Source organism: Oncorhynchus masou, chromosome 31 (assembly GCF_036934945.1).
Source record: "Oncorhynchus masou masou isolate Uvic2021 chromosome 31, UVic_Omas_1.1, whole genome shotgun sequence".
NCBI lineage: Eukaryota > Metazoa > Chordata > Actinopteri > Salmoniformes > Salmonidae > Oncorhynchus > Oncorhynchus masou.
Window position 1 is genome coordinate 13,514,664 of NC_088242.1, and position 112,643 is coordinate 13,627,306.

The 112,643-nt window shown below is 40.8% G+C and overlaps 4 protein-coding genes across 4 annotated transcripts; 3 read left to right on the forward strand and 1 right to left on the reverse strand.

The window, feature by feature from the left end:
- The first annotated feature begins 16,829 nt into the window (after nt 1-16,829).
- fam83b (family with sequence similarity 83 member B) lies at nt 16,830-31,838 on the forward strand. The gene is made up of 5 exons (XM_064950155.1): nt 16,830-17,018; nt 22,518-23,020; nt 27,930-28,094; nt 28,798-28,922; nt 29,438-31,838. Exons 2-5 carry the CDS (start codon nt 22,556-22,558, stop codon nt 31,647-31,649), a joined length of 2,967 nt encoding a protein of 988 aa, XP_064806227.1. The 5' UTR covers nt 16,830-17,018; nt 22,518-22,555; the 3' UTR covers nt 31,650-31,838.
- Nucleotides 31,839-41,171: 9,333 nt separating this feature from the next.
- hcrtr2 (hypocretin (orexin) receptor 2) lies at nt 41,172-58,504 on the forward strand. Its single transcript, XM_064952859.1, has 7 exons — nt 41,172-41,388; nt 43,299-43,477; nt 49,241-49,484; nt 55,590-55,705; nt 55,999-56,219; nt 56,953-57,074; nt 57,796-58,504. Exons 1-7 carry the CDS (start codon nt 41,172-41,174, stop codon nt 57,963-57,965), a joined length of 1,269 nt encoding a protein of 422 aa, XP_064808931.1. The 3' UTR covers nt 57,966-58,504.
- Nucleotides 58,505-59,816: 1,312 nt separating this feature from the next.
- gfral (GDNF family receptor alpha like) lies at nt 59,817-67,525 on the forward strand. The gene is made up of 10 exons (XM_064952750.1): nt 59,817-59,899; nt 60,610-60,744; nt 61,321-61,504; nt 63,219-63,511; nt 65,499-65,564; nt 65,695-66,013; nt 66,144-66,397; nt 66,685-66,765; nt 66,912-66,990; nt 67,077-67,525. Exons 1-10 carry the CDS (start codon nt 59,860-59,862, stop codon nt 67,141-67,143), a joined length of 1,518 nt encoding a protein of 505 aa, XP_064808822.1. The 5' UTR covers nt 59,817-59,859; the 3' UTR covers nt 67,144-67,525.
- A 1,800-nt stretch (nt 67,526-69,325) lies between these two features.
- Nucleotides 69,326-102,385, reverse strand: LOC135523467 (3-hydroxy-3-methylglutaryl-CoA lyase, cytoplasmic-like). The gene is made up of 9 exons (XM_064950156.1): nt 102,115-102,385; nt 96,202-96,279; nt 88,373-88,480; nt 87,823-87,918; nt 87,479-87,627; nt 81,831-81,894; nt 80,385-80,573; nt 70,854-70,979; nt 69,326-70,582 (listed from the first exon to the last, which is right to left on the reverse strand). Exons 1-9 carry the CDS (start codon nt 102,208-102,210, stop codon nt 70,478-70,480), a joined length of 1,011 nt encoding a protein of 336 aa, XP_064806228.1. The 5' UTR covers nt 102,211-102,385; the 3' UTR covers nt 69,326-70,477.
- Nucleotides 102,386-112,643: the final 10,258 nt, after the last annotated feature.

Sequence of the window (112,643 nt, forward strand, 5' to 3'; positions counted from 1 at the left end):
TAATGAGGAAGATGGGCGACACTTGGAGGGTGGTGGAGATAATCACAAAGACAGGTGAAACAGATCAGGGTGTGACATTTCCCCAAACTGTTGCCACAAAGTTGGAAGCACAGAATGTCATTGTATGCTGTAGCGTTAAGATTTCCCTTCACTGGAACTAAGGGACTTAGCCCAAACAATGAAAAACAGCCCCAGACCAGTGTTCCTGTTCCACCAAACTTTACAGTTGGCACTATGCATTGGGGCAGGTAGTATTTTCCTGGCATCTGCCAAATCGAGATTTGTCTGTTGGACGACCAGATGATGAAGCATGATTCATCACTCCAGAGAACGCGTTTCCACTTCTCCTGAGTCCCATGTCAGCGAGCTTTACACCACTCCAGCCGACGCTTGGCATTGCGCATAGTGATCTTATGCTTGTGTTCTGTTGCTCGGCCATTGAAACCGATTTCATGAAGGTCCCAACTAACAGTTCATGATCTGACGTTCCTTCCAGAGGCAGCTCGGAACTCGGTAGTGAGTGTTGCAATCGAGGACAGATTTTTACACGTTACGCTCTTTAGCACTCTGTGGTCCTGCTCTGTGAGCTTGTGTGGCCTACCACTTCGCGACTGAGCCGCTGTTGCTCCAAGATGTTTCCAATTCACAATAACAGCACTTACAGTTGACTAGGGCAGCTCTAACAGGGAAGACGTTTGAAGAACTGACTTCTTGAAAAGGTAGCATCCTATGACGGTGCCACATTGAAAGTCACAGCTCTTCAGTAAGTCCCATTCTATTGCCAACGTTTGTCTATTGAGATTGCATGGCTGTGTGCAACGGGTGTGGCTGAAATAGCCGATTCCACTACTTTTGCATATATAGTGTATCTCTCTATTATGTGTGGGAATACTTTGGAATAGATTTCCAAAAGTAAAGTCACCTGAAGATGATTTGCTGTTGTTTTTACAGTCATATGTCCTACAATAAAACCTTTTTTTGGGGGGGTCAAATAAAATCACCTGTGGGCCATCAGTTGGGGAACCCTGCTCTAAAGGCTTATCAAGCGGCTCTCCGATCTATTTTCTTTAACGTCAATAGGCCTCAAAAATTAGCATTCTACTATAGAGAACCACTGAACAGACATCGAAGAAATCCAACAGAGCTGTCAACATCCGTTTGAATATTTAAGAAATGTCGTGTTGATATGACTAAAAACAATCTTTTAGTTTGGACTGCTATATTAAAAATGATGGACAGCTACAATTGCACATGTTAAAGGTAGACTCAGCGGAATGACGTTGCCACAAACAGCACCTCAGATATTGAGATGAGTGAGATGCAAGACTTCACACGCAGTATCTGTGCTTGTGCATGGGTTCACTTCACACTGTTCCCAACGTGGTAGCCTTGGCACCAAAACAAAGGAGTGGTTGAGTGCTTGAACACTCTTAGTAGTTACCGAAACTGATCCATTATGCTGTTTACTTTCTGAATCTACTGGGTATCGCTAGTTCTAATACTGTATGTCAAATGCTAATTCAGCTACTTAATATTTGTTGAAGGAGAAAAATATAATTTATAGAAATGGTATCACATACATCCTCACTCAAGTCAACCAGCGTATATCTATTGTACATTGAGTATCCAAAACATTAAGAACACCTGCTCTTTCCGTGACATAGATCAGGTAAATCCAGGTGAAAGCTATGATCCCTTATTCATGTCACTTGTTAAAGCCACTCCAATAAGTGTAGCTGAAGGGGAGGAGACAGATTAAAGAATGATTTTTAGGCCTTGAGACAGTAGGGACATGGATTGTGTATGTCTGTCATTCAGAGGGCAAATAGGCTTGACAAAAAATGTAAGTGCTTTTGAACGGGGTATGATACTAGGAGCCAGGTGCACTGGTTTGTGTCAAGAACTGCAACGCTGTTGGGTTTTTCACACTCAACAGTTTCAAGAATGTGCATGTGTATCAAGAATTGTCCACCACCCAAAGGACATCCAGCCAACTTGACACAACTGTGGGAAGCATTGGAGTCAACATGGGCCAGCATCCCTGTGGAACACTTTTGACACGTAGAGTCCATGCCCCGAACGAATTGAGGCATTTGTGCTTTAGGCTAGAAACAGCTCAACAAATTCTAAAGAAAGATACAACTCTGATGCACATTTTTGTTTTGTGACAATAGCATTGACTGTCAATGAGTCATAAATATGTTTCTTTTTTAAAACTTTGCTTTGAATGGGAATTAAAAGTCATCCTGTACCATGTGTGAGTCGGTTGCCATCAGTTGAGCTATTCAGTCTCTGAAAACTGCACAAAGTAAAGGCCTTAAGCATTACTTTTTGGCTGTGTAATTAAAACATCTGAATAAAGGGATTTCCACATCCAACTTGGCACGTATTGAAATTTCTAATTTAGAAATGTGCACCAAAGTTGTACAGCAAACTCAGCTTATTACACCTGCTACAGCTATTGATGTTCATAGGTCAAATTTGGAATATCCTGTCTTTTTGGGGTATTGTCAACACTAACTATGACAGTTAAAATGTATATTTTGTGTTTAATTGTACATATCAAACTAAAAACATATACATTGTATTAATTCGGAGCATCCTGGATGTGCCCTCATATATTACGAAACCATCTAGCTAGCCTAATGATATTGCTGCTCACGCTAAGTCTAGGGGTCCTAGGCCTAGCTAAATGGTCTGTAACCAAGTTTAACGTGAGAAGTCAGAGAATGTGGACTCGTTGAGAACGTCGATTGGCTAATGGCGAACAAGTTGCATCAACCATTACCGAAAAGTACAGCTATCATGCTCGTAAATAAGTTACAGTACAGTGTTGAAAAACCATAGGAATAGTATAGTAATAGTAATTCATCTTTTTATTTCTCTTCAACATCCAATCAGATACACACTGATTATACAGTGCATTCGGAAAGTATTCAGACCCCTTGACTTTTTCCACATTTTGTTATGTTACAGGCTTATTCTAAAATGTATCAATCTACACACAATAACACAATGACAAAGCAAAAACAGATTTTTAGACATTTTTGTGAATGTGTTTGAAAACATTTTTTTTTTTTAAATATCACAGTTACATAAGTATTCAGACCGTTTACTCTGTACTTTGTTAAAGCTCCTTTGGCAACTATTACAGCTTCAAGTCTTCTTGGGTATGATGCTACAAGCTTGGCACTCTTGTATTTGGGGAGTTTCTCCCATTCTTCTCTGCAGATCCTCTCAAGCTCTATCAGGTTGAATGGGGAGCGTTGCTGCACAGCTATTCATGGAGATGTTCGATCGGGTTCAAGTCCACGCTCTGGGTGGGCCACTCAAGGACATTCAGAGACTTTTCCCGAAGCCACTCTTGGCATTGTCTTGGCTGTGTGCTTATGGTTGTTGTCCTGTTGGAAGGTGAACCTTCGCCTCAGTCTGAGGTCCTGAGCGCTCTAGAGCAGGTTTTCATCAAGGATCTCTCTGTACTTTCCTCCGTTCATCTTTCCCTCGATCATGACTAGTCTCCCAATCTCTGTCGCTGAAAAACATCCCCACAGCATGATGCAACCGCCACCATGCTTCAATTAAATTCAAATCAAATCAAATTTTATTTGTCACATGGGCCGAATACAACAGGTGTAGACCATACAGTGAAAAGCTTACTTTCAAGCCCTTAACCAACAATGCAGTTTTAATATAATACCTAAAAAATGCAAGAGAGAAGAATAACAACTAATTAAAGAGCAGCAGTAAATAACAATAGTGGGGCTATATACAGGGGGTACCGGTACAGAGTCAATGTGCAGCGGCACCGGTGTCGAAGTAATTGAGGTAATATGTACATGTAGGTAGAGTTATTAAAGTGACTATGCATAGATAATAACAGAGAGCAGCAGCGTAGAAGAGGTGGTGGCAATGCAAATAGTCTGGGTATTCATTTGATTAGATGTTCAGGAGTCTTATGGCTTAGCGGGTAGAAGCTGTTTAGAAGCCTCTTGGAGCTAGACTTGGCGCACTCCGGTACCGCTTGCCGTGCGGTAGCAGAGAGAACAGACTATGACTAGGGTGGCTGGAGTCTTTAACCATTTTTAGGGCCTTCCTCTGACACCGCCTGTTATAGAGGTCCTGCATGGCAGGCAGCTTGGCCCCAGTGATGTACTGGGCCGTACGCACCATCCTCTGTAGTGCCTTGCGGTCGGAGGCCATACCAGGCTGTGACGTAACCCGTCCGGATGCTCTCAATGGTGCCGCTGTAAAACCTTTTGAGGATCTGAGGACCCATGCCAAATCTTTTCAGTCTCCTGAGGGGGAATAGGTTTTGTCGTGCCCTCCTCATGATGGTCTTGCTGTGCTTGAACCATGTTTGTTGGTGATGTGGACGCCAAGGAACTTGAAGCTCTCAACCTGCTCCACTACAGCCCCATCGATGAGAATAGTGGCGTCCTCCTTTTCGTGTAGTCCACACTCATCTCCTTTGTATTGATCATGTTGAGGGAGAGGTTGTTGTCCTTGCACCACACGGTCAGGTCTCTGACCTCCTCCCTATAGGCTGTCTCATCGCTGTCGGTGATCAGGCTTACCACTGTTGTGTCATCGGCAAACTTAGTGATGGTGTTGGAGTCTGGCCTGGCCGTGCAGTCATGAGTGAACAGGGAGTACAGGAGGGGACTGAGTATGCACCCCTGAGGGGTCCCCGTGTTGAGGATCAGCGCGGTGGATGTGTTGTTACCTACCCTTACCACCTGAGGGCAGTCCGTCAGGAAGTCCAGGATCCAGTTGGGAGGGAGGTGTTTAGTCCCAGGGTCCTTCACTTAGTGATGTGCTTTGAGGGCACTATGGTGTTGAACACTGAGATCTAGTCAATGAAATGCATTCTCACATAGGTGTTCCTTTTGTCCAGGTGTGAAAGGGCAGTGTGGAGTGCAATAGAGATTGCATCATCTGTGGATCTGTTGGGGTAGTATGCAAATTGGAGAGGGCCTAGGGTTTTTGGGTTAATGATGTTAATGTGAGCCATGACCAGCCTTTCAAAGCATTTCATGGCTACAGACGTGAATGCTACGGGTCGGTAGTCATTTTGGCAGGTTACCTTAGTGTTCTTGGGCACAGGGACTATGGTAGTCTGCTTGGAACATGTTGGTATTACAGACTCAGACAGGTAGAGATTGAAAATGTCAGTGAAGACACTTGCCAGTTGGTCAGCACGTGCTTGGAGTACACATCCTGGTTATCTGTCTGGCCCTGCGGCCTTGTGAATATTGACCTGTTTAAAAGGCGTTCCTCACATCGGCTGCGGAGAGTGTGATCACACAATCGTCCGGAACAGCTGATGCTCTCATGCATGTTTCAGTGTTGCTTGCCTCAAAGTGAACATAGAAGTTATTTAGCAAAAATTGATTTAGCTCGTCTGGTTGGCTCGTGTCATTGGGCACCTCTCCGCTGTGATTTCCTTTGTAGTCTGTAATGGTTTGCAAGCCCTGCCACATCCGACGAGCGTCGGAGCCGGTGTAGTACGATTTGATCTTATTCCTGTATTGACGCTTTGCCTGTTTGATGGTTCATCGGAGGGCATAGCGAGATTACTTATATGCTTCTGGGTTAGAATCCCGCTCCTTCAAAGCGTCAGCTCTACCTTTTCGCTAAGTATGAATATTGCCTGTAATCCATGGCTTCTGGTTGAGGTATGCACGTATAGTCACTGTGGGGATGACGTCATCGATGCACTTATTGATGAAGCCAGTGACTGATGTGGTGTACTTCTCAATACCATCGGAAGAATCCCGGAACATATTCCAGTCTGTGCTAACAAAACAGTCCTGTAGTTTAGCATCTGCTTCATCTAAACACTTTTTTATAGACCGAGTCACTGGTGCTTCCTGCTTTAATTTTTGCTTGTAAGCAGGAATCAGGAGGATAGAATTATGGTCAGATTTGCCAAATGGAGAGCGAGGAAGAGCTTTGTACGCATCTCTGTGTGTGGAGTAAAGGTGGCCTAGATTTCTTTGTTCCCTTTGGTTGCACATTTAACATGCTGATAGAAATGAGGTAGAACTGATTTAAGTTTCCCTGCATTAAAGTCCCCAGCCACTAGGAGCGACATCTCTGGACGAGCATTTTCCTGTTTTATTATGGCGGTATACAGCTCATTGAGTGCAGTTTAGTGCCAGCATCGGTCTGTGGTGGTATGTAGACAGCTCCGAAAAATACAGATGAAAACTCTCTAGGTAGACAGTGTAAACTACAGATTATCACGAGATACTCTACTTCAGGCGAGCAAAACCTTGAGACTTCCTTAGATATTGTGCACCAGCTGTTGTTTACAAATATACATTGGCCCCCACCCCGTGTCTTACAAGAGGCTGCTGTTCCATCCTACCGATAGGGTGTATAACCTGCCAGCTGTATGTTATTAATGTCGTCATTCAGCCACGACTCGGTGAAACATAAGATATTACAGTTTTTGATGTCCCATTGGTAGGATATACGTGCTTTCAGTACGTCCCATTTATTTTCCAGCAATTGAATGTTAGCTACCAGTACAAATGGCAAAGGCAGATTACCCACTATTCTCATAAAATACCCCAATCTCTTTCCGCAAAATCTCAGTTTCTTTCTCCAGCAAATGATGAGGGCCTGTTTGGGTGTTTGGAGTATATCCCATCCAACTCATTAAAGAAAAATTATTTGTCCAATTCGAGGTGAGCAATCGCTGTTCTGATGTCCAGAAGCTATTTTTGGTCATAAGAGACAGTAGCAGCAACATATGTACAAAATAAGTTACAAACAATGCGAAAAAACAAACAAAATAGCATGATTGGTTAAGAGCCAATAAAACAGCAGCCATCCTCTCCGGCGCCATCTTTCTCTCCACCTTCACCTTAGGGATGGTGAAAGAGTTTCCTCCAGATGTGACGCTTGGCATTTGCAAAAAAATCTAAAAACCTGTTTTTGCTTTGTCATTATGGGGTGTTGTGTGGAGATTGATGAGGAACATTTTTTATTTGATCTATTTTAGAATAAGGCTGTAACGTAACAAAATGTGGAAAATGTCAAGGGGTCTGAATGCTTTCCAAATGCATTGTATATGATGTACGATCTGTTCTAGTAACTTTATCAAATCCTGATACATCCAAGGAAGAGTAAAAATGTAAAAACCAGCACACGGTATAATTGTTCCTCATAATCCTTTTGTCCCACAGCTTCCCGACACATGTAACATTTTCATAATAAAATCAGGTCAAATTTATTTGTCACATGCGTCGTAGAGAACAGTTGTAGGCTAACAGTGAAATGCTTACTTACGAGTCGCTTTCCAACAATGCAGAGTTAAAGATACAAATTTAAAGAAAAATGTTTAATGGTGACCCAAGGTATAAATACACAGTGAATAATTAATCAAAATAATGACAAAAAATATTGTGGCTATCTATAGTGAGGAGAAATAACATGGCTATATACAGAGAGTACCAGTACCGAGTCGATGTGCAGGGGTATGAAGTAGTTGACGTAGCTACTATATGTACTGTACATATAGGTAATGTAGGGGTAAAGTGACTAGGCAACCGGTTAGATAATAGACAGTGTTAGCAGCATATGTGGTGAGTGTGAAAGTGTGTGTGTGTGTGTTTGTGAGTATGTGTGGCATCATTATGCATGTGTGTGCATGTTATAATTGTGTGGGCGTATGTAGTGTGTGTGTATGTGTGTGTTGGGGTGTCAGTGTAAGTATGTGTGTAGAGTCCGGTGTGTGTGCATAGAGTCAGTGCAAGAGAGTTAGTTTAAGAAAGGGTCAATGCAGGTAGTATTGTGTAGCCATTTGATTAGCTATAACCGTCTTGTTAAGAAGTCTTAAGGCTTGGGGGTAGAAGCTGTTCAGGGTCTTGTTAGTTCCAGACTTGGGCAATTTTATGAACGTAAGGAGAGACTATTAGTATATTTAGATGTTATTTAAAAGGGGCCTTGTCGGTCGTCCTTACCACATCCTTCAATATTTCCAGATAATGTACAGACGGTCTGTGTTTATCCCTTACCTAAATATTGCAGTAGAGCTACACACATTGTTTCTTAAGCATAACCACATACAGTTTGTAAGAAGGAGTGGCATCCCAGAGCTTCATTGTGCTTACATCGGAGTTGAGAATGACAAGACACATGTCTGGGCATGAGTCAGACCCAGACAGCCTGTCAGTCACAGATAGGAACAACATAACAACAGAGCTTGGATTTCCCAGGGAGACTTACCAGTGATGCAGCTTCAGGTGAAGAAATGCATAGTTAATGACAAAAGACACACCTTACATGGCCTAAATTAGTACTACACCCACTTCCAGATTATAGCTGAAAAATGCAAGATCATATTTTGTCCTCCCTGACCCCTTTCAGGTTCAGAATTGGGGAACTAACTACCAGAGGCATTTCATTCACATTATGATATATTGTGTATAGGGGAGACTGGGGATGGTTGTAACGTGGGACAGTTGTAACACTTGCAATTCCTCTAACCAGGAAAGAGGTAGAATTATGGGATTCACTGTGCACATGCTCAGTTTAGTCCTGAACCCTCATGTTTAAAAGCAAGTCCCTATTATAAACTTTTTTTGAAGTAAGAAAGTAATTATTTTGACCAAATGTGTTTTTTTGATGGCATCACCTGCTTTGTAGTTCCATTCACCAAACTTATATCAGGTTTCCAACCAGTCTGTGTAGGGATATTTGATTCAAGTTAGCAATGCTAAAGTTTTAACATTTATCTAAAATGGAAGCTAGCTAAGGGCTGCAAGGGTCAGGGTTAGTGGTAACAACTTGTGAGAAAATGTTACAACCTACCCTGAGTAAAACTGGATGTTTTTGGTACATGTTTTCTTTTAATTTCAGCATGCCTAGATAGTGGAAAAGAAAGACAGACAGGGAGTACCTCTTCACACTTTGAAAAGAGCATCAAATGATGTAGCAGAGCAGGGGAAGTCAATCAGATCGGTTGCAAAGTTGTATGGCATATGTCATGTAATGCTGTACAGATTCTGCAAAGCGAGAAAAAAGCTACTGGAGAAGGGGTTGAGAGAGCTTCCTCATGTAGGCTACAGTAGTGAAAACAGGGTATTCATGGAAAAGCAGGAGCAGAAGCTGTCAGAGTGTCTCTTGAGGGCAGCTGATTTATGCCCACTGTGCCCACTGCTATCCAGCCCACCTCTCCAGTTGCTTTCCAGGCCACTTCTCCAACTGTCTTTCAGGCTGTCTCTCCATCCACTTCACAGGGGACCTCTCCAGCTGCCTTCCAGGCCGTCTCTCCAGCCAATTAACAGGGCACCTCTCCAGGCATTTCACAGGGCACCTCCCCACACGTATCAGGCTGTGGCTGGGAAACACCTGATTACTCTTCTGGTTTCAACCCAGTTGATGTACGCCCCTTCCCAAAAGCAGGGCCCAGGAAAATTACAACAAGGGGTAGGTAAAGAAGAAAAACTGTGATTTTGACGGATACACCCAAGCAGGTACTGGAAGAAGAGCATAAAAAGTCAAGCACTCAGAAGGCAAAAGTAAAACTGCCCTGCCTAAAAAAACTGCTTTGAAAGAAGCAAGCCAAAACAAATCTTACTGAATAACAACTAATAACGATCCTGTCTGAGAAAAAAGCCAAGACAAATCACACTGAAGCAGTAGATTCAGATTCCTCTATATGAGGAACACTTCTGCATTGTGTGCATGGAGCCTTTAACACTTTCAAGTCCAAGGAGGTCTCGGTGCAGAGATCTGGGAATGCAAATGATAGGCCCACCAAGCCTGTGCCCCAGTACGGCCTCACCCCTGTCACAACTGTGACTCTGATTAAGTGAACATTTACATTACATTTTACATTTAAGTCATTTAGCAGACGCTCTTATCCAGAGCGACTTACAAATTGGTGAATTCACCTTCTGACATCCAGTGGAACAGCCACTTTACAATAGTCCAACATTCTGTCACACACAGAGATACACACACAGAGACACACACACACAGCCAGGATGGGTTGTGCCAGCTCTGCGCTCCAGACCTCTGGTGCATCTCCACGGCCCAGTAGATCCTGTGCCAGCTCCACGCACCCGGTCCCCTTTACGTCTGCCCAGCCCGGTAAGCCCTATGCCAGCTCTACGCACTAGGCCTCCAGTGTGTCTCCCCAGCCCGGTAAGCCCTGTGCCAGCTCCACGCACCCAGCCTCCGGTGAGGATCCATGGCCCGACGCCTCCAGTGATGATCCATGGCAAGAAGCCTCCAGTGATGATCCATGACACGAAGCCTCCAGTGATGATCCATGGCAGGTAATCCTTTTTCCCTCCTTCAATGTGGGTAGTTAACTTTGTTTGTGGCACTAATGCCCTGTAAGCTTCACGGTTGTTTCTTTCGTTTGTTTTGTTGGCAACATTTTTTATAAAAAGGAAAATGTACGCTCACCATGCTGCACCTTGGTCCTCTTCTGACGACGTCCGTGACAGGATAGATGTAGGTTTTTTATATCATGTGTTGAATGCACTACCATAAACAATCTCTGAGATGCTGACGAAAAGGTGAGTGTGACAACCATCCCCGGTCTCCCCTACAATATCTCAGGACACAAAGACACAGGGGCTTTGTGGATGAAAATGCAAATCTTGTCTGATTCACTGGCCTAGGTTTGAACATTAAATTCTGAAGAAGTCAAGATAACATGCTTTGAATTTTACACATGCATTCAAAGATAATTCTTGTATTCATAGGAACGGTTGAATTGACAAGACACACGATGATGGTAATAATTATGTCTTTGTCATGTACACTGCTATCTTTTTATTTTAGCAAAAAACAATCTTTTTTTTTATCTCAGTCAGTTTATTAATATCATAGATTTTTCAGTCAACATTCATGTTTCTGTTTAACCATTTAGATTTTTTTTGTAAATGATAAGCATACTATTGTTTTAGTCCAAACAAAATATCCAACTGCGGCAGAATGCAAATACTTCAGAAGATCCACTACAACCAATAGCACAGGCACAAACACAAACCTCATTTCCTGTCTTTATCTCATAATAGATGAGATAAAATAGAATAGATGTGTGTTTGCCTGGTAGTGTGATGATTCATTAGAAATAGATGTTTGAAAGTACAAACAAGCAGCATCATTGTTGATAGGCAGACAGTCCAAACACAAAGCAAGCTGCTCTTCAGGAAATAAACATGTTAGCTTAGTAACATGGAAATAAGGTGAGCAACTGATTTGCAGATGAAGGTGATTTAACTGAAACAACAGTCCGAGTGTCCTTGTCAGTGGATGTGTTGCACTAAACTGAATATAAAAAAAACACATAAAATACATTTGTCCTCACCAGGCTGATAAAATACATTTGTCCTCACCAGGCTGATAAAATACATTTGTCCTCCCCAGGCTGATAAAATACATTTGTCCTCCCCATGCTGATAAAATACATTTGTCCTCCCCATGCTGATAAAATACATTTGTCCTCCCCATGCTGATAAAATACATTTGTCCTCCCCAGGCTGATAAAATACATTTGTCCTCCCCAGGCTGATAAAATACATTTGTCCTCCCCAGGCTGATAAAATACATTTGTCCTCCCCAGGCTGATAAAATACATTTGTCCTCCCCAGGCTGATAAAATACATTTGTCCTCACCAGGCTGATAAAATACATTTGTCCTCACCAGGCTGATAAAATACATTTGTCCTCCCCAGGCTGATAAAATACATTTGTCCTCACCAGGCTGATAAAATACATTTGTCCTCACCAGGCTGATAAAATACATTTGTCCTCACCAGGCTGATAAAATACATTTGTCCTCACCAGGCTGATAAAATACATTTGGCCTCCCCAGATGAGAGTGAATTTAGTCAACGCCATATGACTCCAAAACACCATCTCTGCAAAACTTTGAATAAGGGAATAGTGGTCTATTGCCAATTGACCTACTACTGCAATTACACACCCCATGTAGGCATTTAGCCCTGGGGCTCACACTGTCTGACTGAGTCTAGACTGGTAAAGAAACTAAGTGCTCTGAGATATCTGATCATTTAATTCTTTGACATCCATGTCAGATAAGTGTAAGTATTCTTTATGTTTGAAATTACCCCAGGAAATGTTTTTAGTTTTTAAGGCACGATTTCAAATACATAGTTTTCATATTTCTCAAATATTAGTATAAATTCAATGCAGCATTAATACTTCAAACCAATTTGCCCCAGTTATTTCTATATGATTCTGTTAGCTAGGTTAATATAATGAATGGAATAAAGGCCCCGCTCAGATTCTTCCTATTTCTCTCCAGGCTCCAGGGTGATGAAAGACTGTGTCTTCTTGTCTTCTTCAAAGGCACCAGGGGACATTTAAAAAAATATACAGTATATATGCTATATTGTCACACACCAGTTAGGTACAGTGAAATGTGTTGTTTTACAGGGTCAGCCATAGTAATACAGAACCCTTGGAGCAAATAAGGGTTAAGTGGCTTTGCTCAAGGGGACATCAACAGATTTTTCATCTTGTCGGCTCAGGTATTCAAACCAGAAAGCTTTTGGTTACTGGTCCAACGCTCTAACCGCTAGGCTGCCTTCCGCCCTAACGACTGTGGCTGATTGCTGTATTCCAAATCTTTTCAGTTAGTTCCAGCTACACTTATGTACATGGTATAAGAGATGTCCTCACTCAGGGATTCTCTGTGACTCTGATTGGCTCACTGATTTGGAGTGCAACATTTAAACCTAATTTAGTATTCCACACTTCCCTTGCTGAATCTGAAGAGGCAGCTTCTCAGCACGATGAGATCATTTCAATACATTGCCTGATCAAAGTGTTTCTGGCAACACAAGAATGACTGTCATGTTGACTGGATGTAGTCTGTTTGGGATGGATTGTGGTAGGTTTGGGTCAAGAGAAACCCAATCCCTTAAAACAATTAAATACACTGCAGGTAGACTGCAGGTGGAGCTTCTTAGTACAAAATAGTTCACTCTTACAAATAGCATAGATAACAAATAGATAACAATAATCAATAAATAGATAATCACAATACATAGATAACAATAATCTTGTGTTTTCATGAGGTCATGGCATACACTTGTCAAATAAACAACAGGTGAAAAACCTGAGCCGTGCGTTTTCTGAGGGTAATAATAGTTAATATGTTAAGGAACAAAGTAAGTGTTTGACATGGTTGCCAAGTAAGAGCTGTTCAGTGGATAATTGCAGTGATCATTAGTCAACTAGAATAATCCCTGATGCACAGAGAATTATAAATAGCCTCAGAGATATATGGAAATGTATCCCCAATTGAATAATATTGCAAAATTCTCTGAAGCTGGAGCCTTATATCTCCTTCTCTAACTTTAAGCATCAACTATGAGAGCAGTTTACAGATCACTAAACCTGTACACAGCCAATCTGTAAATAGCACACCCACAACCTCATCCTCATATTATTACTCTTGCTATACTTACTCTTGCTCTTTTGCACCCCAGTATCTCTACTTGCACATCATCATCTGCACATACAGTGGGGAGAACAAGTATTTGATACACTGCCGATTTTGCAGGTTTTCCTACTTACAAAGCATGTAGAGGTAATTTTTATCAAAGATACACTTCAACTGTGAGAGACGGAAATCCAGAAAATCACATTGTATGCTTTTTAAGTAATTAATTAGCATTTTATTGCATGACATAAGTATTTGATACATCAGAAAAGCAGAAATTAATATTTGGTACAGAAACCTTTGTTTGCAATTACAGAGATCATACGTTTCCTGTAGTTCTTGACCAGGTTTGCACACACTGCAGCAGGGATTTTGGGCCACTCCTCCATACAGACTTTCTCCAGATCCTTCAGGTTTTGGGGCTGTCGCTGGGCAATACGGACTTTCAGCTCCCTCCAAAGATGTTCTATTGGGTTCAGGTCTGGAGACTGGCTAGGCCACTCCAGGACCTTGAGATGCTTCTTACGGAGCCACTCCTTAGTTGCCCCGGCTGTGTGTTTCGGGTCATTGTCATGCTGGAAGACCCAGCCACGACCCATCTTCAATGCTCTTACTGAGGGAAGGAGGTTGTCGGCCATGATCTCGCGATACATGGCCCCATCCATCCTCCCCTAAATACGGTGCAGTCGTCCTGTCCCCTTTGCAGAAAAGCATCCCCAAAGAATGATGTTTCCACCTCCATGCTTCACGGTTGGGATGGTGTTCTTGGGGTTGTACTTCTTCTTCCTCCAAACAACGGCGAGTGGAGTTTAGACCAAAAAGCTCTACTTTTGTCTCATCAGACCACATGACCTTCTCCCATTCCTCCTCTGGATCATCCAGATGGTCATTGGCAAACTTCAGACGGGCCTGGACATGCGCTGGTTTGGGCAGGGGGAACTTGCGTGCGCTGCAGGATTTTCATCCATGACGGCGTAGTGTGTTACTAATGGTTATCTTTGAGACTGGTCCCAGCTCTCTTCATGTCATTGACCAGGTCCTGCCGTGTAGTTCTGGGCTGATCCCTCACCTTCCTCATGATCATTGATGCCCCACGAGGTGAGATCTTGCATGGAGTCCCATTTTCTAATAACAGTTGTTGCCTTCTCACCAAGCTGCTTACTTATTGTCCTGTAGCCCATCCCAGCCTTGTGCAGGTCTACAATTTTATCCCTGATGTCCTTACACAGCTCCCTGGTCTTGGCCATTGTGGAGAGGTTGGAGTCTGTTTGATTGAGTGTGTGGACAGATGTATTTTATACAGGTAACACGTTCAAACAGGTGCAGTTAATACAGGTAATGAGTGGAGAACAGGAGGGATTCTTAAAGAAAAACGAACAGGTCTGGAATTCTTGATCAAATACTTATGTCATGCAATAAAATGTCATGCAATAAAATGCAAATTAATTACTTAAAAATCATACAATGTGATTTTCCAGATTTTTGTTTTAGATTCCGTCTCTCACAGTTGAAGTGTACCTATGATAAAAAATTACAGACCTCTACATGCTTTGAAAGTGGGAAAACCTGCAAAATCGGCAGTGTATCAAATAGTTGTTCTCCCCACTGTATATGACTCCAGTATTAATGCTAAATTGTAATTACTTTCGCCTCTATGGCCTATTTATTGCCTACCTCCCTACTCTTCTACATTTTGCACACACTGTACATAGATCTTTCTAATTTTCTTTTATTTTGTGTTATTGACTGGTCGTTTGTGTATGCATAACTCTGTGTTGTTGTTTTTGTCGCACTGCTATGCTTTATCTTGACCAGTTTGCAATTGTAAATGAGAACTTGTCCTCAACTGGCCTACCTGGTTAAATAAAGGTGAAATAAAAATAAAAAATATTAATTGAAATTTGAGGGAGCATTGTAAAATAACCCTCTGTTGACTTAATAAAGAATGCCCAGGCCCAATTGGCTTGTTGACAACCACACAGAAATATGTAATTGGTTCACAATCTTTTGGATTGCGCCAGACTCCACATGCATCACAGAGTACCACTGCTACAGTATAAACCTGATAATAGTAGCCTACTGGTATATCATTGTTGAATGGTGGGAAATTGGTTTGGTTTGAGCAGGCAGAGTGTAGAGGCAAACACAAATGGCAATCAAATATGTATTTTTAAGGCATGGTTTTTATCAACAACACTGCAGTGACTCCACAATAATGACCTTAATGAGAGAATGGTTTTTATCAACAACATTGCAGTGACTCCACAATAATGACCTTAATGAGAGCATGGTTTTTATCAACAACACTGCAGTGACTCCACAATAAAGACCTTAATGACAGATTGAAAATAAGAATACAAAAACATGCATCCTGCATGCAACAAGGCAACAACAAAAAAACACATGGCACATTGACCTACATGCAAAGCCTTATGTTTGGGACACATCACTGAGTAACTGCCTCCTTATTTTCAAGCATGGTGGTGGCTTCATCATGGTATGGGTATTGTTGACATCAGCAAAGACTGGGGAGTTTTCCAGGATAAAAAGAAACAGGATGGAGCTAAGCAGACAAAATCCTAGAGGAAAACCTGCTTTAGTCTGCTTTACACAAGACACTCGGAGGTAGAATACACTATTCAGCAGGACAACAACCTACAACACAAGGCCAAATGTACACTGGAGTTGTTTACCAAGAAGACAGTGAGTGTTCCTTAGTGGCCAAGTTACAGTTTTGACTTAAATCTACTTGAAAATCTATGGCAAGACTTTAAATGGCTGTCTAGCCATTGTCACCAAAACCTTGACAGAGCTTGAAGAATTTTAAATGGGCAAATATTGCACAATCCAGGTGTGCAAAGCTCTTAGAGACTTACCCAAAGTGACTCACAACTGTAATCGCTGCCAAAGTTGTTTCTAACATAATATTGACTCGGGGAGGGGGCGGGGGTTAAATCAAGGTAAATCTGTCTTTTATTTGCCATTCATCTTTTTTTTTATTACAGCAATCTTCCATTTAGACATTACAGACTATTTTGTGTAGATCATTTTCAAAAAATGACAATTATATACATTTGAATCCCACTTTGTCACAACGGAATGTGAAGAAATCCAAGGGGGGGTGAATACTTATGATAGGTAAGTGTCATCAAATAAGTTAACAAGTACAGCTAAAGATAATTACATATTACCATAGTATATGTAAAAAGTGAAAAGCCTTTAAATTTGCCTGAAAGGATAACTGACTATCAAAACCTCCATTGTCTACACACCATAATTGAACTTTGAACGCTTGAAGAAGAAAGGGGTGTGGCTCCTATCCGAAACAGGTTTATGGCAGCTCTTGGCCCGTGAGCAAGTTTGAAGCCGGTGCTATTTGCATGAGAAAACTGGAATCCACACCCTCCATCCACAGAGTGCTTCTCATGTTGAGACACCTCCTTGTCTTTGTTACTTCAGTTGGCAGATATCAGCTTTTGCTCCAATACGTCTAAACAGTCAGAAGAATACATTGAAAAATGCAGTACTGGAATTTATTGGGAAACTACAACAGGATCTTTCTATAACTCATACTTTTAATGTAAGTAACTACTATAGAGTTTAACATTAGACTGTTGTGATACGGAATGTACAGTATGCTTTAAAATAATTAAATAGACTAATGAATAACAATAGACATATGGACTAATAAGCGTAACAATAAGCATAGCAATTAGCATAAACATTATACATACCAATATGCATAGCAATATGCAAACCACTATGCATAACAATATACATACCAATATGCATAACAACAGCACAACAATACGCATCATCCCTATTCATCTAAATGTTTTCTCATAACAATTAAGAGATTCTTTCAAAAATCAAGGAAACACTTGTCTTTTGTTACTAGCACTGTCTTTGCTGATGGCTACTTTGAGGAGAAATTGTACTTGTATGTCATTTAGCAGACGCTCTTATCTTAGGGTTAAGTGCCTTGCTCTTTTCAACCTAGTCGGCTCTGGGATTCAAACCAGCACCCTTTTGGTTACTGGCCCAAAGCTCTTAACTGCTAGGCTACCTACCACCCTTAAAATGACTGTGATATATGGTTGTGCCACCTAGCTACCTTATGACGAATGCACTATCTGTCTGTCAACCTCATTAGGCAGGTTGTCGTTTATTGTCATGGTGAGTCTTGTTCTGGAGTTAGAACTGAACGATTTATACTAGATAGGCCAGCTGCAAAGTCAAACCTGGATATATTGTAAAAATTCCTGAAAACAAAAATGTGCTTTTTGGTCTTAATTTAAGGTTAGGGTTAGGCATTAGGGTTTTTTTTTACCTTTATTTTACTAGGCAAGTCAGTTAAGAACAAATTCTTATTTTCAATGATGGCCTAAGAACAGTGGGTTAACTGCCTGTTCTGTGGCAGAATGACAGATTTGTACCTTGTCAGCTCAGGGATTTGAACTTGCAACCTTTTGATTACTAGTCCAACTAGTCCAATGATCTAACGATCTAACCACTAGGCTACCCTGCCGGGTTAGCAGTGTGGTTAAGGTTAGGGTTAGGTTTAGTGGCTCATTAGTATGCTGATTTGGTACAGCTGTTTTGTTTAGGTTATAGGTGTCAGGTTTAGTGTTTATTTTGTTTAACTACTTGATAAGCCTTAAATGACATGTCATATTATGCTTCCTGCATTTTGTTTTCAATGCTCGTTCAAGGTTAATTGAATCCACCAGACAATTTTGGTGTAAACAGTGCACCACCCAAATAACCAAAGTATCTTAAATGTAATTTGATAGCTCGAGGTAAGGTGAAAATCAGATGTCAAATAAACACCTTTAATAATTTCCTTACCCCCACCCTTCGATGTCTATATACAGGCTGGAGCCGAGTTGGAATGTTTGTATTTCTCAGCTCTCAATTACGGAACCCTGCCATGCTCTACATCAATTAAGTGATGATGCCCGAGAACCCGGTTTTGGAGGATATGTTGGCACAGGTGTTGTGCCAATATATCCTCGAAACACCGCCTTTGAGAGCATTATCACTTTTATACAACAGCTTACCAACATATTCAAATAATGATTGACATATTTTCATTAAAATCATATTGATGATTTATTCATACTATTTCATCCTTCGACAAGATATAGCCCAAAACAAATCTAGGGTTGCTACCCAAGCCGGCTGGTTGTTCGTTCTATTTGTTCGGTTGCCAGAGACTCAACCCAGCCATTCAGTCTTTTTGTTCTGTATCTATGGATGTTCGTTCTAAATGTTCCATTGCAATACTGGCTGGCAACGTTCTTATCCCTTGCAATGGCTAACTTACAGTCACATCAAACAGTGCAGACAGAATAACAACAGTAGCTGCATTTGTTTAAGCTGTTTGTAGTGACATTTATTTGGATACATCCATAACAATGAGCTAATGAGGCACAATTTCATCTGGCATAGAATATGTGCTCTCTCGTCAGGACACTGTTATTCAGAGGAGCTAGCCAACAACACAGCTAACACAATAACTTCAAACTGAAGCTGGAAAGACTGCAAACTAGCTGCACTTCGTTTCGTTTCACCTTTTTTCAATTAACATTTCTGTGTATATACAGTGGGGCAAAAAAAATATTTAGTCAGCCACCAATTGTGCAAGTTCTCCCACTTAAAAAGATGAGAGAGGCCTGTAATTTCATCATAGGTATACTTCAACTATGACAGACAAAATAAGAGAGAAAAAATCCTGAAAATCACATTGTAGGATTTTTAATGAATGTATTTGCAAATTATGGTGGAAAATATGTATTTGGTCATTAACAAAAGTTTATCTCAATACTTTGTTCTATACCCTTTGTTGGCAATGACAGAGGTCAAACATTTTCTGTAAGTCTTCACAAGGTTTTCACACACGGCTGGTATTTTGGCCCATTCCTCCATGCAGATCTCCTCTAGAGCAGTGATGTTTTGGGGCTGTTGCTGGGCAACACGGACTTTCAACTCCCTCCAAATATTTTCTATGGGGTTGAGATCTGGAGACTGGCTAGGCCACTCCAGGACCTTGAAATTCTTCTTACGAAGCCACTCCTTCGTTGCCCGGGCGGTGTGTTTGGGATCATTGTCATGCTGAAAGACCCAGCCACGTTTCCTCTTCAATGCCCTTGCTGATGGAAGGAGGTTTTCACTCAAAATCTCACGATACATGGCCCCATTCTTTCCTTTAAACGGATCAGTCGTCCTGGTCCCTTTGCAGAAAAACAGCCCCAAAGCATGATGTTTCCACCCCCATGCTTCACAGTGGGCATGGTGTTCTTTGGATGCAACTCAGCATTCTTTGTCCTCCAAACACGACGAGTTGAGTTTTTACCAAAAAGTTATATTTTGTTTCATCTGACCATATGACATTCTCCCAATTTTCTTCTGGATCATCCAAATGCTCTCTAGCAAACTTCAGACGTGCCTGGACATGTACTGGCTTAAGCAGGGGGACACGTCTGGCACTGCAGGATTTGAGTCCCTGGCGGCGTAGTGTGTTACTGATGGTAGGCTTTGTTGCTTTGGTCCCAGCTCTCTGCAGGTCATTCACTAGGTCCCCCCGTGTGGTTCTGATTTTTGCTCACTGTTCTTGTGATCATTTTGACCCCACGGGGTGAGATCTTGCGTGGAGCCCCAGATCGAGGGAGATTATCAGTGGTCTTGTATGTCTTCCATTTCCTAATAATTGCTCCCACAGTTGATTTCTTCAAACCAAGCTGCTTACCTATTGCAGATTCAGTCTTCCCAGCCTGGTGCAGGTCTACAGTTTTGTTTCTGGTGTCCTTTGATAGCTCTTTGGTCTTGGCCATAGTGGAGTTTGGAGTGTGACTGTTTGAGGTTGTGGACAGGTGTCTTTTATACTGATAACAAGTTCAAACAGGTGCCATTAATACAGGTAGCGAGTGGAGGACAAAGGAGCCTCTAAAAGAAGTTACAGGTCTGTAATCTTGCTTGTTTGTAGGTGACCAAATACTTATTTTCCACCATCATTTGAAAAATAAATTCATAAAAAATCCTACAATGTGATTTTCTGGATTTTTTTCTAGTTTTGTCTGTCATAGTTGAAGTGTACCTATGATGAAAATTACAGGCCTCTCTCATCTTTTTAAGTGGGAGAACTTGCGCAATTGGTGGCTGACAACATACTTTTTTTGCCCCACTATATCTATAACAACGATGTCAGCTGATTCATGATTTTGACTGGCTGAAAAACATTGCCTGCCTCTCTCTCTCGTCCAGACTCCCGACCCCAACACGTTCATTATTATTTACATTTACATTTAAGTCATTTAGCAGACGCTCTTATCCAGAGCGACTTACAAATTGGTGAATTCACCTTCTGACATCAGTGGAACAGCCACTTTACAATAGTGCATCTAAATCATTTAAGGGGGGGGGGGTGAGAAGGATTGCTTTATCCTATCCTAGGTATTCCTTGAAGAGGTGGGGTTTCAGGTGTCTCCGGAAGGTGGTGATTGACTCCGCTGTCCTGGCGTCGTGAGGGAGTTTGTTCCACCATTGGGGGGCCAGAGCAGCGAACAGTTTTGACTGGGCTGAGTGGGAACTGTACTTATGGGACAGTTGGAGATCGAATTTGAATATTGAAACAATGTCAGCGAGACAGACAGTAAGGTTAATACAAATCTCCGCTGTTGAAAACGAAATGTTTAAAAGAAATGTCTAGATGCTTTTTATATAGGAGATGAAGTTTATAACTTCCTTGCCTGGGCTGATGAGACAGTGGATTGTGGGGTCAGACGGAACAGAGTAAATAGGCATTTTAACGGCATAGATTTAGCCACTGTTAATAGACACCAACTGGAATGAGCTTTTAACCAATCAACATTCAGGATTAGACTCACCTGTTGTATAATGCTTCATGACATCTGGATTTAAATGATATCTTAAAGGAATAGTTCTGGATTTTGGCAATGAAGCCCTTTATTACCTTCTCCAGAGAGATGAACTCGTGAATACCATTCAAGGGATGTAATTTCATGATAACTAGTTAGTACAAATACTATCTGTACCCGAAGACTTCCAGTCTTTGCACTAAGCTAGTTAGCACTAGCTCTCAAAATTCCCCCGAACTTCCTGCATACTGAGCACAGAGACATAAAAATGGTATCCATTGTCAAAATTGCTAACTATACCTTTAAGATCTCCTTTAACCCCAGCTGTTGTTAAGCATTGATGTAGAGCATGGCAGGGCTCCCTAATTGAGAACTGAGACATACAAACATTCCAACTCGACTCCAGCCTGTATATAGACATCAAAGGGTGGGGGTAATGAAATTATTAAAGGTGTTTATTTGACAACATCTGATTTTCACCTTACCTCGAGCTATCAAATTACATTTTTAAGATACTTCTCTATTAGATGGGGTCTGCCCTGAAATACACCCCAGTTGGCTGGTGGATTTATTTAACTTTGAACAATAGTAGAAAACACACGTTGTTGCTTTTCATCCTGCAAAATGCAGGATGCATAATATAATATGTTAGTCCATTATTAAAACGTCATCCTGTCATGTTTTTGCAAAAAGTTAGGCATCAACAAATTGATGCTTATGTATACTGGCCATGCTCCCACCAGGATTTGCGGTGCCAATGGGAAAGATAAGGATCATCAAATTGATGCTTCTGTCAATACATTGCATTCAATGGGAAAAGATGAGTGCCAAAGGCTTGACGCTTATGTCAAAACATTGCAGTCAATGGGAAAAGAGAAACTTCTACCAATTGATGCTTCTGTCAATACATTGCATTCAATGGGAAAAGATGAGTGTCAACCTATTGAGTTTATGTCAATACATTGCATTCAATGGGAAAAGATGAGTGTCACAGGGTTGATGCCCCAAAGCTTTACAATGATGGTGAAAACTTGGGGAAATCTTGGGGTTAAGTGGATTAAAATCTTCCTAGAAGTTGGACAAACATGACCTGGTAAATGCCAAAATGTATTTTCAGTGAAAACGCATAATTTATTTAAAGGAAGACACTCTCTATCAGATTGTTTTTCTAATGCCTTGCCTCTTTTCTCTTTGACTTCAAGCATCCACCATCTGTAACAGAACGCACCAAGCCACCCTTATGATGGATTCCCAACAACTCTCCCTGCTGTCCTCCTTGAAGGAAGAGTTGAAGCCTGAAGATTACATTCAGCCCCACTATAAGGAGGCCTATCGCCTTGCCATTGATTCCCTGGTGAATGACGGCAGAGAGAGCTACCAGGAGTTCCTCAAGTCCGAGCGGATAGGGAGCTTCCTCTCAGAAGATGAAATCCACTTCATCACTACAAACGCCTCACAGCCATTGCCTAGCAACCACACAGAAGAAATTGATGGCCCAGGTCCGGACACTGTGGCCAGCAAGTCTTCAACTGGAACGTACTGGCCTGTGGACTCCGACATAGCAACACCTGACTTGGAGTTAGGGTGGCCGGAGGTCATGCCTGATAGACTGCAAACCAATATAAATCTGTTCTTCCATCCACCCAGACTAAACAGACCCACCATCAAAGAGGTGATCCGGAAACACATTCAGGATGCCAGACAGGTAATCTTGCAATGCATTGTGTCAACAACAATGGCAATGCTTATGGAGCTAATGGAGTTTATGGAATGCAAATTACAATAGTTGTCTTTTTTAAAAGCTGCTGCTTCTTTAAAAAAAGTATTATCATTATTATTGTTATTATAGTAAAATAGTATAGCATATACTATATAGTTTATACAATAATGTCTGTTCTTCAACTGTGACTGTCTCTTTGTGTGAACGTGATAGCTCCTGAATCACAAATTGAAACTAGTCCAGGATAAAATGATTTACAGCACAACTCCCTTTTCTCCCAGGGCAGAATTACACCCACATAGTTCCTTTTCACGAGACAGGTGTGTCTGAGGTGGTGTCATGATGGGTCTATAAAATATACATCTTTTTTACAATGTACCTTCATGAGTAAAAGTATAGGTGCCGCTGCAACGAAAACTCACCCAGTATCCTTGAATGTGAGGTAACTCTCGCAGTTGTGGATCAGATTCTGAGATGAAGCCAAGTACAGATTATCCTGCTTCTAACCTTGTTCTCTGAGTGATTCACAAGACATTTTCAGACTACCATTACCAGAAATAGAAATGTAAAGATCAATAGACTTTTACCTTATGTTGCACAGCAGGACAGCAGGACAGTACACAGATCATGGATTGCCTGCAGCTGTCATGCAAGAGATCTGTCAATGCTGTGTTCAAAGAAAGAACCGGTTGTACAGGAACTGGAATCATCAAAAGATGTTCCTGAAAACCTATCATCGTAGCAGTCATAACTACATTCTCAGGAAAAAAAGGTACTGAATTGTACTTAAAGGGGTACAAATGATTGTCAAGGTAGTGCTACCCTGCTACCCACATTGTACCATTAGTTACAAGTACATAATTGGACCCTTGCAGTACATACCTCAAAAGAGCCAAAAGGTACAAATGTGCCTTTTTAGGGTACCACCAGTGACAAAGCCATTTGATAATTTTAAGTGGCAAAAATGTACCTCTTCTCTATGCCAAGTCCCTCACGTGTACACGCCCTAATTGTACCCTTTATTCTGAGAGTGTACTTTGAATCCTATCATGCAGTCATATAATCTGTTGGCTATGCAATGCCAAACCCCTGATCATTATATTTACTGCTTCATCCGCTTCGGTCAAGGATGGGTTATTTTGAACATTTACAAATCTTCTATCAGAACACTCAAGCTATAGTTTTACTGTAGTTTCTCATGTGATTTAGTCTACAAGTATTCCAAGTACATGAACATCTCATTCCAAAATCATGGGCATTAATATGGAGTTGACTCCCACTTTGCTGCTATAACAGCCTCCACTCTTCTGGGAAGGCTTTCCTCTAGATGTTGGAACATTGCTGCAGGGACTTGCTTCCATTCAGCCACATGCACTAGTGAGGTCGGGCACTGATGTTGGGTGATTAGGCTGGGCTCGCAGTCGGCGTTCCAATTCGACCCCAAAGTGGTAGATGGGGTTGAGGTCAGGGCTCTGTGCAGGCCAGTCAAATTCTTCCACAACTATCTCGACAAACCATTATTCTTCCTTCAACAAAATTTACAGTTGGTACTATGCATTCGGCCCGGTAGCGTTCTCCTGGCATCTGCCAAACCCAGATTCCTCCGTCGGACTGCCAGATGGTGAAACGTGATTGATCATTCTGGAGAAAGCGTTTCCACTGCTTCAGTCCAATTGCTGCGAGCTTTACACCACTCCAGCCAACGCTTGGCATTGTGCATTGTGATCTTAGGCTTGTGTGTGACTGCTCTGCCAAGGAAACCCATTTCATGAAGCTCCCGACGAACAGTTATTGTGCTGACGTTGCTTCCAGAGGCCGTTTAGAACTCGGTAGTGAGTGTTGCAACTGAGGACAGATGATTTTCATGCTCTGCGCGCTTCAGCACTCGGCAGTCCCATCCTGTGAGCTTGTGTGGCCTACCACTTCGTGGCTGAGCCGTTGTTACTCCGAGATGTTTCCACTTCATAATAGCAGCACTTACAGTGGACCGGGGCAGATTTAGTAGGGCATTCATTTGATGAACTGACTTGTAGGAAAGGTGGTTGTGTCACATTGAAAGTCACTGAGATCTTCAGTAAGACCATTCTACTGCCAATGTTTGTTTATGGCGATTCCATGACTGGTGCTCAATTTTATACACCTGTCAGCAACAATGGGGCTGAAATAGCCATATCCACTCATTTGAATGGGTATCCGCATACTTTTGTATATACATGTATAGTGTATTAGCCAGAGGAGTTTGGTGTGTATTTAGGTAAATCTTCCATCTATGTGTCAAACCAAGTCCTACTTGTCACAGTAAATATGGTAAACACAGTGTCCGTGTCCTTGTAACCACACACACACACAGTTACCAGTTACCTCTTGAGATACTATACAGTATAGATAACACTAGCAAAAAAGGAAGAGTCAACACAGTATGACATTTGCTTAAAAGTGAACATATTTTGGGGCCTCCCGGGTGGCGCAGTGGTCTAATTAGTGAACATACTTTAACTAGATATGACATATATATTGCAATGTGCTGAGTGTGTTTCTGTTGTTGTTGTGATGGTCAGGTTGCATCCTGACTGTAAAAGGGTGCATTTTAAAGGTACTTTTAGTGACATGAAACTACATGTTTTTACCTAACTGTAATAGATCTTGGTCATCAGGTAGTATCCATTATGTCACCACATAGTGCTGTTCCGATTACCCACACATGGATAAATAGAAAGCTGTAACCTGTTAAGAGACAGATCCTAGTATAACACATATGGAAGGATGATGATATCACACAGCCTTAACCACCATCTCATGAGCTCCTGAAGTACCATTTTTGTCACCTGTACTTTTCTTGGCATCACAGTCTCCAAATCAGACAGATTTCTTGAGCTTACAGTAATGCCTCATACTCTAATTAACACTCCATCAGCACTAAGGTGTTGTTCTTAAGCAATAATGCCCGAGGGGGTGTGGTATATGGCCAATATACCACAGCTAAGGGCTGTTCTTAGGCGCAATGTTACCAATGTAATAAGAGCAGTAAATATTAATGTTTTGTCAAATCTGTAGTATACGGTCTGATATACCACGGCTGTCAGCCAATCAGCATTCAAGGCTTGACCCACCCAGTTGATAATATATGATAAACTCAGCAAAAAAAGAAACGTTCCTTTTTCAGGACCCTGTCTTTCAAAGATAATTAGTAAAAATCCATTGTAAAGGGTTGAAACATTGTTTCCCATGCTTCTTCAATGAACCATAAACAATTAATGAACATGCAACCGTGGAACGGTCGTTAGGACACTAACAGCTTACAGACTGTAGGCAAATAAGGTCACAGTTATGAAAACTTAGGACACTAAAGAGGCCTTTCTACTGACTCTGAATAACACCAAAAGAAAGGTGCCCAGGGTCCCTGCTCATCTGCGTGAACATGCCTTAGGCATGCTGCAAGGAGGCATGAGGACTGCAGATGTGGCCAGGGCAATAAATTTCAATGTCCGTACTGTGAGATGCCTAAGACAGCACTACAGGGAGACAGGACGGACAGCTGATCATCCTCGCAGTGGCAGACCATGTGTAACAACACCTGCACAGGATCGGTACATCCGAACATCACACCTGCGGGACAGGTACAGGATGGCAACAACTACTGCCCGAGTTATACCAGGAATGCACAATCCCTCCATCAGTGCTCAGACTGTCCGCAATAGGCTGAGAGAGGCTGGAATGAGGGCTTGTAGGCCTGCTGTAAGGCAGGTCCTCACCAGACATCACCGGCGACAACGTCACATATGGGCACAAACCCACCGTCGCTGGACCAGACAGGACTGGCAAAAAGTGCTCTTCACCGACGAGTCACGGTTTTGTCTCACCAGGGTTGATGGTCGGATTTGCGTTTATCGTCGAAGGAATGAGCTTTACACCGAGCCCTGTACTCTGAAGCGGGATTGATTTGTAGGTGGAGGGGGCGATGTGTCACAGCATCATCGGACTGAGCTTGTTGTCCTTGCAGGCAATCTCAATGCTGTGCGTTACGGGGAAGGCATCCTCCTCCCTCATGTGGTACTGTTCCAAAATGACAATGCCACCAGCCATAGTGCTCGTTCTGTACGTGATTTCCGGCAGGACAGGAATGTCAGTGTTCTGCCATGGCCAGTGAATAGCCCGGATCTCAATCCCATTGAGCACGTCTGGGACCTGTTGGATCGGAGGGTGACGGCTAGGGCCATTCCCCCCAGAAATGTCCAAGAACTTGCAAGTGCCTTGGTGGAAGAGTGGGGTAAAATCTCACACCAAGAACTGGCAAATCTGGTGCAGTCCATGAGGAGGAGATGCATGCAGTACTTAATGCAGCTGGTGGCCACACCAGATACTGACTGTTAATTTTGATTTTGAACCCCCCTGTAAGGACCAACGCTGGACAGGAGGAGCAGGTACGGGCAGTCAGACATTTATTCGGGAACAGACATAGAACAATACAGGAACAGCGCCTGCACACGGGTAACTCGGACATATGACAAACAATGCAGCTACAGGGAACAGAGCTGGAACTGACAAAATATAGGGGAGGTAATAAATAGGTGATTGAGTAAGTCCTGGTGAGTCCAATATCGCTGATGCGTATGACGAGGAAAGGCAGGTGTGCGTAAATGATGGTGGCAGGAGTGCGTAATGCAGGTCAGCCTGACGCCCTCCAACACCAGGGGGAAGAGCGGGAGCAGACGTGAAACCCCCCTTTGTTCAGGGCCAATAAACTGAAAATAAACTCAGTTGACAGTGAGAGGACAGTTTTTTGTTGTTGCTGAGTTTAGTATGTAATGGTATACAAATTATTTTCATAAATCATCATGTTTTTCTGTACTTCTGGTTCTAATATGTGTTGTTAATGTCCCTTCTTTCCCTACAGGTTATTGCAATTGTAATGGACATTTTTACAGATGTGGATATATTCAAAGAGGTGGTTGATGCCTCCACCAGAGGAATTCCAGTTTATGTGCTTCTGGATGAATTTCATCTGCAAAGCTTTCTCTTAATGGCTGAGAATCAAGATATACAAATCCCAAAACTTAGGGTAAGTTCAGATCCTCTGCTACAATGGTAACATATGCAGGTAGAGATCTACATGCATCGACTGATCATCCTCTCATCGTATAAACAGTATTGATTCAACCACTGACAGTAGGTCCTCAAAATGACAGACTGAAGAAGTCAAAGTCTCACTCCTGTTTTTGCAGGGTGAGGCAGTTTAAAGGGCGAGGTAGTTATTACCAGAGGTATGAATCTATGCAAAGGTGCACTGAAGCTGTTCTGGCTCGCAGTGGCCCAATGCACTATTAAGACACTTTATGTTGGTGTTTCCTTTATTTTGGCAGTTAACTGTATTTATTACCTGAGGGATGAGGTATTTAGCACGCAGTAACCACACCCTTTAAGTATATTCACAAAAGGGTGACAGTTAGTCTAGCATTTAGAGTGTTGGGCCAGTAGCCGAAAGGTTGCTGGTTTGAATACCCGAGCAGACAAAGTGAAAAATCTGTCGATGTGCCCTTGAGCGAGGCACTTAATCCTAATTTGCTCCAGGTGTGCCGTACTACTATGGCTGACCCTATAAAACAACACATTACACTGCCCCTATCTGGTGTATGTGACAATAAACATTTTTCTTTATCTATATCTATATATATATATATATATATATATTCAGGCTTTGCATAAAGCGATATGTTACGATAGAATGGTCTTGGTAACATTCCACTGACTCTCTTGGTCTACAGAACATGAGAGTACGCATAGTGAAGGGTCAGGATTACCTCTGTCGTTCAGGAGCTACATTTCATGGAGCAATGGAGCAGAGGTTTCTGTTGGTGGACTGCCAAACAGTGGTGTACGGATCATACAGGTAAATGGAGCTAGGAGCTCAGTGAGAAGAAATGTCTAATAACCAGATCCTATTGTTACTGTTAATGCAATCCAGGTTCCTTGGGACGTCCCTACCCTAAATCCTAACCTTAACCCCTACTCTTATTTTCCAAAATGTTACATGACAGGGCTGTCTGCAGATCCTGTATTTCAATTCTATATGGAACACAGAACTTCTTTCGAAATAAGAAAACATTTAAGATTGGGCTAAAAAATCGAAAAGGGTTAACTTTTCAATTGTGGCATTTTTATGAGGTAGGGGCTGATAAATTCCTAGAATACCTATGGGTAACAGATAAGGCAATATTACTTTTTATATATTTTTTTAAACTTTAGACAGCCTGGAGGCTTATCTTCGATACATCTTCAACAATTTACTGATATTGTGAAACTGTCTCCCTCAGTTGACCGTGTGCAGTTGACTGAGATAAAAATGGCTGTTATTTCATTTTCACTGAAGTAATTGCTGCTCTCTGTTTATTCTTCTCTGCCTAGCTTCATGTGGTCCTATGAGAAAATCAACCTGAGTATGGTGCAGGTCATAACAGGCCAGCTGGTGGAGTCCTATGACGAGGAGTTTAGAACGCTCTTCGCCCGTTCTTTCGTGCCAGCAGTTCTCACCCCTCCCGAGACTGTGCTTCTAGAACGGAATGGAAGACATGCTCGGGCAAAGTATGCTTCTGAATCCAGACAAGCCTTTGAGAGGAAGGACCAGTTGAGACATACCCTGGACACAGTGTACAGGAAAGCCTGTGAGAGACAGACGGGCATGACGAGCCATATGGGAGAGATGGAGGAGAGACTTTATGACAAGGAGCCATTTGAACACAGACCCATGATCAACCACGGCGAGAGTGTTCAAAACCGCATCCATCAGTTCCAGTCTGCAGAGACTGTGAACTTCCTGAAAAGGCACAGTTATGCTGGGGAGAGACAAGAAGTCCCATATGTTCCACACAACAGAAGGTATGGGGCAAGCAACTGGAACGTGGCTGGAGATGGAGGTAATCACTGCGCTCCTGGAAGAAGCCACTTTACCAATGCTTTGGAAGACCATTCTCAGGGGGCACAGATAATCAGAGGTCGCAATTTTCGCCAGTCCTACCATGGGAATGACAAACAAGTCCGCTCTATGCAGCGGAACATGCCAACTTTGAAGAACACGGCCAAGTCATTCTTGCGCACATATAGGATAGAGTCTTACCTCAATAACACTGATGATCCTATTGGGGAATCCTGTGACTATCTGGACCAGTATGAAGCACAGGAAAACAAAACTTGCTCATTGATTCCTTCCAGACTTAGGTCATCCCTTGTTTTCAAGTCCACTATTCCAGAGAAACCGGAGACAAACAGTCACTCAAACAACTCTTCCTCTTCCACACGTCAGGTCGACCACTCTGCAAAGCCAAACAATGCACCGCATTACTCTTCAATGCAATTGCAATGGAATCCAGCGACATCGAAGGAAAACAGAATGAGACAAGATGAATACATAATGAAAAGGCGGAGTCTGCAGATTTTGGATGATCCTAGGAATAACATTGGCTATGGCCCAGGAAGAGACCCATATCAGTCGGTCTATGCCTGCCTGGGAAGAGCCAAAGAGGGACTGGTAATGAAAGCCCCTGAGCTCCTTCAAGACAACTGGCACAAAAGACACAGTGTGGCAGACTCAAAGACCAACAGTGACTACAGAGTCAATAAAGAGTCCTCCAGTCACATGTACGGTAGGGCCTTTGGGAGGAGTCAGCCAGATGGTGGTGGAATAACATTGGGTGCACAGAATGGAGGATATTCTTCAAATTTGAACAAGGATCAGAGATCAGTCTCTCATTATGACGTCAAAAACGTTGTGGACACAAAGAGCCCCCCTGTTTCTAATTGGCAAGAGCCTCCCTACAGAACTGTGTCTGCAGCAGCCCTTGATATGAACAGCAAAGAGCCTCCCTCCAGAACTGTGTCTGCAGCAGCCCTGGATATGAACAGCAAAGAGCCTCCCTACAGAACTGTGTCTGCAGCAGCCCTTGATATGAACAGCAAAGAGCCCACTTACAAGTCCACCAGCACAGCATTGGGTTCACCACATTTCCTTAAGAAGAGCACCAAGCAAATCAGATCATTGCTCAAAATACCGGAGAAAAAAGAGGGTTCCCCTAAAGGGGGTTCCCCTCAAAGGGGTGGTAGCTCTGACACCATAGTCACTGACGAAGAGGGACAAATACCAGAGAGAGAGAGGAAGGTTGCATCACAGAGTAGCATGCTTCAGATGGACAAGAACCACTGTGCAGATGATATAGGGTTATCCTCAACCCCTCGTTTTAGCACTGAAGAGATGAACCAAAATCTTCCTGACAGAACTACATCCATGGGGACACAGGGGCAGCATACGTCCATTGATAAAACGCATGAAAGGGCTAGGCTTGCGTCAGGAAATTGGCGTAGCGATCGGGGTGGCGATAGTCGTTTGTATAGCAGATTTGAGCCTTTCTGTTCATTGGAGAAGGAGCGACCCCATTCCTCACAATCTGCAACAGGCCCCGCCCCCATACACTCCCCAGAGAGGACCAAGAGCATGTACTCTGTTAAAAGTAGCCCCACCAATGAACAACACAACCACACTGGCCAGCAGACACATAGCCACCATGAAAACAAACTGGGCAAATTCATACAAAGAGTGGGGCATTTCATTCACAAAAATAAGTAGTAGAAAAGAAAGTTAGCATAATACAACATGGATTACTGGTCAAATTTACGAAAGCGTTCAAGGGCCTAATCAAATGGTAGGCAGAGTGGAAACAGTGTACTGCACTATTTAACTTGAAAACTGGTTACATGAAGAGATTACATCCTTTTAGGACTCTTTAAGGCAATGCCAAACCGATTTTTACTTGAATTAAAGGGGGGGGGGGGGGGATCAGCACGGTCCAGGACAAGGTATCACAAACTGTGAAATCAAGTCAGGGGCCCACAGTGTCAGTCGGAACAGCAGAACTGGATCAGCAGCACGGCCAAGTGAACAGGGACCACTAGAGGTTGGTGGCAGCTTAATTGGGGAGGCAGGGCTCATGGTAATGGCTGGAGCAGATGTAGTGGAATGGTATAAAATACATCAAACACATGTTTGCTGCCATTCCATTTGCTCCTTTCCAGCCATTATTATGAGCCGTCCTCCCTTCAGCAGCCTCCAATGACAGGGACAGCCAGGAATTGACAGGCCAGGTTGTCCTGAGGCACAGTCCAAGGTCCTTGTGGTAGGGGAGACATAACTAGAAGGGAATTAGTGGTCAGCGGCAGGGAACCCGAGTGGGGAGCCGGCCAAGCAGAGACCGAAAGGGTGGCTCGTCACTCCAGTACTGTGACGTAGATAAGTCTTCAGTCCAAGACTAAAAGATGTAAGATAAAAGTGTGTGTTTGTGTGTGCGTGAGTGTGTTTGTACACTTCACAAATTTGTTACATCTTATTTGCTCTTCAAGTCTAAGAGTGCTTTAATATGTTATGTTTTTTGGTCTTTAATACATCAAAGATCTATATTCTTCATAATATATCAAAGCCATTAGCATTTAAAAAAAAAACAGAACCAATCAGCTGCTCGATGGCTGTGACGAGAGACTAAAAGTTAACTAAAATAGGAGGAATTCATAATGCAGTAGCTTCATTTCCATATAAAACACATTTCATTTTAAAGATGTCTTCACAATAACAACTCTGATCAAAAGAGTGAAAACAATCTATTTGTTAGCCACAATATCAGAAAAACATATCCAGAGTACAGGAATACCAGTGCGTAAATTGCATGATTTGGTGAATGAGTTCGTTTGTCAAAACCTAATTCCGCTTTTGTCATCATTGCAGTGTCTGGAGTGTTTTGATGAGTATTTTTCTTGGAACAATGTCTTGGCAAAATATGCTTGGATTTTACACGTGTTGTGGGAAATGCATTGGTATTATGAGGGACTAATTTAGGGAAATGTACATTGTGTGTCAAATATTTGACCTGTACAAACACTGACAAAGTTGGTTGAAAAATATAGTTGCTTTTTCCAAACAAATGTGACATTGTGTTTTTGTTACCTTTGATCCTTTGTTGTATGAGCTACAGGACGTGCATCCTACAGTACCACCCATGAGGTGAAGTATTTATTTCAGTCTGTTTAAGCTACAGAATCGTTTTTTGGCCAGGTTGTATGTGTTAGTATTCAACCCATTCCTCTGACAAGCTAAAGACAATTTCACAGTCAACATGATATATAAGCATGACTTGAATAGAGCACAGCATTATTCTTGTGTTTTGCATTCCACTGATTCTGGACTATTTGAACCATGCTTTTTTGAACCATGCCTTTTCATTAGACAGAGTTCCTACTGTCACTAAGTACTTCAACACCTCAATCTTTCACATCACATAGAAAGTGTATCATTCAATGTGAAGTTCACAGAGTGTATGCATGCAAGCATTCAGCTGCTTGTAATTGATATGGGAATCATTGTCATTGCATCAGGTATACAAGAAATAACATTCATAATAAAATGGTGGGGGGGAGGGGGGACATATGATGTATGGAAGGTTGGGAATTGTTCTATAGAAACTTTTTTTAAATCTGTGTTTGATAATAGGATGTTGGTAATTGCTCTCGATAAGCATAAGTGAACACTTGGCCCTTATATAATTTGAATTGAATTACCTGTTGTTGCGTTGTGTTTTCCATCTTTAGTAATGATGAGAATAGATATTGTCCAATAGATCTGTTATAATTTAGAGCTATGAGGTCTGAATTATGAGATTGTAGCTTACAAGAGGTTGTATGGAGGTCAGCATTATGACCATCAAGTCAAAAGCATAATTTTGTAATGTTGCTAGGAAGATGTGTCATTGCAATCAGTTTTTCCCACTGGGTTTCTAATTTGTGTAATATGTAATAAATATGCAATGGAATAAAATTCTTCCGAAAGCCTCTCATAAGTAATACTTTTATATTGTTATGTTCCACTAAGACCATTACGTGCCATTATAACCAGAACAAATAGGAGTTACTGTACAAATACATGTGGTCACTAGTCTGATCAAAATTTATAAATCAGCAGATTAGAGTGTTTATGAGAATTACAAAAGTATAGAGTCTCTTGGCTATATTTTATATGTAATAATAATAATATATGCCATTTAGCAGACACTTTTATCCAAAGCGACCAGGGCCGGCTCTAATCTTTAGGGGGCCCTAAGCGAGAATTGGTTGGGGGGGCCCCACCGAACGGACCCAAAACATGTGTGAACCCCCTTGACAGCGGAGAAAGCATTTTTTTGTTTTAAAGTTAAATTCCTGCAATTCTAAACATTTTGCCATAGGGTACAGAGAAAATGTTAAAGTTTTAAAGCAAGTTTTCTGCTTGTCTATACATTTTGCCATGGTGAGTAGAGAACAAAAGATCAAAACTGCTGATGCACAACCAAATTTCGAACTTGCACCTTTTTTATTCTACTATTCTAACTCTCTAGCGGCTGGGGGCCCTAAGCGACAGCTTATGGCGCTTAAGCCTGGAGCCAGCCCTGAAAGCAACTTACAGTCAAGCATGCAAGGACAGCTATGCCACCACACACCATGAGACCTGTGTTTGGTGATCTATTTATTGTAAATATTTCATAGCGAATGATGAGGGAAGAACATTTATCTTTTCTACTTAATGTCAAACTAGTTGCTGCAGGACAGTGGGACAGGGTTGGGGACAATTCAGGAAGTACACTGAAATTCCAATTCTCTTCATTGCTTTTCAATGAGGAAAACGTGTAATTTGAATTTTTTTAACTTTCTGAATTGACTGGAATTTAAATGGAATTGACCCCAAACCTGTAGTGGGATAAAACAACATAGTGTCCAATAATATGAAAAACAGACATGACTATTCTTAAATACCGAGTTGAAAAAACAAAATTGAAACACTTTTCAATTGGACACCATTCTTAAGAGTGGCTTCACCAACAGTGGCCATATGTTGTTTGAATTATTGTATTTTTGCAATAATGTACACTACTGTTCAAAAGTTTGGGGTTATTTAGAAGTGTCCTTGTTTTTGAAAGTAAAGCTATTTTTTTGTCAATTAAAATAAAATAGATCAAAAATGCAGTGTAGACATTGTTAATGTTGTAAATTACTATTGTAGCTGGAAACTGATTATTTTTTATGGAATATCTACATTGGTGTACAGAGGCCCATTATCAGCAACCATCACTCCTGTGTTCCAATGGCACGTTGTGTTGGCTAATCCAAGTTAATCATTTTAAAAGGCTAATTGGTCATTAGAAAACCCTTTTGCAATTATGTTAGTGTAGGACAGAATGTTGTCAGATTTGAGAACAGCTTGTTTGGTGAATGTTAAGCAGCAGCTCTGTCCTGGAGCACCAGCCATCCTTCTCCAAGCCATATAATCACACTAACACTTTGACAACAACAAGTCAAAGCCTGAGTCACCTCGTGTATATATTAAAATAAATAACTATCATGTCAAAGGCTAGATTATTTAGCAAAGGTCTAATATTTACACCTGTCCAGGACAGAGTACTTATCTGAGCCATCGTCCCTAAAGAAAGGTGGAGCACTTACATCTGACTTCACAACCAGATTCAGCTTGGATGCATCAATAAAAGTTGACCCACATTGATCAGACAGGGGAAACTGCTGGGGTTGGTGAGGGGAATGGGCAGGAGAAAGACTTGAAGCCCTAGGCTGCAGTAAACTTGCGCTGATTGGTTACAAGATACGAGAATCTATATGCTTAATAAGGTCACTAAGCTGACTCAGTGGTGTCCCATTATTACTGAGGACTGGGGATGATGGTACATCAAAAGATAGAGGTGGGATACCCTGGTCACGTGGAGTAAACAGCCTACCCCTCCCAGTGCTTGTAAACTCAGGACTAGGAAACACTTTAATCCCAGGAGCTGACTGTACAAATGGTGTAAATGCAAGGGCACCCCTCCCTCTACCCACATTAAAATCCTCAGCATAACTAATTGTATGGACTTGAGAGTCTTCCATGGCTCAACAGAGCACTAAAATATAATGTAATTTACTGCATTTAAATACAAAAAAAATGCAATAAACAAATTCCTCCAAAACATACAAATAAACACAAATACCCTTATCTTGTGAATACGCTACATTCACCTTCACTATTTACAGTATATATTCACTTATAGCAAACCATCAACAAGTGCGCATGCGCAGATCGCGCACCTCATCCACATGCACAGCTCTGATAGTCGGCAGGTCGCGGCACCAGTTTGTAGCGTGGTTCGTTCTGCATTGTGTAATTTAATGAGGACACTGCAACAACTGGAGGTCTGCTTGTTGGATTTTTATTTGCCCTGCGCACGAAGAGACAACGCATAATATGTTAGCCCTTGGCGCAGTCACAGCTCTCAGGCACCTGCACGAGCACAAGGAAACTCACTTAAACACTGTCCCAAGTACCCACAAATTACAGGTACCCTAGGTACCCTAGCTAGCGAGCTCGGTAAAACTTGTGAACATAAATATTCATATCGTACATATTGTAACAAAACGTATGGTTGCATAACAGCACATAGTGTAACATTACCATGGTTTTATATTGAAAAATAGCAGAGCCAAGGACAACATACCTCGCTAGCTGAAGGTCATGCAAGAGAGAACAATTGGAGGGTACAGTAACACAGATACGATGGACCAAACCAAAATATACAAAACTTTAACAATCAAGTACATTTACAATATAGATATGAAAAACTGTTTCCACACAAAAAAATAACATTAGCTATGCAGCTGTAATTAAATTAAAAACACACTAAATTATTATTATTATTATCATCAAATTATTAACATCCCCTTTTGACCTGGCCTATTTGAACTGGTCCCTATGTGCAATTTGCATAATCTAGGGGAACAACATCACACTGCTGCATTAGCACAGCTGAAAACTGTTGTTCCGATTAAAGAAGCAATACAACTGGCTTTCTTTAGACAAATTGTGTATCTGAAGCATCAGCAATTGTGGGTTCGATTACAGGCTCAAAATGGCCAGAAATAAAGAACTTTCTTCTTAAACTCATCAGTCTATTGTTGTTCTAAGAATTTATTCCATGCAAGAAAGATCTTGTACAATGCTTTGTACTACTCATTTCACAGAACAGCACAAACTGAGAACAGAAAGAGGACTGGGAGGCCCCGGTGCACAACTGAGCAAGAGGACAAGTACATTAGAGTGTCTAGTTTGAGAAAGAGACGCCTCACAAGTCCTCAACTGTCAGCTTCATTAAATTGTACCTGCAAAACACCAGTCTCAACATCAACAGTGAAGAAGCGACTCCGGAATGCTGGCCTTCTAATGTTTTACTCACGCCAGCCACGGAGAAGGAGAGGGGTGTGTGCAGTCCTTGTTAGCGGGTCGCGACGATGGCACTGTATTTTCCTCAAAGTTGGTAAAGAAGGTGTTTAGTTTGTTTGGAAGCATGACGTCAGTGTCCGTGATGTGGCTGGTTTTCTTTTTGTAGTCCGTGATTTCCTGTAGACCCTGCCACATACGTTGCGTGTCTGAGCCGTTGAATTGCGACTCCACCTTGTCCCTGTACTGGCAGGTCGCTTGTTGGATTGCCTTGTGGAGGGAATAACTACAGTGTTTAAATTCAGTCATATTCCCAGACCTCTTTCCATGGTTAAATGCTGTGGATCGCACTTTCAGTTTTACGCGAATGCCGTCATCCCATCCACGGTTTCTGGTTAGGGTAGGTATTAATAGTCACAGTGGGTACAATCGGAACATATTCCAGTCCGCATGATCAAGACAATCTTGAAGCGTGGCTTCCGATTGGTCGGACCAGCGTTGTATGGTTCTCGTCACTGGTACATCCTGTTTGAGTTTCTGCCTATAAGACGGTAGTTAGCAAGATGGCATTGTGGATGGATTTGCCGAATGGAGGGCGGGGTAGGGCTTCGTATGCATTGCGTAAGTTAGAGTAGCAGTGGTTGAGGATATTACCCATGCACGTAGCACAATCAATATGCTGGTAAAATCTAGGTAGCCTTGTTCTCAAATTTGCTTTGTTGAAATCCCCAGCTACTGTCACGCCTTGGTCTTAGTATTTTGTGTTTTAGTTTATTAGTTGGTCAGGCCAGGGTGTGACATGGGTTTATGTTGTATTTCGTATTGGGGTTTTGTTGGTATTGGGATTTGCGGCTGAGTAGGGGTGTTGCATAGGTTTGGCTGCCTGAGGCGGTTCTCAATCAGAGTCAGGTGATTCTCGTTGTCTCTGATTGGGAACCGTATTTAGGTAGCCTGGGTTTCACTTTGTATTTCGTGGGTGATTGTTCCTGTCTCTGTGTAATTTCACCAGATAGGCTGTAATTAGGTTTCACGTTCCGTTTTGTTGTTTTGTATTTTGTAATCGTCATTTGATTCATTCATTAAAAACACGAGTAACCAACACGCTGCATTTCGGTCCGACTCTCTTTCGACAAACGAAGAACGCCGTTACAGCTACAATAAATGCAGCCTCAGGATATATGGTTTCCAGTTTGCATATAGTCTTGATGGCCAATTTTCTTGATGGCCATCTTGATGTCTGCTTGAGGGGGAATGTACGCAGCTGTGCTATAACTGACGAGAATTCTCTTGGTAGGTAAAATGGCCGGCATTTGATTCAGAGGAATTCTAGGTCAGGTGAGCAGAAGGACTTGAGTAGCTGTATGTTGTTATGATTACACCATGAGTCATTAATCATGAAGAAAACACCTCCACCCTTCCTCTTCCCAGAGAGGTGTTTATCTCTGTTGGCGCGATGCATGGAGATGCCCGATGGCTGAACCGATTCCGACAACATATCCCGAGAGAGCCATGTTTCCATGAAACAGAGGATGTTACAGTCTCTGATGCCTCTCTGGAAGGCAACCCTTGCTCGAATTTTGTCTACCTTGACTGGACATTGGCTGGTAGTATACTCGGGAGCGGTGGGCGATGTGCACGTCAACAGAGCCTGACCAGGACACCACTTTGTCTGCCCCTTCTGTGGCCCCCATTGTTTTGGGTCGACTACAGGAATTAGATCCATTGTCCTGGGTGGTGGCCTGAACAGAGGATCTGTTTCGGGAAAGTCGTATTCCTAGTCGTAATGTTGGTAAGTTGACATTGCTCTTACAGCCAATCGTTCTTCCCGGCTGTATGTAATAAAACTTAATAAAACATTTTTTTTAAACTTTAATGGGGTAACAATGTAAGAAATAATACGGAAAAAACTAAATACTGCATAGTTTCCTAAGAACTCGAAGCGAGGCGACCATCTCTGTCGGCGGCATCTCCCCTGATTCTCTACTGCGGCACTCTGTCTCTCTTCCAGGTGGGCCTAGATCACTAGCCACTTTAATAATGCCACTTTAATAATGTTTACATATCTTGCATTACTCATCCTATATGTACTGTATATACTGTATTTTTATGCCATCTATTGCATCTTGCCTCTGCCGCTCGGTCATCGCTCATCAATATATTTTATATGTATATATTCTTATTCCATCCATTTACATAGATCTGTGTGTAATTAGGTAGTTGTTGTGGAATTGTTAGATTACTTGTTAGATATTAATGCACTGTCAGAACTAGAAGCACAAGCATTTGGCTACTCTCGCAATGACATCTGCTAACCATGTTTATGTGACCAATAACATTTGAGTTGATCTGTATCTGCAAAAGTTATTTCTGGGAAGATTATAGGTTTCCCTCGGCAAATCAAATGAGGCAAAGGCTATACATTTTAAACTGTAAGCATTTAAAGGTATTGGTCTTACTGAAAGATATAGGCCTAACTATGTCACTGTGTAAACTTCTTCCACTTCCATTAATAAGGTTACTTTCAGGCAGCTAATCAAGCACACAGTTTCTACTGAAACTTCCTTTTCTAGTTGTCATTGTTGTCAAGCACCCCTCCTTTTCTTTTGTTTGCTGAAGCACGAAGGCCCACCAGAACTCACCAAAACTATCACAGCTTATTGTGAAATAAACATGAATTACTTATTCGAAATTCGTGACAGGCACAAGAAAAAGTACACTTTTCTTGTGTATGATTTTTCTTTCTTTCTTCGTAATGCAGTTGTGTCTATTTCACAATAATCTGTGATACTGGGTTGAACTCACACACAAACTGTACTTGTCTGTATAAAAACAGGAAGATACAGTTTTAAGCTCAGGATGCTCTTCCTTGAGAGCACCTCAGCATCGAATTGCTGTGCTCAAAGGCTTTTAAGAGGGAGTGCCAATCCCTCACCGCCAGTAAATATGGAGGAGTGCATGAGGCTCTGGCCAAGTTTAATGATAGGTGCCAAACCAATGTCAAACCGCTAGGGTATGTGACCCCAATTAACCGCTGTAGACAATTTTTGTGATTAATGAACAGCTAGATCAGGGTTTCCCAAACCCTACTCCTGGATTCATGTTTTTGTTTTAACCAACATGAAAGACCAGGTGTGTTGAATTTAAAATGTTGATCACTGAACTGATCAATTAGCTCAGTTGGTTTGGTGTGGTGCCGAGTTGGGACAAAATCCTCCATTATCTGTGGTACTTTGGGAACAGGGTGATCTACCCCTGCACTATATTTATATTGGTTTATAAACAAATGTGATAGACATCCCTGTCAGAGTGGTTAATTGTCCACTTCTGCTTCCTGGTGACTTTTTCTAACTTTTTCCCAAGACAAAGATCTGACTTCAACTCTGGTCTTACTTTGCTTCAATAAGGTAACGATCAGGACCCTCCGCTAAGACGTTTTTCAGTTGATTGTTACACATTTGTACATCACATCTTTCTATTAAAAAATTATGTTATTTGATGAAGTTATCAAATCTGGTCTCCTCGATTCCTCATGCAATCATTTGTGTTTTATGACAGGGCTTCTGATATTTGTGTTTTATGACAGGGCTTCTGACATTTGTGTTTTATGACAGGGCTTCTGATATTTGTGGAATTAACCATCCCCCTCTTTTTTTGTCAACAAGGACTTTTCTGATTGGTTTCTTGCCTTGCATGCTCCTTGCCTTGCATGATCCCTGCTTTGGAGAGATGGTCACGTTGACGATGCCAAAGCGATTCAGATCTGGTGCATAGCCATTCTATTAGCAGACGTTAAATCTGGTAGTCTGTTGCTCGTTCCAGGCGCGCTGAATGGACACTAAAAAGACCGTAAACACTTCCAACTATTGAAGGATGTCGGGGATCACAGTGAATTCGAATTGTGGAGAATGTTCACCCCCTTCGCATGAGCCTTGCACCACGGAATTACACCCATACTCTAGCATCGATGACGATGATGCACTTGTGAAGTATATCTGGAGGGAATATTTGCATCCTAAGCAATATGAATGGGTTCTTATTGTAGGATACATTATTGTTTTTTTTGTTTCTCTCATTGGAAACACACTAGGTAAGTTTTGGTAAAGGTTTTTGCGCAGGTTGGATTAATTGAGCCAGTATCATTCTAAAATGTCATCCTCATTTTAAAGTGCATGGCATTAGATCAGGTCCTCAAAGTTATCTGGGCTTCATTGAACATGATGGTAGTTTTATAGAAGTTAGGCTACTGGTGAGTCGAATGTAGGCTATGTATTACATATATTATTATTATTATATGAATTTGGTGTTCACTAATTCAGTATCAGTAGACTACCTTCTAAACAAGAGGTTACTGACAATCGAATGTATTTGGGAAGCGCAAAATAAAGACATTATCCCGAGCGCGGACATGCATGGGCATCTGTCTTGTTTGGATGTGTATGCGACACTCGACAGGGAAAATGATAAGCCATGCGACCTGTAAAGTGATACACCGGAATCAAAGTGCTGTACCAGGCATTCTCTTTAAACGGTCTTTTCTGTTTCAGCTGTTAATAACACTTGACAAATATAGTTGAGTGCGTAATATAAATTGTTAATAAAATATTTTTGGAGCATCCTTATTAGGCCCATGCTTCTAGTTCAGAATAAGATGCCTGTGGAATAAATCAAGTCTACTGCATTAACATAGTCCCTTTACGAGTAGATGCTTCCAGTTTTCAGAATACGATTCTCGGGCAGTATCTTATAAAGACACTTAAGATACTGCTTAAACATGGCATATTTGAATACAATTGAATCTAGCGCTTAGTAACTGCTATTGTGCAACTATTTGCTAATTAAAGTATTGTTAATGGTCTTAATTAAAAGTCTTAATTGATTCTAAATAATGTTTTCGGTGCTGACAATACTGGCATAAATTGACAATGTTTTCAAGTAGCTTACAATCCGTCTCATTTTCTCTGTGTGCAGTTTCTCTTGTTACTATGGCAGTGCTGTTCGCTTGTGTTGATCGGGCTCCCGATTGGCGCAGCGGTCTAAGGCACTGCGTCTCAATGCTGGTTCGAATCCAGACTATCACATGTGATTGGGATTCCATAGGGTGGTGCACAATTGGCCCAGTCTTGTCTGGGTTTGGCCGGTGTAGGCTGTCATTGTAGTTAAGAATTTGTTCTTATCTAACTTGCCTAGTTAAATACAATATAGGGCAAGACATTTTGTTTTGGACTGAAACACATGTATTATAATTGGAAAATAAACCAGTCTCCTTCACAAACAGCTCATGAAGAATGAGTAAAATCGTGCACATTGGACTGAAAGGCAGTGCTCAACAGCCCTTACCCAAAGTTTAGGGCACGATTTTACTCATTCTTCATGAGCTGTTTGTGAATGAGACTGGTTTATTTGCCAATTATAATACATGTGTCTGTAGTGAGGGTACATTGTGTATTTAAGGCAGGAGGAGCGGTCTGTGCTTTTTGAAGAGCAGCGTTGGAGAATGGAATGGTTCACTGCAGGCTGGGGAACCTTTGAAAACGAGAAACTTGTTCAATATGTTTAACTCTCCCGAGTAATTTAAACCTCTCTCGATGTCATACCCTGTGGATACTGAGAATAGGCTATGTTTACTGTATTCATATCCCTTATTTTGACCTTCCACATTATGTTGCAGTGAATGTTTATGACAGTCTTGTTACAGATGTAGTCTTATTGTAAATTAAATGAGTCACTATTATAGTTGTTGCTTGACTTCCCTTTTCATAATCACCATTCTGACATTTAAGTGACATAACAGGTTCATTTGTAATACCTTCATATTGATTATGCAATTGATAGTTGTTATTCAGGTGTTATTCAGGTGCTGCTCTCCAGGTGTTATTCAGGTTCTGTTATTCAGGTGTGTGCTGTGTGTTGTATTGCATTTGATTTCAACCAATTAAAGTCGTCGATGTCTCCCTGTATTCCTAACAGCAGCAGTCCTTGGTTGTGTCTTGTTGTCAGTTTGTTTTGCAGTGTGGAAAAACCATCACATGCGCACAGTGACCAACTGTTTCATTGTGAATCTCTCCTTTGCTGATGTCCTGGTCACCATCACCTGTCTCCCGGCAAGTCTTGTGGTAGACATTACAGAAACATGGTTCTTTGGAAACACTCTTTGTAAAATACTGCCTTACTTACAGGTAAGACGATGTCTCAATGTTTTTGTTTTCACATTTCCCAACTTTCACTTTATATTCAAATCATGTGCTAAATACATTTACATTTTAAAAGGTGCTCTTATCCAGATGACTGCATACATTTTTGTACTGGTCCACTGCAGGAATCAAACTCACAACCCTGGCGTTGTAAGCACAATGCTCTACTAATTGAGTTACACAGAACTGCAAAATGTGTAGACTTTACTGTGAAAAGCTTAGTTACAAGCCCTTTACCAACAACACAGAGTTAAAAAGTAAGAAAAGATTAGCAAAAAATAGGAAATAGTAACACAATAAAATAACAATAACGAGGCTACATACAAGGAGTACCAGTACCGAGTCAATGTGCAGGGTTACGAGGTAGTTGAGGTTATTGAGGTAATATGTAGGTAGGTACGGGCAAAAGTGACTAGGCAATCAGGATACATTAATAAACAGAGTAGCAGCAGCGTATGTCGAAAAGTGTGAATGTGTGCCAATGTGTGAGTGTGTGGCGTCAATATGCATGTGTGTGTGTGTTTTGTGTGTGTGAGCGTATGTACTGTAGGACAACAAAAAATAAAAGTGTGTACTGTATGAGAGAGTCATAGACCATTTAATCAACATGAAAGACAAAAGGATGGCATTGGCGTTTCTCTGCAAGTAGGGTGAGTCAACATGTTTTTTCTACTTGCAGGAACGCACACATACACACAAATCAGACCATGGACAGCGACATCATATTTAGCTTCAATTGATTGGACTAAATTGTTTTTTTGTATCTTTTAGTTGTCACTGTATTAGACTAAGCATAGGTGATTTGATGATGTTGTGTGTGTGTGTGTGTGTGTGTGTGTGTGTGTGTGTGTGTGTGTGTGTGTGTGTGTGTGTGTGTGTGTGTGTGTGTGTGTGTGTGTGTGTTGGAGTGTCAGTGTAGAGTGTGTGGGTAAAGTCAAGTGAGTGTGCATAGAGCCAGTGCAAGAATGTCAATGCAAAAGGGGGTCAATGCAAATAGTCAGGGTAGCCATCTGATGAACTGCTCAGCAGTCTTCTGGCTTTGGGTAGAAGCTGTCAAGGAGCATTCTGGTCCCAGACTTAGCGCTCCGGTACTCGTACCGCTTGCAACTTCAAGCTTGATAGTTGGTACGGAACTCCAGGGTACTGAACAGTATTCTTTGAAACACCTTTGAAGGGACCCCATGGTGATCCTTGTGCCACGGGAAAGTATTTTGCTTTCCCAGCTCAACTGCCATGGGCTTAGCCTTCAATGGATCAACATCATAATTCTCTTTTGATCCAGTGTGATGGAACCTCCACTCAGCCATATGGGGCAGAATCCCAAGCCAACCTGTGTGTCAGAGGATTAGCCTAAAGATTCAGACCTTACGGCCACTGTAATTACATCTTCCCTGTATGGTCTGAATGGCAGGCTGCCATGATAAGGACACCGCGGAGCCGACGCGAGATAAGGTGCTGTACATCTAATTATCCCATTACCCAAAATGATACATTAAGATTGAAATACTGCTATTATTTTATTAAAAACTCTATGGGATAGGTGTCCCTACACCGGGATAGTTGAGCTAACGTTCAGTAGTCTTGCTCTGATATGTCATCCTGAGGGTCTCAGAGATAAAAATGTAGCATAGTTTTGTTTGATAAAATACATTTTTATATTAAAATGTTGGAACTGTGTTCTACAGTTTTGAACCCCTGCTGTCTCTGGCTCCACACCCACCCCGCCCGGCCATCTAGATATGTGAAAGTCATAAGCTAATGATCTGTCAAGTATGACATTCCTGGGAGTATGTTGTATTATCATATCATTTTTGTATTTTCTCTATAGTTATGCACTTTGACCAATTAGTTATGTATCAATTGACCAATTCGGCACATTTGGGCAGACTTGATTCAAAATATTGGCTGGTATAGCTATGTTTCACTGGATCAATCTGAAACTTTGCACACACACTGCTGCCATCTAGTGGCCAAAATCTAAATTGCGCCTAACTGCAATATTGTGTTATGGCCTTTCTCTTGCATTTCAAAGATGATGGATCAAAAAAAATGTGTTATCTGTTACCAGATATAATGGGTTATATTCTCCTACATTCATTTCACATTTCCAAAAACCTGAAAGTGTTTCCTTTCAAATGGTATCAAGAATATGCATATCCTTGCATCAGGTCCTGAGCTACAGGCAGTTAGATTTGGGTATGTCAGATTATTATATGATTTAATAATTTATATAATTCTGCTAATACAGGACTAGTTAAGGCCCAGTGCACTACTTTTGTGAATAAATGTTTGTAATTAAAAAAAACCAAATAGTATTATTTTGTTTTGCATAGATTTTTCAGGGGTACTGCAGCACCCTCAGCACCCCTACTTTCAATGACCATGAAAGCAACCCATTGGATTCCACAACACTTCTGTTAACTACTCACCCCAATGCATTTTCAAGGAATCCAATTGGCTGCTATAGCATTAGCTAGCCTAGCATACAATTTAATTTAAAAAACGATCAGTTTTCCAATCTTCTCAATTCACCACTCATCATTTCAGTAGAATTATGAGTACATTGACATATTCCATCCCTGGACTGAGGTATGTTCCCAGCCATACACTGCACTGGGCTCTGACTGTCCACATTCTGGCACTGCACCGTTCCGAATACAGAGAAGAAATTAATGAATGTTGGATTCTGGATAGTCCAAGTATTTGAGAATATTGTCTAAAATGTTAGCCTTTTTTAAAGCTTTATGAAAAGCTCTAAAGTCTAAACAATGACCTTTCTTCAGTCTCAGTTTATTTTCATGTTAAATGGGGGCATACTTTATCAATTTGCCTTTTGAAAAAACACATGATTGCCTAACCATTGAGGAAATAACATTGAAATGATCTAAAGACAGCCTCTCAATACATGTCTGACTCATATTATTTTGCATTCATGCTGGGGACAAATACAGTGGATAGCGCCCTTACATTTTTTTGCAATGCTGCCTGTTGAAAAATATAATAGGTGGTCAGGAGATTGAGAAAGAGTTTATCAGGTTAGCTGATCTTTGGATTTCCTTAACACTGGACTGTATCCAAAACCCACAGACAAACGCCTGGAGCCCTATCAGTAAGGTCCTGGACTGAATTACTGTGTTATCATTCATGTCTGCCTGAAAGACAGTGCTGAGAGGACTACAATTACCAACAGAGGAGAGGCAGCTGGTGGTCTACCTCACCCCATCAAGAGATCCATTAAAACCATTTATAAAAGCTTTACCTGATTAGCTGAAGAAGCAGAATATTAAACTGGTTTTCTCCCCTGGCCTACTTGCAGTGTGTCAAAAGTGCTTTCCCAAGGAAGGTTGTCTGTAACTGCTGCACAAACTTCGTTGACATTTCATTAGTTACTCCAATATTTACTACAACACTGTGTGGACATCCTGCTTCTCCTAATGGCTGTGTGAAGCATGTCTGAGGTAAATTGGAATAGCTGTAGCAGCTGTAGGGCCAATTTGATGTGTCCATTGGCTATAGGATGTTAATGAGAGAGCTGAAAATGTCCCCCATCGTCAAACAGATGGCCTCAATTGTAATTCTCACAGCTCCTCTACTGTCTACAGGCTCTAATTGATATTTTTGAGTGATGGCTGCAGATATGAAAATAACATAACACTCTAAGATCAAAGTGTGTCAGCTGTTTTAAACCATTAAATGTAGTCTTATGTCAAGAACAGTCCTGTGTAGCTCATTTGGTAGAGCATAGTGCTCGCAGTGCCAGGGTTTTGGGTTTGATTCCTGCAGGGGACCAGTATGAAAGAACCATTAAGCTGTATGCACTTACTACTTCTGTAAGTCGCTCTGGATAAGTTAGTCTGAAATGTAAAAGGCCCAGGCTGTTTGTTTTGCAGATCCAGCTATATGGCACAATCTAAAATGACTTTAAAGAATACACAAGCCCCATATCATTTCCAGATTTGTGATGTCTTTCTTTTTATTAATATGAAGTTGCCAAATTATCTCTTGGAAGTGTTATGGTTAATATAATCATAAATCCCGCCACTCTAAACCGACAGAGGAAACAAGGATAACAGAAAATGGCTGGTAGATTCACATCGCTGTGATGTGATGGCCTGTGAGGGCCATGGAATTTCGGATGACGGTTGTTCGTCATCCGAATGACCGGAGTCACTTCATAACCGTTTGAATAGCTAAAAACATAACAACCAAAACACATTTCATTTTTTTAAATGCACATTTTCTCCTCTCCTCCGCTCTTGTCTGCATGTGCTGCCATAGAAATAGAATGAATATAACGGCCGTCCCCATTCAAGTCAACGATGGCATAATGGGTGGACTGTTGGCCGTTGGGTTGGTCTTAATTTAAGGTTAGGGATAGGCAGACGGTTAGGTTTTGTGTGGCTGGCTCAGTTGGTAGAGCATTGCGCTTCCATACTCAGGGTTGTAGGTTTAATTCCCATGGGGAAGCAGTACAAAAATGTATGCACTCACTACTGTAGGTTGCTCTGGATAAGTGCATCTGCTAAAATGCAGCATACATTTTACGAAGATAAATTGAAGAAATAGGCAGGGTTTATGACTTTGTGGCTGTGATAACTAGTGACGAACGCTGTGATTTGTTGATTCAACTCAACTGACATTACAAAGAATTTAATTTGATTGCATGTGCCACATCAGTTAACATCATTTGAATGAACATTCTAAATTACTATGGAAAGTATTGCATCACTACCGTAGAAACAAACTCAACCGCACGAATGGCCGGTCGTCACGTCTAGTTAGCTGTTCGCTCCACAAAAACAAAAACGGTTGTGACGGTTATTTTATTTTCATTGTAAATAAGAATTTGTTCTTACATGACGTACCTAGTAAAATAAAATAAAAATGATGAGAATGTTGACTGTTAAGGGAGTATAGACTTGTTGAATATAGAATAGGGCCCCCATAATTTGACAGTATTTCGCCATATCAACAGTAATGCCGATTTTTTTTTGTTGTCTGTATTGTGTAAACTCAGATTCATCACATAAATGTTTATATTGTAATCATCCTTTGGCTATGGTAGTTAGTCAGACTTAATCATATGTACTATACATGTATATATAATATATAATTCTAATACCCGACAGTCAATTATCTCTGTGCTTCTAACAAAGGCTGACAGTACTTAGCACCTCTGAACAGAGTGCCGGCCGTCATTTTCAAACCAAGTGCAAGTCCTTTCTACATTCTACAGAATCATGTGAAAATGTCAGCAGTCAGACGTCCCCCAGTGGGTGGCCCTAAAAGAATACTCCCCCGAACGAATGGCAGATCAACATTGTGGTCTCTAAGGGTTATCTTACCATTCTGCTTCACATCATACCAATTCTAATTAGTCCATATAAATAGTTGATGCCTTTGAGGGAGGTTGGGTGTAATCGTCCTGGGAGAAAACGGTTGCCCCTGTCAACGTCTAGATCAGCCAATTTTCCCTGTCCATCAATGTTTTTCTGCTGGCAGTGACACGTTTTCCCTGTCCATCCTTTTTCATATTCATATTGAGAAGTCTTTTAAATTCGAAAATAGATAAACAGAACAGTCATTTTCTTCTTCTCTTCTTCACAATAATGAAGAGAAAGTATTATTTTGTTTGCCCAAGGGAAATCACAGATTTTCTCTCAGCAGGTATATATTAAGTGTAGTACTTTGTGTACAGCTTCACTTTGTGCTTTAATTAAGTGCACATCCTCTTTTTCAATCTCCCAGACAATCTCCGTATCTGTGTCAGTCTTGACTCTGAGCTGCATTGCTCTCGACCGCTGGTACGCAATCTGCCACCCGCTGATGTTCAAAAGCACGGCCAGGCGTGCCCGCAAGAGTATCCTCCTCATCTGGGGGGTTTCCTGTGTCATCATGATCCCCCAGGCCATCGTGATGGAGTGCAGCAGCCTGCTACCTGAGCTCACCAACAAAACCAGCCTTTTCACCGTGTGTGAAGAGCGCTGGGGAGGTAGGCGGGCATCCACAAAATCCCTCCTCCCAATGCCACAGGAACTCGCCAAGGCACTGATACCCCAAACCAGACCAATTTCTAATACTCTAACTCTGCTGGATTGAGCTTGATTGAGAATGCCTCAAACAATTGAGTACTCCACTGGAGTAGTCCCAAAAGTATTAAGTATTAAGCCATTTAGTATTCCAGACAGCCTCGAGTAAACAGTCACTGTTTGAACCAAGGTCTGGACCAAAGGCGACAGGCATATTTCAGTTCTTGTGACTAAACCCCCCCGGAGCTGTTGTCAGATGGGGAATAATTAAGCAAAACGTTTGGAGGGGGTGTGGTATATGGACAATATACTACGGCTAAGGGCTGTTCTTTCGTATGACGCAACGCGGAGTGCCTGGATACAACCCTTAGCCGTGGTATATTGTCCATATACCACAAACCCCCAAGGTGCCTTATTGCTGTTATAAACTGGTTACCAACGTAATTAGAACAATGATAATATTTTTTTTGTCATACCCCAGGTATACGGTCTGATATACCATGGATTTCAGCCAATCAGCATTCAGGGCTCGAACCACCCAGTTTATAATTTGTGTTACACTACACCAGCTACACAAATGTGCTCTTTCTATTCTTATGGAATCAATATTTCATAGGAGCACTAGAAAAAAACATCTGTAATGTTATATACTGTAGTGTCTGCTGTGTTGACATCACTCTTAAAGGACAATTCCACCGAAATACTATCTATTGGTATTTGTTTTGTCACACCCTGACCATAGTTTGCTTTGTATGTTTCTATGTTTTGTTTGGTCAGGGTGTGATCTGAGTGGGCATTCTATGTTGTGTGTCTAGTTTGTCTGTTTCTGTGTTTGGCCTGATATGGTTCTCAATCAGAGGCAGGTGTTAGTCATTGTCTCTGATTGGGAACCATACTTAGGTAGCCTGTTTGGTGTTGGGTTTTGTGGGTGATTGTCCTTATGTCCATTTTCTGTCGTGTGTTACTTAGCACCAGTGTTAGGCTGTTTCGGTTTTCGTATTACGTTTATTGTTTTTGTATTTGATTCGTGTTCACTTTGTCTTCATTAAACATGGATCGCAATAGCAACGCCGTATTTTGGTCTGACTCTCCTTCGCATATAGAAAACCGTGACATGTTTAATTAATCCAATGTTCATGTCGTCCCAAAATGTTTTTCATGTCAGCAATCAAGTTCTCAAGATATATAACTTTCAAAATACAGAAGAGCGCAGCATCATACGATGCAAAATGCATCATACCAGCTTTTTCTGAATTTTGAAAGTTATATACTGTATCTTGAAAACTTGATTGCTGACATGAAAAACATTTTGGGACTAAATCAATAATGGACTAATGAAACAAATACCAAAAGGTGGTGGGGTTTTCCTTGAAGGGATTCTGAAGCTGTGTGAGACCAGTATCCAAATGTCATTAATCCGCTGCTGTATAGTATTCTAATCATATACTAAGTGTGGGGATAACTAGGGAATAACTAAGTAGAATTGAGAAGGTACTCACACTCAAACCATGCAGACAAAAACCTGCAGGAGGCAGAGATAAAATACTATTGGTGTTTAATTACATAATTGACCGTGAACACAAAAAGGTGCAAATCTAATGTGCAAACAGAAAGCATAGGTTTCAGCTTCATACTGTACCGTCATCTACTGTCAAGCATGTAATTACATAGCAACAATATGTTTTCTATTTGGGCTTCTTGCAAGTTCTTTCTACATGGTTGAGTGTTCTATCCCAGCCTCCTACATGTTTTCTACATGGGCGGGTACCTTTTGAATACTTACTCAATGAGTTATACAAATGTAACATCCATGTTGACACCATATTGAAAACAAGTCACTGTCTTCCTTTCATAGGAAAAACTACTATCGAACCAGACTGTATGTTTAAGGCAGTGGTGGATGGTAACACTTTAAATGGGGAGGACAGGCTCATAGTAATGGCTGGAATGGAATAAATGTAAAAATATCGAACACATCAAAGACCTGGTTTTCCATTCCATTCATTATTATGAGCTGTCCTCCCATCAACAGCCTCCCATTTATCTGTCCTACTGAATGCTTCAGGGTCAGACTGTTGAAAAATACTTGGAATGCATTGAGGGATGACAGGTTCTCCGATAAAATAGGCTTGGATGCCTCTTGATTTGCTACAGACCAATACTCTCTCACAGAAAACCATACAACTATTGGCAGCACAATTGTTTGGATAGAAAATAAATGAATGTGACAAGGCTATCGATTAAATGAGCGAGATCAAAGTTCTCCATCTCTCAAATTCGTTTTTGGGTGGAAAACCTTTGCAGGAATGTCAAATCAAATCCAAGTTTATTTGTCACGTGCGCCGAATACAACAGGTGTAGACCTTACAGTGAAATGCTTACTTACAGGCTCTAACCAATGGTGCCAAAAAAAGGTGTGTGTGTGTAGGCAAATAAAGAAATAAAACAACAGTAGAAAGACATTTTAAAAAATAGTAGCAAGGCTATATACAGACACCTGTTAGTCAGGCTGATTGCGGTAGTATGTACATGTAGGTATCGTTAAAGTGACTATGCATATACAGTATGATGAACAGAGAGTAGCAGTAGCGTAAAAAGAGAGGTTGGCGGGTGGTGGGACACAATGCAGATAGCCCGGTTAGCCAATGTGCGGGAGCACTGGTTGGTCGGGCCAATTGATGTAGTATGTACATGAATGTATAGTTAAAGTGACTATGCATGTAGGATAAACAGAGACTAGCAGCAGCGTAAAAGAGGGGTTGGGGGGGGGGGGGCACACAATGCAAATAGTCCGGGAGTCTTACGGCTTGGGGGTAAAAACTGTTGAGAAGCATCCGGTACCGCTTGCCATGGGGTAGTAGAGAGAACAGTCTATGACTGGGGTGTCCTCATGCAAACTCTCAACATTTAAGGTCGATATCTACAGATCTTAATTTGCTGTAGGATCTTAATTTGATGCAGGACATTTAAAACTTGTAGTGTTATTTGAAGTTTAAAAATATCCATGCATTATGTAAGGGATAATCAGGGAGCGGCATGTTCGTTCTATGGAAAATAATGGACGACGTGGAAGGCATTCTTTTCCAAAGAACGCATAGAGGCCCGGTTGATTGTCCCTTTTACAGTATACCATGGCTATAATTTAACACATTTGCCACTAGAAATGTTTTCATTTGCCATAAGAAATGTGTTCAACATCCACTGAAGTTTACTAGATAGCTACAGTAGTTGCCGTGGTAACCAAACAAATAGATGTGCTAATTTAGCTGACTAAACCATCAGTCTTAGCTTGCTGTTATGAAAATGAAATTCACCGATGTCAATAATGGTTTCAATCCGACTTTTGCTTTCAAAAGCAGGTCAAACATAAAACATGTAAGAAGGAACTATTGCCATTAAATTCTACCATGCGGATATTCTAGGCTTTACATGGAAATAATGTGTGCTCTGAATGCTCTTCAAGCCAATCAAAAATGAGTATCCAACAATGCCATTGTATAAAATCCATATAATAGTTTACATTTCCTGTGGCTGCAGGAATATTTTCGTGCTGTAGCAAACTGGCTCAAATTAAGATCCTACATGGCAAAATTCTTAGTGGATTCTGCTATTTCAACCACATCCATTGACGAAAGGTGTATAGAATCGAGCATGCAGCCATACAATCTCCATAGACATACATTGGCAGGAGATTGACCTTACTGAAGAGCTCAGTGACTTTCAACGTGGCACAGTCATAGGATGCCACCTTTCCAATGAGTCAGTTGGTCAAATTTCTCCCCCGCTAGAGCTGCCCTGGTCAACTGAAGGGTTGTTATTGTGAAGTGAAAACATATAGGAGCAACAACGGCTCAGCTGCGAAGTGGTAGGCCACACAAGCTCACAGAATGGACTGTCGAATGCTGAAGCGCGTAGTGTGTAAAAATAGTCTGTGCAACACTCACTACCGAGTTCCAAACTGCTTCTTGAAGCAACGTCAGCACAATAACTGTTCGTCAGGAGCATCAAGAAATGGGTTTCCAAGGCGGAGCAGCCACACACAAGCCTAAGATCACCATGCGCAATGCCAAGCGTCGGCTGGAGTGGTGTAAAGCTCACCACCATTGGACTCTGGAGCAGTGGAAACGTGTTCTCTGAAGTGATTAATCATGGCAGTTTGATGGATGAATCTGGGTTTGGCGGATGCCAGGAGAACACTACCTGCCCCATTGCATAGTGCAAACTGTAATGTTTGGTGGAGGAGGAATAATGGTTTGAGGCTGTTTTTCATGGTTCGGGCTAGGTCCCTTAGTTCCAGTTAAGGGAAATTTTAACGCTACAGCATACAACGACATTCTAGATAATTCCGTGCTTCGAACTTTAAGGCAACAGTTTGGGGAAGGCACTTTCTTTTTTCAGCATGATAATACCCCCATGCACAAAGCAAGGGCTGAATGGAAGCAAGTCCCCGTAGCAATGATCCAACATCTAGTGGAAAGTCTTCCCAGAAGAGTGGAGGCTATATCTGAAAGGGGGGACCAACTCCATATTACCGTCCATGATATTGAAATGAGATGGTGTCCACATGTAGTATATGTACAGTACCTGCATCTCAGACTTATGCAGACGTTCGCATGCTATTCAGAACTCGGAAATGTTAGACTTTCTAACTTGTTGAACACATCACGTATATAACTTCAGCCCGTTAGCAAGTCGGACATTTCTATGTTTTTTGAGTTCTCACTAGCATGTGAACGCAGTATTACTCAAGACTCACATCTCTAAAATGCAAAAGTTATCATTTAAGTTGTATGGGGACAGTTACATTGCCAGGATGCAATTTTTGCTCAGCAGTTTGTCTAAATCAGGGATGTCAAACTCTTTCCATGTAGGGCAGAGTGCATTAGTAAATTGGTATCCCCGCTCCCACCTATCTGTTTCATGGATAGAATGCAAGAATTTTGTAATATTTGCAATATTCTAATAATTCTCATGTGCCAGTGTATCGCCCAACCGTGCCATGGTGAAACTTGTAGTCCTGTAGACCTGAAATAATTGGATCTTGGAACTTGCATCCAGCCAACCAGAAAAGCAAAGTTAAGCAATTCATTCATTCTTGATAGACAGGACAATACTTGTCCTGCAAAAAAAACATTATTTTCATAGTTGAACAAATGGATTTAGCAAGCACTAGGCATTTAGAGTTAGGCTCAATGTGGAGTGGAGCTTTATAGTAATGTAATGACATCACATGCCCAACGTACCATCAAAAACATTTGGCAATCATTATTTATTTGAAAAATACCGTTTCCATAATCGTTTGTCACAATAAAGAAAGTTTGACAAAAGAATAATCCGCCCCTGTTGAATAGATATAAACATAGTAAATGTTTAGAACATTTCTCCTTTAACTGCCTTTTACATTACACATGTCGCAATGATTTCTTTTGTGACATAGAGTTTGTTGAATAAACCTGGGTCAATGGAAACTTGCCTACTTATTCAATTGCTATTTCTTAAAGTGTAGAGTGTTTTATTTGTTCCGCTGAACCTTTCTGTGATAGGAACCATAATTCAGCACAATCTGATGATTCCCTTTAAAAAAATGTCTCTTTTCGATGGAGAGTTCTGTCTTGCCACTCAATTTAAATTCCTTCACAGTAACTACAAGCTCATGCATGTTACTGATAAATATATATATATACATGTAGACATGTTTGTTTCCCCTTTGGATTTGACCAATTACCTCCACAATTCCTACAGTACCCTTATAAAAAAAGTACATAATCTCACATGTGATCAAGTGAAGTATTCCAAAAACACATGTTTTCATGTGATCTGTGATCTTACGTGAAGATAATGTGACAACATTTAAAGCAACACGTGATAACATGAAACTACACATGTGAAAACCTGTGAAACAATGTGAAGGGTTACAAAAACATTTTTTCACATGATGTAACATGTAACATTTCACGTGAAATCATGTAGTTTTCCACATGTGAAATCATGTGGTTTTTCTGGTAGCGCCTCTAATTTACATCTATGTCACAATAATTTAGCTAAGTCACATTTCATTCTCTCAACAGCTGATGTCTACCCCAAGGTGTATCACACCTGTTTCTTCATCGTCACATACTTCGCTCCCCTCTGTCTGATGGTTCTGGCATACATCCAGATATGTCATAAACTGTGGTGTCAACAGGTATCTATGTAAATTCATGTTTGTGAACAATAACAGACAACATTTGCACTGTTTCTTAGCAATCTGGCTGCTTGTTGATTCTCCACATTTATTTCTAGATCATGCAGTCACCAATTTATCAGTGTCCATTATCCTTGCAATTATTTGACAATGCACTCTCAGATTATGCACTCCACTATTCAGATCCATTCCATTGAGCTTTTTGAATGTTTTGAGTTTTAATGAGCTTGTCAAGCAAAAGCTGTTCAAAGACCACAGTGTGATCGGCTGTGGGTTGTGGGTTCTGTAAACAGATTCCTGGGACGTCATCTGTGCTACAGGGGAAGCGGACGCCCCTCCAGGGTTCCACTTATTCTCCAGGTCCTGGGGAGTCAGCCAGGGTCCGGACCAGCACAGTGTCCGCTGAGATCAAACAGGTCCGGGCCCGCAGGAAGACAGCCCGCATGCTGATGGTGGTCCTCTTTGTCTTTGCCCTCTGCTACCTGCCCATCAGCGTACTCAACATCATGAAAAGGTAGCAGCCTCTTTGCTGCTCTGTCTCTCTGTCTTCAGGATCAATAGCCATTAAACTCTAGGATTCAACATAGAGATGTTTCAATGAGTCAGAAGTTTCGATTTGGAAATGAGTCATTTGACTCAAATAATGGTTGGCATTCACAGTAGTCCCTGGTAAACATTGTGTTTACAGAAAAAGGTGATCACATTCTGAAAATGTAGTAATCTGTAAGCATTAATTTAGCATACCGAGATCACATATGTTCTGATCTATATCAATGCGGTAAGCAAACATATTTGTGATGTCTGTCTCTCAGGGTGCATATCGTTGCTGTCTGATGAAAACCTATTTTATCCAAAACAGAAGCTTTTCTGGAATTTGAAAGAATGACCGTAATTTCCCATTAATATACAATTATGAAACTTCAGAAGCTATTTTGAATATATTTTCTTGGTCATAGAGTCATGAAATGTTCAGAGTACATTGAGGGGAGTTACTGCTTTCAATAAATGTAAAATAATTATGAAAATTGGCAAAACATTTAGTTACGAGGTTTTCATCAGACAGCGACAATATATCACTTGCCATTTCTTCATAGAATGAGGTAAAATAGAAATTAGGCTAAACTATCTCTTTAATACTCCCCCACCCCCTGCAAACACCTGTCAATAAGCTATAGCTCCATTTACAGTTTCAACACACTTGGTGTCATTACAGATGAGGTCTCACTGATGTTACCTTGTCATTGCAGAGTGTTTGGGACGTTTAAGTACACAAACAGCAGAGAGACTGTATACGCCTGGTTCACGTTCTCACATTGGCTGATATATGCCAACAGTGCTGCAAATCCAATCATCTATAACTTTTTAAGTGGTGAGTTTGTCTCAAAATGCTTTGTTCATGATTTTATTGCCCCATCTGCTGGACAGTATAGTATATCACAACACACCAAGAGAGGAGCTTTGGAAGAGGGATTTGATGTCCCGGGGTAACTTGTTCAATCAATTTTAATGGTAAAGAAATGTAATACTTAAGTGGTAGCATTTTAACAGAATACCCCTTTCATATGAGGTTTGATTAGCGGTTAAGAGTGTTGGGCCATGAGGTTTGATTAGCGGTTAAGAGTGTTGGGCCATGAGGTTTGATTAGCGGTTGAGTGTTGGGCCATGAGGTTTGATTAGCGGTTGAGTGTTGGGCCATGAGGTTTGATTAGCGGTTAAGAGTGTTTGGCCATGAGGTTTGATTAGCGGTTAAGAGTGTTGGGCCATGAGGTTTGATTAGCGGTTAAGAGTGTTGGGCCATGAGGTTTGATTAGCGGTTAAGAGTGTTGGGCCATGAGGTTTGATTAGCGGTTAAGAGTGTTGGGCCATGAGGTTTGATTAGCGGTTAAGAGTGTTGGGCCATGAGGTTTGATTAGCGGTTAAAAGTGTTGGGCCAGTAACCGAAAGGTTGGTGGTTAAAAAAATGAAATCTGTCTATGTGCCCTAGAGCAAGGCCCTTAACCCTAATTGCTCCTGTAAGTCGCTCTGGATAACAGCTTCTGCTAAATTGCTAAAATGTTATGTGTTTAACAAAGTTTCGCTTTTTTCCACAGGGAAGTTTCGAGCGGAATTCAAAGCAGCATTTTCCTGTCGCTCTTTTGGACGATGTCAGAACCAAACAGAGGGCATAAGGAGAAGAATAAACACGGACAGCCGTAAATCCTTGTCCACTCAAGTCAACAACATGGACAATGTCTCACGGATATCTGACCATGTGGTTTAATCCTATACTGGGGCATGCTGGGAGATCTTATAATTGCACCATACCACCCAGGACACACTGGCATTCACTGTCTCCATGATACAAAGGTCACGAATAGAACACATTGTAACGTCAAGCTTTTAACAACAGACATCTTGAATAGACCACATACTCTGAATGGACTGAAAGCACTCAATATCCACCGACCTGTGTGAAAGCAAATCCCTCCCCTGCTGGAACTTCTACCCAGGGGAAGAGAAGTGATTTGAATGAGTCGTGTCTGTTACAGATGGATAACCGTTCTATTGGCTCCAGTCTTTGGTTCTCATCCCACCAGAGGCAGGAATTAGCACCCCATGGTGTTGTACACCTCACCAGAAAGGACAGACTGAAGGATGAATCACAATGCAAAGATTAAACCCTATCAACGTTTATTATCAAAGCTTCTTAAATCTGAAGATGGATTACAAAATAACAATTTGTTTGTTAATTAGCCACAATAGTGTACTACGTGTGTATTTGTGGTGATGTTTACTTATGTCTTAGGATGACTACTTATTATAATAATAATAATTATTATTATTATTATTATTATTGCTATTATTAATATTTGTATTATTGTTGTTGTTGATGCTGTTGTTGTTTTTTATTTTTTATTGTTATTATTATTACATTCCTATTCTATGTGTAATATCAGGTTATATGTTTACAGATATGGTATTGTACATTAACAATCCAGCCAAAGTTTGAAAATCTCCACGGATGAATACATCTACAGAGGTTTTCATGACAAGGTGGAAGGTTACATTCTCACAACCTTATATCATAAAGACAGCTTTGTTTCTAATTCAATGCTGGATCAACCAACAAGCAATCAGAATGAAATAATCCTACAAGACATTGAATTCTGATTTTAAAAAATGAACAACGTCGAAATTTGATGTGAACCCTTGAAAAGCAGTTTCTACAATCGCTTTTGTTTGTTTTGATTTCTTCTCGGGTGTTTGTTGTGATGATTTCTTATTGGTGTTTCTTATTATTTCATGTACTTTTTTAAAAGTATGTTAAGGAGTTTCCCCTAAAAATGTATCTGTTCATGTAAGTGATTGTTGTTTTTGATCTGTTTGAAGGTAAACATTTTAAACATTTATCATTGTTTGTTTGCTGTGCTTCTTGTAAAACAACATATTATGTATCAACTTTGACCTTGTATTCATCAGACCTGGGTTCAAATACTATTTGGGGTATTTCAATTACTTCCTTAACGCCAGTGAATGAACCAGTCTTTAACCACGAGCCCGTTTTCCACAATTAAGGTGCCACCAACCTCCTGTGGTTAAGTATGAACTTTACCATGATTGACGAACCAGGTTGTATAGACTATTATTTAAATGGCTGAATACACCCACCTCTTACTGACCATCACTGTCCTTATCCACTAATCATAACATTGATAAAAGCAACCTGGAGACATTGCTATGTGTTTAGTTATACAACTAATTTATTAGTGGTGTATGTATTCCACCCTGTCCTTAACATCTTTCATTGACTGTCAATCACCATGAGTTTGACAACTTTTAACATATTTCATTAGAATGAATTTGCATTACTCCCTGAAGATTCAAGATAAAAGTTACCAAGTTATTTTATTTGATAACCCAGTGCTGCATGAATAACAAGGGCATGAAATGTTTACTTTATGAGCATGCAATCAGCCGCACCTCAAACTTGCATTCACTTATCTGTTTAGCTAATCGTAGTCTCAGAAGTGTAAGTACTTAGTCTAGATCCCACCTGCAAATCTGGTTACCTTTCAACTGACGTCATAGCGATTGATACGCACCGGGGCAATCGCAGCTGCAAAGATCGGAACTGTCCACTTGAAGAGGTACCAACCGAAAGGGAAGGTGTTACCATGCAGCGAACGACAGGTGTGAAAACCGCGACGGTAATTGGTGAGTATATAAAGTCTACCGGTAATTTGGTGTATGTTTAGCTTCTTTTTTTATCGAGCCTCAAGCATGTGATTAAAGGAACGCTTTCCTGTACTACCACTTCTGTGATACCTGACCTATAAAGATAGAACGTAGCTCCCCAATGTAGAGTAAGTAGCAAAAGTGGTCAAGTTAAATAGAGTTATGATAATATCCATATGTTTAGTATTTTCATTTGCCAAATAAATGAGTGAATTGGCCGAAATGAACTTGGTTGAAATAATACTACACAATCTACTGGTTTAATCAACGCTGTTTCCACGTCACTTCAACCAAAAACATCTATGTGAAGATGCTGCATGATCATGGAAAACTGATTGAATTTGCAAAAGTAATTTAAACAATGTTTTTACCCAAAGTTTAACCTAAATCCAATGAACTTGTGATTTTGTTTGTTTGTTGATTTTGCATTGAATTAACAACTCAACAAAATGTAAATCAAAACTGGACCTTGAACTGAGGTCTGTGCCCAGTGGGTAGTTTAAAGGGGAACATAAGGACTAAAGTTTTGTATTCAATTTCAAGCAGTAGCCTACTTTGCAGTTTACTCAGTGTGAAATCCACTCATAAGAGAAGGATGGGGAAGGTGTTCTATCTACCAAAACATTGGAGAAGAGTTCAATTACTTTAAAGTTGTTATATTCAAACTTTTTTTTGTAAATATCTTCCAGTAGTTCTTGTTTACCAGATGACCAGCATCAAGATTTCATCCAGATCCACAGGCTGCTTTGCCTTTATGGAGGCATGCATATCAGAGTCAGCTTTCTGTGAGAAATCCTCTCTCAGAAACATATGTCATCCTAAAGGTAAACATTTTTTGCTGCAAGAGATGTAATCTGTTTTATTTAATTACTGGGACTTAACCATATTGCCATTATTTGAGTGAATAAAATACTATCAAGAGCCATGGAACATAAATTCAATTACAGTAGAGATAATGTTCGATTCCACCCCTGTGTGATATTGAGGAAACCTAATACTAATAAAGCAATAGCCTCAAGCCTATAGTCTTGTGTGAAAAATGGATTTCACACCTGCTATTGCCTAGAGCAGATGATGTTGTTGTCTCAACGAGAGGACAAATAGAACCTCAATGACTGTAATTCTGGGAGCTGTAGGCTACATTATTGTGGGAAATGGATTGGATATTTACATGTCCGTCTTTGGAGTCCCACAAAGCTACAACAAACCTGCCCAGAAATTCTTTGTGTTTATTCTGAGATAATCAAACAATTCATTTGGCCAATTACATGGTAGGGGGTTGCCCAGCCTTGAAAAAAAACACCTGTTGAACAGAATACATATCAGTGCCAATGTGCATCTATTTAACTGCCTTTCAAAATCCTGTTTTTCTACCTCTTTTCTTTTGTGCTCGAATCCAGATGGAAGTTGCCAAATAAAAGTCTCAAAGGTCTGTAACATGACCATCCACTCCATTCTTGATCAATATCCTACAGTGAGAGGGTGTCTGTGTGCATGGGAGGAGCCCTGTACCTCTCTGGGACTACCCACTTCACAATGCCTCCCTGAGACAGGTGCAACCATTCTCTCATACATAGTACAGATGTAGGATCTTCATTTGTTCACCCTGTTGCAGAAGAACTTTCCTGCAATTGCAGGAAATTAAAAACTTGTAGTCTATTTGAGGTTTAAAAAGGCTTCTTAAGTTGACTATTTCCACTTTAAAATTTCAGACTTAATTTCCCATAAGATACATTTATCAACCCCAACAAAAAACTCCCTTAATTATAATTCACATAATAATTCACATTTCATGTTGCTGCTGGATTATTTTCCTGTTTTAGCAAACTGGCTAAAATTAACATCCTACATCTATCTGTACATGTAGTTTTTAGTTGTCCTATCAACACTAGTATTCTTAGTTAGGAATCAATTAAGAACAAAATGAAGCAAACCTAGTACAGTAAATGTAACTCTTCTTTGGTGATACATACAGTTGACTGGTACTCCAAACTTTCGACTGGTACTGCACACACAAACACTTTAAGTCTGAAGTTTACATACACCTTAGCCAAATACATTTAAATTCAGTTTTTCATCATTTCTGACATTTAATCCTAGTAAAAATTCCCTGCCTTAGGTCAGTTAGGATCACCACTTTATTTTAAGAATGTGAAATGTCAGAATAATAGAGACAATGATTCATTTCAGCTTTTATTGCTTTCATCAATTTCTCAGTGGGTCAGAAGTTTACATACACTCAATTAGTATTTGGTAGCATTGCCTTTAAATTGTTTAAATTGGGTCAAACATTTCGGGTAGCCTTCAACAAGTTTCCCACAATAAATTGGGTGAATTTTGTCCCATTCCTCCTGACAGAGCTGGTGTATCTGAGTCAGGTTTGTAGGCCTCCTTGCTCAAACACGCTTTTTCAGTTCTGCCTACAAATGTTCTATGGGATTGAGGTCAGGGCTTTGTGATGGCCATTACTATAACTTGACTTTGTTGTCCTTAAGCCATTTTGCCACAACTTTGGAATTATGCTTTGGGTCATTGTCCATTTGGAAGACCCAATTGCGACCAAGCTTTAACTTCCTGACTGATGTCTTGAGATGTTACTTCAATATATCCACATAATTTTCCTACCTCATGATGCCATCTATTTTGTGAAGTGCACCAGTCCCTCCTGCAGCAAAGCACGCCCACAACATGATACTGCCACCCCCGTTCTTCACGGTTGGGATGGTGTTCTTCGGCTTGCAAGCCTCCCCTTTTTTACCCCGAACAGAACGATGGTCATTATGGCCAAACAGTTCTATTTTTGTTTCATCAGACCAGAGGACATTTCTTCAGAAAGTACGATCTTTGTCCCCATGTGCAGTTGCAAACAGTCGTCTGGCTTTTTTTGGCGGTTTTGGAGCAGTGGCTTCTTCCTTGCTGACATCATTTTCTGGAATTTTCCAAGCTGTTTAAAGGCACAGTCAACTTTGTGTATATAAACTTCTGACCCACTGGAATTGTGATACAGTGAATTATAAGTTAAATAATCTGACTGTAAGCAATTGTTGGAAAAATGACTTGTGTCATGTACAAAGTAGATGTCCTTACCGACTTGTGGTTGAAAAATGAGTTTTAATGACTTCAACCTAAGTGTATGTAAACTTCCGACTTCAACTGTACATTACATGTCCTTTTTACATTGCAATGCATCTGTATTTGTAGATGGTCAAGCCCTGAGCAGCTCTGTTAGACCCCGCTGGAATCCTATGAATGAACAACCAATAACCACCAGAGATAGCTGTCTCTCTGCTCTTCATAGTTGCCAGAAGTCCCACCACTGTGCGTTAGTGTATAAAAAGTTGAAGGACTCATGCCAGAAAGGAAAAAAACAGTGCAACTCTCCAAGCTCTCAGCGCCACTGTCTGTCATTGTGGATGGAACTCCAGAGCACCTCTCTGTCTAATTGTACATGCGCCCTGAGCAGAAGAAAGTGCCAAGGGATATGGAGTGTCGTGAACAACAACTCCTGCATTCAGAACGCACTGGAGGCATTGGCTTCAACGGGTCTACATGATTTAAAGGACAGGTCAAATACAAGAAAGAAGTTAACTGGTAAGACTAATTGTATCTCCTGTAATTTACAGGGTATTGATAAACTTTTATTTACTTTTAAAATGGACATAGGTACAGTACCAGTCAAAAGTTTGACATATCTACTCATTCAAGGGTTTTTCTTTAGTATTTTCTACATTGTAGAATAATAGTGAAGACATCAAAAAAATATGACATAACACATATGGAATCATGTAGTAACCAAAAAAGTGCTAAACAAATCCAAATATATTTGAGATTCTTCAAAGTAGCCACCCTTTGCCTTGATTACCGCTTTGCACACTCTAGGTATTCTCTCAACCAGTTTCATGTTTAATGCTTTTCCAACAGTCTTGAAGGAGTTCCCACATATGCTGAGCACTTGTTGGCTGCTTTTCCTTCACTCTGCAATCCAACTCATCCCAAACCATCTCAATTGGGTTGAGATCAGGTGATTGTGGAAGCCATCTTATGCAGCACTCCATCACTCTCCTTCTTGGTCAAATAGCCCTTACACAGCCTGGAGGTGTGTTGGGTCATTGGCCTGTTGAAAACAAATGATTGTCCCAATGAGCGCAAACAAGATGGGATGGAGTATCGCTGCAGAAAGAAGTGATTGCCGTGCTGGTTTAGTGTGCCTTGAATTCTAAATAAATCACTGACAGTGTCACCAGCAAAGCATTCCACACTATCACATCTCCTCCTCCATGCTTCATGGTGGGAACTACACATGCGGAGATCATCCGTTCACTTACTCTGCACACTGGGGTTGGAACCAAAAATCTCAAATTGTCCATTGCTCATCTCTTTCTTGGCCCAAGCAAGTCTCTTATTCTTATTGCTGTCCTTTAGTAGTGGTTTCTTTGCAGCAATTTGACCATGAAGGCTTGATTCACACAGTCTCCTCTGAACAGTCGATGTTGACATGTGTCTGTGAACCATTTATTTGGGCTGCAATCTGAGGTGCAGTTACCTCTAATGAACTTATCTTCTACAGCAGAGGTAACTCTGGGTCTTCCTTTGCTGTGGCGGGCTTCACGAGAGCCAGTTTCATCATAGCGCTTGATCGTTTTTGCGACTGCACTTGAAGAAACTTTCAAAGTTCTTGAAAGTTGACTGACCTTCACTAGGGGTCAATATTTTAGATAGGATATCCGGTAAGCCTCCCTTTGTAGCAGTAGGATCTCAATGTTACTACCTCTCCTTGGTAGAGCAACATGCTCAATGCCTGTGTATTTGAGGGGGGAGATTGGATGGTTGGCTTCAACAAACTGAGCTGCTACTGGATAGTCAATGTTCGTACACCTGATTGAGCTGCGGTGTTCAGCTATGTATTGTTTGAATTGTCTTTTCGTTTGTCCTACATAGGCTTTTCCACATGAACAGGTGATGAGATAGATTACTCCCTTGGTCTTGCATGAGATGATGCCCCTAACAGGGATTTTTCAACCTGTATGTGGGTGTCTGAAGAAGGATGTTTTTATAGTGCTATTACACTGTGCGCATGGAATGGGTGTCAAGAGTATCTGAGTGGGCTCAGGGGGTATATCAGATCTCACCAAACTATCTCCAATATTGCGACCACACTTATAGACCACCATCGGGGGTTCCTTGTCTCATTGTAGAATATGCCAGTGCTTTTTCAGGATTGCGTTCATTTTCTCTGAACTTTTGGTGGACTTGGTGCAAAAGACTGTTGCGTTGTTTTTCTTCTTTGGTTGAGTTTAATAATTCCTCACTTGGTTTTTGAGATATTTTCATCATTGCAGCATCAAGAGTTTTGTCCTTGTAGCCTCTCATTTTGAATTTATCTGTCTTTTTTTTTTAGCATTGCTGTCAAAATATGTCTGGTTGCCACAGATTAATTTAACCCTGCATAACTGGCTATATGGTGGACCATTCTTGATGGGAAGAGGATGCATACTATCCGCACATAGCAAGGTATTGTGGTCTGTGGGCGTTGTGTATAAGTCTGTGTGTAATGCATTATTCTCTTTCATGATCTAAGTCCATATAGCACAACAGAAGAAGAGTTCAACTGTGGATTGGAAAAGTAGCAGTCTGAAAGAATACGGTAATGAATTTTTTGTCCTCGTGTTCATACATTTAGAACACAGTTAGACGATTATAACTATTTATGTTACTGGAAATATTGTAGTTTGGGCTATAAACAATATAATTGACTCCGGAACCTTATTTTTCAGTTCATGACATTGATGGGTCCTGTTTGCAACAGATGACAATCTGCCTCCATGATGATGTCTGCAACAGGCAGATGGTTCCTCTTGTGCAGACGTGTTTGGCAAAGCAATGCAACAGCACTCGCTGTCGACAGGTCACTCAACAGCTCTACGCTGGTCTGCCATACAACATCGCAGAGATGTTCGTCCTCTGTGAATGTGACCCAGGCGATCCGGACTGTCTGCATATGAAGGAGGGTCTGCACAGTGGCACATGTGGAGAACATTTGGAGGAGGCCAGGACCCAAATCTGTCTGGAAATCTTTGACAACTCTGCAGGTTTGTATTGGACAATCGTGATACAACATTTCTATAAGTCTACAGGGGATGTTGCTGATGTTTTCATGTAGACATTGTAGTGCCTGCCTGGGTCTTTTTGCTGTATGATTTATTATATAAATATAAATGAACAGGAACCGTTTAGAAGCTCTCCTATCAAACTGCTGGGACACTGAAGACACACCATGCAGTGATTTTGCTATGGATGAATGCACTAGTCTTCTGGATCCTGCTCTTATTCTTGGAGGAGATGCAAAGTGCAGAATGGCTTTGATCGCTACCATGGGAACAACACTTCAGCATCCCTGTACATGTGGTGGACTTCACAGCAAAGACCTATACAAGTGCAACATGATGCGTGAAGTTCTTCACAACCGAACGCATTTTAGTGAGTGACGTCCACAGTCATTAACTACAACACTACTTATTGGATCATTTATACGGTGAAGTTTTTTCCCCAATGGATGTGTTTATTACATTTACATTTGACATTTTAGTCATTTAGCAGACACTCTTATGCAGAGCCACTTACATTAGTTTATTCATCTTAAGAACTAAGTACATTTTCTCTCAACAATGAAGTTATCAGCAAAGTCAGTGGGGGGAGTGGGGCAAAATAGTTTGTGTTTCTGATTTTGTGGCTGAAAACCTAACTGTTTTTAAAATGTATTTCAGTGTCACCAGTGAAGAAAGAAAGTACTCCTTATGTGCCACCTCCAATGAGTGAACCAGAATCAGGATACGAATGGTTGAGTGGTAATGTTTTAAGTTATCCTTCAACTGTAATGCTAAATGTCACCACTGTAATGGTTGTTGTGTCTATTCAAAATTGTATTGAGACAGTCAAATCAATTGGCATCCACCATGAGAGCTTCAAATGAAAGTGTGTTTTGCTTTTTCAGATCAGCTGTTGAATGTTTTTGCATACATACTGCTTGTTGCAGTAGTACTGTTGGGAGTCATGATTGTTTTTCACATACGGTAAGTAAGTATACTTTAATAATAGATGCAGGGTAGAATGTGTAAACAATACAATTGTTTGATATATTGCTTTTTTTCCCTCATAGGAAGCACAAAGGGAACAAAAAGCCTCAATTTCACCCTCCTGATAAAAATTGTGTTGTAATTTTCTGACCTTGACACTCAAACGCGTGTATCTGTGTATATATTATGCATATGATTATGGTACAGTATGCAATGGTATATGTCTGATAATGCAGAACCTGCATTTTCTGATCTAATTTAGATTTATTGGTATCTAACAGCTTTTTGAAAATACTACTTGATCAACATTTCCTTAGCTACTTATACTAATATGTCATAACATGACTCTGTTTTAAGATAATTTTGTGCAATTAAAACAAATGTACGGCCATAAGCTATTTCTGCTATCCTTGTTAGCTTGAGTGTCAGAACACAGTGGCGTGGTTTATGTGATAACTCCTGGAAAAAGCTGATAGCGCTCTAGTAACTGGTACACAATGCAGTCAGTAAGGGACATTATACAACTGGTTATGTCAACAAGGCAATGATGGTCAAATATTGACTCATCCCTTTTAAGTGATTTTTTTTTCTTGTCTCTATTGTCACTCCAATGCTGTAGAGCTGATTCAGCCTTCTTATAAGAAAAACATATCTCTATATATTTTTACAGCCTTGTAACCATCCTGTTTCCCCAAGGGAGCAAAGACAACAAGATCTTTGTTGTATGTTAACATGTGCAATGTATTACCGGTAACCAACATGAGTTAATTATATTAGCAATATGCTAGCTGGCTATACAGAACGTGTTAGAGAATTGCATAATTAGGTTGATATATGATGGCTAACGTTGCTATGCAGCAGATGTTCATGTTTAAGGTCACATCTATGACCTGTCTCAAGTCTGATAAGATGCATTGCTTTGTCATGTCCCCCTTTTCTTGGAACCTCAACAGCTTTGTCATGTCCCCCTTTTCTTGGAACCTCAACAGCTTTGTCATGTCCCCCTTTTCTTGGAACCTCAACAGCTTTGTCATGTCCCCCTTTTCTTGGAACCTCAACAGCTTTGTCATGTCCCCCTTTTCTTGGAACCTCAACAGCTTTGTCATGTCCCCCTTTTCTTGGAACCTCAACAGCTTTGTCATGTCCCCTTTTCTTGGAACCTCAACAGCTTTGTCATGTCCCCCTTTTCTTGGAACCTCAACAGCTTTGTCATGTCCCCCTTTTCTTGGAACCTCAACAGCTTTGTCATGTCCCCCTTTTCTTGGAACCTCAACAGCTTTGTCATGTCCCCCTTTTCTTGGAACCTCAACAGCTTTGTCATGTCCCCCTTTTCTTGGAACCTCAACAGCTTTGTCATGTCCCCCTTTTCTTGGAACCTCAACAGCTTTGTCATGTCCCCCTTTTCTTGGAACCTCAACACCTTAATCCAGATGTCTACAAAATTGATGCTGTGTTTATGGCAATGGGAATTTTGTCTTTTTTTAACATTCATAAAATATATTGGTAATGTGTGTCAAAAAGATTATTGTGCGTTTAATCCTGTGATACTCTCCCAGTAAGATATTTAAAGGTTAACAACTGTTTGGATTGATCTCAAGTAAAATAATAATTGAAGTAATACAATATTGTCACAAGATAATAACAAAGCGAGGCCTTGATTTTTGGGAAAGGCTGTGCTGAAGGGGCCAGTAGATGATTAGATAAATATTAGATATGCAGGCAGCACTGTAGACAAACATTGAAAGCTTAGAATGTCATGTGTAATCTGAAACCTACATTAATCTAGCTCTTTAACTGCAAACAATTTTATTTAATCAACCTTTATTATCTTTATGTAGTAAACATGTTGGATTCACAGTGGTTTGCCAGAACACATCAGTTTTTTTCTGTTTATATTTCCTCCAATCCAACTACAATATAAAAAGGGATACTATTATTTATGTTATCATGGCTTTCTAACAAATCAGACTTATTCAACCACCCTTCTTTAAATAACTATTTATTTAATGTATAATATAAATGTCACTTCCTATTGCAAGATGAACCCATAGAATAACGTCACTACATACATTGAATGTATTTCTTCTTATTATTGAACTTTGTCACATAATGCTTCACATTGAACTGCATTCATTACTATTGAAATGCAAATTAATAAAATAATTTACTTGTGTATATTGACATTTTGTAAGGCGTTTAAAAAGGAGTACAGTCTAGTGGAAGGGAGGTTAAATACTTTGTTATACAACAAAGTTCATGATATTGTTCGGTGTTCTTAGAGATGCTGTATGTTCAGAACGCCTACTTCAACTAAAATAAACGGTTAAGGTAAAATACATTTGGCCCCTCTGACTATTGCACATACAATAGGTCAACATAAAGCTGCCGCCTACTGTGCTTTTAACTCTACAGAATAAAATGAATAGTCACAACCATCTATATGGTTTCGAATGGGGTCATGCACTGGTGAGGATGAATTGTGTTACTATTATTTGTTTGACTCTGCATCGTTGTGAAGGGCTCGTAAGCAAGCCTATAAGCAAGTCTATATCAGTTGTATTTGGCACCTGACAAATAACATTTGCTGACAAATCAATATTTTACATGTGGAGACAGACAGACTTCCATGTTAATAGAGCGAAGGACTTGAAGGACATTTTGAGGGAGAAAAATACATTTTGAGGGAGACCAAATACATTTTGAGGGAGACAAAATACATTTTGAGGGAGACCAAATACATTTTGAGGGAGACAAAATACATTTTGAGGGAGACAAAATACATTTTGAGGGAGACATAGTACATTTTGAGGGAGACATAGTACATTTTGAGGGAGACCAAATACATTTTGAGGGAGACAAAATACATTTTGAGGGAGACCAAATACATTTTGAGGGAGACAAAATACATTTTGAGGGAGACCAAATACATTTTGAGGGAGACAAAATACATTTTGAGGGAGACCAAATACATTTTGAAGGAGACAAAATACATTTTGAGGGAGACATAGTACATTTTGAGGGAGACATAGTACATTTTGAGGGAGACCAAATACATTTTGAGGGAGACCAAATACATTTTGAGGGAGACAATGATCGACACTCACTGGTTTAAAACCCAGCAGGACTCTCCTGCTGAGCTGGAAATGAATGGGAAGAGACCCCCACAGAAACACCATGAATAACTTTCACAGCTTAGTGAGGAGTCGTCTCTATCTTTCACCTCCTACCAGACAGACTATACGTGATAACTGGAAGAGGTGTTTTGGTTAAAAAAGTTCCGTTATTTCTTGAATTTAAGTTGGTCTTATCCAACAACGTTTTAATAAAGTGCCTCTGCTCAATGGCCATCAATTGTGGTTTAAAAAAGTATGTATATTGCACTTTGTATAGAATCATGGGCTATCTATATGCAGCATCAACACGACAAAACACTGTGCTAAAGGGAAAGGTCTTTCTCTTCTTCTTGTATCAATGCACAGATTAATCACAAGGACTTGCTTCTTGCTTGGGCTACCTTGGAGTTGGTCTTGCGATTTAAGGCTTTGCAGATGAATTCACCTGCCTCTATTACCTTGGAGAGATCGACTCCCTGGAATGAAAGAAACAAGGGATCAAAGAAGCAGGAATGGTACCCTGCCAGCAGGGGGAGCCATTGCAGAATAAACCGTTGTGAAAATAGAAACAGCAGGCCTACCAATACACATGACAGTTATGCAACAAAAAAAACTTGACTAATGTAAACAAGGCCGATCCTCTATCTGAAGCTTTCTCAAATTAAAGAGAGTGAGCTGTATTTTCCCTAGCGATTACAAAGCTATTTTAAAGTGCTGTTTTCAGGTTGTGTGTGAGGCAACACTCACAGTTTTAATGCCCATGCCATGGAGCATATAGAGAACATCTTCTGTTGACACGTTACCAGAGGCTCCCTGGGCATATGGGCTCCCGCCCAGACCTGCTACAGATGAGTCCACCGCACAAATCCCCATCTGAGGTGTACACACACACACAGGAGAGACATTCAGCAACCACACGCACAGAGCAAGCAGATGGCAAAATCCCATGTAGAACAATGTCCCCTGTTCTCCTGTATTGTATGTGTTGGTACAGCGTGCCTTGCCAGGGCTGTGGTGATGTTTTACAGACAGTTAGGATAACTGTGGTCTTCATTTCTCGGAGATGAGTGGGCGCAAGAGCCTGGTGTCCCCCACAGTTCAGCTTACTCATCCTCTTTGTCATACTAAACCAGTGGCACATCATTTGTTTTTATCAGACTCTGTAAATGCAGAAAGTTCCATATTGTTTTACCATGTTTTCTGATCCTCATGGTAACGTGTGTTAAACTGCACCACCTCTTGTGACCTCTTAGTCTCAAAATACACATTTCTGTTGACTTTTTACTCAATTGTTACTCACTTTTAACAAGACTGTTCTACACATATATTTTCTTGGGTCTTTTGTCTATAACTCAAATACTTATAACTTTATACATTCATTGAATAATTATTATTTCTACCTACAGTAGAAGGGAGTGTGTTACTAAGCTCTGGGGTTGTTTAAATTCAGGGCAATAACTCAATTTCAATGACATCAAGACACCCTCTGCTGTCTTTGAGTATAATGTCTCAATATTTTCCATGTCCTGAAAAAATAGGATGTATCCATATGTAGAAATAATTACATATAAAATGTATGTCTTGTTTTGTTTAATATCTCTGAGTTCAAATTGGTTCATGCAATGTCCACAATAAAAGTAATTGTCAGAGAGAGTTCTACTTTCTGTGGGAAAATGCTTTTTACTGCCTACGACACCAACTGTCTGGCCTCCACATGAGAATTAATGATGCATTGTTGAGCTTATTGTTGGACCATGGTACCAAACAGCCAGAACATGTTGCTTAGCAAGGGATAGGCTCACTGATTTTTGGTTGAACTAGTGTTGCAGGAAAGAAATGCCTTATCGTAGTTAAACATTCCGAAAACATCCACCTCATGTGATCTTGGGGAGAATAATCCACTTTATCATGATAAGAATGTTTTTATCTTTCATATGGAATGCAACATCACTGTATAAAGAATGCAGAAAAGCATAAAGATTTGTTGTTGTCCTTTGTTGTCCCTTCAGACTTTAAGCAAAGGAGACCGGAAGTACAGCTGAAAGTGACAGTTTAATTCCAAGTTATGAAGACCTCAAAAACACATGAACGCGGAACCATTTGTCTTAAACACACCTCGCTAATTTGTCTTCCATTAAACTTTAACCTTTCAGAAAAAAATCATGAGCTTGTTTCGTCCAAAATGTTGATGTCATAAAAACATCTTCAGTCCGCCAGACAAGTTTCATTATTCTTGTCGAATACATTTACGTTTCATTAAAGACAATATGAAGCATAGAGACGTTTTCCCAGATGTTAACTCTCAAATCATGGGATATGCTCTTGTTGTTATGTTGGGTTTTAAACATGATTTATATGCTCCAACATAGAACCTGAGTTTTATACAGTTTATCAACTGCCACGTGTTAAAACCTTGTACACAGCTTCACTTATTTTCAGGATGGGGGGAAATTACTATAGAATATGCCTCTGAGGACCTCAGGCCTCAAAGCCATCAGGTTATTTACAATAGACTTGGAACGTTTTGGGACAAATTATGAAATCAAGCAGGACCAGTTCCGTGCATAAGAGACATAAGCGGTAACTTAGGGCCCCCAGCAGCTAGGTGGCCCATGACCCCAAAAAACATTACTTTCTAGGAAATCAGTCGGGATCTCAACTTCAGAGGTAGAATAGTAGAATACACAAGGTGCAAGTGCGAAATCTGGTTATATATCAGCAGTTTTTTATCTTGTTATGTCAGTCACTGAGAGTGATTAAATTAGCCATGTCAGCTAACAATTTTTAGATTGGTAAGTTAGTCTAGCCAGCTATCTAAACTTGTAGTAATCATGTCCGAATACCGACCAGGCATGCAGCGCACGTGCCCAGGGGCCCTAACCTCAAAGCGGCCCACAAAGAATTTGTTAGTCACTTTCACTCAGATCATTACGGTGTCTTTAGAAAGTATTCACACCCCACAACTTTTTTGTTGTGTTATAAACTGCATTTAAAATTGATTAAATAAAGATTTTGTGCCTAGACACAATGCTCCATAATGTCAAAATGGAATTATGTTTTCATTTTTTTTATATAAGAAATGTATACAAAATGAAAAGCTGAATGTCAGTAAAGGAAAGAGAGGTACGGTATTCAGCCCCTTTGTTCTGGCAAAGCCTTAATAAGTTCAGGAGTAAAACTCTGCTTAACAAGTCACATAATAAGTTGCATGAACTCCCTGCGTGCTTAGTAGTGTTTAACATGATTTGTGAATGACTCTCTCATCTCTGTACCCCACACACACAATTATCTGTAAGGTCTCTCATTTGAGCAGTGCATTGCAAACACAGATTCAACCATAAAGATTAGGGAGGTTTTCCAACGCCTCACGCCAAGAAGGGCATACATGGGCATACATTTTTGAAAGAGCAGACATTGAATATCCCTTTGAGCATGTTGAAGTAATTAATTACACTTTGGATTTGTTACACTCAATTTGTAAGTCGCTCTGGATAAGAGCGTCTGCTAAATGACTTAAATGTAAATGTAAATGTAAATGGATGGTGTATCAGTACACCCAGTCACTACAAAGATACAGACGTCCTTCCTAACTCAGTCGCCGGAGAGGAAGGAAACCGCTCAGTGATTGGTGACTTTAAAACAGTTACAGAGTTCAATGGCTGCGATTGGATAAGCATGGATCAACAACATTGTAGTTACTCCACAATTCTAACCTAATTAACAGTGAAAAGAAGGAAACCTGTACAAAATAAAAAATATTCCAAAACATGCATCCTTTTTGCAATAAGGCAATGAAGTAAAACTGCAAAATATGGCTAATAAATAAATGGAAGGTTCTGAATACAAAGCTTTATGTTCTTTCTGAAGAACTGTAAGTCATGGCAAAGTTTGTAGAATTCCATTACATTTATTCTACATTTAAAAAAATGTCTTTCCACCCCATGGCAAAATGTGTAAAATGGTAGAAAACTTGCTTTAAAACTGCAATATTTTCTATACATCCCATGGAAAAATGTGCATTGCAGGAAATATAGTTTAAAAGGACTTTCCTTCTCTCAGAGGCATCGAAGATTAAGATTTTCACAATGTTTTCCACGTATCTCAGCGACCGTCAGGAGAATATTAACGTTTTCCTGCTTCCCGTGGCAGAACCAGATGTCAGAGGATCCCACGGTGATATAAAATGAACTCACTTATGACCCCGGTGTGGCACGGGGACACATCAGAATTAAACCATGAAGGACGTCTCTCCCTGGGGGACAGACCCAAGCAAACAATAATAATGAAAGTACGGTTTGCTCTTTAAACAATGGTCCTAATTGGAGCCTTTTCTCCGAGACAAGGGTCTATTTTATCCAGGGGCTGTCTGAGCAGCCTGTAATTGCTGTTTGTGTTGGCAAAGGCCTAGTGATCTACTCCGATGTGCACTGCGCACAAGATTCCCAGACCTTAGTTAACTCCAGGGCAGGATATTGTACTGGGCAGACTTTTTTGTTGTGTAAACACAGAGTTGTAATTTACAGTGCCAAACCTCTCGCATTCTGCCGCTAACTGCGAGAGGGTCAAAGGGTCTCCGGAGGACCATTTCCGAGTGGAACAAAATGCAAGAGCACAGCGATCCTTTTCAACAACACGTCTGACTCCTGTTGCTCTATGGGACGTAATATGCACAGGGACTGGTGGTCAGAAGGTCCAAATTGCCAGTGTTCAATTAGCCTCTCATAGCCCAGAAACCAGATGTGGCCTGGCTGTTAAAGAGCTACATTCAGTGAGCAGTGGAGGTAAAAAAAAAAACAATACATTCCTGGCAAAATACACTTTAGTTTACTCGGGCTGTTCACATGATATGGGATTACGGAAGGCGGCTAATATACTGTAAGTGAACAATTTGAGAGATTGCCACACTCTTGTCCAGTATTGTTTGTTTGAAGTGTGGCAGTGTGTCAGTTGGGGCAGAAAGAGTATGTTCATTGAAGTGTTTGAGGCAGCAATGTTTCACCAACGCAGCCTTGACATTTCTCTACATAGAATGTGGAACTGAAGGAGATTGTATTCAATGGTAACTCACAAGGCTGACAAATGTCTAACCTGGGACAGCCCTTTCCAGCAATAAATAAACTGTCCTGACCATGGAGGTCATTGGCCAAGTAGAGTCCTCACTCTCAAAGAAAGTAGCCTCAGATACAGTGTAAACGACTCAAAGCATTTGACTACCATGTTTTGTACAGTAAACTGAAGAAGTAAGTCATACTAAATTCAAGAGATACTAATTTCACCTGCCTCTTTGGTTGCACCAATTCTTGCGCCAATCTAAACGTTGTTGTTTGTATAGTTCACTTTGAGATGCATGGTTTTTAGTATATTAAACTATATTTTCCATCTTGAGACACAGCAGACACCTCATGTCGACCTAAGGTTGATTCATTGATAGTGTTTTACTCTCTAATAAGGCACCATATCTTTGTGTGTTCGTGTACTAACGGGACCATGCCCAGGGCAGCATTGTCTTGATCTTATGCGCACATGGAGAGGTATATTTTCCACCAAGTTACTGGCTTTCATCACTATGGTTACCTGGCACATACACTGACTCCTGCACCACGCTCTGGGGCACAGGCCTTTTCTAATAAGCTAATATCCTCAGCAGGCAATTAAATGGGAGTTCCTTGTAGCCTGTCATGTTGGCAATGTTGCCAAATTTCCAGAAGTCATTTTTAGGGAAAAGTTTTGTCATAGGTGGTGCTGTAGTCTAGCTAGCTACCGAAGATAAACTTGCTAAGACTGCACAACCTGAGGGTTCCAAATTCTTTAGAAAAGAGACTCCCTTTGGGCATGACTCCCTTTGTTGATATGTCAACAACCTTGCGTTTGAAGAGTCATTAACATTAAACTAATGTTAACACTCATTATTCTAGAGACTTTGCTCCTTGACCTTGGAGTGAGGGTTTAGTAATCAACCATCAAACCACATGGATGAAGCTGTCTAAATGTTTAGTCACTTTGTTGAAAATAGGCAGAGTTGTTTACCACTGACAGGTCTTTACACCACATCTCACTTCACTTTAATGACACTCAACAATACACCTACACAGCTCAAATGTAATGTCCTCTGGATTGCATGGGTTAACTCATAACCATAGGTTTGTTGGACAACATGCCTGTTTGATTTGTCATCACCGTGGTTATGAAACATCCTCATCCTATTTACAACTTTGTCTCTGTCACCAGTGCTTCCCAAACGTTTTGGTTCTAGGACAATCTAAAGCTTTGGGAGGTTTCTTGTACACCACAAGTAAACATAAACATCTCTATCCAAGATAGAGATCCATTACCCAGCAGATATTAGCTACAGTACAACCCAGCCGTGGGTCTCACAAGCCACCACTGGGAAAACACTCATCGGAGTATTTAGATATATTGGACAAAATGGAATAGTGACACTTACTGACACACTTCCACCCATTATCAGAATAGCATTCATACTTTCCACTCTGTAAATACACAACATGACCAAAAGTATGTGGACAACTGCTCTTCGGACATCTCACTCCAAGATCATGGACATTAATTTGGAGTTGGTCCCCCTTTGCTACTAAAACAGTCTCCACTCTTCTGGGAAGGCTTTCCACTAGATGTTGGAACATTGCTGCTATAACAGTCTCCACTCTTCTGGGAAGGCTTTCCACTAGATGTTGGAACATTGCTGCTATAACAGTCTCCACTCTTCTGGGAAGGCTTTCCACTAGATGTTGGAACATTGCTGCAGGGATTTGCTTCCATTCAGCCACAAGAGCTGTAGTGAGGTGGAGTACTGATGTTGGACGATCAGGCCTTGCTCGCAGTCAGCGTTTCAATTCATCCCAAAGGTGTTCGATGTGGTTGAGTTCGGGGATCTGTGTTCCTCCACACCGATCTCAACAAACCATTTCTGTATGGACCTCACTTTGTGCACAAGGGCTTTGTCATGCTGAAAACTGGAAAGGGCCTTCCCCAAACTGTTGCCACAAAGTTGGAATCACAGAACCATGTAGAATGTCATTGTATGCTGTAGCATTAAGATTTCCCTTCACTGAAACTAAGGGGCCTAGACCGAACCACGAAAAACAGCCCCAGACCATTATTCCTCCCACCAAACTTTACATTTGGCCCTATGTATTTGGGCAGGTAGCGTTCTCCTGGCAACCGCCAATCCCAGATTTGTCCATAGGACTGCTGCCAGATGGTGAAGAGTGATTCATCATTCTAGAGAACATATTTCCACTGCTCCAGTGTCCAATGGCGGCGAGATTTACACCACTCCAGCCGAAGCTTGGCATTGCACATGGTGATCTTCGGCTAGTAATAGAGCATGCTGTGGCTGCTCGGCCATGGAAACTCATTTCATGAAGCTCACGATGAACAGTTCTGTGAGCTGACGTTGCTTCCAGAGGCGGTTTATATTTTATAAACCTGTCAGCAATGGGTTTGGCTGAAATTGCCGAATCCACTAATTTGAAGGGATGTTCACATACTTTTGTATGTGGTGTATTTAGCGAGATTCACAAGTTTAAAGCACTGTCGATGAGCTTTGGCTCGGTCTTGCTTTGCTTAATGTAGAGGAGATAAGCATGATTAAGAACAGGTCTGAATTCTCAGTCAAGAGCGTCTGGCTACACTGAGTTCTATCAATAGCTCAGCAAGTCAGCTGCAGTTTACATGGAAACGTTGGGTCAGATCAAATCTATTTCCCAGCCAAGTCTGAAAAACGAAGTACATACTTTGTCATTGTGTGACCCGCCAAGGTGGGTTTGTAACAAAGGACCCCAGAACTCCCCAAAATAAAGGTACAAAGAGCATGGAATGTCATTATCATGAACAAAAGCAGAGTTGACACGGGGTTGACAGGGGTTAGTGGAATTCATTTCTATCCCAGTTGGTGGCATGGACTACTGGCACTCAGTAATGAAAAGTCTATGATAAAATCTTTCATTTCCACTGAGGTTGTTGAGATGGGAGGAGAACAAATGGTTGGCTAAATATCCACGCCTGTTATTATTTTCAATGGTCACGGGGCAGCTGTGATAAATCAATTTCTATGTGATTCACAGAAAGGAATTTTACCCACCCTCTGGGTCTTCTCACCCCTTGTCAAAAGTGCCCAACATCAGGATGTGTTGAAAGGTTGTCTAAAAAAAACAAATACAAAACAGAAAGCTGTTCTATGAACATGTACAATTCCCTGAGCATGGAAATACACAGCAAATTGTCCAGTGTTAGCTAGTGTTGATCTTTCAGTGTAACTTTTATAGTGTTAATTCAGGAGTTAAATTAACTCTGTAAGTGATATATTAACACTAATGGGTGTAAAAGAACCCCAGTGTTGGTGTTAATAACCAGTGTTAAACCAAAACCAGAGCCATCATTATCATATTTCCAGCATGCTCTATTGCAGGTCGATTTTTAGAATTGTTTGTTTCAATATTCATGTTTTTATGCAAATAAGGTATTATAGTCTAAGAACTATGTTAATTTAACACTGAAACGTGTGGAACTGCAGAGAAACTGGATCAGTGTTAAATGTAACACTGTCAGTGTTGATTTAACACTGGTGTATTTTCTGAGTAGATAAATTCATAAGTTAAGCCATGAATCAGTGCTAAAAGTTATGCAGACTTTGGGTTATTTAGGGTAAGTGGGATTGCAGCACAACAAATGCTTTTCTTAAGTGAATGATGCCTTTTCCATTCTGAATTGTTCTGTTTTTCTAAGTGTCTTACCATGTCACTTTTTGGGAGACTGGGAATATAGCTTTCTATCTGCATTTTTGTCAAAATGTTGTTATTGACATAGCCTTGTTCTGTTCAATGTTCTCTACCTATATAGTACTTTAAATACCCAAATCCATGTCGTTAAGTTCAAAAGAATACGAGATTAAAATTGCTGACACAATGAGGGTTGCGAAACTTTAAAGCTAATTATCTCAGAATCATATTTTTGCAGATAGAACCTTATAGTCCCAAGCTCTCGATTTCTCAATGAATCCAGCGATAGTCACTGCATTCTCGCTGTCTCAGTTACATAGTTACTGGTCTGGACCGGTTTCTTTCGCCTTCTCCATTTTCCATGTGTTTCATGCGGGCCAATGATAGGATCATTTTCCCCATGCCCTTTAAGTGCAGCATTGTCAAATAGTTCAACAGCCAAGCAGCACATGAGTTGGGAACCCCTCAGGGCTGGCTGTTTCCTCCGCTCACACTCAGTACCATTGTCAAGGCCAGGGCACTGTCATGTGAAACAGACACAGAATAGGTGAGCCTTTGTGTGAACCCCCTTCACATCTTCTGACCCCCCCCGCCCAGCACCAAAAGATCATCCCTCCGCTGCCAAGGATGACAAACTGGGAGACAGAGCACAATGAGGTTCCCCAGAGAACTGATACAGCCATGTCTACCTTACCTCTGGTTTATGACCTGACTGACTCCCGGGTCATAGGTTCACTCCGGAGGGGTGATGAAAAACACAATAGAAGAGTGATGTTCCAGGAAGCTTTGTACAACTTAATTCGATATTGTGGTTTAAAGAGAGGATAAAGCTTTATTGATGATCTGTGAAATACTATTTTATTATCTTTAATGTAGGTGCTGGTAATAGCAGAGCATATCTTGTGTTCATTATGATTCTGGGATTTTATTGGTGTGCAGTTTTTTTATTATTTTACTTTGTGGGGGACTTCCAGATCATGTTCCCAATTCCAAATTGAGATGTGTGTTCTCCTATTTATGTACAGTATGTCCTATTGTGAGATATACCTTTGTTTTTGTTGTTTATGAATATATTTTCAGTCAAGCAAACAATGTCTCCTCAATTCTCACAAAACAATCGGAGCACACAAGACGTTTGGTACACAAAAGCCTTCATAATACAGATGTAGGACCTTTATTTGGTGACAACTTTCACTTTGAAATTTCAGACTTGATTTTCCCTTACAAAAAGTGTATAAGGCCCTACAAAAATGTCCATTAATTATAATACACATTTCCTATTGCTGCAGGATTATTTTCCTGCTGTAGCAAACTGGCTCAAATGAATATCCAACATATGTACCATCTTGGACCACTTCATAATGGCCCTCTACCACATTGTTATGTATTGTGTCATGAACGTTTACCATGCATCCTTTCAGTAACATTTTACTCCACATTACTCATAGCCTAGATTGTCAGGGGATCTAAAAAAATATGTGTCTGAAACAACCGTAGTGCCCATATTGTGCTTCAATGTTAGCAGTTAGCTCATTACCTGCAGTGCAGTTAGGATGTTGGCCAGAGCCTGGCCGTAGGTGTCGTGGCAGTGAACGGCCAGAGCGCTGCTGGGTACCTCTTTCATGACGTAGTGCAGCATCTTGGCCATGGAGCCTGGGGTGCCCACGCCGATAGTGTCCCCCAGAGACACCTCATAGCAGCCCAGTTCATACAACCGCTTTACCACCTATAGCCAAGAATAGAGCAACTTATCATAACAAGTCCATTGGTAACATAAACATGCTGGAGCTCAGAGCTCTCTTGCTTGATATGATCCAGGCTGCATCACAACCGGCCGTGATTGGGAGTCCCATAGGGCGGCGCACAATTAGCCCAGCGCCCTCCGCTTTTGGCCGATGTAGGCCGTCATTGCAAATAAGAATTTGTTCTTTATTAACTGACTTGCCTAGTTAAATTAAGGTTACATTTTAACATAAACAAAGAAGAACTGTGTATACTGTAGTTACAGCATTACAGATATATTAACGTTTTTTTTTATCTAGAAAACAGTCCTTTCGGGTGTTTGACATTGTTTACATTATACATGTACAGAAAACTATTCCCTACGGCCTCCCTTTGATGTTTTAAATAGAAATTGTCCACCAATGTTGTATTTTCAAAAGCCTGACACTGTATATGAAATGAAGTGCTCTTTACTAGACACTGCCTTCAGAAAGTATTCATACCACTTGACTTATTTCACATTTTGTTATGTTACAGCCTGAATTCAACATTTATTTAATATATTTTTTTCTCTCACCCATCTACACAAAATACCCCAACAGGCAATAATTACAGTTATGAGTCTAGAAGAGCTTCGCACACCTGGATTGCACAATATTTTCCCATTATTCTTTTAAAAATTCTACAAGCTCTGTCAAGTTGATGGTTGATCATTGCTCGACAGCAATTTTCAAGTCTTAGATTCATAGATTTTCAAACCGTAAAAACAAACTGTAAATAGGCCACTGAGGAACATTCAATGTCTTCTTGGTAAGCAACTCCAGTGTTGATTTGAATAGAAATCTTTGAAAAATTGCATTTTCTTTGTGAAGCTTGCATTAAATTGCCTTGCCCTGTGGCACACAACAAGCTTCCATTTCCCCTGTCACAGGGGATTTATGGCTGATGTAAATCGTCAACCCTGTTACGGTCAACCCTGTTACGGTCAACCCTGTTACGGTCAACCCTGTTATGGTCAAAACTGTTACTTGATTTGGCACTTAATAGGCACTTACTACAGTTATTTTTGAGATAGGATTTTTTTATTAGGTTGAACATGTGCTCTTTGTGACAGAATGTTAAAATTAGGTGAAATAAAACTAGATTTTTTTCAACAAGTTACACGAGCCAAAAGGTACTAATATCGTGGAACGACCCACGTATAAGGTATAGAGTACGTCCATTATTGACACAAGGCGGCAACGCAGAAGTGTTGCCTTACCTCTGCAACTTTAGTGGGTTCAATGGGTCCCTCATATGGACATCCTAGTGCACAAGAAACATATCTAAAAGAAAACAAACATACATGGTAAATATAAACACACTTGGCATATATTAATACATGGGTCATAAACACACATATAGTACCAGTCAAAAGTTTGGACACATCTACTCATTCAAGGGTTTTTCCTTATTTTGACTATTTTCTACATTGTAGAATAATACCGAAGACATAAAACTATGAAAGAACACATAGGGAATCATGTAGTAACCAAAAAGTGTAAAAAATATATTTTACATTTGAGATTATTCAAATTAACCACCATTTGCCATGATGATAGCTTTGCACACTCTTGGCATTCTCTCAACCAGCTTCATGAGGTAGTCACCTGGAATACATTTCAAATAACAGGTGTGCCTTGTTAAAAGTTAATTTGTGGAATTTCTTTCCCTCTTAATGAGTTTGAGCCAATCAGTTGTGTTGTGACAATGTAAGGGAGGTTTACAGAAGATAGTTCTATTTGGTAAAATACCAAGTCCATATTATGGCAAGTCCATCATTACTTTAAGACATGAAGTTCAGTCAATCTGGAAAATTTCAAGAACTTTGAAAGTTACTTTAAGTGCAGTCGCAAAAACCATCAAGGGTTATGATGAAACTGGCTCTCATGAGGACCGCCACAGGAAAGGAAGACCCAGAGTTACAAGAGGACAAGTTCATTAGAGTTACCAGCCTCAGAAATTGCAGCCAAAATAAATACTTTACAGAGTTCAAATAACGAACACATCTCAACATCAAAGAGGGGCCAAGCCTCCTGCCACCCAGGACCTCTATACCATACAGTGTCAGAGGAAGGCCCAAAAAATTGCCAAAGACTCCAGCTACTCTAGTCATAGACTGTTCTCGCTGCTACCGCACGGCAAGCAGTCTCGGTCCAAATGGCTTCTAGACAGTTTCTACCCCCAAGCCATAAGACTCCTTAACAGCTAATCAAATGGCTACCCGGAATAATTCCATTGTCCCCACCACCCCCATTTTTATGCTGCTGCTACAGTCTGTTTATCATCCATGCATAGCACTTTACCTCTATCTACATGTACAGTTGAAGTCAGAAGTTTAAAAATAAAATTTCATCTGTACCGAATACACCTTACCGTGAAATGCTTACTTACAAGCCCTTCACCAACAATGCAGAGTATGAAAATAATGGCTAAATAAACTAATGTAAAAAAAATAACAAAAAAAGTTGTAAGTTTATATACACTTAGGTTGGAGTCATTAAAACTCGTTTTTCAACCACTCCACAAATTTCTTGTTAATAAACTACAGTTTTGGCAAGTCGGTTAGGACATCTACTTTGTGCATGACATAAGTAATTTTTCCAACAATTGTTAACAGACAGATTATTTCACTTATAATTCACTGTATCACAATTCCAGTAGGTCAGAAGTTTACATACACTAAGTTGACTGTGCCTTTAAACAGCTTGGAAAAATCCAGAAAATGATGTCATGGCTTTAGAAGCTTCTGATAGGCTAATTGACATAATTTGAATCAATTGGAGGTGTACCTGTGGATGTATTTCAAGGCCTACCTTCAAACTCGGTGCCTCTTTTCTCATGGGAAAATCAAAAGAAATCAGCCAAGACCTCAGAAAAAAACTGGTTCATCTGTTCTGGTTCATCCTTGGGAGCAATTTCCAAATGCCTGAAGGTACCACGTTCATCTGTACAAACAATAGTACGCAAGTATAAACACCATGGGACCACGCAGCCATCATACCGCTCAGGAAGGAGACGCGTTCTGTCTCCTAGAGATTGACATACTTTGTTGCGAAAAGTGCAGATCAATCCCAGAACAACAGCAAAGGACCTTGTGAAGATTTATTTTTATTTTATTTAAATAGGCAAGTTAGATAAGAACAAATTCTTATTTTCAATGACGGCCTAGGAACAGTGGGTTAACTGCCTGTTCAGGGGCAGAATGACAGATTTGTACCTTGTTGGCTCGGGGGTTTGAACTTGCAACCTTCCAGTTACTAGTCCAACACTCTAACCACTAGGCTACCCTGCCTATATCCACGTTAAAACGAGTCCCATGTCTGCATAACCTGAAAGGCCGCTCAGCAAGGAAGAAGCCACTGCTCCAAAACCGCCATAAAAAAGCCAGACTACGGTTTGCAACTGCACATGGGGACAAAGATCATACTTTTTGGAGAAATGTCCTCTGGTCTGATGAAACAAAAATAGAACTGTTTAATGACCATCGTTATGTTTGGAGGAAAAAGGGGGAGACAAGCAAGCCGAAGAACACCATCCCATCCATGAAACACGGGGGTGGCCGCATCATGTTGTGGGGGTGCTTTGCTGCAAGAGGGACTGGTGCACTTTACAAAATAGATGGCATCATGAGGTAGGAAAACTATGTGGATATTGAAGCAAAATCTCAAGACATCAGTCAGGAAGTTAAAGCTTGGTAAATGATTCCATATGTGTTATTTCATAGTGTTGTCTTCACTAATATTCTACAATGTAGAAAATAGTGAAAATGACTCTTGATTGAGTAGGTGTGTCCAAACTTTTGACTGGTACTATATATTAATACATGGGTCATAAACACACATGGAATATATTAATACATGGGTCATAAACATGCCAACTTGGCCACATGTTACACAGTGAATTGCACTAAAAGGTTAACTCTCTCTGGTCAAAAAGTCATAATTTATGCTATCTGTCATTAGAATTAAGGTAGATCATAACTCTTGTTTTCTGGATTCAGTAACCGCTAACTGCCAGTGCAATACAGACTTCAAGTCTTATAACCAATTGGTGTTGAATATTTTGTTTTATATAGTGGTTATGTTGTTGACAGTAGCAATGAGAAATTATGCAGGGGGGTGAAGTCAAACAATATGCCTATTCCATATGTGTAGGAAACGTGCGCTATTTCAAGCAGTGAACATGTGAAAAGTAGAAAATGTTTCTCTTGGGCTCGCAGTCGTTAGACGATACCTCAGTTTGTCACCGGAATATCCAGCAAGTTCTAGCAGGACTCGAGGGAAGGGAGTGCTGCCCAAGCCATCTCCAACAGCGGGAGATCTACCAGAATTCCTGTGTCAAACTGATGCGTTGCCATGGCATTGCTGCGTTGTTTGGATGAAAGGGGGCTACTGTACCACAAAATTTAAACATGCTTCATGTCAGCGGTTCTATGCTGTCCATCTGGACTTGTAGTTGAAGCAACACATAGAACGATTCAGTGCACATCTGGAAATTTGCTTGTTAACCTATTATTTCTGGAGTCGTTTATCACTGTCTGAGTGTACCTTTGCTAACAGAGAGAGAGTAACATTAGGCCTTTGAAACATTTTACGGTAGTGCATTTTTTTTCCAAAGTCAACATAAACATACAGTTGTGGTCAAATATATTGGAACCCTTTCACTTTTCTTGAATATTTCCCTATTTCATAAAAAATAAGCTAAAATTGCAACCACAACAATAAAGTCTCCACAACTTATTGGAGTTTCAACCAATTTTATTTTTGTAAACTTAAACTTTCAATTTTAATTTAGAAAATAAAGACAAATGGCATGGACAAAGTTATTGGCATCCCAGAGCTATTACTTGGTTGCACAGTCTTTGGCCAAGATAACTGCCAACAATTGCTTCTTGTAGCCTTCAATGAGCTTGTTGCACCTTTCTACTGGCAATTTGGCCCACTCTTCAGTAGCAAACTGCTCTAATTCTTCAATGTTTGAGGGTTGCCCTCCACCAACTGCTGTTTTCAGTTCTCGCCGTGGGCTATGGATGTGATTCAAAGAGTCCAATGTTTCTTCTTGAACCTTTCTTGGGTGCTTTTGATGTGTGTTTGGGGTCGTTGTCCTGTTGGAAGACCCACAACCTCAAATCAAATCTAATTTTATTTGTCACATACACATTAGCAGATGTTAATGCAAGTGTAGCGAAGTGCTTGTGCTTCTAGTTCTGACAGTGCAGTAATATCTAATAAGTAATCTAACAATCCCCAACAACTACCTAATACAAACAAATCTAAAGGGGTGAATGAGAATATGTACATATAAGTATATGGATGAGCGATGGCCAAGCGGCATAGGCAAGGTGCAATAGACGGTATAAAATACAGTATATACATCTGATATGAGTAATGTAAGATATGTAAACATTATTAAAGTGGCATTATTTAACATTATTAAAGTGGCATTATTTAAAGAGACATTGTATAAAGTGACTAGTTTATATTAATGTAGGCAGCAGCCTCTCTGAGTTAGTGATTGCTGTTTAGCATTCTGATGGCCTTGAGATAAAAAAAGCTTCTTTCAGTCTCTCGGTCCCTGCTTTGATGCACCTGTACTGACCTCAACAGACTGGGATAGGGAGCGGGGGGGGGGGAGACAGTCCTTGTTAGCATGCCTCGACGGTGGCACTTTATTTTCCTCAAAGCGGGCAAAGAAAGTGTTTAATTTGTCTGGAAGCGTGACACAGACGTGGCTGGTTTTCTTTTTGTAGTCCGTGATTTCCTGTAGACCCTGCCACATACGTTGCGTGTCTGAGCCGTTGAATTGCGACTCCACCTTGTCCCTGTACTGGCAGGTCGCTTGTTGGATTGCCTTGTGGAGGGAATAACTACAGTGTTTATATTCAGTCATATTCCCAGACCTTTTTCCATGGTTAAATGCAGTGGATCACTCTTTCAGTTTTGCGCGAATGCCGCCATCCATCCATGGTTTCTGGTTAGGGCAGGTTTTAATAGTCACGGTGGGTACAACATCTCTAATGCACTTCTTTATAAACTCACTCACCGAGTCAGCGTGTAGGTCGATGTTTTTCCGAGGCTGACCGGAACATATTCCAGTCCACCTGATCAAAACAATCTTGAAGCGTGGCTTCCGATTGGTCGGACCAGTGTTGAATGGTTCTCGTCACTGTTACATCCTGTGTGAGTTTCTGTTTATAAGACGGTAGGAGCAAGATGGCGTCATTGTCAGATTTGCCTAAGGGAGGGCTTTGTATGCATCGCGGACATTAGAGTAGCAGTGGTCGAGGGTACTGCCTATGCGAGTAGCACAATCAATATACTGGTAGAATTTAGGTAGCCTTGTTCTCAAATTTGCTTTGTTAAAATCCCCAGCTACAATAAATACAGCCTCAGGATATATTGTTCCAGTTTGCATATAGTCCAGTGAAGTTCCTTGATGGCCGTCTTCACCTTCGATGGAGACCCAGTTTTTGGACACAAAGTTAATCATTGGACTCAAAAACACATTGATAGTCTGTTGATTACATGATGACTTGTACACGTTCAGGGACCCAGTACCCATGTCCATAAAATGTGTCTTTATATTCTTAATCAAAATTGAAAACTTAAGTTTGCAAAAATAAAATTGGTTCTGCAATGTTGAAAATCCAATTACATGGTGTGGAGACCAAAAGTATTTTTAAATTTCAACTTATTTTTTTTTATAGAAGAAATAGGAAATTATTTAAGAAAAGTGCGAGGGTGCCACGATATTTGTCCACAACTGTACATGGTTGACACTAGTTAAAGAGCATATGGAATCATTGCAATATATTCAAGTAAAATGGCTTTACTGGTGAAGAAGTGCAAAGTGAGGAATGATACAAACCCACGGACTGGAATCTGTTGTTGTTTAGCAGTGCAAATGACTTCCTCGAACCTCAGCATGCTGTCATCAATAGAGCAATTGATATTCTTCTGACTGAAGGTCTCAGAGGCAGACCCAAACACAGCCACTTCAGTAGCACCAGCTGCAACCTTCAACAGGACAGAGGGAAGTTACATTATTTTCGATGTAACATTATGGAACAAACATTACTTTAAAACGTTTCCATTCATCTCAGGCATAGTGTTCCCTCAACCTTTATAAGGCACTACACACCAGGGGAGCCTGGGGAGATATCTGTTCCTTTTAAAGAGTGTGATTTCTCGGATGAATAATGAAATGCTTACAGCATCCTGAAAGCCGTGCATGTTGGGTGTCAGTACAGGATAACGAGCATGAGAAGATCTGTGGATGGCTTGAAGCACTTCAGTGTGGTCCGCCATCTTGACAACAGACAAAAGCATGTTTACAAAATATGTCGACAGAGTGTAGTCTCTTCCCACAGCTGCTGTAGGAAGTCCATGCACCTGGCAAGAGAGACTAGTATGTAGCCTAGTTTTACAAAAACTCATATTTTCCAGAAGCTCATATAGAAATGCAGAGATAGCTGTTCCACATCATTTGTCTCAATACAACTCAAGAATATGACACAGACATCTGTAGTTTCTTTCATGAGGTGAGCTGTCATATATTTTACACAGGCAAACAAATAAAGTGCTTGGAAAACAGGTTCTGGAATAGGCCTAAAGCTCAAGGTTTTCCCCAAAAACATCTGCGAGTCCAGGGTCTAACTGGGATACTGGAGTAGCAGGTTTCCCCCAGTAGTCCTGACGAGAACAATGAGAGCCTAATAAATCACTCAGTAAGCTTTCTGGGAACACAGAGAAGAGTTATTACCTGTGGTACCCACTTTGAAGACACAAAGCTGGTGGCCTCGATCACAGGCAGGCCTGTTTCCGAGAGCATGTTTATCAGCTGGATTTTGACTCTTGTCGGAACCATTTCCTGGAAAACAATGAAATGGAGACCGTCTCTTTCTGGATCTGATTCTGATCCCCTGTCAAGATTGGAGGTATGTGCGGAGTGGACATCTGGGCAATTCAGCTGCAATGTCTTTGCAACCAGAGTAATTTACGGCACTCACCTGCTGGGTCCACTTCTTCCAAACATACAGTACTTCCTACAATTACAGCGTGTAGTACCCCCTGAGTTTGACTTTGTCATCATGTCAATTTGTACAGCTACAGCAGACATGAATATATACAACATATGAGCCATCTGGTAAAGTCATGTCATGTTTCCCATAGATTTTAAGGGCAGTTGGTGTTCATTTGATCAATACATTTTTTGAGGAGAAAATGTGAAACACGTCATGGGTAATCATAGAAAAATAATCCATACGTTTAAGGGATCATCAAATCAACCAGGAATCAATCAAAAGGATAGTTACATAATACAAACGTGGGCTAACACAAAAGAAGCAAGCTTCCAGGTCTTAGATACCATATTGGGTTGGTAAAGGTGTAATGTGTAGTGAACATAAATCATTTGTAAAAATGTACAGTGCATTTGGAAAGTATTCATTCCGCATGACTTTTTCTACATTTTGTTACGTTACAACCTTTTCTAAAATGTATTCACTAGTTGTTTTTTTCTCATCAATCTAAACACAATACCCCAGGTCAAAGCAAAAACAGTTTTGTATAAGTTTTTGCTAATTTATAAAAAATACAAAACTGAAATATCACATTTGCATAAGTATTCAGACGGTCTCCATTTTGTTGTTTTCCAGGAAATGGTTCCGACTCGGTATGTTTTTGAAGCACCTTCGGCAGTGATGACAGCCTCAAGTCTTCTTGGGTATTGCGCTACAAGCTTGGCACACCTGTATTTGGGGAGTTTCTCCCATTCTCCTCTGCAGAGCCTCTCAAACTCTGTCAGGTTGGATGGGGAGCATCGCTGCACAGCTATTTTCAGGTCTTTCCAGAGATGTTAGATCGGGTTCATGTCCGGGCTCTGGCTGGGCAACTCAAGGACATTCAGAGACTTAACGCAGGAGTGGCTTCGGGACGTCATGGCTGTTTGCTTTGGGTCATTGTCCTGTTGGAAGGTGAACCTACACCCCAGACTGAGGTCCTGAGCAGGTTTTCATCAAGGATCTCTCTGTACTTTGCTCCTTTTATCTTTCCCTCGATCCTGACTAGTCTCCCAGTCCCTGCCACTTAAAAACATCCCCATAGCATGATGCTGCCACCACCATCCGTCCCATGTAGGGACGGTGCCAGGTTTCCTCCAGGCATGACGCTTGGCATTCAGGCCAAAGAGTTCAAACTTGGTTTCATCAGACTAGAGAATCTTGTTTCTAGGATGAGACCTACAGGTACATTTTGGCAAACTTCAAGTGGGCTGTCATGTGCCATTTACTGAGGAGTGGCTTCTGTCTGGCTGCAGATATGGTTGTCCTTCTGGAAGGTTCTTCCATCTCCACAGAGGAACTCTGGAGCTCTGTCAGAGTGACCATCGGGTACTTGGTCACCTCCCTGACCAAGGCCCTTCTCCCCCGATTGCTCAGTTTGGCCGGGCGACCAGCTCTAGGATAAGTCTTGGAGATTACAAACTTCTTCCATTTAAGAAGGATGGAGGGCACTGTGTTCTCGGGGACCTTTAATGTTGCAGAAATGTGAGTTGACAAAATCCTGTATTGGAGCTCTACAGACAATTCCTTGGACCTCATGGCTTGATTTTTGCTCTGACATGCACTGTCAACTGTGTACTGTCAACCTGAAATAGACAGGTGTGCGCATTTTCAAATCATATCCAATCAATTGAATTGACCACAGGTGGACTCCAATCAAGTTGTAGAAACATCTCAAGGATCATCAATGGAAACAGGGTGCACCCAAGCTCAATTTCGAGTCGCATAGCAAAGAGTCTGAATACTTACATAAATTAGTTATTTCTGTTTTTTTAAACCTGTTTTTACTTCGTCATTATGGGGTATTGTGTGTAGATTGATGAGGAAAATGTTATTTTATTTTAAATTTCATTAATTTTATTTAATTGATTTTAGAATAAGGCTGTAACATAATGAATTACGGAAAAGTCAAGGTTTCTGGATACTTTCCGAATGCACTGTACAGTGGAGGGACAAAAGTATTCGAACCTTTGCTGATTTTGTACGTTTGCCCACTGACAAAGAAATGATCAGTCTATAATTTTAATGGAAGTTTTATTTTAACAGTGAGAGACAGAATAACAACAAAATCCAGAAAAACTCATATCAAAAATGTTATAAATTGATTTGCATTTTAATGAGGGAAATAAGTATTCGACCGACTCTCAATCAGAAAGATTTCTGGCTCAAAGGTGTCTATTATACAGGTAACGAGCTGAGATTAGGAGCACACTCTTAAAGGGAGTGCTCCTCATCTCAGTTTGTTACCTGTATAAAAGACACATGTCCACAGAAGCAATCAATCAGATTCCAAACTCTCCACCATGGCCAAGACTAAAGAGCTCTCCAAGGATGTCAGGGACAAGATTGTAGACATACACAAGGCTGGAATGGGCTACAAGACCATCGCCAAGCAACTTGGTGAGAAGGTGACAACAGTTGGTGCGATTGTTCGCAAATGGAAGAAACACAAAATAACTGTCAATCTCCCTCGGCCTGGGGCTCCATCTCACCTTGTGGAGTTGCAATGATTATGAGAACGGTGAGGAATCAGCCCAGAACTACACGGGAGGATCTTGTCAGTGATCTCAAGGCAGCTGGGACCATAGTCACTAAGAAAACAATTGGTAACACACTACGCCTTGAAGTGCTGAAATCCTGCAGCGCCCGCAAGTTCCCCCTGCACAAGAAAGCACATATACATGCCCGTCTGAAGTTTGCCAATGAACATCTGAATTATTCAGAGGACAACTGGGTGAAAGTGTTGTGGTCAGATGAGACCAAAATGGAGCTCTTTGGCATCAACTCAACTCACCGTGTTCGGAGGAGGAGGAATGCTGCCTATGACCCCAAGAACACCATCCCCACCGTCAAACATAGGATCAAATCAAATCAAATTTTATTTGTCACATACACATGGTTAGCAGATGTTAATGCGAGTGTAGTGAAATGCTTGTGCTTCTAGTTCCGACAATGTAGTAATAACCAACAAGTAATCTAACTAACAATTCCAAAACTACTGTCTTATACACAAGTGTAAGGGGATAAAGAATATGTACATAAAGATATATGAATGAGTGATGGTACAGAGCGGCATAGGCAAGATACAGTAGATGGTATCGAGTACAGTATATACATATGAGATGAGTATGTAAACAAAGTGGCATAGTTAAAGTGGCTAGTGATACATGTATTACATAAGGATGCAGTAGATGATATAGAGTACAGTATATACGTATACATATGAGATGAATAATGTAGGGTATGTAAACATTATATTAGGTAGCATTGTTTAAAGTGGCTAGTGATATATTTTACATAATTTCCCATCAATTCCCATTATTAAAGTGGCTGGAGTTGAGTCAGTGTGTTGGCAGCAGCCACTCAATGTTAGTGGTTGCAGTCTGATGGCCTTGAGATAGAAGCTGTTTTTCAGTCTCTCGGTCCCAGCTTTGATGCACCTGTACTGACCTCGCCTACTGGATGATAGCGGGGTGAACAGGCAGTGGCTCGGGTGGTTGTTGTCCTTGATGATCTTTATGGCCTTCCTGTAACATCGGGTGGTGTAGGTGTCCTGGAGGGCAGGTAGTTTGCCCCCGGTGATGCGTTGTGCAGACCTCACTACCCTCTGGAGAGCCTTACGGTTGTGGGCGGAGCAGTTGCCGTACCAGGCGGTGATACAGCCCGCCAGGATGCTCTCGATTGTGCACCTGTAGAAGTTTGTGAGTGCTTTTGGTGACAAGCCGAATTTCTTCAGCCTCCTGAGGTTGAAGAGGCGCTGCTGCGCCTTCTTCACGATGCTGTCTGTGTGAGTGGACCAATTCAGCTTGTCTGTGATGTGTATGCTGAGGAACTTAAAACTTACTACCCTCTCCACTACTGTTCCATCGATGTGGATAGGGGGGTGTTCCCTCTGCTGTTTCCTGAAGTCCACAATCATCTCAGTTTTGTTGACGTTGAGTGTGAGGTTATTTTCCTGACACCACACTCCGAGGGCCCTCACCTCCTCCCTGTAGGCCGTCTCGTCGTTGTTGGTAATCAAGCCTACCACTGTTGTGTCGTCCGCAAACTTGATGATTGAGTTGGAGGCGTGCGTGGCCACGCAGTCGTGGGTGAACAGGGAGTACAGAAGAGGGCTCAGAACGCACCCTTGTGGGGCCCCAGTGTTGAGGATCAGCGGGGTGGAGATGTTGTTGCCTACCCTCACCACCTGGTGGCGGCCCGTCAGGAAGTCCAGTACCCAGTTGCACAGGGCGGGGTCGAGACCCAGGGTCTCGAGCTTGATGACGAGCTTGGAGGGTACTATGGTGTTAAATGCCGAGCTGTAGTCGATGAACAGCATTCTCACATAGGTATTCCTCTTGTCCAGATGGGTTAGGGCAGTGTGCAGTGTGTTTGAGATTGCATCGTCTGTGGACCTATTTGGGCGGTAAGCAAATTGGAGTGGGTCTAGGGCAGGGGTGTCAAAGTCAAATGGACGGAGGGCCAAATAAAAAATTTAGCTACAAGCCGAGGGCCGGACTGTTCGAATGTTCATTGAAACATTTTTAAATGACGCATATAGTCTAGTGAACCTAATTGAACCTACTGAAAACCTAACAAATATATTCCAATATGATCAGATAAATAAAGCAATATTTTCTTATGGCTCTGTCAGTAATCTTTAATTTTCAACAGACACAAAAGACAAATTTCCTTTATATAAAAATCCCCATAACATGAACATTAAATGAAAGAAACCGGTATTCAAGGCACCATCAGTAGCCTATATTTTCTATTTTAGCAAAAGTGGGCTAAATTTACTTCAAAGAAAAAAACAATAATAGCAATTTTCTATCATCCACTCAACTGAAATATTTTTAAAATATAATTGGATTGAAATACAATAAAATAAAGTGCAAAAATCTATTAATCAAAAACAACACTTTGTTCCTCACGAAGCTCGAAACATCTTTGAAGCACCTTTCCCTGGCTTAGCCATCGCACCTCTGTGTGATAAGGCAAATCACCATGCTCCGTTTCTAACTCCGTCAGAAATGCCTTGAACTGGCGGTGATTCAAACCTTTGGCTCTGATAAAGTTAACTGTGCGCGTGATGATGCTCATTACATGCTCCATTTTCAAGGCTTTACCGCACAACGCTTCCTGGTGTATGATACAATGATAAGCTGTCAGCTCACCTGTCGCGTTTTCCTCTTGCATCTTTTCCCGTATCTTCGCCACCAGTCCGCTCCTGTGTCCACACATCGCAGGTGCTCCGTCGGTTGTCAGACCCACGAGTTTTTCCCAAGGCAGCTCCATCTCATTTACACATCTTGACACCTCTTCATACAAATCATGCCCCGTAGTTGTGCCATGCATAGGACGTAAAGCCAAAAACTCCTCTGTCACGCTTAGGCTGGAGTCCACTCCGCGGATGAAAATTGACAACTGGGCAATGTCAGATATGTCGGTGCTCTCATCCACAGCCAAGGAATATGCAATGAAATCTTTTCCCTTTTTCACAAGCTGCTCTTTTAGATTGATGGACAACTGGTCTACTCTCTCGGCAATGGTGTTTCTGCTCAGACTCACATTTAAAAAGAGTTGCCTTTTTTCTGGGCAAACTTCGTCACAAACTTTAATCATGCAGTTTTTGATGAAATCCCCTCCGTAAATGGCCGGGCTGATTTAGCGATCTCTTCTGCCAAAATAAAACTGGCCTTGACAGCAGCCTGGCCTTGTGATTTGGCTTTTTTGAACAGAGCCTGTCGAGATTTGAGGCCTCGTTTTAATTCCTCTGCCTTTTGTAGCCTTTGTTCCATGTCCATATTCTTGTTTTTGTCCGCGTGTTTCGTTTCATAATGTCGTCTCAGATTATACTCTTTCAGTACCGCCACACTTTCTCCACACAGAAGACACACAGGTTTTCCAGCTACCTCCGTGAACATATACTCCGACTCCCACCTTGTTTGAAACCCCGGTTCTCAGTGTCCACCTTCCGTTTTGCCATTTTTGATGGGTATCTGAAAGTTAATTTTACTGTGATGCTGACGACTGCTGTGCCAATAAATATTGAAATGAAGCAGCCTACTGCTCGGTGCGTCACCGTTGCATTGTGGGAAATGTAGTATTGGTGCGTGTAAAAGATCTGCGGGCTGCCGGCTTGCTGCGGTCTGCGGGCCGGTTCTAATAATAAATCAAGATCATCCCAGGGGCCGTAAAAAACCTTCTCGCGGGCCGGATGTGGCCCGCGGGCCTTGACTCTGACATATGTGGTCTAGGGTGTCAGGTAGGGTGGAGGTGATATGGTCCTTGACTAGTCTCTCAAAGCACTTCATGATGACGGAAGAGAGTGCTACAGGGCGGTAGTCGTTTAGCTCAGTTACCTTAGCTTTCTTGGAAACAGGAACAATGGTGGCCCTCTTGAAGCATGTGGGAACAGCAGACTGGTATAGGGATTGATTGAATATGTCCGTAAACACACCAGCCAGCTGGTCTGCGCATGCTCTGAGGGCGCGGCTGGGGATGCCGTCTGGGCCTGCAGCCTTGCGAGGGTTAACACGTTTAAATGTTTTACTCACCTCGGCTGCAGTGAAGGAGAGTCTGCATGTTTTCGTTGCAGGCCGTGTCAGTGGCACTGTATTGTCCTCAAAGCGGGCAAAAAAGTTATTTAGTCTGCCTGGGAGCAAGACATCCTGGTCCGTAACTGGGCTGGTTTCCTTTTTGTAGTCTGTGATTGACTGTAGACCCTGCCACATACCTCTTGTGTCTGAGCCGCTGAATTGAGATTCTACTTTGATGTGGAAACATTATGCTTTGGGGGTGTTTTTCTGCTAAGGGGACAGGACAACTTCACCGCATCAAAGAGACAATGGACAGGGCCATGTACCATCACATCTTGGGTGAGAACCTCCTTCCCTCAGCCAGGGCATTGAAAATGGGTCGTGGATGGGTATTCCAGCATGACAATGACCCAAAACACACAGCCAAGGCAACAAAGGAGTGGCTCAAGAAGAAGCACATTAAGGCCCTGGAGTGGCCTAGCCAGTCTCCAGACCTTAATCTCATAGAAAATCTGTGGGGAGCTGAAAGTTCGAGTTGCCAAACGTCAGCCTCGAAACCTTAATGACTTGGAGAAGATCTGCAAAGAGGAGTGGGACAAAAACCCTCCTGAGATGTGTGCAAACCTGGTGGCCAACTACAAGAAACGTCTGACCTCTGTGATTGCCAACAGGGGTTTTGCCACCAAGTACTAAGTCATGTTTTGCAGAGGGGTCAAATACTTATTTCATTCATTAAAGTGCAAATAAATGTGTAACATTTTTGACACAAGGTTTTCTGGATTTTTTTGTTGTTATTCTGTCTCTCACTGTTCAAATAAACCTACCATTAAAATTATAGACAGATAATTCCTGTCAGTGGGCAAACGTACAAAATCAGCAGGGGATCAAAAATTTTTTTCCCTCAACAGTACATGACTTATTTCATGATTATGGATGGTGTGTGTGTATGTGTGGGGGGGGGGGGGGGGGTCTGTGTATTCAGATGTGTGACTGATGAAAAGATATACCTTTTCATTTTGAAGTCCGTCTCTTGGTCCAACTTCAATCATTTTAACATACTCTGGATATTCACGTGTTAAAGTACACTGAAAATGAAAAGAGTCATGTTAGATACTGAAAACAATAAACAAATGTTATATCTGTTGTCACAAACTCCAAAGCGCTATTTTCCCATTTAACTGTTTCTCCTGTCCAATAATGTGTTACAACCTTAAAAGGGAATTACACCTGCTGATTTGGCCTCGTTTTTTGGCTTGCTCCTTATGAAATGCTGGCAGCCATGACAGAAGCCGAAAGCGAGTTGGCTTGGGGGTGTGGTTTGATGTGAGTGTTTCTCGGGTGTGTCCTTGTCACCAAGACACACCCATCTGTCAGAACCTTGCCAGCAGCTGTTTCTCCCCACTAATCACAACAAACAAACATCCTGCAGGTTGAACTCAACTACAACTGTATGGTGAGATGCTTGAGGAAGCTTTGAATAGGTCAGCCTACAGAATAATATGAGAAGAATGCAATTTTTGAATTTATGTAGATGTTATAAACAAAGTGTTTTGATATATTTCAAATGTACCAACTGGTCCATGTTGAATAAACAACCCTTTACACAATACCATAGAATCAGTGTTCTGCTAATATAACAATGTGCACCTTTCATTGTCGTTCCCAGACGATAGACACTGTGCCTATTGGCATTTTCTCTTGTGGTAATGGGGCCACCTTAGTAAACATGTCAGTGGTCATACCTCCCTGTGTAGTGTCCCATATGTATACAACAGGAGTTCCCTGATCCTGGTGCAGAATACACAGGGTTTCTTCTTCCCCATACTGACTGTTACCATTCCATTCAATAATAAGAAAGACAATACAAGTAAAAGTTGTGTCAAGTAAACATTTTATGATGAGTTCCAAGTCTCTCGACAATCAGAGACATCAGTATCAAGTGCGTCTGTCGGTCTGGACTTCATCACATCATTTTGCAAGTCTCCATGTGCTGGCTCCATACATGTTTCTGTGAACACGTACACACATAGTCACTGTTCTATTACCAATGCCAATTTGGATAGGTAATGTCTGACACACAAACAGGTACTATGTTGAAGTTTGAAGAGGTCACACTAAACCTACCTAATTCTCCCCATCGACGACCATTGGTGGGCAGGCAAGAGGTAAGGTCATTGCCAGAGCCCCATTGATAGACATGGCAGCGTAGATTAGCTCCTGCCCCCTCTTCAAAGATACTGGTCAGTCACACACACACACACACACACACACACACACACACACACACACACACACACACACACACACACACACACACACACACACACACACACACACACACACACACACACACACACACACACACACACACACACACACACACACACACACACACACACACACACACACACACACACACACAGAGAGTACTGATTACATTATTAATGGGGGTTATGATCAGCCTGGTGGAACCAACCTCACAAAATGGGAAGTGAAATAGAATGGTGAACACAGCGATCAGGCTGATTCCACCAGGTTAGGTTATATGCATTATATGCATCTAAGAAGTAGAAAGTAGCATCAAATAATGTCAGTTTACATTTAGTTTCAAAATTGGGTTATCAAATGGATCAAAGTAATGAAGTGTGTTACCTTCTGTATTAGTACAAATTATGAGCTGGTGAAAGCTGTTGCCGCTGACAGGTTAAGGTTGCTGGTTGGATACTTGCCAACATGTGACTGACTGTTCCATTCATAGGAATACTCACAGCGAAGGGCATGTCTGAATTATGCTGATGAGGGCCCCCATGTCCGGCTGCAAACTGGACATCTCTCGAACAAGTGCAGCAGGCAGTCTTATGAGGTGGTGTTGACTGGTATGGCCTGTGACAGGTGATATAATAGACAGCCAAGTGGTCAATTGTATTTTGTTCTAAAGAAAGGACAAAGCTATTTGCTAATGCACTTCACAACCAAAATGATTATTCTAGTTGTATCTGCTTGCTGGGGAATTAGCCTACTATTTTATCAAGTGTTTTTGAATACAACTTTTTACATAACACATTACTTGTCTTTTTTGATGAAGTCATCTGTGTCATCAGAGCAACGCAAATAGTCCAGGTAGCCATTTGATTACCTGTACAGGAGTCTTATGGCTTGGGGGTAAAAACTGTTGAGAAGCCTTTTTGTCCTAGACTCCGGTACCGCTTGCCTTGTGGTAGTAGAGAGAACAGTCTATGACTGGGGTGGCTGGGGTCTTTGACAATTTTTAGGGCCTTCCTCTGACACTGCCTGGTGTAGAGGTCCTGGATGGCAGGGGCAGCTTAGCCCCAGTGATGTGCTGGGCCGTACGCACTACCCTCTGTAGTGCCTTGCGGTCGGAGGCTGAGCAATTGCCGTACCAGGCAGTGATGCTCCAGCTGTAGAACCTTTTGAGGATCTCAGGACCCATGCCAAATCTTTTTAGTTTCCTGAGGGGGAATAGGCTTTGTCGTGCCCTCTTCACGACTGTCTTGTTGTGTTTGGACCATTCTAGTTTGTTGGTGATGTGGACACCAAGGATGTGGACACCAAGGAACTTGAAGCTCTCAACCTGCTCCACTACAGCCCTGTCGATGAGAATGGGGGAGTGCTCGGTCCTCCTTATCACACGAGTACTTGTGTCGCATGACACTTTTAGTCTTTCCTGAGAAACTGTGAAAATATCAAGAGAACAGTGAATTTAATACTTTTTGGAGGTCTCTAAAACATTGCACTCCCATTGCTGGACATGTTATGGTACCCACCTTTGCTCTTTCTTGTTGGTCCTGGCATCCGTCCATGACCAACTGTGCACAGCTGGAGCATCACTGCCAGAAAAAAAGGGTAAACGATTGTCATCATCCCTCAATTATAAAACATAGATAGAGGAATAACAATCTCGTTTGATAGCTAATTCTATGCTTGACTGATTGGCTCCAGATTAGATTCAGGCCGGTGACGCCATTACAATATGCATCCAACTGTGACATGTTTTGCTATGGCCCAGGGTTGGTTTGCTGCTGCTAGTTAGTGCACTGTTGTAGACAGACATGGTTACCTAGTACCATCATCGTTTCATCCAAAATTTACTGTATTTGTGCCCTAGACATGGGTTGCACCTCGAAGGCTGTGACAATTTAGTCTACATTAAACTAAATTAGAGTGGCATGGAAATACGATGGCAACGCTAAAGTAGGGAAACATTTCACTGGACTTTGCCATATATATGCCAATTTTGCCATATTATGGTGTTGTCAAATTTACTCTAGAGGACTGTCACTAGCGAAGTTTGTCAAAAATAACTAGCAATGCTAATGTTAGCTAGCTAAAATATGGTTGTGTCCTTAACCTCTTGATGCTCTGGGGGCGTTATTTCACTTTTGGATGAAAAACGTTCCCGTTTTAAACAAGATATTTTGTCACAAAAAGATGCTCGACTATGCATATAATTGGTAGCTTTCGAAAGAAAACACTCTGACGTGTCCAGAACTACCAAGATATTTTCTGTGCGTGCCCTAGAACGTGAGCTTCAGGCAAAACCAAGATGAGACGGCATCCAGGAAATGAGCAGGATTTTTGAGGCTCTGTTTTCCATTGTCTCCTTATATGGCTGTGAATGCGAGAGGAGTAAGTCTGCCCTTTCTGTCGTTTCCCCAAGGTGTCTGCAGCATTGTGACGTATTTGTAGGCAGATCATTGGAAGATTGACCATAAGAGACCACATTTACCAGGTGTCCGCCCGGTGTCCTGCGCCGAAATTGGTGCGCAAAAGTCAGCTGCCAGTATTTTTCCATGGGATTCAGAGAGGAAAGCAAGCTTCCACGAACGATATATCAATGAAGAGATATGTGAAAAAACACCTTGAGGATTGATTCCAAACAACGTTGGCCATGTTTCGGTCGATATTATGTAGTTAATTCGGAAAAAGTTTGACGTTGTAGGTGACTGAATTTTCGGTTCGTTTCGGTAGCCAGATGCGATGTAGAAAACGGAACGATTTCTCCTACACACAGACGCTTTCAGGAAAAACTGCGCATTTGGTATGTAACTGAGAGTCTCCTCATTGAAAACATCCGAAGCACTTCAAAGGTAAATGATTTTATTTATTTGGTTATCTGTTTTTTGTGAAAATGTTGCGTGCTAAATGCTACTCAAAATGCTATGCTAGCTTTGCATACTCTTACACAAATTACTTTCTATGGTTCAAAAGCATATTTTGAAAATCTGAGATGACAGTGTTGTTAAGAAAAGGCTAAGCTTGAGAGCAGACGCATTATTTTCATTTTATTTGCGATTTTCAGAAATCGTTAATGTTGCGTTATGCTAATGAGCCTGAGGCTTTAGTCACGGATCCGGGATGGGGAGTTTCAACAGGTTCATCTTAGTTAGCTGACTAAAGTTATATTACATCTAAAGTCAATCTGGTAAAATCACAATCATGACAACCCGTTTTCCTACTAAATATTTGACTTCTATTGAAATGTTTGTGTTTCCAAGCCAAGTCCAAGTTGTATTGAGGTAGGCTAACATTAGCCGGCTATCTAGTTAGGTAAGTAGGTAGCTAGATAGTGATAATGATTATCAAAATATACATAACCAGCAGTCTATGGTCTAGCTACCAGTATACTCACCACCACTGGAGAGCAATGAAATCCAACCACCTATTGCGCATGATAGGGTCCTTCGGCAGGGCATGCAAACCATCGTCTTTTGGCTGTGCAGCCTTCTGGAAGCATGCATTGATTGCATGGTCAATCGAAGGGCCGTGATCCTTTGAACGTGTTGGTTGGGAGGAATGAAACAACGGGAGCCCCATTCAATAAAGGGAGGCTGAGGGGCGATTTGCTTGTGGAGCTTGGAAAAGGGTAGCATGATTTGTTGACATAATTGTAATCCAAAACCAACCTTCATTTATTTGTTGTGACACACTGAGGTTCTAAACTCCATTTTAGGCAAGACTGACTTTAAGACCAAAATTATGCTATTACACTTTGTAATCAATTTTGGCACTAGAATAAATGATTCTGACTCACAAGGACGCCTCATAGGCCATTTTCAAAGGGATTCGTTGTTTTTTAGGGGCAGCCGCTCTTTAAGCCCAGACCACTTTGATCTTCAGATCACTGCTGGCATTTTAATAATGCATGACACGTGTAAAATGTGTCAGTTCAGAGTTTCTAATAATATCTACTGTCGATTTTACAGTTGATAATATATATATTATATTACATATAATACAGATTTTTTTATATTATACCTGACTAACTAATCTAACAGTTGTAGTGGGAAAAGTTGAGAGGAAGATAGGAAGGGTGTTCACTTGATGCAGTCTCTCTATCTGCCAATACGCAGACTTACTTAAGATAGATGGTGGGGGAGGAACGAATTAATTAAATTCTACAATATTTAAACGAGATATTTCAAGCACAACATTCCATGTATTTAAGTATTTTTGTTATTGTAGTGAGGACAGTAACATTAGTAATCGCTCAAAATTATACTTTAAGAATAAAATAAAAAAATGTTTATCTCACATAATATAATTTAAAAGTATGTATTAAGGTGTCTGTAATAGAATAAAATACATTAATAAATGCATTTCTATAGCTTTCAAAATATTTTCTACAATGTGGGGGAGTGCCAAGATGGAGACACATAGCGTCCCCTATAATTCATCTAGTGTATATATAAATCGTTGGGAGGAACAGGGTCCTGCTTTTAGACCGCAAGTCAACGTTAAACAGTAGGCATAACAATTCTTTCATATATTGTGCTCTTATCACGATATTTCAATTTATTTTGAAATATAGTGTTTGCAGTGTGACGCCAGTTAGTGTAGTGCCTGTTTCTGCCCCCTCTCTGTCCTTTCACATGTTCCCAACCTGCACCCTCCCATCTTACCTTCTCCTCCTGCAGCCGGCTTCCTAGCCACGGATAATCCTGAATGAGTTGTTCATAGCTCAGACAGTGCTTCACTGAGGTGGGGATGTTGCCCATCCGAAACGCTACCGTTTGGCCTGTAGAGCTCCCCCAGGATCCTCTGGCTCCGACTCCCGCAGTGATGGATCTTTACGCTCAACTGCAACAAATGCACATGGTAAAATTCTCTAATCAATATGCTCATGAAGCAGACAGGGTGCAGACCGAGGCCCTTGCTGCCCCCCTTACTGAAAGAATCACATCAGAGGATGACAGCTGAAAGCAGGGAGCTGGCAGTGACTCACCAGTTGCCATGGCAACCGCATCCATAGCAGGGAATGGATGGGAGAGAGGATAGAGTCAGCAAGAGGGAGGAAGAAACACAGAGAGATTAAAAAAGGCGATGAGGGATAGTGGCATATGGAAGGGGTGAGAGTGTCAGTGACTAGCTGGCACACTGGGTACTCAAGTGTGAGCTAACGTTATGTCTGGACTAGTCTGACAATGTTACGAGCGACTGTGTGAGCTGAGAGGTCAGGATGCTCTCAAAGGGAAGTACTTGGCTGCCGAGTGTCTGGGCTCTAGAATAAGACCAGTCACACACTGCTTATTGTAAGTCCCCCACCTCAACCTTTCTGGATGAAATCTAAGGCTTCAGGGAAATAGGTTGCTTTGATTGATCTCTTTTGACTGAAACAGCTGAAGGTTTTCCATTGCCAGGTGTGCCACTAGCTGCCAATGTCAATGGCGTAGCGTAATAAAATCCTCTTGTAAAGCAGGGACACAGTTTACCAGAGAAAGACCCATTCTTTCTCACCCAGATGTTAACAATAGAGGGGCTTAATGAAGTCCTAGCACTGAACCCTTTCAACATAATAAGCTGCCCTGCGATGAGAGAACCCTACCCCCCACTCAAGGGGTGAGACAGAACTTGTACGACCGTCCCATGAAAGGTCTTCAGGTCTCTGTGTCATTGGCTCCCAGGTTTATGTCCATCACTTGTCAACTCCCTAAATGTGAAAACTCCCTCATGGCAGATCATTTAGAATCCTGCCCTCACAACCTTCTCTGGGCCACTGAAAATAGGGAAGGGTTTCGTTAGGGAATGCCAACCCTGCCATGTTTGAAGAAGGTTGCCATGATGGGTGTATAAATCACAGTTTAATAGAAAGGGAGAGTTTAGATGAAATTGAAAGGTTGCTATTGAAAGGTTGACATTTTAGTAATTTCGATAAAAAGCTATTTGGCTGTAGGTTTACTATTCTGTGGATTTTCTGCAGACACATACAGTATCATCATATTGTATACCTACATTAATACTCAATTTTAGATTTTATCTTTATTTAACCAGGCAAGTCAGTTAGGAACAAATTCTTATTTTCAATGACAGCCTGGGAACAGTGGGTTAACTGCCTCTGCAGGGTAGAATTAAAAAGAATTGGTACTGAATCTCTGGCAGTTGCATGTCCCTAACTGGGCATTTAATGTTTCCCTTTTATGAGAGCTATGCAGCTTAAAGGACAACAATGGAAGCTCATCTTGACTAATACCAGCTGCTGAGGGTAACTTTTAGGGGGGGGGGGGCCTTAGGGGAATATCCCTACTCATTCAAAGTAACGCAGTGCGGGCGATTGAGGAAGGTTTATGTTAGAGAAAATGCATATAAAAGGGCTTTTGTACATTTGAAATAGCTTAATGATTCACGCCATGATTAAGAGCAGGCTGGCATTTGTTGGGATGAATCTTGTCCTAGAGGCAGCTCTGCAGAGTGGTCATTAGCTGGCCTAGCCACAGTGAGAAAGTTACAGAGACATAAATACCATACCCCTGATAAAATGCTCACGTTCTCCCCTGTTATTGGGAATTGTGAGAGGTTAGCATGTCTTGTGGGTTATGTCTTTGTGCCTCAAACTTTCTTACTCATCATTATTCACAATTCATTTAGGGTTATCCATAATCATGGTAGCATCTACATTAATGTACAAGGGTACATTAATGTGTAGCCTAGTGATTAGAGCGGGGCGGCAGTGTAGCCTAGTGGTTAGAGCATTGGACTAGTTACCAAAAGGTTGCAAGCTCAAATCCACGAGCTGACAAGGTACAAAATCTGTCGTTCTGCACCTGAACAGGCAGTTAACCCACTGTTCCTAGGCCATCACTGAAAATAAGAATTTGTTCTTAACTGACTTGCCTAGTAAAATAAAGATAAAAAAAATGTACAAGGGTTCAGCAATATATTCTTATGCATGTAACAAGTTTGTAGCCACAAGTTGATGTAGTCATTGCGTGCTAGGAATATGGAACCAAATGCTAAACCTTTGACTACTTTAAAACATGTATACATTTATTTATCCAAATACATTGGGTTCTCTAAAATGGGGAGACTGTCACGGCTGGCTGAAGGACTGGACCAAGGTGCAGCATGGTATGCGTATATTTTAAATTTATTTTAAAATGACGCTGCCAAAACGAAGAGAGAAAAGAAGAGCAAAGAAAAGAAAAAGGGAAAAAAAAAAACAACCTGTGACGCTATGTGCCCTGAACAACTACAAAGTTAACTTCCCACAAAACAGGTCGGGAAAAGGGTACCTAAGTATGGTTCTCAATCAGAGACAACGATAGACAGCTGTCCCTGATTGAGAACCATACCAGGCCAAGACATAGAAATACAAAACATAGAAATAAGGACATAGAATGCACACACTAGTCACACCCTGGCCTAACCAAAATAGAGAATAAAAAGCCTCTCTATGGCCAGGGCGTAACAGAGACTATGTATAAAAAGCGGTGTAATTTCTAAGCAGTTCACCTGATATGGATTCCCTCAAATTCAAGCTGACAGTCGGCACTTTCAACTCCTAGTCATTGTATCATTTTATATCCAACGTGCTGGTGCCAAAATGTCCAAAATGTGTCACTGTCCAAATACTTTTGGACCTCATAGGCACAATATATTTTACACATGAAACTCTTGGAGAGCAATCAGAAGACGATTGAATGAAAATATGTAAAAATAAAAATTATACGGCAAACACCAACAGTTTCCCTCTTAAAGACCCATTAACCTGGAAAATGTTCATTGTGAGTAATTGAGAATATATCTTATTATCTTCAGAAAGAAACAAATGTGAAAAATACACTTTATAGGGAACAGGTTTTTCGCATGACATGAAAGGGTTTTAAACTCTCAGATATTGAAAACAAAATGGAAAACAGAAAACAGGATCCAGATTAAATCAATTTTCATCCTTCCACCCGTCTTCAATTCTAAACCATATATTTGATTGAATTGCTTAAAAGCACTGGTTGCAAAAGAAGAGCCTTGTTCATTCTTCAACTGTGAATGCTAGAATAAGTTTTATCAATGTCCGTTATTTATGGGCAGCAGGAAAGCTTTATAAATGTACTCTTCAACCATGGAAAGTTAGAACTAAATTATCTTACCAGTGATTATCTGGTTGCAAAGTCTGTCAGCAAAATCTGGTCAGAATGGATGGATTGAGATGTGTATGTGGGCGGCATCAGATATGCTGAATAGATACAATATGATAAAAAGAAACAGATCTGTGACCTTTCCCCACAACTCAACTCTGTGTAAACGACAGAGAAAAATTATACCTTTTATTTATTTTTTTACAAATGTTAAAGCCTTTATAAAAACAGCGGGTTACCTTATAGTTTTCAGGAAGGTCGACTGGCTGTGGCCAACTTTCCATAGCACCCCTCAGAGACAGCATGTGTGTTAAAGATTACTTTGCAGTAGTCACATTGCCTAGCACCCTTTGGTTTTTGGTTACAAAAGTCCCTGACCTGTGCATTGGGGTCACTGTCCCCAAAGGACCATCATGTATGACATTTCTCAACAGATTTGGATGTTCGTGCTACTGAGCAGTAGCTGGCTTTGAGACCTGTCGACTGCTTGGCATGCCTTCTATGACAGCTCTACAGTACGTCCACAGCAGCAACACGCTGGCTGTTAAAGTACTGTTCAGCAGGTGGGAACGCAGAAGCGCTTACCGTCGTTGAATCATTCAAACTTGGAATCAGAATTATTTTTGCTTAAACATTAAGTTTTTATTTTTGCTTAAACATGATGGATTGGCTGTAAGATTTCCACATGGTCAATTTGATTCCTGAGAAGACTGCTGGCGGGCTATTAAATAGAAACTAGGTAACTACAGGTTTGACATTGATGTATCTAGGCAGATGTTTTAATGCAGCTTCAGATGTATTGTGCAGATTGGTTAATTGCCCAGTAGAGCAATCTAAGGGTCTACTCATGTTATAAATGATGATCTCTCAAATGTTCACATCTCTTTTGTGGAAGAAGTTATATTTAATAGAATTTTTACGAGAGCCAGAGAGAATATTTGTTAAATGGCAGCTGTTGATATCTCTATTCACTTTCTAAGTATACTACATAGAATAATTAATGATCTAGACAGCTTACTTTGAGAAACAACCCCCCAAAATTCTAATTCAGTAAGAAAGCTTGACATAACTATGTGTTTTTGGTGTTTGAGTCAATTAGACCATACCCATTTCAAGATTAACTTTCTAAACAATGAAAAGTTATTTCAGAATATTTAGGCAAATTAGCTGGCTCATTGATCCTGCTTTGTAGTATTCCTCTCTGTATCTATTTTTCTAAAACAAAAGTGTCTTCCTCAGATGTTGTGAGATGATGAAAAGACAGTAGAGAGAGCATAAGAAATCTTTCTGGTTACTTTTAATGCATAACTACACAAAACAAAAATACCCGATTGATGAGGAACCCAATGCACAATGTATTTCGTATCCAATGCAACAGTATTATTCCCTGTGCCTAGAACAACAGAGAAGGTAGAATTCCTTTTAGCATCCCATAGCCTAGAAAATCAATTTTACTCCACCTTTCTGTCTTACACAACTCGCCACATTTTGATGCAATATTTGTCTTGGCTGCAATGACAGTGATGAAGATTGACTAAGGAAATTGTAGTTTCTTCTATTATCCAAAGACTATAACTACTAATACTGTTTCAATGCACATCCTTTTGGAATACTGTTTGTCATCAGGCTTCTTTTGGCAAAAGGATGTTACTTCTGGATGTAACCACTGACAGGCATTAGTGCTTTTTAATTTCACTTGGGCCCAGAACTAAAAACAGAAATATAAACCAGGTGGGTTTGTCTTCTGATGGACTCTGGCAGGAGACCAGCCATCAGCTTTTTAGTCTTGATGATAAATCAGTATGATTAATACGAGATCTCTGATAAATCAGTATGATTAATACGAGATCTCTGATAAATCAGTATGATTAATACGAGATCTCTGATAAATCAGTATGATTAATACGAGATCTCTGATAAATCAGTATGATTAATACGAGATCTCTGACCTCATTTAAACCCATTTCAGAAGAAGATGGTTAATACTGTACAGCTGATTGTCTGTTTTTCCTTATTTATTTTCTTTTTGATGTATTTTCCCCTGGAAAACACATAACAGTCATATTGTTCTGTCCATCTGAAGCTACAATTTCCCCTGGAAAACATGCATAAAGTCCCTATTTGACTGTAGTCTTATGACATAGCTGCCTGCAAGTTACTGTAACAAGCCTACAGCCTATACAGTAAGAAGAAAGCACACATTCTCTTCCCAAGTTTGCACTATGTGGCCAGGAGCTCTGACTTTGTTCCTACTGGAACACATTAACAAGTGAGATTATCCAGAGGCTAGCCTGTTTGAATTAGACGCCTTGAAAAAATACAGTTGTGTTTCATAAATATGAGACATCCACTGACCACCCTGCCTCTGATAACATCATAGAGTGATTCCGAAGCAATCGATAACACCTTTACTGTATAAACATTTGCAAGGCATGTTTCCTGTGTTAGTCCCCCCAAATAGATATAATGTATATATTTTTATGAAATCCATAATAAACACAGCTTTCCACAACTGAAAGTAAATCCCCAAATATCCTCTCATTACATGGCAGCAGAATCAGGAATGCACCATACCTCTTCAATACTGTAGTTGCCAAGGAGACCACACTAAACAGGAACCCATACAGAACATGTTTACATTTTCATACAGGCGATAAACTGACAGACACATTTGTCAGTTTCAGGTATTCAATTTAGAGTTAGCGATGATAATACAAAAAACTTAAAACATAAAATGGGACGTGAAAATATAAAATTTGAAAATATGGCATCATTTGGAATCATTTGGCATGAAATTGTTAAGAATAAATGACTGGTGAACTGTTGTTTAAGATTGATAGAAAAATGTCATCCACTGATCTTCAAACAGTAGGCATTTCACATAGGGCCAATATACAGTATGCAATCCTGAATTTATGTTTGTAACAATAGAGGGGAACCATGAATTTGTCCTAAATTTACAACACAAGACACAAGTTAACCTTGGGAAAATGCTTGCTTCTCATGAAAGAATGTCTGAAGATGAAAGTCTAAGTCCCAGGGCTAACCCTGCCAAGGCACAGGTACTTCAATTTACAAAGATTGGAGAAGACATATCAGGTCAAATGCAGTCTTTCGGGACTCTGGAAAGACAACACACAGCCCCACTTTCTCTAGTTCAGGAAACAAATGTGCATATACGCACACATACACACTATACATCAGCGTAAGGAGACATTTCTTGTGTCTTGCTGCAGCCTTGTCATACCAAGCAACATGTAAAAACCTGACCCAGGTGGCCGGTTCAATTTGCGGTTCAATTTCCGTGTACTGAATAAAAAATACAAGTTAAATGGGGTTCCATCGCATTTTCAACTCTGCTGATGGTTTTGTAACAATTTTTTTTTGCTTTATATAGAGAATGTGCCCACACTGGTCTGGGTAAATGCACTCCAGCCAACAGCTCGCAGAAACAGTGCTCTGGTATAGCCAACATGATGAGATCCTTTTGAACGAAAGAGCAATATTATTTTTAATTGTCAAACAGCAGCCAAGCATCGATCATCATGTCACCAGAATAAGATATTTATTGGAAAGGAGCATCAAGCTCATCACCTTGCACTTTCACCACTCTGTGAAATTCAGAACTTATAATAAACAGCTAGGTGTAATAAACGGCATGCTCTCCCAAGTTGTAACGGGGGACTAGGGTGAGATAGGTTACTTCCTAAATGTAATCCGATACAGTTACTAGTTACCTGTCCAAAATTATAATCAGTAATGTAACTTTTGGATTACCCAAACTCAGTAATATATTACATTCAGATACTTTTCGATTACTTTCCCCTTAAGAGGTATTAGAAGAAGACAAAAATGTATGTTACCAATTGAACGACATCTATTGCAGGATGAATTAATGTTAAAGTTTACATAACTGGCCATATATGGATGTTACATTTTACTTTATGGGTTGGTTATGTAGGCTTCTACAAACCCATCGCTTTCTACTACATATAATAATACAATTAAATTATATCTTTACATTAATATATATATAATTTATATGTCAGGATTTGGCCAGGGTTGTTCCGGGTTTTGGTCAGTAGATGTCCCCATTGTGCTTTTTGTCCCTATGTTTTTCCCTTGATCCCCATTATTATTTGCACCTGTGTCTCGTTTCCCCTGATTGTATTTAAACCCTTTGTTTCCCTCAGTTCTGTGCTCTGTGTTTGTATGTTAGCACCCTGCCCTAGTGTTCTGTGTACTCTTGTCGATTCCGGGTGAAGTTCTTGTGGTATTCTGTTTTTTGTTTTTGTTTATTTTTTGGTGAGTTTCTTTTGAGGTCTTTTTGTGTTTTTCCTACCACCTTTTGGATTTGCCATTTTTTGCATTTTAGGATTTTTTCTTTATTAAATACACCGTCTTAAGTACTGCTGTGTCTGCCTCATCTTCTGGGTTCTGCTGTCTATTCGTGGCTCAGTTGGTTAAGTGACTGTTTCTCACTCCGGAGACCCAGGTTCGAAACCTTGTCCTGACATTATAAGTCCAAAAATGGATGTAACAACTACAGATAGCCCCTTTAAGTCTATCAAAAGTGTGTGAGTTTGAGCATGTGTCCATTAGGCCTGTGGATGCATTTTTTTTATCAGCATTAATTACATTGAGCAATAAAAGCCCAACTTTTATTCCATAGGCTGGGATCCGCACTATTCATCTGTTGCAAGAGCTCATTTTTCACTAGCTGTCCAATGGTTTCAAAAACAATGATTGATAGGCAGCTTAAATTTCTTCAATTCAACCATTATTGGGTTCAAATAAACATTTGATTTGTGAACAGCCATCCACAAAAACCACAAGGCTCAAATAGCTAAATGAGACAGTAGCAGTGTAATTCACATCAATGCACTATGTAGATATCAATAATAAGTGATATCCATATTGCCGTAGACGACACCACTGCTGTCATCCTGACCTTCAAGCGTTTATTCAAGTTGGATAATCTTTGGATGCCAACAGCAGTCACACCATTGGAAGACATAGCTTGGACTGTAGCCTACAAAAGCCTATTCCTGCTCTTTTCCCGTGATCCATCAAACACATTTGGTGTGTCATCATATTGGTCTCTGACTTGTGGTCAGACTCACTCAGGTGGAACAAACTTAAACTTGCACCTTTTTTCAATGCTGATTTGAGTGTCATTGAGAAAACAGAGAACTGTCAAAGATTTCCTTTCACAAACACCTTTTCTCAATTTAAAAGTAATCCTCGATGTAATCTAGATTTTCAAAGTATCTGTAATCTGATTACAATATTTTTGCTTGTAACGTAACGGGTTACAGTTACCGGTATTTGTAATCTCTTACGTGTAACGGATTACTCGTAATCCGTTAATTAACCCTGGGGAGGACAAACCCTGGGGAGGACAATACAACATGTCATCACGTGACTCCAAGTTAACTTCGATATGATGGTTACTACAGATGAAGTCAGAAGTTTAAATACACCTTACCAAATATATTCATACTCAGCTTTTCACAGTTCCTGACATTTAATCTTAGCAAAATAACCTGTTTTAGGTCAGTTAGGATCACCACTTTATTTTAAGAATGTGAAATGTCAGAATAATAGTAGAGAGAATGATTTATTTCAGCCTTTATTTCTTTCATCACATTCCCAGTGGGTCAGAAGTTCACATACACTCAATTAGTATTTGGTAGTATTGCCTTTAAATTGTTTAACTTGGGTCAAACATTTTGGGTTGCCTTCCACAAGCTTCCCACAATAAGTTGGGTGAATTTTGGTCCATTCCTCCTGACAGAGCTGGTGTAACTGAGTCCGGTTTGTAGGCCTCCTTACTCGCACACACTTTTTCAGTTCTGACCACAAATTGTCTATGTGATTGAGGTCAGGGCTTTCTGATGGCCACTACAATACCTTGACTTTGTTGTCGTTTCTTTTTTTTGCCACAACTTTGGAAGTATGCTTGGGGTCATTGTTCATTTGGAAGACCCATTTGTGACCAAGCTTTAATTTCCTGACTGATGTTTTGAGATGTTGCTTCAATGTATCCACATAATTTTCCTACCTCATGATGCCATCTATTTTGTGAAGTGCACCAGTCCCTCCTGCAGCAAAGATCCCCACAACATGATGCTGCCACCCCCCTGCTTCCCGGTTGGGAGGGTGTTCTTTGGCTTTCAAGCTTCCCCCTCCAAACATAACGATGGTCATTATGGCAAAATAGTTCTATTTTTGTTTTATCAGATGAGAGGAGATTTCTCCAAAAAGTACGATTTTGTCCCCGTGTGCAGTTGCAAACTCTCGTCTGGCTTTTTTATGGCATTTTAGGAGTAGTGGCTTCTTCCTTACTGAGTGGCCTTTCAGGTTATGTCAATATAGGACTCATTTTACTGTGGATATAGATACTTTTGTACCTGTTTCCTCCAGTATCTTCACAAGGTCCTTCGCTGTTGTTCTGGGATTGATTTGCACTTTTTGCACCAAAGTACGTTCATCTCTAGGAGACAGAAAGTGTCTCCTTCCTGAGCAGTATGACGACGGCGTGGTCCCATGGTGTTTATACTTGCGTGCTATTGTTTGTACAGATGAACGTGGTACCTTCAGGCGTTTGGAAATTGCTCCCAATGATTTTTTTCACCTTTGTTTAACCAGTTAAGCTAGTTGAGAACAAGTTCTCATTAACAACTGCGACCTGGCCAAGATAAAGCAAAGCAGTGCGACACAAACAACAACACAGAGTTACACATGGAATAAACAAGATTACAGTCCATAACACAATAGAAGAAAAAAAGAAAGAACATTTTTTTTTCTGAGGTCTTGGCTGATTTCTTTTGATTTTCCCATGATGTCAAGCAAAGAGGCACTGAGTTTGAAGGTAGGCCTTGAAATACATCCTCAGGTACACCTCCATTTGACTCAAATTATGTCAATTAGTCTATCAGAAGCTTCTAAAGCCATGACATCATTTTCTGGAATTTTCCAAGCTGTTTAAAGGCACAGTCAACTTAGTGTATGTAAACTTCTGACCCACTAGAATTGTGATACAATGAATTATAGGTGAAATAATCTGTCTGTAAACA

What these genes read in the sequence shown, in the direction of transcription:
- gfral (XM_064952750.1), top strand. Translation starts at nt 59,860, where the DNA reads ATGCAGCGAACGACAGGTGTGAAAACCGCGACGGTAATTG. An exon ending in AAACATATGTCATCCTAAAG is followed by an intron (nt 60,745 to 61,320) that starts GTAAACATTTTT and finishes GCTCGAATCCAG; the next exon opens with ATGGAAGTTGCCAAATAAAA. An exon ending in ATGATTGTTTTTCACATACG is followed by an intron (nt 66,991 to 67,076) that starts GTAAGTAAGTAT and finishes TTTCCCTCATAG; the next exon opens with GAAGCACAAAGGGAACAAAA.
- fam83b (XM_064950155.1), top strand. Translation starts at nt 22,556, where the DNA reads ATGATGGATTCCCAACAACTCTCCCTGCTGTCCTCCTTGAAGGAAGAG. An exon ending in ACATTCAGGATGCCAGACAG is followed by an intron (nt 23,021 to 27,929) that starts GTAATCTTGCAA and finishes CTTTCCCTACAG; the next exon opens with GTTATTGCAATTGTAATGGA. An exon ending in GTGGTGTACGGATCATACAG is followed by an intron (nt 28,923 to 29,437) that starts GTAAATGGAGCT and finishes TTCTCTGCCTAG; the next exon opens with CTTCATGTGGTCCTATGAGA.
- hcrtr2 (XM_064952859.1), top strand. Translation starts at nt 41,172, where the DNA reads ATGTCGGGGATCACAGTGAATTCGAATTGTGGAGAATGTTCACCCCCT. An exon ending in ATAAACTGTGGTGTCAACAG is followed by an intron (nt 55,706 to 55,998) that starts GTATCTATGTAA and finishes TTCTGTAAACAG; the next exon opens with ATTCCTGGGACGTCATCTGT. An exon ending in CATCTATAACTTTTTAAGTG is followed by an intron (nt 57,075 to 57,795) that starts GTGAGTTTGTCT and finishes TTTTTTCCACAG; the next exon opens with GGAAGTTTCGAGCGGAATTC.
- LOC135523467 (XM_064950156.1), bottom strand. Translation starts at nt 102,210, where the DNA reads ATGGGCAACATCCCCACCTCAGTGAAGCACTGTCTGAGCTATGAACAA. An exon ending in TGCACGGCTTTCAGGATGCT is followed by an intron (nt 87,628 to 87,822) that starts GTAAGCATTTCA and finishes GTCCTGTTGAAG; the next exon opens with GTTGCAGCTGGTGCTACTGA. An exon ending in CAACAGATTCCAGTCCGTGG is followed by an intron (nt 81,895 to 87,478) that starts GTTTGTATCATT and finishes GTTTTCTTTTAG; the next exon opens with ATATGTTTCTTGTGCACTAG.